The 137,282-nt window shown below is 38.8% G+C and overlaps 6 protein-coding genes across 7 annotated transcripts; all 6 read left to right on the forward strand.

The window, feature by feature from the left end:
* Nucleotides 1-5,983: 5,983 nt before the first annotated feature.
* On the forward strand, nt 5,984-14,872 carry LOC125244927 (polymeric immunoglobulin receptor-like). The gene is made up of 6 exons (XM_048155324.1): nt 5,984-6,153; nt 6,822-7,127; nt 7,368-7,685; nt 7,816-7,932; nt 8,035-8,111; nt 11,489-14,872. Exons 1-6 carry the CDS (start codon nt 6,105-6,107, stop codon nt 11,591-11,593), a joined length of 972 nt encoding a protein of 323 aa, XP_048011281.1. The 5' UTR covers nt 5,984-6,104; the 3' UTR covers nt 11,594-14,872.
* Nucleotides 14,873-25,894: 11,022 nt separating this feature from the next.
* LOC125244917 (polymeric immunoglobulin receptor-like) lies at nt 25,895-43,537 on the forward strand. Its single transcript, XM_048155310.1, has 7 exons — nt 25,895-26,023; nt 26,657-26,971; nt 27,161-27,478; nt 27,609-27,755; nt 40,436-40,513; nt 41,488-41,552; nt 41,640-43,537. Exons 1-7 carry the CDS (start codon nt 25,978-25,980, stop codon nt 41,751-41,753), a joined length of 1,083 nt encoding a protein of 360 aa, XP_048011267.1. The 5' UTR covers nt 25,895-25,977; the 3' UTR covers nt 41,754-43,537.
* Nucleotides 43,538-62,016: 18,479 nt separating this feature from the next.
* LOC125244933 (heavy metal-binding protein HIP-like) lies at nt 62,017-63,349 on the forward strand. 2 transcript variants are annotated; one of them, XM_048155330.1, is made up of 4 exons: nt 62,017-62,396; nt 62,573-62,623; nt 62,719-62,850; nt 63,033-63,349. In XM_048155330.1, the coding sequence occupies exons 1-4, from the start codon at nt 62,078-62,080 to the stop codon at nt 63,332-63,334; spliced, it is 804 nt and encodes a 267-aa protein (XP_048011287.1). In that variant the 5' UTR covers nt 62,017-62,077; the 3' UTR covers nt 63,335-63,349. The 2 variants fall into 2 exon arrangements, with proteins under 2 accessions (XP_048011287.1, XP_048011288.1); XM_048155331.1 differs by lacking the exon at nt 62,719-62,850 and having other exon boundaries at nt 62,018-62,396.
* Nucleotides 63,350-79,876: 16,527 nt separating this feature from the next.
* LOC125244464 (G2/M phase-specific E3 ubiquitin-protein ligase-like) lies at nt 79,877-82,263 on the forward strand. Its single transcript, XM_048154544.1, has 5 exons — nt 79,877-80,325; nt 81,247-81,375; nt 81,552-81,692; nt 81,811-81,937; nt 82,046-82,263. The coding sequence occupies exons 1-5, from the start codon at nt 80,158-80,160 to the stop codon at nt 82,261-82,263; spliced, it is 783 nt and encodes a 260-aa protein (XP_048010501.1). The 5' UTR covers nt 79,877-80,157.
* A 10,771-nt stretch (nt 82,264-93,034) lies between these two features.
* On the forward strand, nt 93,035-100,627 carry LOC125244908. The gene is made up of 6 exons (XM_048155294.1): nt 93,035-93,784; nt 93,938-93,983; nt 95,640-95,731; nt 96,440-96,550; nt 99,830-100,106; nt 100,259-100,627. The coding sequence occupies exons 1-6, from the start codon at nt 93,060-93,062 to the stop codon at nt 100,481-100,483; spliced, it is 1,476 nt and encodes a 491-aa protein (XP_048011251.1). The 5' UTR covers nt 93,035-93,059; the 3' UTR covers nt 100,484-100,627.
* A 24,683-nt stretch (nt 100,628-125,310) lies between these two features.
* Nucleotides 125,311-130,929, forward strand: LOC125244940 (complement C1q-like protein 2). Its single transcript, XM_048155341.1, has 4 exons — nt 125,311-125,499; nt 125,665-125,718; nt 126,530-126,661; nt 129,835-130,929. Exons 1-4 carry the CDS (start codon nt 125,463-125,465, stop codon nt 130,125-130,127), a joined length of 516 nt encoding a protein of 171 aa, XP_048011298.1. The 5' UTR covers nt 125,311-125,462; the 3' UTR covers nt 130,128-130,929.
* The last annotated feature ends 6,353 nt before the right edge of the window (nt 130,930-137,282 follow it).

Here is a 137,282-nt window from a genome sequence, read left to right on the forward strand (position 1 = left end):
AGACCAAATTCCAGAACCATTCTTGAAGCTCAAAAAGCCCTTTCAAGTCTCGAGTAAGGTAAAATTTGCATATACTGGTGGTGGTGTTGGTGCTATGTTATCATTACTAATCTTAATCGCACTCGTCTTTTGTTTAATCTTCAATGACTCTTGTGGCCTCGTCTCTGTTTTTATTGGTGTCTCAAAATGTTGCTGCTTATGATTATTGCATCTGTCGGCCTTCACGGTCATTCTAACTATTCAAGGATTTAGTGTATGAGTGGCTATCGTGTCCGCCGTCGCCGCTCAAGGCTTCATGTCTACCTGGCCTAATGTGGCCATCGGCGCCGCTCAAGGCTTGTGTCTATGTGGCCTAATGTGGCCGTTGTCGCCGCTCAAGGCTCGTGTCTATGTGGCCTAATGTGGCCGTTGTCGCCGCTCAAGGCTGTGTCTATGTGGCCTAACGTGGCCGTCGTCGCCGCTCAAGGCTGTGTCTATGTGGCCTAACGTGGCCGTCGTCGCCGCTCAAGGCTTGTGTCTATGTGGCCTTACGTGGCCGTCGTTGCCGCTCAAGGCTTCCTGTCTATGTGGTCTAACGTGGCCATTGTCGCCGCTCAAGGCTGTCGTGTTTATGTGGCTTATTATGGCCTTTTTCTTTATGTGATATTGTCTTTTCTAAATCCTTTTATACTAATTATTATTATCTCCGTTTCAGGATCTGCAAGACTCATCAGTGGTGTTGTATACATTCCTCTCACCTCTTTTGGGGGAGTAGGCTCCGTCCAGTTGTGATATCTATTTACCATCCTTTGGGGGTCGGCTTCGCCCCTGCCTTCATTCCGGGCAGGATACGCCGAGCCTACAACCATTTGGATGCATGCTACGGACGGGGCCACGCCAAGAACTTTATCTCGTTGTATAACTTTCTGGTTGTTAATAAATTGTGTTTAAATCATAAGTTATTTTGCTCCTGAGTCTTTCTGGTAGAAATGTAAGCTCTAGCGTAAGTTCTGCCAGGAAGACTCTAATGTTACGTCATTCATTAGATCAGATCTAACCAATCATTATGGAACACCTTGGTATAAAGCATCGGCACTTACACTTATCTGAGTTCGCAGATGCTGACGCCAATCTCCACCTCCATCCTCCCCACCACCACCAGGATGGTCCCTGTCCATATCCATGTGGGGGTCGGCTTCGCCCCTGCCTTCATTCCGGGCAGGATACGCCGAGCCTACAACCATTTGGATGCGTGCTACGGACGGGGCCTGCGCCAAAGAACTTTATCTCGTTGTATAACTTTCTGGTTGTTAATAAATTGTGTTTAAATCATAAGTTATTTTGCCTCCTGAGTCTTTCTGGTAGAAGTAGTATATTTCTTTGTTCTGTGAATTTTCACATAAGTGATTAGTACTGTGAACCATTATTAATGGAGTTTTTCTCTTTGTACCTCTATTATTAGGTGACCATAGGCATCTGCTGGATAGCACGGCTGATCACAGTAGAAGGAGCTCAAGTGCAACAGCAGATGCTACTGTTGAAGTGGACCGATATTTATCGGAAGTGAATCTCTCAAGATCTGAGGATCCACTAGTATATCGGGCTCAACAGAAGCATCTATATCCTCACTTATACCAGCTGGCACTGTCATTCTTATGTTCCCCTGCATCCTCTTTTCCTTGCGAAAGGATTTTTTCCAAGGCTGGAGAGGTTTTGTCCAAGAAGAGGAATCGTCTAAACCCCAACACACTTCAAAAAATTCTGTTCCTCAATAAAAATCAATTATAATCCTTCCTTCACCCACCCCAAACTGCTCTGTTGCAGTTTGCTCCATATCCCCAGTCCCATAAGCACAACACTGCACTAAAACTGTTCACTGCACCAAAAAACTGTAACAATTCTTACCTTTTCCCACCCCAAACTACTCTGTTGCAGTTTGCAGTATTACAGTCCCTCCATAATAATCACTGCACTCAACACAGCATCAGTTTTGTTATACATACTGTCACTATCCAAACAATTTATGAATAATTAATTATCTGTGTGTGTGTGTGTGTGTGTGTGTCTGAGCCAGTTGTCTCTGCACAAGTAAAGTCAGACAGAGAAAAATACATATTTTATTTTATTCCCAGGCAATGCACAAATGTCTGTTCAGGTCATAGGCTCAGGATTAATTTTGTCTGCTATTTCTTTGCACAGTAGCTAGGTGTCACTAGTGAGCAATGCTGAATGAAGCTTCGGGTAATGAACCTTTTGGTGAACCAATGGGTTGTGAAGCCTTAGTGCTTCATGAGGCTTCATTTGCCCATCACTAAACAAGAGGCTTAAATACATGAACTTATACTGCGTTCACGTCACCTCGTATTTACCGGATTCTTGAAATAACAACACGTGACGTTATATTCGGAGCTGTTCACGTCCTCGGACTGGGAATTATGCGTTTCCATGGCACCACTATCAACGCTTAAATGAATCCACTGTTGCCAACTATTTTCAAAGGAAAGTAGTTAAAGCCTGCCCAAAAAGTCGCTAAATGTCGCTAGATGACGTCATGTGTAAATTAGCATATTTGTGACGTCGTCATGTCGGTTGCGTTCTGCCTGTCTAAAGTGTTTTCTCTCCTAATCCATGCTCACATACTGTATTTTAATACAATATAATATAATATAATATAATATAGCCGAATGTCAAATAAAGCTGTTCTCATTTCCTATATATATATATATATATATATATATATATATATATATATATATATTTTTTTTTTTTTTTTTTTTTTTATATAATTTATGTATAGCCTATATAATTTTTTATTTTTTTGTCCGGCAACAGAACGAGTATGATATAATGAATAACATTTTTATATATTTGTAAATTACATGAATTCACAGAGTTCGGATGAACTAAAGCTCTGTGATAGTGAGTAATATAAGTTAAGCACACAATAAAAATGGAAATCAAAACCTTCAAACTAAATTCTTTAAATATAAAACAAAGGAGAATCAGAAATAGTCTTTAGTCCGTGGCAACACTGTGTGCTCGTGTGTAGCTCGCTCATTCACGTCTGTCAGATGCCGTGAACTCGTGCTGCTGCTCCTCTCAGCCACTCACTGAACAGAGTAAATGCCAAGAGAGGTGTGACGGCAGTGGGAAAGCAAGACCGCGTGCTCACAGGACAGTGCTGGTGACATTTGAAAAGTTACTGAGGTTTGTCCAAAAAGTCGCTAGATTTGTTGCTAGGCGCTTTTTTGAAAAATAGTCGCTAAAGGGGTCTGAAAAGTCGCTAAATCTAGCGACAAAGTCGCTAAGTTGGCAACACTGAATGAATCTACAGCGGTCAGGTGGTACAGCGGCCACGTGGTACATGTGGGAGCTTTCAGAAAACTCCCACCTTACAAGCTGTAATTACGAGCTCTACGAGGACGTGAATGCTTTTTACAAGCTAGAATCTCGTAACTACAGGAATTACGAGGTCGCGTGAACGCACCTTTAGGGAACGTATGACTAAGACAACCAATTGGCAAGTGACACAGGGAACAAGGGAACCAATGAACAAACAGAACTCAGAAACACATGACCATAATCAACCAATCGTGACTTGACACTCTGACTAAGGGAGCGCAAGAGGAGCAAGGGAAGCATGACACAAACAAGCAACACAAAATAAAAGACATGAAACAAATCTATACATACAAAGGCAGTCTATAGATTGACAGAATTATTTCAAATTTCATCAAAAACATCTTCATTTGTGTTCTGAAGATGAATGAAAGTCTTAAGGGTCTTAAGAACGACATGGGGGTGAGTAATTAATGACAGATTTTTCATTTTTGGGTGAACTAACCCTTTAAAACAGCTCAAAAATGCATTTTAGTCTGGGACTAGGCTTAAGCCTTGTCTGTGAAGCTGCAAGTGTTTTAAAATGAAGGTTTGCATGACAGTTTTGCTGAAAAATAAACGGATATCTCAGTTCATGTAGGCCTAACTCAGAGAAAGAGTAAACATTGTTCATTTACATACATTACCAACATTGTAACAATACAAAGTGGGTTGAAAATCTGCAAAGAATAGCACCATTTTGTCTGTTTAACTGAACACGACTTTAAACACATGACTTTGAATTTAATCTTAAAGCTATTGTCATATAGAGATTACCGGTACTTTGTTGCCAGAAGATGCACCTCAGTGAGTCACAGTCACCTCATTTTGCGATTTATAACCTTGAATATGCATTTTCTGTAAAGCCGCTTTGAAACAATATATACTGTAAAAAGCACTATATGGTTTTTCACTTGGGTAAAGTTGGTTTTATATTCGCACATTCGGACATCCGTATTCAATAGCCTTGTTAATCACACTACATTGGACATTCAGTGGACATTCACAAGTAAATATGTCATTAAAACAATACTTGCCTATTTTGATCGACTGTGAAAAATGTTGTAAGTTGACAATCGTTGGTTGTCAATATCATGTCGCTGCTTAAAATTCGCAAACAATAATTTATTGCACATTTATTGGAAAGTCTGAATTTATCAGAAGTCCGAATGTGCGAATATAAAACCAACTTTACCGAAGTATGGTTTTACTATAGTAAAACTGTAGCAACTATGTTTTTTTTCTTTAAACCATGGTTCTACTATTGTAATATTGCAGTAATACTAGAGTAAATTATTATTATGATAATCACGAGTAACCATAGCTTTTAAAAGCATCTGATAAATGAGTTAATGTATTTATTTAGTCTGTTCACTGAAAATTAATTTAAGAAAAATACATTTGCAATGTAAGTATTCTTGCGACTAACAATATATTGTATTATGCTTGATGTAAGGATGAATCTATTATAATAAACATGAGCTCTATGTCATATGCAAACTTCACAACCATTATCTTTAAACAGAGATAGAGCGCATTTAGGCCACGCCCTCAACGGGGGGTGGGGAGATAATCCATCCGTCTCCGTTGACTTTGTATTGCGTGAAGCTGCCTCCTTGTCATTTCTGACTTATAACAAAAATTAGAACAACGTCTAAAAGCTGCTGTGTGACAAGGTGTACAGCAAACAAGCTAAAAAACCCAGAATTACGTTTTTATAAGCTACCGAACCATAAAAGCCAGCCTTTAAGAAGACGTAAGCGTTTTTGCTCAACCACAAAAAGTGGCAATTTTAACATCCTATAAAAATGATCTGTGAGGTATTTTGAGCTGAAACTTCACATACACACTCGGGGGACATCAGAGACTTATTTTACATTTTGTAAAATGGGGCATAATAGATCCTCTTTAAACGCTCGTTTTTTTGGGATCGACAGCTTATAAAAACTTCAGTTTTTTTTAGTTTGTTTGCTGTACACCTCGTCACATAGCAGCTTTTAGACTTTGTTCTGTTGGATTGTTTTCCCCCCGGTTGGCGTGGTTTTCAGATTATGACGTGTATTGCTCTGTCTCTATAGATGTGTTTTAAGGAAGCAACTGTGTGTATGTGTGTGTGTGAAGGCGTCTGTGGTTTCATGTGCAAAATTACCTCACAAATGTAAGAATATATAAAGATATGAGATTTGCAAGAGCTTCTTCACTCAAGTTTTTTACACGACAAACATTGCAAAGATGAGCTCATAAAACAGTATAATAAATAAAAAAACGGGCAAGTCATAAGCATTTTCATGAGTGTATGGAGAAATAACCGTGGTCATCTGTGTGCCCTCGATGAGGAGCATCTGTCTCGTCTTCAGAGCTTTTCTTCTTGTTTCTTCTGAAGGTCTGTGGCTTATTTTATTTTTACTCTTTCCTTCCTCCAGACTCACTCAATTTACTTCAGACATGAGGCCAACAAAGACCTATAACTATACAGAAATAAGCCATGCAGTATATAAACATAAAGTACTCTGATTTATGACTCATTTGATCATTTATATAAAGAATATTTGACCTCACACCACTAATATAGACCTGTTTGACTATTTCCTTAAATATTGCTTAAATATGGGGAAAAAAATACAGAGATGTATCATGAAACAGGAAGTTGTAGTTTCTGAAAAGAGCTATCAGGAACTGAAAAAGAAAAGAAAAAAGACAGAGCCCACACAAAACAGAGTCGTGCCATTAGTGAGTGAGAACCAGTCATGAGGGACCATTTATATCTTTTCTTCTTTATGATTCAATTTAGTTCTGGTAAGTTCAGGCTTTTATTGATTTATCTTTTAATTTATGAGGAACTGCTGTGAGATCAGTGATATGTAGTTGTAGTTATTTAAAACATCAGTTTAAAACATATCTAAAAACAACTTTTAAAAAATAAAGCATCTTTTAAGAAAATTGTATTTTGTAGTTTTTCTAAGATAAGACTGTCTATTCACACGTGCAGAAAGTTGAATGAATTTGTCAATTGCAGAGATGTTCAAACTGAAATGGTCTTTGAATTCTTAAAGGATGAAACAAACATTTTGATTGTATAATAAATCAGGAATGCGACTTTTTTTAATAGTGAAGTATTGCATACAGAAACTGAATGTGATGAGATTTGAGCAACATTGTCTTTCTATGTTCATTAAAAGGTTTGAATAAAGGCCCTCACAACATTTTCAAAATCATGTTAATTTACATTAACGTAACTTACATTGCATTAAACTACATTTTGCTGATCAAAACTGCTTCAGAGATTAAGTTGTTGATATTAAAAGTCCAGTTCGTTCAAAGAAGAGAATTACTGTGAGATCTAATAAACACAATAAAGTGCTGCTCATGATCACAAACCTGAAGCTCTTCTCCGCTTTTTCCTGATTATTATATATTCCAGTAAAGCCCATTTGTAAGTTTTTGACAAGCTCTCTTGTTTGCAGGCTGTATTCTTTCAGATGAGCTCAAGACAATATACATAACAGGATACACAGGTGGATCAGTGGTGCTGCCCTGCTCCTGCGCTCATCCTCAGTCTACAGCCATCACATTCACATGGCAGTTTTATGGCAATGGAGAACGATGGATTTCAGTATTTGAGGATGAAAAGTACAGCGGCAGACGTGTGCTGTTTAATGAAAATACTCCACAAAATCTGTCTCTTCTCATTTCTGACCTCAGAAAGGAAGATGAAGGGTACTATAAGTGTGAGACTGAACAACATACATACATTCATTTAACAGTGAAGGGTAAGTGATGCTTCTTCTAGAAATATGAATTACTCTTGTTAGACATGATTGACAGCTCAGAAATACACATTCAATTGTTCTTTTTACTAAATTATTATTTTAAAATGAAAAAAATAAACCAAGAAATTTGGAGAACCAGTGACAGACTTTAAATTGTACATTCATTGACCTTTGAGTTTCACTTGTTCTTACTACAATGTGGCTCATTCATGGCTTTTTTCTTGTATTAATATTTTTTAGGCTGTAATTTGGTTCAGAACACAACGACAAAAATTGCGGTGACTGGATATGCAGGAGAGTCTGTGGTTCTGCCCTGCTCATGCTCTGAACTACTGGCTAAACCTGAACAGATACAATGGATGTATATTGTAGAAAAAAGATATAAGGAAATTTACCCAAATGAAAAGACTGAGAGGCACAAGAACAGAGTCAAACTGTTGAATCAAACATCTCCAGGAAATCTCTCTCTACACATATCAGCACTGACCGCAGAGGACGAAGGAGACTATTATTGTTCTGTCTCGTCTCAAAAAGTCTACTTCAGACTTCATGTTGAAGGTAGTTTTGTTCTGTTGATGTTACTTTGATCATCATTACTACTGATTTTATGAAGTATCTTAATATTTAGAGGAATGAGGTAAACTTGTAGGATGACATGCTGTTTGCATTGTTATATTATCATTGACAGTTACTCTCAGGACAGAGAAACCACACATCCATACATCCATCAGTTTATCAACACATCAACCTTCACACCAAACACAAGAACTTCCACCACCTCAACAACCACACGACACATCTCAATGTAAGTCATAGGCTTGGTTTGCTTCTCATTATTCAACAATGATGATTACAATAATGTATTTTTCCCATGAACATGTCAACAGCCCTGTATGTTTCTCCACAGATCTCTTCATTCTAGTGGCAGTGTTTCCCTTAGCACTGATTCTGCCATTTCTGGTTTTATCTTCTAGATATGCAAAGGTACATAAACACATTCTTACAGTATATTGTAAATGACACCTAATGGACCCTAGCAAAATTCTGGTTCAAAAACTATTGGTTACTTGTTTTTTGCCAAATGCACATGCCTGTCTCCTTATTACAGTTAACTGCACTTTGATATTCTTCTCATTAAAAATGCAAAAGTTTGCATTTTCAAGCAACCAAAACACTGTTGTCATGTAAATGAATGGCCAAAACGCATTAAAAAGTGAGGATTAAACACCAACACCTGACTTGAATGAACTTAACAAATGAGTTGTGGCTAAAGCAGTTTCATTAAAGATCATTGACGTTCATGCAATCCCACTAATTTGATCCAGGTTTACCCAGTCAAGATAATCGCACGTGCACACTTTTCTTAAGCAGCCCTAGAGGACGATCATGGATCAAATCGATCCACCATAGGAAACAGCATATATTTTGTACTGTTTTATGTGTCTGACACATGGTGTTTTCCTCAGTGCATAACTTACATTTCACAGGTTTATTCTCCATCTGTAAATGTTAGACAGTCATGCAAATATTTCAATTTCGCATGTGCACCAAACAGATGGAACGCAATAGGAGCTCAATAATTCTGACTAAAATATAAATTTTGCTAAAATATTTGTTGTTGGATATTAACTGTAAAGGGACTATTATTATGGGGTAAATCAAATGTAGGCTTATATAGCCTACTGTAGGCCAATTATTCAGCTCAGATTCATCTTACCAATTAAAATCTAGTCTGCTTATTATTTATTTTAATTTTGTGATTTTTACAGAAGCCCTAAATGGCCATGGATTATTTTTTTTTTCTCTCTTGTTTTCTCGTGATCACGACATAAAAGTTCTTTTTACAATGATTGATTCTGAAACACTGAAACACAACATTCTACTGTTGCTACAGTAACGAACACAACTTTGACCCGCATCTGATCAACGGATAAAACATGCGCTGTTATATCTTGCTGATATTTCAGCTAAATGTTTACTTCACTTAATAATAAAGTTTACAATAAATAAATACATATAGGCTAATCAATCACTGTTCAATAAATGTACGCTAAACATATTGTTTGTGTAACATAATATTCAACAGAGCATCTCAAGCGCAGGCAGAGCCTTCAGAAAGATGCCAGATTATTCTGTAATTCTAAAACCTTTTAGATTAAACCAACTTTATTTTCCATACTCATTTAAATATACATATATGGTTTTATTAATCTATTACTTGTTCAAGAGCAAATCAAATTGGGCTATGTTAAATTTAATAATTTAATATTAATTATTAAACCGTCTGTGTCGTTGGCAACACATCAAACCAAGCTGTATTCATGTTATCGTTACTCTTCAACCAACTGAACATTATCAAAATAATTCAAATTGCTCCTGACAGTAGACAAAATACACTTTTCAGTAATATACGGCTTATTACGGTAATTTCTTGTTTTCCATCATGAAATTACGGCAGCTTTCTGGGAGAGCGGGAAGAAAGGATTTTAACTGAGAGATACGGAAGCGTGGCAGGTTAGAGTTCTAGATTGCATAAAATATTAAAAGAAACAAACAAAAACATTGTGAAGAAGAAGTGCTCAACACAAAAAGGGATTGGGATCATTTTTTTATGAGACTTCAGAGCAGGTTGAGCGAGACTCTTTAACATGTGGTGTGTAAATGTAGTTTCAGTGTGGACAAAATCATGTATGTCACTTCTGCAGGCTGCTTCTTACTCTGAGAGATAAACAGTCTCTCTTTTCATAGCTTTTGCAGCTCTGAGACACTCGCATGGTATTTCTCCTGCTCTACGTCTAGCAAAAAAATCCCTCATCACTAAATGAAAGCTTAAAATAAAGGCCTGTGCCCAGTTGCATGAAACTCCTTAAGCTAAGAAATCCCTTAAATATAAGGTTAAGGGTACCCTTAGTGAAAAAAGAAAAAAAAACCTAAGGGTTTTCTTAAGGAACTTAAGGCTGTTATTAAGTTTTTCCCCTTAATTATCTAAGTGTTTCCTTAAGCGTTGCTACAAAGTCCTTAGCGACCATTTCACCTTAATAAATTTAAGGGACCAAAACAGCTCCCTTAAATCAACTGACACTCAAAATACAATGGCTGATTTAGTGTTAATTGAAGAGGAGGAAATACCAAGGCGTGTTTTTAATGATCGCAATAATCCCTTGGAGACGATGAATGATATACAGTTATTGAGAGAATATCGGTTTGACCGCCAGTCAGTCCTTCGTCTCACCGCGACACTAGAACATGACATTGAGCACCAAACCGGCGGCGTTGCGCAGTTCCAGCATTCTGTCCAGTTTGGTTTACGTTTTTTGATTTCTGTTATGTTTGTACTCTCCATAGCACAAATATATTCATACAAATGTGGTTTTAGCGAGGATTTGGCTTTGTGGTTCGTTATGTTCTGTTTACTGTTAGAGGTAGTAACTATAGCAACCGCTGCGATCATTGCCGTATGTTGTCAGAAACTACCGTGAAATGCTTAGTGTAAACACTTAGGTAAGGGTGAAAGTTAAGAAGTTTGTTGCAACGCTCTTAGTGAAATCCCTTACCTCAGGGATTTTTTTCTCCCTCAGGGAAACCCTCACTTAAGGAGTTTCATGCAACCCGGCACTGATTATTTCAGGGGCCTTGTCACAAGTCCATTGTTTTTGAATTTCTGTGTTACTTTTGCTATATTTTCACACTTAAAACAATGATTTTATAATCCTCTTGTAGCACTGTCCTCTTTTGTGTCTCCTGACAGTTCAGTCTGGGAATGATTCAGCAGGCTATATAACACTTTTAATTGTCAAGAATTGCTGAATTTAAGTTTCAGAGGTTATGCTGTGTATGTACATATTTAGGCAGTATATTTTTATATATATATATATATATATATATAATGTGTGTGTGTATATATATATATGTGTGTGTGTGTGTGTGTGTGTGTTACAAAGATAAATGATACAAGATAGACTTACAAACGTGTTCAATTATATTGTATAATATCAATTGTTTATGTTAATATTTATAACAACGTTAACAAACACTTGATATACAATTCATCTGAACATGTTTGTAGGTCTACATTGTATTATTTATCATTGTAGCTTTATTTAAGTTGATTTTCTACAAACTGTATATTTATTTTTGGACTGATAGTGGTTAATAAAGTAAAAGTTTATTTGAAGATATAAGACATTTTAAGTTAAATTCTGATGTTAGAATGTTTCAAAACTTCCTGGCTGAGAATATTTATGGAAGCTTGTTTCTGCCACAGAATAAAAAATAAAACTGTAATTACAACCAGTTACATGCAATGCTGTCTATGCAACTGTAAATTCTGGTATGAACACAATCTTTTCCTCTTTCTCCAGGATGAAGTGGCATGTTCTGCTATAGTCTATGTTGAAACGGCATTCCCACCTGATCACACACAGAATGACGCAGTTGAGCTCACCGAGTGTCAATACCAATGCTGAACGGACTTAACTTTTTTTTCCCCATTTTAAACAGAATTCACATTCACATTGTTTAGTCTAGTAATCGAGCTTATGTCCTTTACATGTTACAGTACATGGGCAAATGGGGAGATGATCTTCTAATTAACAGGTCTGGCTATTACAGTAATTTCTGTTAGAAAAAGTCAATCTCTTTTCCTGTATGGATGTTGATGTGCTGGAACAGAGGAAGAACCTCACCAAACTGTTGCCACACAGTTGAAAGCATAGTAAAGTGAGACACTGTTCATTTGTCATTGCATGTTAGTTCCCTTTCGAAGGGAACTCAACTCTGCGTTGTCACGCTTTGGGGAACGTCACACGTGACTCGGTGTCTGAAAACCAACTATCCAACAACTCCAATGCTCATTGGCCAGCGACAGCCTATGACGTCATAGGGGTGCGACCCAGATGTATAAAAGCACGCCCGCGGGAGCAGTCATTATCTTTCGTCTTTCAGGGACTGCCTGTGTCTTGCCACTGTCTGGTTTCTCCAAATTCGAAACTGTGAGTATCTTTGAGAAAACTATGTCTGAGGGCAAAAGTTTTAGGAAGTGTGCAGATCCTTGTCCGAGGTTCCTGACCCCGGAGGATCCTCACACCCTATGTGTGTTATGTCTGGGTGAAGAGCACGCACGGTCAGCGTTTGAGGACACTGGCTGTGAGCTGTGTGAGCGTTTTCCCATGAGAACGCTCCGTTCCCGCCTGACTCTCTTCTCAAGGGGAGAGACGTCAACACCTGTTCCCGGAGGATCTGGTCCTGCTCGTGCTGAGGCCGAGCGGCGGCTGCATTCATGGGGGTCGCAGGTGGAGCTCGCCGCTAAGTTTGAGAGAGGTGTCACGGTCTCTCAACCCCAAGCGGCGGCTGGCGGGGATGAGCTTCTGGATGACGATGATGCCATCTCCTTGACATCATCGGATCCGGGAGCGAGTGCTCTTCTGGCTGAGAGCCCCCGAGAGCAGGAGTTGGCTATGGAAGAGGGAGAAGTGACTGAGGTTGCCTCTTTCTCTTCCAAGCCTCCCTGTCCAGCATATGTGGAATTATTGGAGGTTGTGGAACGCGCTGCAGGCAGGCTGCAGCTGGCATGGGAGCGCGTCAGGAAAGAGCCCGTTCGTGGCAGGTTGGACGAACGGTTTCTCTCTGACCACAACCCTATAATTCCTGTGAGCCTTCCATTCCTTCCTGACCTACATGTTGAGGTGGGGAAGGCATGGAAGAACCCATACTCGGCCAGGATTCATCTGCATCAGCGGGGGAATTTCGCTGATGTGGAGGAATTGGGCCAGCATTGGTATGTGTCGATGCCCCCATTGACGAGACGTTTGCTAACTATCTCGTCACGGGTAGCGCGCCGACACTGAAAGCTCCGGTTCTGCCGTCTAAACCCCTTAAGATGACATCACGTTTGAACGGCAGAGCGTATGCTGCTGCGGGCCAGGCTGGTGCTGCTTTGCACACGATGGCGGTGTTGCAAGCGTACCAGGCTGACCTGCTGAAGGACCTGGATCAGGGGCAGGGTTTGTCCCCTGATGCGGTGGCTGAGCTGCGCCAAACCACGGATTTGGCTCTCCGTGCCACTAAGCAAACGGCCGCCTCGATTGGAAGATCGATGGCGGCTATGGTGGCTACGGAGAGGCACCTTTGGTTAACCATGGCGGACATCGGGGAGAAAGAGAAGGGCTCTCTCCTCGATGCCCCGGTCTCGCCATCTGAACTTTTCGGCGGTTGTTGGAAAGTTTAGGGAGGCGAGGGCGCGCTCAGCAGCATTTAAGAAATGCATTCCGCTCAGGTCCGATTCTGGGCCCAGACAACCGGGAGGCTCTGGTCCGCCTCGAGCCGAGGCTCAGAGGCAGGGCCAGAGATCCAGTGTCGCCGCTCGAGCACCTCCTCCACCACGGAGTAAGTCTCAGAAGCGGCGGGATGCGAAGAAAAGGAAAGGTGATTTGAGAGAGGTGATCAATCGGCGGCGTGATCAGTACCGCTGATTGCTCCCCTCTCTTGGCGAGGGAAGATTTTTTTACTTTCCTTCGCCCCTTTTCTTCGTCCTCCTGTTTTTAATTCTAATCTGTGCACGTTCAGGATAACACCTTTTGAACAGTCAGGCCGGTGGCCGGCCCATGATGAAACTTTTTCTGAAGGCCCGCCTTCTGGCTTGATAGTGAAAAGGTTCGTAGGCTTGTGGAACCGGGGATATCATTGTTCTCCTTTGAAAGAACGAGGAAAGAATCTCTGGTCTTCGAGCCGCGGGAAGGTAAGACAAGGTCTGATTTAATCGCTTAAATGTTCGACCTTGTCTTTATTCCTGTATTATTTCCTGAATGTGTAACAGTAAATATGTTAGGGGTTTTTTGGGCAAAAAACTGGAGTGTTGAGACTGACTGAGCGAGCCACAGAATGGCTGCTGTTCAGTTTTCTCTCTGTATGTTCTGCCATTCGACTATTGTCAGTATAGTTTGAGCTGGCGCTCATCACTTCAGTTTATGCGTTTGTGGCGGTCCTAACCGGCCCCCCAGCGCGATAGCTGTGATCTTTGCTGTATTTCTTATCTGAAATTTCGAGGTAGAGATCAGGCTTATTGTAGCGCCTGTTATTTTGAATAGGCCTGTATGTATTTTAGTTTTTGGCCTTCTCCTGAGGGAGTGGCTGAATTTTTTGCCCAGATTATCCCATTGCTATGTAGGTGCAACGATGAGTGTAACAGCTAGGTTTTAGACTGCTTTGTTAGAGACCTGATGCTGTTTCTCAGGTGGTAGGCCCTTATCTTTGCGTAGATAAGTTTATGCTATTAATATTACTAGGCCCCACTCTCTAGAACATTCATGCTGAGGGAAAATATATTTTCTTCCGAGCCACTTGATATTTTCAAGTTTGAGTTGACTATGCCAGCATTTTAGCTCTGTCCTCTAAGGCTTGGAACAGATTTGAGAATCTGTAGCAATGATTTTATGTTTTCTCTCTGTCAAATAGCATGTATTTCAAAGTTTCCTTTGAGTTCTAGACGTTTGCCCTACATTTGGTATGTGAGCTTGATATGCTGCCACAGGTTGGCACCCGCTTATTATGGTAGGCCTTCTTAAAAAGCGGCCTCTATGTAAGTGTTGGTGAATCCTTTCCCCAGGGTTACTGAGTGCATCACCTGTTGGATTGCATACTCAGGGTAGCTAGATCACTTTTTGAGAAAAGTTAGTATCTGTCAGCTCCCTTTCAGTTATCTGTTTATCAGCTATATTGCATATAACGGTGATTGTAGGCTAGACTGTTCAGCCTCCTTCTAGTTAGCAATAGTTTTATACTGCTGTATAATAGATTTCAGTCTGCTCACATACTGTTTTGGATTTACACTGCTTCAGGCCCTGCAGCATGTTGTTTGAGGTAGCAGGCTCAACTAGCCTCCCTTAAGCTATGTTGGTTGTGTATGGTTCCCTTTAGTCACATAACTTAGGGTACTTTGCCTGTTTGGAAAGTGTAGCCTAGCACAGGTAGCAGTTAGCTTCCCATAGTTAATTGGGTTTGAGCTGGTTCCCTGTAAGCTTGGTTCCCTGGAAATTCACGAACTGAAGCCACGTGTCATTGAATCGGCAGGCCCCTTCAGGCCTCCTTTTTAGTTTACATGTTGGCACAGATTGTGTTTTTCTGTGCGGCTTAGGATGAGATGACAGTAGTGAAACCTTACTGAGGTTTGGTTTAGCCTATTGTTGCCTCTCTGAGTCAATGATTCTAGTTGAGCTAAGAGCCACCTAGCGCCTAGGTTGGATCTTTAGGCTCCTGGAAATGGCCACGAGACTTACGCCATGTGTCCTGGAGGATGCTAAGCCTGCGGGCCGCCTTTTTTGGACACACTGGTGTTTGTTTTGAGTGTATTTCTCTCTGAGAACTAGTCATATACACTTTCGCTGGCCAGGGGCCCAAGTGGTAGATTCAACCCCCTCTTTTACGGGTTGTTTACCTGGCTTGGGACCTAAACACTACCACGAGCTGATGCCACGTGTTTGTTGAGGTTATAGGCCTTCCAGGCCTTCCTTAACACGTGTTGGCGTATGCTGTACTCCTCTTGTTTAAAGAGTAAAAAGTGTTTTTTACTGAGTATACTGCTTGTCGGATTGTGTTGGGTGGATTATTAAGGAGTACTGTGCAGCTTTTCTTGGCTGCTATGGAAGTTATCTGTCCTTGTACGTAGACAGGTGTTCAGAAAGGCGTTTTACCAAAAAAACTGGTCATTTTCTGAAGTGTACTTCTGTTGTCATGTTGTAAGTCCCTCCCGGGCCTCCATGATTATGTGCTCTTGGCATAGTCTACCTGTTAGGTGAGCTCTGCGCTTCCCCCTTGGGGTTGGGTTTGTAATAGTGCTTAGCTCCCTAAGCTGATTATGATGGTTGGGCCTTCATCAGGCCCCATCTTAAGAATCAGCCCCAGGCTGGTTTGTGCTCCCCTTTCAGGGTTTCTCAGCGCACAGCCTCCTCAGTGCGTTAATTAAGCACTGGGTAGATCCTAGGTGAGCAGATTATCTCCCCTCGATATGAGGGTTCATAGCATTCAGCTGAGTTCTGCTCTCCAGGATGCCCGTCTCTACGTGTGGGTTTGAGCTGGTTTCTGCCTTTCTGCAGTCACTCTTACCTATTTTCTTCTTGAAGAATGCATTCTAGAGGCTCTGTATTCAGACAGGGTTGGCCTGGACTAAGTCTGTTCCCCTAGAAGACCAGGTCGGCCTCCCTGGTGGCAATGAGGGTGACCCCGTTCCCCTCAAGAGTGGCTGGCCGAGGTTCCCTTTGGTTCCTTGGCCACATTCCCTTAAAGGAACCACGTTTTCCTTCGGGAAAGTGGGTCCTGGATGCCTTAGCGATTTCTTTAGGCTTTATTTGTTAAAAGAGAAAGGTAGAAGCCTTTTGGAAGTTCAGCTTGGGCTGTTGGCCAAAGGGAATGCTGTCACTGACAGCCTGGTGTGACCCAAGGGGGAGTTGCTGTTGTTTCAGCCATATTTTTTGGCAGGCACTCTCCTCAATCATGGCGGCGTGGGTATATCGTTCCCCAAAGCGTGACAACGCAGAGTTGAGTTCCCTTCGAAAGGGAACGTCTCAGGTTACTCATGTAACCATGGTTCCCTGAGAACAGGGAACGAGACTCTGCGTTTCCTTGCCATGTTTCAGGCAGCCTGCTGGGCAGTCCCTTCAAGACGATGGATAATGACTGCTCCCGCGGGCGCGCTTTTATACATCCGGGTCGCACCCCTATGACGTCATAGGCTGTCGCTGGCCAATGAGCATTGGAGTAGTTGGATAGTTGGTTTTCAGACACAGAGTCACGTGTGACATTCCCCAAAGCATGACAACGCAGAGTCTCGTTCCCTGTTCTCAGGGAACCATGGTTACATGAGTAACCTGAGACGTTTTATGATTGCTGCTGTATTTTTTTCTTTCAAGATGTTTTTTTTATTTTAGTCCTCATTTTACTAATTTAGTCCCTCATACTGCTAATGAACATTATTGATTTATGTATTGAAACAGCCTTGTACAGTATATTTTGTGAAACATGTCTAAAACTGCTATAATGGCCTGCTTACTGGCAAAACAAAAAAAAACTATTTCATCATCACTGTCATGTCATTTTTATTGAGAAATCCTGCTGTTAAAATAACTATTGGATGAAGGAAGAAAGAAATGAGAGTCAACGAATAGAGGAACAAGGAAAATATTTCTGTTTTTGCAACTTTGTGTGTGTTTGATGAAGTGTGGTGCATGAAGTGTATGAAGTGGTTTGTCATCTAGATCAGGGGTTCCCAAACTTTTCAGTCCACGACCTCCAAAATAACGATGCCAGTGTCTCGCGACCCCCACTATCTTCGGAGGTGGTTAAAGTATACAAACATTGTGCACAATGGCACACAACACCTGTTTCACACATAGGTCTACTCTGTTTGCATTGTGTATGTAGTGCATCCATATTAACGGTTAGAGCGTTCACACTGCACACGGATGTGATTATGTACAGTATATTTTTGCTGTGCTGCACCACGCTGAATTAAAACAGAAAAACACAAAATATTCTCCATTCATTTTAACCAATAAAAAAAGTGATTGTATCAATCAGTTTATATGGTTATTTTAATAACAAATGTCGAGAGCGCATCAATGTATTGCTTGAGAACAAATCTCTCAGCTCCACTTAACGCTGGGTTCTTTGGGAAGCAAAGTTATCTTTCCCTCACAACCAAAAACACACTTCTTTGGTGACATTGTTGATTTCGTGCAGTCGTGTGACCTGTGCAGCGCTGCCGACGACTTCCATAAACCCGAACGTGCGTTGATGGGTGTGCTATTGCTCTCTCGCTATGGTCGGCGTGCGCGTGCGCCCTTCCGGGAAAAGTGCCCGTATAAGGAAATTCCGCCCTCGTTGACGTCACTCAGGACCATGCTTGAAAAAAAAATCCGACACCTGTGACGATTTGGAAGAGAATTTCTGGAACAGAAATACTCCGTCATACTTCCAACTCGTGTTTTGAAACTTTGGCCATGTTTAGCATGAGAATCCAACTCTTTTACAGTGTAAATAAGTCAGAATACATGAAATAGCATTATACCCCTCCTTTAAAGTTTCTGTTGCACAGTCAACACCTTATTTTGCTTCGGGTAAAGCAGGGAAAATGACACCTTACCAGGCATTTAGGTGAACAAGGAGACATAGCACTCGTATCTTCATGAAGGTGGAAAAGCAAAGTTCTTTATGACCTGAGGGATTTCTTGTAAAAAGATTTAAAAGGAAAGAAAAAACGAGTTGCCTGCTTGTCTATTTTAATTTTTAATTTAAAGTGTTTGTGATTTTCATAAAGCTTATGTTTAAATGTTTTGATTTATATTTTACGTTGCTCACACAAGTGAGAAGGAGGTCTCTGCGGAACAAAAAGGGGCGGTTCCCAACTTTGGGGTGTTGTCACACGGGAATAGGTGTTTTTCAACCTCTTTTCCTGATTTGCTCAAATCGAGTGTGAAATTTCCGGAAAAACAATAAGAGATATGTATTGTATATGAATGTAAGTGCATTGTTTAAGTTGTTTAACCGTTGTTTAATGTTTCTTTTGCGTGAATATGCTTGCTAGCTCGTTGTAAAAAGCTCCAAACAATCTTCCACTCACTTCTAGCGATAACTATTATTAGCTAGCTGTTAGTCCCTTGATTTGTTTTAGTTTTGCTATCAGGTTGTGGCTACAGTGTCTGTGGTCAATAAAATGATTATAAAGTTTAAAGTCTTCAGAGTCATCATTTCAGGTTAACACATTTTCTTTATTTTTAAGCTTACACAAGGTCAGTAAGTAGTCTTAAAGCTTATACTTATACAATATACGCTGAGACAGTCGTGTTTCTGTGTGGTTGATAGCCTATAAAAAACAATTACACTTAAATTTAAAGTTAATTATAAATCGCAAGCACTGTCTAGCCTATATGTATTAGTCTCTGCTCGTCTGTTATAGTGCAGCAGTTATGTCACTTTAATAGCTTTTATGACGAAGGTTTACACTATGCACGTGAAATTTGGCATGCGAGAGATTTAAATAAAATAGGCTGTTGATCGCGTTCCTGTGTTCTTCTGCGTTATTCATACTGAAGAGCATCAATTATTAAACAAGACTTGTAGCACAAGAAGGCGATCTAGTCTTAAGAAACTATTTGAGGTGAAAAAAGGTGAAGAGGTGAGAAAATACCGTAGTAATTTATAGTAGCCTAAATACTATAGTGTTTTTGAATCATACTTGAATTAATTTGTTGTGGTAATTCTATAGGCTATTGCTGTGGTAATATAACAACTATAGTAATATAAACAAATTACGCAATATTACGCAATATTGTTTTCTTTAAACTATATTATACTACAATACACGCAGTTTATTGTAGTAAAAACTAAAGTATACTACAGCCTATGCTGTAGCATTCATTAACAAAGTGTTGTAAATACTATAATATACAGTATACTACAATTTACTATAGTATGGTTCAAAAACACTATTTACTATAGAATTTTTTCACCCCATGTCCAACCACAAATGACGCCGATTGGATTCAGACAAATTACTATTTGTCTATATAAAATAGACTACATAGCCGTATTGTGACAAAATTACATCCCGTGTCATTATAATTCGTAGTTTATGCAAAATAATAATAATAATAATAATAAAATAAATAAATAACTAGCAATAAAAAAAACGGAGTTGGCTAAAACTTGCATAAATCATATATTTCGCCTTCTCGAGCTATAAGCTACAGGTCCTGTAAAATAGTTCATACTCTTCAAAATAAATGAATGTATTATAGTAAAATGTTTCCATATATCTAGGCAGGCACTCGGGGAAAAACGCATAGTTTCCCTGTAAACGGAAGTCAAGCATGCAGCAAAATGTTATTTATTTTTCATTATCTCGACATAATTGTTTCTCGTGATCTAAACATTAAAAAGTAGTTGTGATCATGAGAAAACAAGAAAAAAATAAATAATCATGAATGGCCTTTCAGGCTTCCGTACTTTAAAAAAAAAAAACGCCTATCCCGGCTTCCGTACTTTTTTAGTTGGATCGTTAAATACACCTCTCTCAGTTAGAAAACACCCCAAAATTGGGAGACGCCCCTCTTTTGTTCCGCAGAGACCTATACTTGACGCAAGTGGCAAAAGTATACTTTATATTAATATAAAATAATAAATTGAATAAAAATTTTAAATCTAGAACGTTTAAACGTGACATCTATTAAATACAGTGTATACAAAGAGAATTGCAATGCTGACAAGCCATGTTCATTAACAACTTTTGGATTTGAAATAAAAATAAGTAAATGTTGCGTTTGTGATAAACAGCCACGGATCAGTTGCGCACTGCAAACACAGCATATGTGAAAGCTCAAAAGCGTGTGCTGCAAAGGCATGACGGTGGAGCTTCTCCACTCTCTCTCGCGACCCCCACTTTGGGAACCCCTGATCTAGATGCTGGCAATGTGCAAATCTACATCTGATGACAATAACATTTTTTTTTTTTTTTTTGGAGTCAGAATCAAATATAGGAATAAATAAATACAGGAGAGAATATACATACAAAATATAGGGCCCGACATTAAAGGTGCCCTAGAACTTTTTTTAAAAAGATGTAATATAAGTCCTAGGTGTCTCCTGAATGTGTCTGTGAAGTTTCAGCTCAAAATACCCCATAGATTTTTTTTAATTCATTTTTTTAACTGCCTATTTTGGGGCATCATTATAAATGAGCCGATTCAGGGCTACTGGCCCTTTAATTCTCCTGCTCTCCGCCCACGGAGCTCGCGCTTGCCTTGAACAGTGCATAAACAAAGTTCACACAGCTAATATAACCCTCCAATGGATCTTTACAAAGTGTTCGTCATCCATGCGTCGGATTATGTGAGTATTGTATACTGTTATATTGTTTAAGTTTGATTCTGAATGAGTTTGAGGCTGTGCTCCGTGGCTAACGGCTAATGCTACACTATTGGAGAGATTTATAAAGAATGAAGTTGTGTTTATGAATTATACAGACTACAAGTGTTTAATAATGAAAATAGCGACGACTCTTGTCTCCGTGAATACAGTAAGAAACAATGGTAACTTTAACCACATTTAACAGTACATTAGCAACATGCTAATGAAACATTTAGAAAGACAGTTTACAAATATCACTAAAAATATCATGTTATCATGGATCATGTCAGTTATTATTGCTCCATCTGCCATTTTTCACTATTGTTCTTGCTTGCTTACCTAGTCTGATGATTCACCTGTACAGATCCAGACGTTAATACTGGCTGCCCTTGTCTAATGCCTTTCATAATGTTGGGAACATGAGCTGGCATATGCAAATATTGGGGGCGTACATATTAATGATCCCGACTGTTACGTAACAGTCGGTGTTATGTTGAGATTCGCCTGTTCTTCTGAGGTCTTTTAAACAAATGAGATTTATATAAGAAGGAGGAAACAATGGAGTTTGAGACTCACTGTATGTCATCTCCATGTACTGAACTCTTGTTATTTAACTATGCCAAGATAAATTCAATTTTTCATTCGAGGGCACCTTTAAGCCTTGTCTTATGCTCGTCTGAGTAAAGTTACTTGTCCAAAGAATTTTTTTTTTGGTGTAAATATAATTTATTCTGCAATATTCTCATCAGTGTTGTATTAACTTTTACATATTTAAATCTGCATATTAATTAATATTTACCACAAGGGCATTTTTTCCTGATCAGACAACATTACCCCTAAGATTAGGCAGGTTATTGGTGGTCTATCATCCTCTGATTGTGGTGACATAAGAAACGTGGGTGTTATTTTTAACAGATCAATGTGTCTTAACAGTCATGTTAAGTCTGTAGAGTTCGTTCCTGTTTTTTCCATCTCAGGAACATTGCTAAGATTAGATCTGTGGTTTCGAAAAAAGAAATGGAGATGCTTGTTCATGCTTTTATTTCTTCACGTTTGGATTATTGTAATGTTTTGTACACGTGTTCAAACAAATCTTCTATGAATCGATTACAAGTTGTACAGAACGCAGCTGCCAGGATTTTAAATAGATCCAGCAGAAGGTCACATATTACTCCTGTGCTTAAAGCTCTCCATTGGCTTCCTATTAATTTTAGAGTGCAAAATTTTAGTTATCACTTACAGGGCCTTCCATGATCAGGCACCCTCGTATATACAGGATCTCTTACATGCACACGCCCCTGGTCGATCTCTGAAGTCTTCAGGCCAAGACCTTTAAACTATTCCCAGAACACGTCTTAAGACAAGAGGTGATCGTGCTTTCTGTGTAGTCGCTCCAAGACTCTAGAACTCTCTTCCTTTAAAGTTGAGCACTATGGGTTCTAAAGACGCATCTTTTTGGACAAGCTTTTAATTGACAATTCAATTTGCCTGTTTGTATTGATGGTATTTGTAGAGTATATTTGTTTATTTTTATTGTAAAGCACTTTGTGACCCTCCTTGTCTGTCATAGGTGCTATATAAATAAACTTTACTTACTTATATTGTTCACAAGCTGTTTTATTGATGTCTTTCCATGGTTGAAACACAAATAAAGTGATTACATGAGACGTGATACATTCTGGTAAGTTGTATTATGCTATATATTTCAACATACCTTTGACGTTCATGCATGTTTTTCGAGATTATAACTATTGAAGAGGAAGAAAAGACTTGTTTTTTTCCATAAGTAGAATAGGAAAGGCGTAGGACATTTAGCGTAAGCGTTTTGAAGAATGCGGAAATGGGAAGTACATTCAAGGCGATATTTTGTGTTTATAAAGCATAAACGGTTGTATTTTTTTCGAAAATGGCCTATCGTTTCTCTAGATAAGACCCTTATTCCTCGTCTGTTATCGTTTAAAGCCCTTTGAAGCTGCACTGAAACTGCAGTTTTGACCTTCAACCGTTTGGTGCCCAGTGAAGTCCACTATAAGGAGAAAAATCCTGGAATGTTTTCACCAAAAACCTTCATTTCTTTTTGACTGACGAAAGGAAGACATGAACATCTTGGATGACATGAGGGTGAGTAAAGTATCAGGAAAAATTTATTTAAAAGTGAACTAATCCTTTAAATAGTCAGGCATAGCATTCATTCAGTTATTCAAACGTAAGACAGCATAAAAAATAAATAAATAAATACCTCAGTATTCCTCCTCGGCTAAATTCAAATCAACCATCAGTTTTCACACTTTTATGTGAAAAAAATCTTCAAAAATTAAATATTTATTTTGCACTTTAGTTAGATTAATTGAATAAAATGTGTGTTTTTACAAGTGTGCTGAAATCTTTGATCTTGCGCTGCACTGACTGACAGCTGCTGTGATTACAAAATTAATTCACAAGAAAAGTTATTGTTTTTCTTAAGATTTTGTGAGTATTTCATACTTCACATTGACAAAAAGTATTTTTAAACCTAGTTATTTTATAATATTTAATATTTAGTCAAAAACTAAGTGAAAAACGATTAGAGGAAAATAAATGCTACTTTGCCGCCACCTGCTGGTTAAAATGGTAATTATTGACTTTTTTATTTTTAAATAAGTGTTTTCTATCAAATCTTTAATTTCCTACATTTTTACAAGTTCGGTTTTACAATGGGGACAATATCAGAAGGATGAACAAATAATGTTTGTGGTCATCACATTAAAAATAACATTTGAAGTGCCATGTGTCTAATTACAGACACAGCGTTTTTAAACGGTCCCAATAGCTTCATCTTTATTGCAATCAATAAAACTGGTTTATTGCCAAATTAGGTAAATGTGATAACCGCATTAAAATATGAATACAACATTAAAAAGTCAACCATTGATGGTTTTGTGTCGATGTACAGTGACTACAGAATGAAATGCTAACAGTTCACAGGAAGTGCCCGAGCTGGCTTAATGACAACCAGGAATTTAATTTGATGCGGACACCAAAATGGTGACGTCTCACCTTTGACCCTCAAACAGCTGATTCATTCAAGAATGAGGCAGTTGTTTATGAATGAGCCACTGAATCTTTGACTCAACCGATTCTTTCAAAATGCTGAATCATTCGGTAATGCAACAATTGCTGTGAGACATGGATGGTTCTGATGTGATCTTTGTGTGGAACTATATTGTTTTGCTGCTGAAATAGAGAGTCGGTACATTGTTTCTCAAATGTACTAAAAGTCCTAAAAAAGAGACTGACATAATATATAGCTATAGCTTTATCAAAAGCAAAGTGTCTGTATAAAAAAACTGCCTATGAGCACACCTTCAAATGAAATAAGAAATAAAAACCAACAATAAAAAGTATTAAATTATAAAAGTGCCACAATTGTCCCACTATCACGTGCAGGAGTGGCATTTTGCTCCTATAAATGGGTAATAGAACTACAAAGAGTTTTAAATTCATGATTTAATATTAATGGGATTTTTATTTATGTAATATTTTAATTCTAGGTGTTTATTTGTGTAAATGCTGCATGATGGGACACAACGTCCCATTCTTTTCTCCTCTTATCGCTAGTAAAACAGTGAAGAATTACATCGCTTCTCTTGTTGCCCTTCGACTGGAAATTATTACAACCAAAAGCTGCACAATGTGGTATCATATGTTATATTCAGAGTTGTGTTGTGGTAAAAAATAGCAACAGGGTAGTGTCAGTAGAGCAGTGAGTGCAAGCATTTGACGTCATCGACATAGAACGCACTGTACCTAAACAAAATGGTGCCCCCATTGTCCAAATACGTCATGGATTTTTTAAATAACGTAAATCTTTCATGGGTTTTTACTACATATTTCATTAAGAGACATCATTTACGTTATATTAAGCCATACAAGTCTTAACACCAGGTGTTCCCTTTAAGGAAGCAACTGTGTGTATGTGTGTGTGTGTGTGTGTGTGTGAAGGCGTCTGTTGTTTCATGTGCAAAATGATAGTGATGGGTCGTTCGCGAACGAGCCGGCTCTAAGAGCCGGCTCTTTTACGTGAACGTCGGGAGCCGGCTCACATATCTGAAGACCCGACTCTATTTTTAAAAATAAAGCCTATAGAAATTCAATCATTATGTAATGAATTATTTTAATTTGATTTAAAACAATTGACTTATAATTCAAAGAACAACACAAAAAAATATAATTATATAAGCCTAGGCGCACACAATAGTGATGGGCATTCCGGCTCTTTCGTGAGCCGGCTCTTTAAATAATAAACTATGATTTTGACTATGATAGGTGTGAAAACAGTTCTAATTAAATTATTAAATGAAATCATACTCGCAATGTCTCACAATTTCACAAATTGTTTTCACACCTATCATAGTCCAAGTCATAGTTAAAACATTTATTATTTAAAGAGCCGGCTCTTTTCAGTGAGCTGAGTCAAACGAGCCGGCTCACAAAAAAGAGCCGGAATGCCCATCACTACAAAATGACACTGCATGAGCTACTGATCTGCTTCACTCAGGCTTTTTACACAACATACATGGCAAAGATGAGCTCATAAAACAGAGTACCATTAATTAAAAAAAAACGGGCAAGTTTTCATGAGAACCTGGAGAAATAACTGTGGCTTGTTTTAGTTTTAGACATGAGGCCAACCATGACCTATAACTACAAATAAATAAGCCATATAAACAAAGCAGTCTAAACTTTTAAATCTAATGTTTTTTTTATTTATGACACCAACAATATAGTCCCGTTTGATTATTTGCTTACATATTGCTTAAATTTGGGGGGAAAAAATAGAGCTGTATCATGAAACAGGAAGTTGGAGTTTCTGAAAAGAGCTAACAGGAACTAAAAAAAAAAAAAAAGAAAAGAAAAGAAAAAAGACCGAGCCCACACAAAACAGAGTCGTGCCATTAGTAAGTGAGAACCAGTCATGAGGGACCATTTATATCTTTTCTTGATGATTCAATTTAGTACTGGTAAGTTCTAAGTCTTTTATTGATTTATCTTTTAATTTATGATGAACTGGTGTGAGATCAGTGTATCAAGTGGTTGTAGTTATTTAAAACATCAAAACATTTAAGAAAATTGTATTTTGTACTTTTCCTAAGATAGGACTGTCTATTCACACTTGCAGAACCTTGAATTAATTTGTCAATTGCAGAGATATTCAAACTTTGAATTCCTAAAGCATTAAGTCATGAGGGCTGCTTCTTCTTCTTCTTTTTTAAAATAGTGAAGTAGTGCATACAGAAACTAAAAATAGATAGAATAAATAGAAAGACAATGTTGCTCTATTTATTTGTCTTTTATGTTCATTAAAAGTTGCTAAGGTTTGAACGAAGGCCCTCACAACATTTTCAAAATCAAGTTAATTTACATTAACATAACTTACATTGCATTAAACTACATTTTGCTGATCAAAACTGCTTCAGAGATTAAGTTGTTGATATTAAATGTCCAGTTCGTTCAAAGAAGAGAATTACTGTAAAACAACACAATAAAGTGCTGCTCATGAACACAAACCTGAAGCTCTTCTCAGCTTTTTCCTGATTATTATATATTCCAGTAAAGCCCATTTGTAAGTTTTTGACAAGCTCTCTTGTTTGCAGGCTGTATTCTTTCAGATGAGCAGCAGACAATAGAAATAACAGGATACACAGGTGGATCAGTGGTGCTGCCCTGCTCCTGCGCTCATCCTCAGGCTACAGTCAACAGATTCACATGGCTGTTTTATGGCAATGGTAAACAATGGATTCCAGTATTTGAGGATGAGGAGTTCAGCGGCAGACGTGTGCTGTTTAATAAAAGTTCTCCACAAAATCTGTCTCTTCTCATTTCTGACCTCAGAAAGGAAAATCAAGGGTTCTATAAGTGTAAGACTGAACACGATTCTATTACTATAACCATTCTGTTAACAGTGAAGGGTAAGTGATGCTTCTTCTAGAAATATGAATTTTTACAAAAGTATTATTTGAAAATGAAGAAAATAAACTAAGAAATTTGGAGAACCAGTGACAGACTTTAAATTGTACATTCATTGACCTTTGAGTTTCACTTGTTCTTACTACAATGTGGCTCATTCATGGCTTTTTTATTGTTTTAATATTTTTTAGGCTGTAAATTGGTTCAGAACACAAAGACAACGATTGTGGTAACAGGATATGCAGGAGAGTCTGTGGTTCTGCCCTGCTCATGCTCTGAACTACTGGCTAAACCTGAACAGATACGATGGATGTATATTGTAGGAAAAGCTTATAAGGAAATTTACCCAAATGAAAAGATTGAGAGGCACAAGAACAGAGTCAAACTGTTGAATCAAACATCTCCAGGAAATCTTTCTCTACACATATCAGCACTGACCGCAGAGGACGAAGGAGACTATGTTTGTTCTGTCTCGTCTCAAACAGTCTACTCCAGACTTCATGTTGAAGGTAGTTTTGTTCTGTTGATGTTACTTTGATCATCATTACTACTGATTTTATGAAGAATCTAAATATGTAGAGGAATAAAGTAAACTTGTAGGATGACATGCTGTTTGCATTGTTATATTATCATTGACAGTTATTCTCAGGACAGAGAAACCACACATCCATACAGTTACTCTCGGGACAGAGAAACCACACATCCACACATCCATCAGTTTATCAACACTTCAACAACAAACACCAGAACTTGAACCACCTCAACAACCCCACGACACACCTCAATGTAAGTCATTTTCATTATACTATCATTTTTAAAAGTTCCCTATGTAACATTTCCTTACAAACAGTGTCTGTCTTACCCTGATTCACTATGTTAAGCCTATTATAAGTGTTTATATTTTAGAACTGTCTGGATGGATTTCACTGATTTCATCAAGTTCTAAAGGTCAATCTACGGTGTCTTGATTACAATATAGATGCTCCAGCACCAGTAACTGTAATTTGTGTCGGGTGTACAAATGACACGCAAAATCAAAATGAGACTTCATACCTTTGTAATGAAATAGCGATCGTGAGATGAATCCAATCTGTGGCACTTGGGTAAAATGTCCATGAGTGTCCATTGAAAACGTCTCAGGTTACGCATGTAACCATGGTTCCCTGAGAACAGGGAACGAGACTCTGCGCTGATCACGCTATGGGGAACGTCACTCGTGACTCGTGTTCGAAATGCCAAGAATCACAACACTCCAATCCTATTGGCCGGCGACAGCCTATCACGTCAAACGGCGCGAACCGTGACGTATAAAGGGAGCGCCTGGGGAAGCAGCCAACATCTTTTCGTCTTTGAGGGACTGTTCAGCAGGCATCCCGAAGCATGGCAGGAAAGCGCAGAGTCTCGTTCCCTGTTCTCAGGGAACCATGGTTACATGCGTAACCTGAGACGTTCCCTTTTGAAAGGGAACTTCAACTCTGCGCTGATCACGCTATGGGGAACGATATACCCACGCCGCCATGCTAGAGGAGAATGCATGCCCAAAATGTCTGGACAAACGTCCGGCAGTTCCAGGGAAAAACCGGGAGCAATTCTCCAAGGCTGTCAGTGACAGCATTCCCTACGGCCCAAGTTGAGCCTAAAAAGAGACCCTCTGAAAAAGGCCTGCCAAGGCTGCTCGAGCATCTGGGACCAACGAACCAAAGAAAGTGGTCCCTCTAAGGGAATGTGGCCAAGAGTCCAAAGGAATCCTGGCCAGTCACTAAGGGGGGGGAAACAAAATCACCCCCAACGCCACCAAGGAGGCCTACTAATCTAGCGAAAGCCAAACCTAGCCTGGCCAACCTTGTCTGATACACAGAATCTCCAAGCGCAAACTCCACAGAGAGCGGGAAAGAGCGACTGCAAAAGGCAGTAAGCAACTCAAACCCACACGCAGAGATGGGCATCCTGGAGAGCGAAACTCAGCTAAGCGCTAAAAACCCTCGTATGAGGGGAGTACAACCACTCATCCTAGGATCTACTCAGCTTCTGATAAAGGCACTGAGGAGGCTGTGCGCTAGAAAAAAAAACCCTGGTACAGGGGAGCACAAACCAGCCTGGGGCCAGTCTGAATGGGAGACTTCACAGAAGTCTACAACCAATGACCGGCTTAGGGAGCTAAGCACAATTACACAGTCAACCCAAAGGGAAGTACGAAGCTCAACCTAACAGACAGACTGTACTGTAGGCACATAGCCATGGAGGCCGACCAGAAGGGGCCTACAACATAACTAAAGTTCTTGTAAACGAACTAATATCACAACAAGAACCCAATCCATAAGGTGGTATTCAGGATGGCCCATAAGGCCATTCGACTGAAAACATAGCATGCTAAGCGCATGAACAACCAAATGATTAGGTAGCTGTGAGTGCCCACGGAACAGCCCGTCCAACACAATCCAACGAGCAGTGTACTCTGTAAAAGCACCTTTTTACTCTTTAAGCAAGAGGAGTACAGCGTACGCCATCACGCGCTAAAGAAGGCCCCATGGGCCTATAACCTCAGCAGACACGTGGCATCAGCTCGTGGCAGTGTTATCAAGCTCCAGGCAGAACAAACCGACTACGGAGGAGGTTAATGAGTCAGCCGGAGCCCTGGCCAGCCAGCGACAAAATCCCTTTCACTGTTTCTTATCAAAAGAAATGCAAAAGGTACATGCCAGCATGTTCCAAAAAGGAGGCCCCGCGGGCCTACCCGTTACATGCAGCGTCAGCTAGTGGCCATTAAGAGATGGGCATCCTGGAGAGCAGAACTCAGCTAAACGCTATAAACCCTCGTAATGAGGGGAGTAAAATCCGCTCTTCCTAGGATCTACTCAGTGGCTGAAAAAGCACTGAGGAGGCTGTGCGCTAGAAAAACCCTGGTACAGGGGAGCACAAACCAGCCTGGGCCAGTCTGAACAGGAGACTCCACAGAAGTCTACAACCAATGACCAGCTTAGGGAGCTAAGCACAATTACACAGTCAACCCAAAGGGAAGTACGAAGCTCAACCTGACAGACAGACCGTACTGTGGGCACATAGTCATGGAGGCCGGAACAAAGGGCCTACAACATAACTGGAGTTCTTAATAATGAACTAAGCATTCCACAGAAACTCAACAAATGAGGCAATATTCCGGGATGGCCCGTAAGGCCAAACACCTGAAACATAGCATGCTGGAAGCATGACCACCAAGTAATTGAGAAGCTGTGAGTGCCCACGAAAACGGCCCATCCAACACAATCCAACAAGCAGTGTACTCTGTAAAAGCACCTTCCTACTCTTTAAGCAAGAGGAGTACAGCGTACGGCATCATGCGCTAAAGAAGGCCCCATGGGCCTACAACCTCAGCAGACACGTGGCATCAGCTCGTGGCAGTGTTTTAGGACAAAGCCAAACTCCAGCGTGATAGCAAAGGAGGCCTGTGAAAGCCTACGACTCATGAAACACGCGGCGTCAGCTAGTGCAATCACGATTCACCCATGGTGAAGAGACATACAAAAAACCCACACAAAGCTGTGCCAACATGCAAACCGAAAGGAGGCCCATGAGGGCCTACGACCTCCATGAACACATGGCAACAACCAGTGGTAACTTATGACAAATGCCAGCCAACAGGCCAGTACTTGAAAGACCCATAGGTAGGAGAAGTACACACTACGCCACAGAACTCAACGAAAAGCCTGAACTAAGGCTTATTCGTACGGAGGGGGTGTGGCCAATGGTGGCATGTGTCATAAGACATGACTCAACCATGGAAAGAATCTAGATATAACCAACCCAGCTGGGCTAACACAGAGGCTACAAAGGAGGCCCGGTAAGGCCTACTACTTTTAAGCACCATGTGGCGCCAGCCTGTGGTCATAACAGGGCCAATGCTCAAAGGGGACCAGTTCTAGATCCTACACGATAACTGTGGGGAACTAGCTACACAACCTGAGCTTAAGCCTACACATTCCAACAGGCAATGTACATATAAATATGCTATCACGGTCCAAGGAAGGCCTATAAGGCCTAACACCTCAAATAACGTGAGCATAAGCCTGAGGCAGTGCTAAAAACGTGAGCAAACTAGTAATCGTAAACCAACAGCGCCCAAAACAAGCTGTATTAAAGAGAGGCTATAATAAAGAGCCAACAATCTAACAGCAAGTGTCAAACAGCTGCTGTGGTCATGATTGACTGGGGGAGGTAGAGAATATACTATTCTAACCAGAATAGGACTCTCTACACTCACCCAGAGTGTGCAATCCAACAGGTGATGCACTCAGTGAAACACAAACCCTAACCGGGGAGTACAACAAAACACCACGTTCATAGACAGAGGCTAGACACAGCCTGCTATCACAAAAACAGATGTTAACCTGTGGCAGCACTAGAGTAAGCTCACATAAATATGTAGGGCTAAAGTCTAAGAACCCCAAAGCAAAAATGCTTTGAACACACATGCCATCCTTACAAGGATAAATGTTTTTCACAGGACAAATCTGACATTTGTACTGAAAACAAAGCATGAAGGGTTCCGAACAGTGAGGCCTAGCGTAACGTGCAACTTATCTCCTCAGAGATAAGGGCCTGCCACCTCAGAAAAACAGCACCAGGAAGGCTAATAGCAACCTAAACCTTAGCTGTTGATCTGACTAAAGCACCTACATACAAAACGATGAAGGGGAATAAGGGCAAAAACGGCCACCAACTCCCTCAGGAGGAGGCCAGAACTAGGAACTATACAACCACAAGGGGATAGTAAATAACAGGGGAATGTAAACAAACAAACACCTAACCTAGCTCTAGCCTAGCCGCTAGCTAAGGCCTATTGGGCCAAGCAAAGCTTGGGCTTCATCTAGAAACCTACAAATATGAGGAGAAATGAAGCACTGCAAGCAAACAGTTTCAGGCGGCCGATAAGCCGTCCTGCACACAAATAACTGAAGCACGAGAGCCAACTCAAACCAAACTAAAGTATTAGCTGAGAAGCTACTCTAACATAAGAGGCTACAAAATAGCAGCCGAAAAGCGGCCTGCATGTTTTGAAACTAGCCAACCTAATGCTACAGTTATTTTGCCCAAAAAAGCCCTCTCTAACTTTACTGACTACATGCTCAGGAAAGCTATACAGGAGAAACAAAGTCCACACTTTTTATAAACAAAAATATGGACCCAGCTTACCTCCCTGCGGCTCGTAGAACAAAGCCTAAAAGCACTTTCACTATCAAGCCAGAAGGTGGCCTTAGAAAAAGGCCAGCTGACAGCTTAACTGTAAAACACCTAAGCAAGTAGAAATATATATATATTTACGGGAGGTGAAAGAAGAAGAGGAGAGAGGGTAGATATAAATCGCCCTAAAATAGCTGGGGGACCGCAGCTATTAAACGCAAACGTTTAAGGACAAGCACTCACGGCAGCTGCAGCCTGCCGAAAAGCGCATCCCAAAAACACAGCAGCTCACATACCCAGCAGCCAGAGGAGCGGTCATAGCACACACGGGGCTACAAACACATATGCAGACACCTCTTCCCTCGGAAAGAGTGTCAAACGAGAACAGAGCGTCCGAACAGAAGAGACGCTCGCAGTGAATAATAGACAAACACACACAGACGCCGCCCTCAAGCATCGTCTATGCGTTCGCTCCTCTCAGACAGAAAAACGCCAGAAACGTGTACATCAAGTGTCAAACCAGGGGACACGGATGAACACATTCTCCTGAACATTTGCAGACAAAAAAGAAGTAATTTCCTACCAGAGTTTGTGAAACAATGGCACGAACAAAAAACAGTCCCGAAAAGACGAAAAGATGTTGGCTGCTTCCCCAGGCGCTCCCTTTATACGTCACGGTTCGCGCCGTTTGACGTGATAGGCTGTTGTCGGCCAATAGGATTGGAGTGTTCTTGGCATTTCGAACACGAGTCACGAGTGACGTTCCCCATAGCGTGATCAGCGCAGAGTTGAAGTTCCCTTTCGAAAGGGAACAGTACTTTTTGTCCACAAAAGCATTAAATCCAGGAAATATTGATATATTATCCATTGTTTGCATCACATTTCTTCTGAATGATCTGCTCTCCATCATCGTTCAAGAAATTATGCAACCTGAGCAGCGTTTATGTTGTAAAACTGTATATGATCATATATCTCACAAACAAATGAGCCTGTGTCCAAAGTATAATTTTTCAAAATGCAGCAATTTTAGTTATAATATCCATTTTATATCCTCCCACCATTGTCATTGTAGTAAATCTGGTGAACAAAACTTTTAGCCAATGCCACGATCCAACAATGTGTTCTGTTTATCTTCTGCATGCGTGCACATCTACACAGAAGCAAATCTGTCTCGAGTCTCGACTATTAACGCAGTAAGCCATATTATTTTATAATTATATATATTATAATTTTATAATTGTATAAAAGAATCCCGAAAAAAGCACAAACATGGCAGAGATGCCAAATTCAGCAAATGAGGTAACATGACAGCTCAGACAGCAGCAGCAATCCACCTGTCACTCAAGTGACCACACCCTTAATTATGCAGAACTTTAAGGCTTAATATAATTTAAATAGATGAGTTACAAAAAAATTCACCCCCCTCAGAGTTGTCATGAAGGGCAAAATTAGCATTATAAACCAAAATCACAATTTGATCCAGGCTGTAAACTTTTTTTTTTTTTTCTGCTGTAAAGTTGGGCATTTTAACATGAGGGTCAATGAGATTCTGCTCTCTTTTGGAGCCTGTCCCTAGCGGCCAGTCGATCTATTGCAGTTTAAGTCACTTCCATATTGGCTTTACGAGAATCTGGGAAAGTTTGCCGCTTGGTCTAACCTGGCAAAATAAGGATGTGCCATACACACATCACTTGCCTGTGTGTCTCTCTTCACATCCGTTGTTACGCCCTTAGTAGGGAGCAACAATGAAGGAGGATAAAACGTTTACGGCAGTTACAATATTCTTTATTCTTGGCTTTACATAGCAAAGACTGTCTCAAGTTCTCGCAATACGCCGCAACGCCGCAACGCCAATCCACATCTCGGTCCTGGCCAGGGATCAAGGTGACAGAATGGAACGCTCACTGAGGACGCCAAACAGGAAGCTTTTAATGACAGGCACACCTGTGCACCGGTGCACCCAATCCACCTGATTGCCTCAGCTCCGCAGCACACCTGTAAGAGGAGCAAAACACACCCAGACACGGCAAAAATGACCAATATACAGCCGTAACACTCCCCCCCTTAAGAAAAGGAAACAATTAAGTTTCCGCCAACAACAAACATTCATAACCGCACCAACACACTTTAGTAGGCCTATACTCACAATAGCAACAACATTCCCCCACATGAATAGAATAATAAATAAAAAAACAAACCTGTTAACTCTTTAAGGCACAGCTTACAGTAGGTTTTACAATGGTGCCCTAGACAGTGCATCGGCCACTATATTTTCTGAGCCCTTCAAATGCCTAATATCCAAATGAAAGGGCTGAAGAAACAAGCACCAACGCATCAGCCGTTGATTTGGATTTTTCAAAGAATGTAAAAATGTAAGCGGGTTATGGTCACTATAAACTATTACCGCTGAACTATTCCCACCAACATACACTTCGAAATGTTGGAGTGCTAAAATTAACGCAAGTGCCTCCTTTTCAATTGTGGAATAGTTCATTTGATGACTATTGAACTTTCGCGAGAAAAAACAAACCGGCCGCTCAATACCTGCATCATCCTCTTGAATTAACACTGCCCCTGCTCCCTCTTTACTGGCATCTACCTGAATCTTAAAAGTTTTCTCCAACTGAGGTGCCATAAGGACAGGTGTCACAGTTAACAACGATTTCACTGCCTCAAAGGCATTCTGACAAGACTCAGACCAAACAAACAAAGCTTTAGCTTTCAAAAGGTCCGTCAAAGGGGCAACGACCGTCGAAAAGTTCCTACAGAAACAGCGGTAGAAACCCACCAGGCCGAGAAAACGCATTAACTCCTTTTTAGTGACTGGAACAGGATATTCATCTATGGCTCTCACCTTCTCCCTCACTGGACACACCTGTCCTTGCCCCACTACCTTACCCAGATACGTGACTGTAGCTCCTGCAAACACGCACTTAGCGAGATTTAACGTAAGATTTGCTTGAGAGAGACGGACTAAAAGTAAACGTAAACGTTTAAGATGTTCTGACCATGTATCACTCACCACGATCGTATCATCCAGATAAACCGTCACGCCCTCTAGTCCCGCAATAACTCTATTCATCATTCTTTGAAACGTCGCCGGTGCGTTTCGAAGACCGAAGCTCATAACCCGGTAAGAAAATAATCCGTTAGGTGTTATAAATGATGAAACCTCACGCGCACGCTCTGTCAGCGGAATCTGCCAATAGCCTTTCAGTAAATCTAATTTGGTCACAAATTTTGCTGCACCGACCTGATCAACACAGTCCTCCATTCTCGGCAGAGGAAAAGAGTCTGGCCTTGTAACAGAATTCAGTTTCCTATAATCCGTGCAAAAACGGAACGTACCATCCGATTTTTTTACCAACAAACACGGCGAGGACCAGCTGGAAAATGAAGGCTCGGCTAATCCGTTATCCAACAAATACTGAACTTCCTTTTCTAAAAACTCTCGTTTATTCAGTGGAACCCTGTAAAAACGCTGACGGACAGGAGCAGCCTCGCCCACCTCAATATCATGCTCTACCTGTGTCGTTTGGGTTGGAACATCCGAAAACAGCTCCGGGAACTCAGAAAGCAAACTAATCAATTCCTGACTTTGCGTCACGTCTAAATGTTTAAGATTAGAAGACAAACTTTTCAATGTTTCAGAATTCTTCAAACGCCCCAGTAATACGCAGTCATCAGGAGATTCTAATTCATCCACAGACATACTCATGTCCTGTGAAATACCTGACCGAGGGGAGCTATCCACTAGCACCACAGGCGCCACTGGCACGGAGACCGGTCGGTTTCGTTGATAATATGGCTTAAGGAGATTTACATGACAGACTTGGGATTTCTTTCTTCGGTCTGGCGTCAGAATCGTGTAATTATCCATGGCCCCGCAATGTATTATCTCATACGGCCCAGTATATCTGGCTTGAAACGGGGAATCTACTACGGGCAGAAGCGCAATGACTTGATCTCCAACACTAAACCTCCTATGTTCAGTGTTACGGTCAAACAACTTTTTCATTTTCCCCTGAGTTTTATTTAAACATTTCCCAGCTAACTCCCCAGCTAATGAAAGCCGACGACGAAAACCCAGCACGTACTCTGAAAATTTTTTTGGTGGTTCTGAATCAACCCATTGATCACGCACGACAGCTAACAACCCCCGGACTTTGTGTGCAAAGACCAGCTCGTTTGGGCTAAACCCAATGCTCTGATGCGTAACCTCCCTGGCTGCTAACATCAGCCACGGAAGACCCTCTTCCCAGTCCCGCTGCATTTCCAGACAGTAAGCTCTCAATAGTGATTTTAACGTAGAATGAAAACGTTTGAGTGCCCCTTGACTCTGGGCGTGATACGCTGTTGACAAATTATGTCTAACACCCAGCTCGAAAAGCACCTCCGCAAACAATTTCGAAGTAAAATTACTTCCTTGGTCCGACTGAATGATTTTCGGTAACCCAAAAATAGACACAAACTGAGTAAGCGCTTTCACAATAGATTTTGTATTAATCGAGCGCAATGGGTACACAGCTGGATAACGCGTAACTTGACACATCACGGTCAACAGGTACTCACTTCCAGCCTTCGAACGAGGAAGAGGACCAACGCAATCAATAATGAGATGTTCAAATGGTTGACATACAGCCAGAATTGGACGCAAAGGAGCTGGTTTTAATGACTGGTTCGGTTTGCCGGTAAGCTGGCACGTATGACAGGTCTTAATAAAACTTGCAACGTCTTTTTTAATACGAGGCCAGTAGAAGTAACGAAGAATTCTATCATATGTCTTCTGAACACCGGCATGACCGGCGAGCTGATCATGAGCCATCTTTAACACTAACGAACGAAACTTTACTGGTATCACGACCTGAATGACAGAATCTCCCATACCATCCACAGCATGCGGGGACCACTTTCTCAGTAACACATTTTGTTCGATAAAATAGCCTTGCGCTCTGTCACGAATTTCAGTGCTATCAATAACCTGTTCAAATTGTGGTTTTAATGTTTCATCATTCTGCTGTTCAGTAGACAACTCTTCCCGAGAAACCACTATGGGATAATCACTCAAAATGAAACACGATTCAGGGTCACTGATTTTCTCTTCAGCCCTAGGTTGAGCACCAGAACGAGTCACTGCACACGCGACAAACACTTTCGGATACTGTCGTGCACTGTCATCCAGACCATCAGTACAGGACGGTGCATCAGACACAACCAGAGAGGGCGATTCATTAACCCAAACACGTCCGCCGGCCAAGTTATTTCCAAGGATCAATGAAACGCCATCAACAGGTAGAATAGGGCGTATACCAAGATCCACCACTCCATGCACTAATTCACAGGTCAAATCAACTTTATGCAGGGGTACGGATAATGTATTAAGCCCAATGCCACGAATCAAAAGCGAGCTACCAGTGTGCGATTCAGTTGAGAAGGGCAACACCGACTCCAAAATAAACGACTCCGATGACCCCGTGTCCCGGAGTATTTTCACTGCCACTTTCTCAACACTACCTGGAAGCGACACAAAACCATTAGAAATGAATGGTTCAAATAATTGCGAATGATCCTCTACATCCTTGGGTGCTAACACCGATATTCCTTTCAAAGTACCCTCCTGATTCAATACAGGAACAGAAGTAGCCAGGACAGCAGGTTTCGCGGAATGAGCGTGTCTAACAAATTTTGATTTAAGCACTGGACAATTTGACTTCCAATGTCCTTTACCTAAACAGTAGTTACAGTTATCATAGTCACTTGTTGTTTTTTTCACAAAACGCCTGGCTGGACCCATAGGGACAATGGAAGAATTCCCCCGTGTATGAACCTGACGATCACTGAATTTATCAGCACGGGGCTTATGAATAAGCTCCCAGCCATCCACCAGCAGTGCAGCTTCTGAAGCAGTTTTAACCTGACGCTCCGCAACATAAGTGGCTATCATCTCGGGAAGTGTATTTTTGTATTGTTCAAATAAAATTAACTCTCTCAGCTTATCCATTGTTGTACTATCTGCCGCTACACACCAACGATCAAACTGCACAGTCAAATCTCTCACGAACTCAACATTTGTTTCATTCACCTTTCGTTGTAACGTACGGAACCTTTGCCGATAGCACTCTGGAACACGCTCATTAATTTTTAACACCGCCGCTTTAATGGCTTCATAATTCTGGCTGTCAGCATCAGATAGCGTAGAATAGGCTTGTTGCGCTTTCCCGGTTAAAACGCACTGAAGCAGCATAGCGCGTTCAACATCACTCCAATCATACGCTACTGCGACTCGCTCAAATAGGAGAAAAAATTCTCCACCTCAGCTTCATTAAACGGCGGTACCAATCGTAAATTACGAACCACACTCAGTTTCGCTGAATCAACATTAACACCTGCGTCCACCGGCTTACCTTCTTCATGTAACTCTAATCGACGCCTTTCAATCTCTAAACGCTGTTGCTCTAATTCTTGCCGACTTTTCTCCAACTGCAACTCCATTTGGACCTTATCACATTCCAAGCGACGTTTCTCACACTCAGTATCACGTTGTATGAGCAACAACTCTTTCTGTTGCTCAAATGAAAGAGAACATAAAGCAGACAACGGAAGAGTAGTTGAAATAGGCGTACTTACAGCAGGCAACGCAGCTGAATCAGGCAATTTAGATCCTCTCAAGATTTTAAGATCACCCAGCGCAGTTTCAAGGACTAGCTTAATTCCATCTTTTGACCTTCTTTGATTATACGTCAACTCGATTTCATAATGCGCAGCTAATTCCAACAATTGCTCTTTGGTCATTTCCTTTAACAATTCTTCAGACGGAGACTGAAAAAATGTTTCAATAACATCAGTCGCCATAATTACCACTAATCACACTTACAAAACACGCTTAACAAATATTACACCTACAACAAAATAAAGAAAATTTTACTCTTTTTTTTTTTTTTTTTTTTTACAATGACAATCAAGGTTTATTTAAAGAAACTAAACCATCCATTTAAACTAAACAAACCCTAGTCTTCAGTTGGCCCAAGACCGGGTACTTATGCACTAAATCCCGCAAGTTTGGAAAGACGACCAATTACCAAGTCACCCTCCAAACCTCGGCTGTGCCCCCGAGACAACTACTCTAAGCCCCAAGCCAACCAAAAATAACAAACTAAAATAAAAAACTACGTGCACAAAGACACGCACTAAACCTACCTGGAAGGTTTGTTCTTTAAATAACCTACACCCAACATCTCATATTATAGAGCCTAACTAATTAATGGAGCGTTCCAACTTTTCAATTCAAAAATCAGCGGATAATATACAAATATATTCAATTCAAATATCCTACCTTTTACCCTCCTTCAAAAGTTTTTTTTTTTTTTTTTTTTTTTTTCCAAAATCGTTCGCACGAATCCAAACACAAATTTAGTTCGACGAGCCCCCAATTGTTACGCCCTTAGTAGGGAGCAACAATGAAGGAGGATAAAACGTTTACGGCAGTTACAATATTCTTTATTCTTGGCTTTACATAGCAAAGACTGTCTCAAGTTCTCGCAATACGCCGCAACGCCGATCCACATCTCGGTCCTGGCCAGGGATCAAGGTGACAGAATGGAACGCTCACTGAGGACGCCAAACAGGAAGCTTTTAATGACAGGCACACCTGTGCACCCAATCCACCTGATTGCCTCAGCTCCGCAGCACACCTGTAAGAGGAGCAAAACACACCCAGACACGGCAAAAATGACCAATATACAGCCGTAACATCCGTAAATAAAGAAAAGTTGCTCCGGCTACTTTGACACATGTATGGTGTGGAAGTAGCATAGATTAGTTATCACAACGAGAAAGGTTGACATGGAGCACGCTAAATCTCAAACCTCAGAGGAATTAGAACAGAGGAGTCTGCTGGCAAAAAGAGAATGAGACAGAGCTCGTAATAGAATGAGAATCAACATGGGCTTGGCTTTTCGGATTTGAAATGTTGTAAAAGCAATGAGGAGATGCCGTATTTATTACTCAACAGGCGAGTAAAGTTAAGTATTTTATTGAACAGATAAATTGCAATATGTAGCTCTATAACAGAGTTCATTGTAAAGCATAATCTGCAGTCACGCAGAGCCAAAATACAACAAAAACAATGTTCTTACGCAAAATGCGTGCATGCAGTTTTGTTTCTAACCGGAAGTTAAAAAGTGTACATTTAATTGTGTGTACAGCTTTTATTATATCAAATTGTGGAATATTTGTACTGAATTTGTAAACAAAAATGCATTTGTCATGCATTTCTGTTTTCTCAACAGATATTTTCATTTTGTTGGGGGTGATTCTCTCAGTGCTATTACTGGCATTACTGGCATTTATCTACTGGAGATTCAGAGGTACGTGAACACAATCACACGTTCTTTACAGATATCAGTCCCTCCAGAAAAACACGATTATGCGATCGCCTGATTTAACGCATAATCAGCCAAAGTCCGCATATTTATGCGGGGGTCGCATTTTTTCAAATACGCCGCACTTTCGCCGCATAAATTACCGATTTCAGCAAGCAAAATATGCGGGGCTAGCATGATTTCATAATCCCTGTATTTTCGTTGCCAAAAAGTCACATATATCTTAGCAGAAAGTTGAAAAATGTTGCATTTACTTCATACAAGTAAAGCGCCATTATTTCCCCCTATTGCCATGGGAACCTTATGAAGTGACGTAATTACGTGACGTGAACATCATCTGCAAACCCCGCGGTGAAACCAGGGTGAAACCATAATGAAGCACGCAAATCATTCTCATTTGCCAACAAAAATAAGCGCAAAAGATCGCGCGAAGCAGTTTCCCCGTGTGTTACATGACAGTGGGGACAAATTATTTGCACTCCGTGCAACTGCGTGTTGGACCACAGACGGAAGTTTGAGCCATGTGTTAATTAAGATCTGAAATAAAACAGATTGAGAACTTAAATATTCTGTGATTTAGTATGCTTGCTTATCATAGGAAGTAATAAGAAATGACTCTTTACATTAAGGTAGTAGTAGCCTAGTGAAAACAGGGTGTTGGGGAAATCACCTTTTTTTCTCTCTTTTTCATCAAACCGCAGTTTTTGCAAGTTCCCGCAATTTCATCGCATAAAATTGCAAAAATATCCCGCATATTCCATCGTATTTTTTAAGAAAACGTGCCGCATAATCAAGGATTTTTGCCCGCAACAATCACAAAAAAATCCACGTTTTTCTGGAGGGACTGAGATATACTCGTAAATGACCAGCTAATGCAGCTGTATACTCTCGAAACCAACATTTAGATGAATTTCTCTGATGACATTAAAACATTCTGGCTAAAATGTTTTATGTTGTAGGAGGCAGAAATGTGAAAACGGTGATCAGGGATGAAGAAGAACTAAATAGAGAACAAGACAATCAGGTCAGCACAAACTCACTATTGCACAATGGTTTCACAACTTACTGAATACTGTGTCAGCAATTACCCCATCTTTTCCTCTTTCTCCAGGATGACGTGACGTATTCTGCTGTAGTCCATGTTAAAACTGCCGCCACACCAGCTCACATAGAGAGTGACCCAGCAGAGCACACTGAGTACGCCCCAATCAAAGTTAAACGCTAAATGTCAAGAAAGAATATAGTCAATTTAATGGTGAGCATTTTAAAGAGATTGAAACAACCATGTACATTTTATTATTGAGGGTTTTGTGTAACCTCAGGTTAAGGAAGAAAACCTGTTCATTGTTTGGAGGACCTTTCAAAATGATTGTATTTCAAAGCAGGACTAGAAAATTAAGGAGTTGCATGTTTCTAGTTTCAGAAAGCTGAGCACTAATAGAGGAACAAGAAATGAGTCACACCGTGTGCATGTGCTTTCACCAGATGATCTCATAGTGTGACTCAGTTCTCCCAAACCATAGTGTCGGATTTAACAGTTGGCATATTCAATGTTTAAATTTGCCATGAAATGATTATTGATTTCATAGTGAAAAATTCATCCATATGTTTCATATTTTAAAACTTTTTTCCTAAAATTTAAATTCAAGATTTCTTAACTTTGTCTTAACTTCTTCTAATGAAAACAATAGAATTATCTCTGGTAAGAACTTCTTTGTTTCACTCTTTCATAAGATGAATAAGTGACTTTTTTTTACATTTATTATTAGTATGGTATTATTACTAATATGTTTTTACTGACAGAAACAGAGTTACTGTCCAAAGGGGGAAAAATTATATTATAATAAAAGTAATAATAGTATTTATCCATGTGATTATTTGATGAGCTGTGATATTGAGGTTTAACAGAAGGGAAGAGCATATTTGTCTTTTTTTGGTTTGGTTTTGTATTTTTGTTTTATCACTTGCTCTAAGAATTATGCACTGATTGCTGTGTGGTTTGTCTCTTCTGTTAAAGTGGACTTATACTAGTCTCATAGTAACTGTGGGTAAATAACTGGTAAACTGTTTAAGAGGTTCTTTTTTTAAGTACATGTCAGAGTTAATGATTTTTGTGGAATAAATTTGTACTATTTTTATACCCACACTTGCGGTCTTTGCACTTGACCACTTGTTTACATGACGTATTTCCTGTATTTGGCTCAAGTGTTCAAGTGGGTGTGAAGACCGCAAGTGTGTGTAGAACTTTTGATTGCCCGATGGGACACACTTATAGTCTTGCAAAAAATGCAAGTGTTTACAGCTTTTATTATTACTTTCTTTAGTACTTTGCATTTTAAAATACACTTCTAAATGTCTGTTCAGTGGTCATTATGCAACTAACAGAAGACACTATTTTAAAATGGTGGTGCTTCCTTAAGTGATAAAAAGCAGTTGTAAATGTTGTACAAAATACACACAGCCCACTCATCTTTGCATCAATAAAATGCATGATAATTTATATTTTACTACTTTATTATATGTAATATATAATTAACTTACAGTCAAATGTTTTCCATGACATCTCACGATTTCAGGGCATGTGAATTCCCAAACATAGTGCATGATGGGATATGCTAGCCTCGAATACTGCTCAGAAGCGGTATTCAAGATAGTGTGGGTTTAGTGTGCATTAAGGGCACTGCACTTGGGCATGTTTAAGACATTGAACAGTCTTGCGCACTTACTTCCTGTTGCGTGCACGGGCTCTCAAGTGGCCGAGACCGCAAGTGTGGGTGTTTGGACATGGCTTCTGTCTTTAATCCCATCAGAACCAGCAGGGTCCTTCATATTATTGTATTTCCTTTTGGTTGAATTCTCTTTTTGGGTGTATTTATTTTATTTTTCCTGGGTAGAGAAATAACCTAGGTGTAGTCAGGGGTTTCTTTTTCTACTTTTAACCAAAGGTTACATATACATCATTATAATTGCACTGAAAATTACAACAAATAAAGTATGTTGATATATACACACCATTTCTCTGTCTCACATGAAGCCAATGTCAGCTCTCAACATTTGTTTACTTCTGTATTTGGGGCCTTTTCCACAAGTGAGGGAGGAAGTTTCCACAGATTTGTTAGGACACATTTGTCAGCGTCAATGTTTGTGAAGTTGTTCATTTCCTCCAGAAGCCGATAAATAAAAAAAGAAATGTGGAGATGCAGAATCATGCTCTTCATAATTCAAAGGTAATTTGAATTAAACCAAGTTAAACTTCTTAATCCTTGAAGGAAAAAAAAAAAAAAACACAATCACTTGCAAAGGCAAGGGATCTGACAAAGAACCAAATGTACTCTGCCCTGTATTTTTTTGTTCTTTTGAGCCTCTGCCTTATGAGGTCCAAATTTGGTCTCAGCTTTCTTGACTCCAAAGTGCGCTTCCTTAATAATCCCTAAAAAGATGACATCGCAGTTCATTGCGATATCACAAAGCCCTGTTATTATCATTGAATCTTTCATAACATCTACACTTTGTTTGTTATAATCAGGATTTGCCAGCATGCAGAATTCAGCACTGAACAAAACTCAGACATTATGAGTGGCGCAGTGGATGCTAACTTAAATGCATATGATTGGCCATTGCGTGCAAGAAATCAACACATGTCTGTGATTGACTATATTGTGCAACATTGCAAAAGCATGTTATAAATAGAAACTGTGCCTGTAAATCATTTTTATTTTGTTTTAGTTGCTTTTGTGCAGTAGATGAATAACGTTTTATTAGTTTTTAGATGTTTTATTTTTGGATATTTCTATTTAAATATGACCGAAAATAACTGAGCTGTATTATTTCAAACCGGATGTGTGTCATGAGGCTCAGTGCAAGTAGGCCTAGTCCATTAGGAGCAAAAGATCTGCCTTTAACCCATGTGCACTGTTCGTTTGGGGTGGACACTTGTGCTGTTTTAGGTCTCCAGAGTATTTTTTTTGTGTTTTAAACAAATGTAGTTTTACTCAGTTTTTAATGTTTTTACTCCACATTTGTGCAGTTTGTTGGAGAATTTATAATATTTTTTTAATAAATAAAGTAAATAGGTTTTTATACAAAAACAGCTATTTATGTAAAATTCACTTTATAAAAGACCCACATTTCTAACTTTATTTCATGGACATAGCATGGATACTTTGTCATGGTATAAGATGGTATAAGATTTTTGCCAATCTTTTGGAAAATGCAGTTTTAAAAGTAAAAAATTATCACATTATCCAGTAGATGGCTGCAGAGCTCCACTATTTGACTGACTGAAAGACATCTTTTCATAAGGTTTTTTGCAGTTGGATTCATATCTACATATAATGAAGTCACAATTATAACAAAAATGTTTAGCATTTTTGTACTTTTTTTTTTTTTTTTTTTTCCCCAATTATTGTATCATTATGATTAGAATCAAACCTGGACAAGATGTTACAAAGAGAAAAATTTGAGTATTTATTTCAAACATCTTGTTTTGCATTTAATTCTAAAAAATTAATCTACACTTCAGTTACTCACTAAACAGAACAAAAATTGACTTTAATTAGTAAATATGTGGCCTCACAGATAAGGTTTTAGATTAATCCCAGATAAAAATGTATATCTTGGACTGGCATATCTTAAAAGATGTCAGTGCTACTGTTTTGTCTCAAGATTGAATATTTTTTCCCCTAAGGCACGTTTATAAAAGCTACTTGCCTCAATGTCCAATTTTAACTAAGGCCTAATCTTAAACTACCATTATAGGTTACATTACTCTAGCTCACTGGATTGAGGTTGTATTTTCTTATTACACCACTCACGGCCACACAAACAAAGAAATTAGCATTTATTTTAGTACATGTGAAAATTATTTAATGAATTCACTTACCATTAGATTTTTGTGAAGACTCCCAAACTGGTTTTAAGGAGCTGGAAAGAAACTACATTTGGGTAGATAAGACCATTAAATGAGATAATTTCCCACCAATTACAAAAATAAAAATAAATAATACTTGATATTTTGTTTTGGCTATTTAAAATGCTTTTATGTATGCAAAATTACCGTCAATGCCTGTCAGACAGAAAATGCATCCATCCTGTCTGAAGGGAGCGGGAAGAAACACCTCAAAACAACATCAGAAAGAATCAGAAATCAGAAAGAGCTTTATTGCCAGGTATGTTGTTTACACATACTAGGAATTTGTTTTAGTGATAGAAGCTCCACAGTGCAACAGAGTAACAGCGACAAGACAAGACACATAATAAAAAGAATAAAATAATAATATACAATTTTACAAGATAGACAAAGTGCAAAAAAAGCAAAAGACAATATATATTATAGACAATTGTATGTACAGTTATGTGTGCAAATTGAGATATAAATAAGTGTTTAAGTAAATAAAGTGTAATAGTGTTGTGTGTTCCGTGTTTGTCAAGTGTTCATGACATGGATTGCTTGAGGGAAGAAACTGTTCCTGTGTCTGGTCGTTCTGGTGCTCAGGGCTCTGTAGCATCGACCAGATGGCAACAGTTCAAAGAGGGAGTGTGCTGGATGTGAGGGGTCCAGAGTGATCTTCTTTGCCCTTTTTCTCACTCTGGATAAGTACAGTTCTTGGAGAGTGGGGAGGGTTGTGCCAATGATTCGCTCAGCAGACCGGACTACCCTCTGTAGTCTTCTGAGGTCAGATTTGATAGCTGAGCTGAACCAGATGGTAATTGAAGTGCAAAGGATGGATTCGATGATGGCAGAGTAGAACTGTTTCAGCAGCTCCTGTGGCAGGTTGAACTTCCTCAGCTGGCAAAGAAAGTACAACCTCTGCTGGGGCTTTTTCACAATGGACTCGATGTGGTTGTCCCACTTCAGGTCCTGGGAGATGGTGGTGCCCAGGAACCTGAATGACTCCACTGCAGTCACAGTGCTGTTCATGATGGTGAGTGGAGGGAGAGCAGGGGGGTTTCTCCTGAAGTCCACGGTCATCTCCACTGTCTTGAGCGTGTTGAGCTCCAGGTTGTTAAGACTGCACCAGACAGCCAGCTGTTCAACCTCCACTCTGTAAGCAGACTCGTCACCGTCCTGGATGAGGCCGATCAGTGTGGTGTCATCCGCAAACTTCAGGAGCTTGACAGAGGGGTCTTTAGAGGTGCAGTCGTTTGTGTAGAGGGAGAAGAGCAGTGGAGAGGGAACACAGCCCTGAGGGGCGCCGGTGCTGATGGTGAGGGTGTTGGATGAGAATTTTCCCAGCCTCACTAGCTGCTGCCTGTCTGTCAGGAAGCTGGTGATCCACTGACAGACAGAGGTGGGCACAGAGAGCTGAGTTAGTTTAGGCTGGAGGAGTGATGGGATGATGGTGTTAAAAGCAGAGCTGAAGTCCACAAACAGGATCCTCACATAAGTCCCTGGTCTGTCCAGATGCTGGAGAACATAATGCAGTCCCATATTGACTGCATCATCCACAGACCTGTTTGCTCGGTAAGCAAACTGCAGGGGGTCCAGTAAGGGTCCAGTGATGTCCTTCAGATAAGCCAGAACCAGTCTTTCAAATGACTTCATGGCCACAGACGTTAGAGCCACAGGTCTGTAGTCATTTAGTCCAGTAATTTTGGGTTTCTTTGGGACGGGGATGATGGTGGAGCGTTTGAAGCATGAGGGGACTTCGCACAGCTCCAGTGATTTGTTGAAGATCTGTGTGAAGATGGGGGCCAGCTGGTCAGCACAGGTTTTCAGACAGGCTGGTGAAACGCTGTCTGGGCCTGGTGCCTTTCTTCTCTTGTTCTTTCTGAAGACCTGGCGCACGTCATCTTCACTGAAATGAATTGCAGGTGTGGGGGAGAGGGGGGTTGTTGGAGGTGTGAATGGTGATTTTTCAAACCTGCAATAAAACTCATTCAGATCGTCTGGCAGTCGTTGATTCTCCACAGAGCTGGGGGATGGTGTCTTGTAGTTGGTGATAACTTTCAGACCTTTCCACACTGAAGCTGTGTCATTAGAATAGAACTGAATAATTCCCCTTTGCCACTCTGATCTCCTTTTCCAGTGTGTATTTGGCCTGTTTGTACAAGACTCTGTCCTCTTTTCTGCGAGCATCTTCTTTAGCCTGACGGAGCTGGCTGAGTTTTGCAGTGAACCAGGGTTTGTCATTGTTGTAAGTTAAATGAGTCTTTGTAGGAATGCACAGATCCTCACAGAAACTGATATATAAAGTTACAGTCTCTGTGAGCTCGTCCAGATCGGTGGCAGCAGCTTCAAAAACACTACAATCAGTCCATTCGAAACAGGTTTGTAAAGCCCGCTCTGTTTCAGTGGTCCATCTCTTTACAGTCCTTGCTACAGGTTTAGCTGATTTCAGTTTCTGCCTGTAGCTTGGTATGAGATGAACTAGACAGTGATCAGAGAGCCCCAAAGCTGCCCGTGGGACAGAGTGATATGCATCCTTTATTGCTGTGTAACAATGGTCGAGTATATTACTGTCTCTGGTGGGACAAGTAACATGCTGTCTGTATTTGGGCAGTTCACATGAGAGAATCGCTTTATTAAAGTCCCAGAGAATGATTAAAACAGAGTCCGGGTGTTGTTGCTCGCTCTCTGTGATCATATCAGTGAGTAACTGTAAAGCCGAGCTCACGTGCGCTTGTGGAGGAATGTAGACGCTCACCAGAATGAACGAGCAAAACTCCCGCAGCGAGTAGAACGGTTTGCAGTTAATGAAGAGTGTTTCAAGTAGGGCTGCACGATTACGACAAAAAATCATAATTGTCGATTATTCCCTTTAAATTGTAATTGCGATTATTAATCACGATTATCACAATTTACATTGAATGATGTTTTGAATAGCTTTATACCATTGTTTGAAGCAATAATATTTTTTTTACTTGGTGTGCTTGATTTCAAATGGTAAATTGAAGTTTTAAAAAACAAGTAAACAGTAATAAAATAAGAAAAAAATGAACAAATTACTAACAATAGCACAAATAAATACAAAAGAATAAAGATAGAAATTAAATAGACAGTTTTCTTTTTTTCAGGTAGGTCTAACAGTAGTGATCAGGTAAGAAACTGAATAAAGAGACAAAGTAATCAAATGTAAAATAACATTGGATAAACTTCATTGTAAAAATTAATCAATTAAAGTTACAGAAGTTAATCAGTCAAGAGCAGTAAGTGATTTTTTTTTGTCTTTTGTTGTTTGATGAACATTAACAACATAGAGCGCAGCATGTTTATTCGGCTTCTGTCCCTTTAAGATTTGACAGACACATTCTTCCTGAACTGTTTTACATTAATACTCACCAGAGCTATTGGCATTGTGATATTGTTTCTGAATGTATTTGAACATTAATAATCCGCGAAAAAGAGCTTATTTTGGCGCTTTGTGTGAGCGCGAAATCTGCGGGAATTAATATAATTATGCGCAATCCCGCGCTGAAATTCAGACCCGGTCACACCAACACTATTAAACTGGAGAGCATGAGACGATTGAATGAGAAGAGGCGCGTGTCTCAACTCGCTGTCAGAGAGGAGAGCAAGATCGCGCAGCTGGTGTTTCGTGTGCGTTTGACATATCAGCGTACACTTACGTCACTGGTAGCTCCTTTTGTGCTGGGTTAGACCTTTTACACTCTGAAGTAGTTGTGATTCGCCTCTCACAACGTGACATGCTCATAACACACCCCTTAAACATGCAGAATAATCTAGTGGATATTTTTACTTGTAATCGCGCCTTTGAACGATTACGAAATCGTGGCATCCGTAATCATAATCGCAATTATAAATTCGATTAATTGTGCAGCCCTAGTTTCAAGATCTGGACAGCACATCTTCTTTAACACCGTTACATCTGAACACCACCTTTCGTTGATGTAAAAGCACGTCCTGCCGCCGCGCGATTTCCCGCGGCGTTCTTAATCCACCCTGTCTGAGCTTCACGAGGGCGCCGGCGCGCTTCCCCCGTCTGCGCATCCTGAAGCGTCTAAACAGCACTGCAGCTCTGCCGACCACAACATTCAACAAAACATCTGAATAATCGAAATCCGGTAAAAGATTTTGTGGTGTGTACTGCCGAATGTTCAGCAGTTCATCCCTGGTAAAACTGTTGGTGTTTGAAAAACAGAAAACAGGAAAAACGAACAAAAACAGAACAAACACTGAGCATGCATCTTGCATCTTGAATGAGCCATTTGGCAAACAACAACATCAGCAAAAAATTCAACAACTTAAGATAACTCATCCTGTTATATGTTATGCTAATTAAAATTGTGAAATTAGTTCAAACGTACTACTTTACCTACTATTTTCTCGTAAAATTCTGGACACACACGACACCATCCGCAGACTACACATTACCGCGCAAAAAAAAGCTGTGGGAGGGGAAGAACCTCCGAAAAGAATCACTTGGTCGATTCATGGCTTCGAGAATCGACTCTAAACTAAGAATGAAATCACTGTGAGCAACGTCTGTCATTCCTTGCGTGATATTAGGTGAATTTCCTCAATTAAACTATTATCAGAAGAACCGTAACAGCAACTATAGTGGGGATTTTGTTAAATTATAAGGTCCAAAAAGATTTATTCACTGATGTATTCGTGAATTGTGACTCTTTCTGCAGATTGCAGCATCACCAGGTGGCAACCAGTTAAAGGTGCTAAAGAGGATCTTTTCGTCGACTGAGAAACCAAAGACTGTTACTGAGTTTTTGAAATGAGCGCATGCGTAAGAACAACCCCCCTCCTTCCAAGGAATGCCTCCCAAAACTCGTAAACACTCGTATTGGAACACGAGTGTTTACCACCGGCATTCGCTGTGTCGTGTTAGTGGATTCATTATGTCGGACTCACCGCAGGTAACTCATAATCTGCAGTTGTTACTCCTGTCTCCTGACAAAAACATTGCATGCGGCGCCTGTGGAGTGTGGAAAGTTACTGGAGCGCGCAGCCGCGCTCGTCTCTCACAAGGAACGTCACGGCAGTGATTGACAAGCCAGAGGGCCATCATCGCGTAAACGATTGGCTGATGTTTTTAAGGCCTCGTGCACAGATGATGTATATTAATATTATTCCTTTCAGTGCACCTAATAAATAGTCTTTTATCAGTTAGTAAAGACAGTTTCAAGTAATATTGCAAAAATGTATAAAACAAAACATCCTCTTTAGCACCTTTAAGGATTACCCCACTTTTAAATAAACTTTTCCTGATAATTTACTCACCCCTATGTCATCCAAGATGTCCATGTCTTTCTTTCTTCAGTCGAAAAGAAATTAAGGTTTTTGATGTAAACATTCTAAGATTTTTCTCCATATCATTCATTTCAATGGGCACCAAACGGTTGAAGGTCCAAATGGCAGTTTCTGTGCAGCTTCAAAGGGCTTTAAACGACACCAGACTATGAATAAGGGTCTTATCTAGCGAAACGATTGGTCATTTAAGAAAAAAAAAAAAAAAAGTTTAAGTTTTATAAGCTCAAATGCTGGCCTTGCTCTTTTCTCCGATGCGCGTTCGTGACGTCACGTAATACGCAATTACGTTCAAAAAGTCACGGTTGACGTAGGCGGATTCAAATGTCTTTGTGTCAGTTTATTGTTTAACCCTTTGATCGGTACGTTCCCACATATGGGATGTTTATTTCTGTCCCCATGGGCGTACGGTTCCACATATGGGATTTAGAATGTTCAGCGACGTCACATAACTGCTAGATTCAAACTGTGCTTTCGCGCTCTGGCTGCGAGACGGACGCGCGCTCTCTTGTCATCACAGCTATGCAGTGTTTTCAGACACATAATGTTTCTTTTAAGGTTTCAGACATTTAAATACGCATAAGCACCATTAAACAATACATTTGGAGTTTATAAAATACACACTGATGTCAGACGTCAGTGGAAGCATCAATAAACAGTGAATTCAAATATAATTTGCCGACATTTATTCATATCAGACACACATAATGGGTCTAAGTAACTATAAAGTTTACTCTCTTATTCTTCCAGTTCACCAGCCACTTACTTGCATATATTTCAGGAGAAACTGATGTATTCACCTGCTGTAAATCAGACTGACAGAACTCTGTGAACTGCAGTGCAAACCAAGATGGCGGCGCCCATCTCGCATTATAGATCAAGATAAAGATCATTTATAAAGTTTTTTAAACGACAAAACACACTCACTCACACATATTTGAGAATCGGAATATCATATAATTGAAGACATGTAAGCAAGTTTGCGAATATTTTAAATAAAAAAGGAAAAACAAAATAATTGTGATCCATCTCTCATACAGTGTTATTGTGGCTACGTTCAGCGCTCGTGACACGCACGCGTCGCCATGGAAACAATAAGGGCAAACGTTCTAAAATAAGGGTCGCCTTAAAAAAAAAAAACTCACTCTGGCGGTCAGTTACAATGTTTTAAACTCACGCTTGAAAGGTGTGCGTATCCTGGGTGTTTTAATTAGAAAGCCTAAAAGAAAATTTTTGTCAGGACAGAAATTTGTGACTTTTCATAGATTTCCTATACACAATCCTGAGCAAATGAAACTGTGGTTGCTACGCCTACGTCAACCGTGACCTTTTCAACGTAATTGCGTATTACGTGACGTCACAAACGCGTATCGGAGAAAAGAGCAAAGCCAGCATTTGTGCTTATAAAACTTAAACTTTTTTTAATTTTTTTTTTAAATGACCGATCGTTTCGCTAGATAAGACCCTTATTCATCGTCTGGTATCGTCTGGTGTCGTTTAAAGCCCTTTGAAGCTGCACTGAAGCTGCCATTTGGACCTTCAACCGTTTGGTGCCCATTTAAATGAATGATATGGAGAAAAATCCTAGAATGTTTACATCCAAAACCTTAATTTCTTTTCGACTGAAGAAAGAAAGACATGGACATCTTGGATGACATGGGGGTGAGTAAATTATCAGCAAAAGTTTATTTAAAAGTGAACTAATCCTTTAGTGTCTGAGTATTATGAGAGAATTCTTTGAACTAATTCAACAGGTTCGGTCCAAACACATGGAACAAAATAACAGCATAAAATACATATTAGGACGATAATTACTTGATCAACATTACTTGTGTTTTTAAACAATAAGGACTATGTGAAGAAAGGAAGGCATTTAAGCACTAAATACAAAGTTCAGTTGTTGTAGGCATATGCTTTATTATGAAAGCTTCCATTTTTTTATTTTTTAATATGAATAACAAGATATCTTTACATTCCTATCAATAGTGTAAATAATTAACTGCATTATTATAATAATTCTAAAAATTAATAAAATCATAGTGTTTCCCACAGGATTTTGTGGATATATGTGGTGGGTGGGCCTCGGTCCTTCTGTGGGTCCAGAGGAATGTCCCCTATAAGAAAATGTTTTACATTTTAAAGTAAAATGAATCAATCTGGTGCACTTTGAGAGTTCAAAATGAAGATCTCCTACCTACATTCAGTGTGCAAATTGACAAAGAAAAAGTCCTGAACTTGTACCTGAACTTTAAAGGGGACTCAAATCTCTTTTCATGTGACAATTTTGCTGTGAGCATTTCAAATTTATCCACACACTGATGAACACTGGAGCTTTTTAAAGGATTAGTTCACTTTCAAATGAACATTAGCCCAAGCTTTACTCACCCTCAAGCCATCCTAGGTGTGTATGACTTTCTTCTTTCTGATGAACACAATCAGAGAAATATTAATATATATCTGACGCGTCTGGGCTTTATAATAGAGTGCCTCAGGGATGACGCATTTTTGTAGGCAAAACCCGGAAGCGAGTTAGCATTTTAGGACTTCCGGTTCCAACGCCGTAAAGTCTATGGGTTTTTTGAATGGGTTTTTGCTAAATTGCCTGAAATAAGGTCTGTGGTTAACAAAGCCTCTAAATACTTTCACGTTTTGATCTATGACATAAAACACACCAGTTATAACCCACTTGTGATTTTTTAAACTTTTACTGTGTCTTAAAATCGGCTAAAGTAGTCCCTGCTAAAAGGGACTTCTTCCTTTGGCGGGGACTTTAGACATCATCATTAAAAACAGGACATTTGGACAGCATTTCTCATGAAAAAGTGGATAAGTATTCATAACAGCACAGATCATAATCAGCGAGCATGTTTATAAATAAAGTTGTTTTCTAAATAAAGTTTGAGGAAGCTTGGTGGTGACGACGTTGATCCGCGACCATGGTGTAGTCCGGTGTAATCCATGGTGTAGTCCGTTTATAGCCTACTGTTAGCCTTTTATATCTGACGACTTTATTTAGGCTTCAAAATCTATAAATGTTGTGTTAACTTGTAAAGATTATCTTGATAGACAAAATGTGTAAGTGTCATAACCCTTTGTTAAACACAGAGCTTATTTTCTGCGATTTTCCAAAAGTCTATGGGAAAAATGCATAGGCTTTCAATCGAGGGAACCCGTGTGCCGCTAACTTCCGGGTTGGCCTACAAAAACACGTCATCCCTGGGGTACTCTATGGCAGTGAATGGGGTTCAATGAGTATGGGCTGAAGATAGTGCTTCCATCCTCATCCATCCATCATAAATATGTGCTCCACACGGTTTCCAGGGGTTAATAAAGGCCTACTGAAGCGAAGCAATGCATTTAAACAAGTCAAATGTTGAGCTTCTGCCAAAATGCCTTCATATTCAACGTATGCAGAAAGTGTTGCACCCGATGTTTTGAAGTCCCTGGGCCAGTGGAACGACAAAACAGAGAAACTGGGCGCATTTATTGGTAGAAACAGACAGGGTTTGATACTTCTCTTTATATAGTGGTTAAGCGTTTCCTTCAGGTTTAGGAGATGTAAACAGGGCTGCCTGAGTTATTTAAGTAGAGTGGCCTGTTCCTGTTTTGTCTCACTTGCCGTTCCAGCAAACACCACGGTTTCACTCATTTCTTTTGCTTAGCTAAGCATTTTCTGACTTTGCATTTTCTCATAACACAAATCAGAGAGACTTTGTTAATTTGTTTCTATTTGAGTGTTTCCTATTAGGCTGATGCTATTTTCACTGTGACCCACGTAGATTAAGCTCACTGGAAATTCTTTACATTTGAAACAATACAGTATTGTTTTGTTGATTTTTAGGGGGCTCGATTCCAGGTTTTTTGGAGTCGACTCCAACTCCCGACTCCCACTGTAGGAGTTGATGGAATCGACTCCATTTACTTTACATCAGAACAGGGTCATAAATAAGGCAAGATGGCATAAATAAGACACAAAGCCTTAAAGCGATAGTTCACCCAAAATTGAAAATGTGATGTTTATCTGCTTACCCCCAGCGCATCCAAGATGTAGGTGACTTTGTTTCTTCAGTAGAACACAAATGATGATTTTTAACTCCAACCGCTGCCGTCTGTCAGCCAAATAATGCGAGTGAATGGGAACTCTATCAATAAGAGTCGAAAAAATTTGCATAGACAAATCCAAATTAAACCCTGCGGCTCGTGACGACACATTGATGTCCTAAGACACGAAACGATCGGTTTGTGCGAGAAACCGAACAGTATTTATATCATTTTTTACCTCTAATACACCACTATGTCCAACTGCGTTCAGCATTCTGTTAGTGAGGTCTGATTGCGCTCTGACAACGGCAGCGATGTCTCGCGCATATACTTCAATACATGCATATACATGAGACTAACAAAGGGAACTAAGCACGGTGATTGGATAATTAACAAGACACAGGTGGATCAAATGAACTAATCAGACAGACTGGGGAAAAACTAGGTCACAGGAACAAGACATGTAACAATTATCAGTTTATGTGGGTTTATATAATCTTGTATAATCAAAATGCTGTTTATCTTAATTTCAGACTAGATTAAAGACCACATGAGCACTTACTCTAAATGCTTCAATTCAGTTTTTAGTCCAAAGTCTGTTTGAAATTTAAGATTAGATGAGAAGGATCATTTAGTTAAAGTGACCATAATTATAGGCAAAATATAATTTACTTCCAGTTTCTGTGGTTTCCAATCGGAATAAATCCAGATTCAGAAATAATGAACTATTTACTTATTTACAGTCAATTCTTTGTGTGATATGAATCAGTGTGTGTTCAGGGTCTGATCTGAAGCTTTTACTGCAGGTCTGTTTAACAGCCTGAATGTCATTTTTGCAGTAACACTATTTTTATGGTCCCTTTTGAACATTCTGTAGACAATAATTAACTTTGCAAAGTACATGTCAACTAACTCTCATTAGAGTATGAGTAGTAGACTGTCTGCTTAATATCTGCTGTTTATTTCGATGGTCCCCCAACAGACTAAAAGTAACTTTGCAAGTACATGTCAGTTTATTCTAACCATAATCCTGCCAGTCTGCTAATATTCTACTGACACTCTAATGAGTTATTAGACATGCAGGTGCAATATTACTTATAGTCAACAGAATATGTTAAAGGCCATCAAAATAAAATATAAATTAAGTGAAAACATTATGGCTTCTGTATTTGGCAAAAAAAATAAACTTTCAATATTAATTTACCACTATATACTTTATGGTGGTTTACACACCCTGGCGTCACACATGATGAAGCAAAACAAATTTTTAAAAAAGTCAGCCAGATCCTGATCACAAACTTTGTTGCACTCATTTCCTGTTATCACTGTAAAGATGCTTTGAAACTACACGCATCATTTGGACTCCATTTCCCATCTACCCTCATACCTTGGACTGATCACCCTGCTCCTGCTACTCATTATACATAAAACACTTACACCTACACCTCCATGCGAAGTCTTGTTTAGCACCGTATGACATTTCTGAGTGTTTCACCTGGATTCTGTATTTTGGTGTTTGACCTTGTACTGTGGCTACATCCACACGAAGCCGGAGCTTACCCTATCCAATCTTTTTTTCCCCCCCTTGTCTCAAGAAATATCTGCGTCCACATGAAACCACTGAAATGACTCAAAACGATGTAGTATACATGCCAGACCAATATGTGGCGCTGTAATTCTGCCACAGAGATATACTTAAAACAGAGAATAAGACTTGGTGCATGCGCATAAACCTTGCGTGCTGTATAGAAACTATAGTAAAGCTTAGAAATAACGCTTTATTTTGGCTCAGTAGCTTCTGCAGCACGAACACAAGAGTCTGCTGTTAGCGGCGTCTGACTAGGGTCGACACGTGGGGTTTTGACATCATCATTTCACAAAACAGACGGATAGGCTCTCCACACGAAAACGCAAAGACAGCGTTTTCAGATTTATCCACTCTGGGAACCGGTTTCAAAAAATAGCGGATACATAATTTGTGTGTATTCACAAAAACACGTCTCCGTGTGAACAGGACCTGTTACTCATTTCTGATTCTCTGCTGCCTGCCTTGACCCTTGCCTGTTCCTGGATTGTGTATGTTTGCTGCCTGCCTTGGGACTCTGATTGTTTGCTGCCTTCCCAGATCACTGTTTCTGCCACTGGCTCATCCTTGCTGTTATTTTGTCAGTGAATTTGACTTCAATAAAAGCTGCAGATGAATCTTCACTCCAGTGACTCAATCCTTACAAGAAGACTTCGCCACACAAGGATCCAGCGGCTTCTCTAAGGAATAAAGGCCAGGTATGAACACAGCGATTCTACTGCTAGCGCTCAAGCAGGGCACACAATCACTCAAGGGTTATATATCGGGGAATATTTGGCTTTGACTAAAGACTCAGAATTACCAGACTGTATATTAATAGACTTTTTCTGTGACGGCCTAGACTGGGTAAACCCAGCCTGATCTGTCAGCAATTTGATTTCGCCCGGCAACCCATACATTCATTTCTACTGCTTCTGTTACACTTTTGCAGGAACCAATCACAGACTGGCTTATCCACCTTGCTCGCTGTATAACACGATGACGATAGAGAAGCAACGGCAAGCACGACCATCAATCCTATTCCTTTTAACCTCTCAACGATGCTGAATGACTTCTTTAGTTTAGCAAACAAATCGCTCGAGTGGGTGTAAATACCACTCACTTTCATGTTTTTTTTTTTGCACAACCTGCAAAAATCACTCAATGCCATTGCTGCTTCTGCAAACCGCTGATCAGTGCTACAACCCAATACAAACTAAAGGTGCGTTCCATTCGACCGCGAGTGGACTGCGAAGTGGACTTCACAGGGTATTTTGCCATCTTAAGTGAGATTCCATTCCGAAGGGAGCGAACATGTTCAGTTCGAAGGGCACTGCGAACAGCATAGGGAATAAGGGAACATCGATACATCACTTCACAGGAAGTAGAGAGGTAAAATCACCCAACTGTCATTGCGCACTGCGTCACCAGTCAGAACTACGATGGAGCAGAGCCGTTGAAAGAGTTTTTAAACGGCTCTCCGATGGAGGAATTTACATTTGAATTTTGAGTATTCATAAATTTTGTTATTATTATACGAACAAAAGTATGAATGGTTATGGCGATGAGTGTATTTGCATATTTTATTGTATGAATAGGCACGACAAAGTAAAAGTGTTGAAAAGCAGCGGCTCTGTCATTTTTTATTTTACTTTATTTACCTCAGAAGTGTTTACTATGTGGCTGCGTGTGGAAAAGAAAGCGCACAAGATGAGACCCAGACGGTGGATTAAGAATACATTTATACAGTTAACCAAAATCAGAATTTATTTTCATATGGCATGAGAGGCTACAGCTTCAAATCTGTTAAGAGTTCATTTTAAATTTGAAAGTAAATTATAATATCTATTTATTTGTTATATCATAATCTGCACGACACCGTCGTTGACTTTCTTTGATGACATTTGTAGTGTGTTCCAAATGAGTGATTATTGTCAGCGAAGTCCACTTCAACGGATATACCGTGCTCAGGGAGTAGGGAGCAGTGAACACTGCGTAGGGACCCTGTCAAATGGAATGCAGCTTAAACCTGTCTGGAGTTTTCACGTCGCTTTGCAAAGTACGTCACCCAGATCGTTGATCTGATTGGTTGAAGGACTATCCAATTGCGTGAATAATGCTCGTTTGTCACGCCTCTTGTGCAGTAGAAAATACATACAGACTCTCCAGACCAATGTTCAATTTTAAATTGAGCTTGGTCTGGTGATAGCCAGACAAGTGACGGCCTTAATCAGCCTTTAAAATTATGAGTGATTCATGAGGGTCCTCGTACGTCATTGGGTAGCTTTTTGGATTATGTTTTGTGGACTGTTGGTTCAGCGTTCACTGTGGGTGTCGCGAAGGAATGCAATCCTGCATTCACTCATATGATAGCAGCCGCGCTAGAACACACAAAATGGCGGCCACAAGAACACCAAATCAAGTCACAGTTGATCTCCCTGAGCCCAGTCAAGTCACAGTTGATCATCCAGAGTCACGTCACATCTCCACTTATCGTCTAGAGCCACGTCACGTCCCAGCTGATCGTCCAGAGCCACGTCACGTCTCCGCTGATCTTCCAGAGCCACGTCACGTCTCTGCTGATCTTCCAGAGTCCACATTATGTCTGACACCCCAGAGTCACACCTTGTTGCAGTTGTCGTACCACAACCCTCCTCTGTTGTGTCAGGGGAACCCGTCATCAAGCGTCAGAGGTTGGCATCCACCGCTGGTGTCAGTATGCACAGCTGGTTTCCCAAAATCAATTAATTTTAGCCCTCCTGCTCCTGAACTGATTCCCCTGTCTGCAACACTCCCCAAAATGGGGGTCTCCTTATGGTGCATTTGGGCCGCGTACATCACCGCATGAATCTCCAGAGGTGGCGGCTTATGCTGCAGAACCTCACAAAGCAATGGTACTTGCTTCAGCTACTTGCACGGTGGTGGCGTCCAGCAACACATTCTCATCCTGTCCTAAATCAGCCACAGAGTCCGTTGATGAACTCTTGTCCTGAATCAGCCCTGGAGACCGTTTGCAAACTCTTGTCCTGTCTCGACCCAGCTGCAGAGGATGTCTGTAAACTTGCGTCCTGTCCTGAATCAGTCCCGGAGTCCATTTGCAAACTCTTGTTCTGTCCTGACCCAGCCGCAGAGGCTTGCCCAGAACCAGCCACAGAGGCCATTTATGATTTCTCCCTGTTTTCTGATGGTACAACTGTAGAACCTCCAGAGGTGGCAGCATCCGCTGCAGATCCTCTAGAGGTGTCAGCGGTACTTAGCTATGAACTTTTGCCCTGTCCTGGCTAAGGTGGCTGTCTGTGAGCCCTCAGCCAAGATGGCTGCACACACTGGATCGTCTATGAATCCACTCCAGAGCCTGCTCCAGTCCATGAATCCACTCCAGGGCCCGCTCCAGTCCATGACTCCAGTTCTGAGTCCACCTCTGTCCAGGAGTCCACTCCCGAGTTTGCCCCGGTTCCAGAGCTCATTATGTATTATGTATTCATTATTATTCATATTATGGCCCTTGTGGCCAAAACTAACCTCTCTGAGCTCTATGTTTCAGATTCACCTGAGCAACCATATTGGTTCCCAGTGTTAGCAGATCTGCCGTGGTGGTCATCTGCTCCACCATGGGGGTTTTCAAGCCTGTCTCCCTGGCCGTCTGTCAAGCCTTCTCCGCCCGGGCCATCTGCACGGCCTCAGTCTCCAGGCCTCTTTCCTTTCCATGGACCTGACCCACCATCCCACCCACTGTTCCGCCTCCACTCCACCTCCCTCCAGGACTTTCTGGGTTTTGGGGTTTAGGAGCTTCTGGAAGCTGCTCCTTAGGAGGGGGGCTATGTCACGATCACCAATGAGAGTGCCCGTCGTTCCCACCAGAGGGCACTCCATCCTGGACTACACTCATCATCTGGACTCAATTTCCCATATACCCTCATACCTTGGACTGATCACCCGGCACCTGCTACCCATTATACAATCGCTCACTCACACAAGACACTTGCACCCACACTTCCATGCGAAGTCTTGTTTAGCACCGTCTGACATCTTTCATATTTAGTGTATTAAGTACAAAATTAGTGTGTGAAAATAGATTACTTTAAGTGCATTATAGAAGTGTACTTTTTTTCACCTGGGTGTGTGTGACTATTTTCTTTATTATATTTTTTCTTTTCTGTGTTCTTTAAAGCTCTGCAACAATGTACATTGTGAAAGATGTACAAATAAATTTAAATTAAATTGTAATATAATTTAATTTGGATTAAAGCATCTGTCAAAAGTGTAAATGTAAATTTGATTGAACTCTCTGACAGAATCTATGAGTGAGTAATAATTAACAAAAGTAAAAACTCAGCTCACATTATGATCCTGTAAAACAAGCCAATGTCAACATTATCATGAGTGCATGAGTTTTTATACATGTCATTACATTTATTTAAGTTTTGTGCATTTATTCAGTTTTACATCTGTTGATACTGGATGTTGTTGCATATGGTGTCACGGTTCGCAGATGCATTGTTTCCTTCTTGTCGCGTGCTCTGTGTTATGACAGCAGTGGGTGTGTTTGTGTATGTATGTGTGCGAGTGTGTTTGTGTCCAGGCCACGTGGATCATTAGTGGATCCAGCTGCCACTCATCACCGTCCCCACCTGCTGCTCATTCCCTCACCCCTTAAATACTCACCTCATTCTCATCTCCGTTGTCAGATCGTTGTTTGGTGTCCTGCTCGTGGTTGTCTGTTCCTGACCGGAGTTCCTGTTGTTCGTCGTCAGTCCCTGGATTACTGTCTTCGTGTCTCGTCTAATGTCTGGATCCTGGAATCATCTCACCGTCATTCTTCATGTCACCACCACGCCGCACCAACCGATCATCCCAGTCCCTGCGCAACCGAAGCCTGCACACTTCATTGACTGAGACCTTTTATCTGCTTGTTGTTCAATAAACGGCGTTACTTGCAATTGCTTTCTGTGTTCAATCATGACATATGGAGGAAAAATAACATTTAAAGGGAAATTTTGTGGATTCAGAACGTTTAACGCTATCAGCAACATTTGTGGCATGATATCAATCACCAGAGAAAAAAAATTCAACTCGTTCTTTAGTTTAAAAAAAAGTAGAAAATAAATGGGCCAAGCAGTAAACATTTAAACACACATGGTTTCAATAGTTTAGCCATAAGACTTAAACATTATATATGTAAACATCTCTTACTAATTTTTTCTGTCTAAATTTATATCCAATGTTTCCTCTTTTTTTTATTTTTTGTCATAACGTAAAGCTGGTAAACCTGTTAACTGTTGTAAGATATGCACATGGATACCAGAGAGTGGAGTGACCATCTATACCAGAGGTCAGAAATATATCAGAGGTCAGTATAATCACTGGCAATAAATAATGTATTTAATTTAAATAAAGTCACTCAAACTTGCACATGGATGTACATTTAGAGGTAAACATTACTTACAGTAACACAGCCTTTTATTAAGTTAGGTTCAATAAAAGAGATGAAAGTTATTTTCTGTTGTGATCAACATAGTGTCACAAATATTGTGAATAGAGCTAAACATCGACTGAGCCTGGAACATTCCCTTAATTATGGTTAACAATTAACTTGAATTACTTTTATTATCTGGAGCAATATAAATCATGTGTAAAAGACAGTAAACCAGAACACTATAAAAGGAACATGAGAGGCTGTGTGTATGACAGAGCAAGAGCTGGAAACAAACATCAGTGAAGAATGAAGGCTTTAGTATGTATACTGCTGCTGTTGGAAACCTTTGTGTTTGTCGTCCAGCAGCAGGTAGATGGAGGACTCAATGAGAATGAGATCAGTCAACAGATCAGCTCTGAGGACAGAAGACAGAATCCACCTCAAACAGACACTTTGAGAGCTGAAGCTGCAACTGACAGCCAACAATCCTGCCATCTGTGCTTCCCTGAAATCCATGCAGTACTGAGAGAACTGACCGCCACCGTTACAGAGCAGAAAGGAAACATCAGAGAACTGACCGCCACCGTTACAGAACTGAGGGATGAGATGAACAAGAAAAATGAAGGTACTTCACCAAAACATTCACTCTTTTATCAATGATCCTCAAAGTAAAACACCAATGCAATACATTGTATAGTGTAAATGTTAGTGTAAAGTTGAGTGTATACTGTGTAAATTGTGTTATCTATTACAATAATCAGTGTAAATGTCATTCAACTTTTAATCTTTATTCCTTCACAGAAATTTCAAATCTTACTCTGGGTCAAGTGGAGTTGAAAAAGGAAAATAGAGGTGAAAGTGTGCTTGAATGATGTTAAATTCAGTGTATTCATTCTCAGTGTAATAGAGTAATGTATCACAATATTGCTTATGTTTTTCAATAACAGACAGAGAAATAGCTTTTTCAGCTGGACTGATGCAATCTGGCAGTGGATATATTGGTCCTTTTACCACTGAAATCACACTAACCTACAAGAAAGTCTTCACAAACATTGGGAACGCCTACAACCCAGTTACAGGTAATTATCAATGAAATGGAGTCATAAACCCTTCTGCTCCATTCAGACCTCTCTGCAGTTGTGTAATGTGTATAAGAGAATTAAACGATCTGCCATCTTTTAAAACTATTACACAGTGTGTTTGGTAATGAAGTAATCATACAAGAAACAGCTGATTCTGTATCTCTTGTTATTTGATTCAGGTATTTTCACAGCCCCACTGAAAGGAGCGTACATGTTCAGAGTCTCTGTATATGGTCATGGTGGAACTGCAGCAACTGTATCCATTATTAAGAATGGAGAGCATGTGGTTATGGCGCATGAGGATCAGGCTCAGAATGCGTTAGCCGCCTCGAATGGAGTTGTGTTGATCCTGGAGGTTGGAGATGTTGTCTATGTGAGACTTCGGTCTGGCACGAGGATAGCAGATAGCGAGAATAACCACAACACTTTCAGTGGTTTCCTGCTGTTTCCCTTAAGAGAACAAGAGCTTTGTAGAATGTGATTCCAATAATTCTGAACCTTCGGCATACGATTTAAGATGAACTCACGAAGAATCATTAACATATGAACATCTATTAATGAGGAATAATGTGTTTTTGAAACTTGCAATAGATTACTGTATAAAAGTCTGAACTGTCTATAAATGTAACTTTATATAAACAGTTTCAGCACTGAGACAGACAGGACAAATGAATCTCACATGTGACTCAAAAGTGCTTTGTTGTAGTATTATATCTAAAATGTTAAAGGTGTCCTTGAATTAAAAATTGAATTTACCTTGGCATAGTTGAATAACAAGAGTTCAGTACATGGAAATGACATACAGTGAGTCTCAAACACCATTGTTTCCTCCTTCTTATGTAAATCTCATTTGTTTAAAAGACCTCAAGAACAGGCGAATCTCAACATGACACCGACTGTGAAGCAACATTCGGGATCATTAATATGTATGCTCCCAATATTTGCATATGCCAGCCATTCAAGGCATTAGAAAAGCCAGTATTAACGTCTGGAGCAGCACAGCTGAATCATCAGACTTTATGCAGGTAAGCAAGCAAGAACAATAGCGAAAATTGTATTATAGAGTTGCGAGCTTGGGGGCGGGGAGCGCGAGCATTTAAAGGGGACACGCACAGAATCAGCGCATTTCTAATTATGCCCCAAAATAGGCAGTTACAAAAATGAATAATAATAATAAATAAAATCTATGGGGTATTTTGAGCTGAAACTTCACAGACACATTCAGGGGACACCTTAGACTTATATTACATCTTGTGAAAAAGGGTTCTAGGGCACCTTTAAATAACTTACAGCTTGTTAATTCTGCTTGATCTGTATCTCTTTATCCTACATAAATAAATTAGAGAATAAAGAGACATTGTGGCATTTTCTTTTCCTCATATTTTTATGAATATTTCTCCAACAATGCTTGCTTCAAAGGACTCATGATATCATATTTATTAATAGAATTTTGCAATCAAAATAACTGATTATGTGGTGGCAGTTTCCATAAATGTGCTTGTTTTATTTTTAACTAGGACAGCATTATGTATTATGTCTGATGCACAACAGTCATACATACATGACACAAAGGACAAACAAAATGCATAAATCTTGTTTATTTTTGTCTCTTAACAAATTCTGATACATTTTGCCTTTTAAAACAACTTATGGACATTTTCTTCAGGTGTGGAAAGGGGGATGTTGAGTTCGGTGCACAGCCTTATTACACAAGTCTCCACAAATCTGAAATCATATTTATTTATTTTAAACTTGTTAGGCTATTATAGATAGCTAGGCTAGTCTAGTGGTGTAGAAGCTTTAATAACATGATCACTTACGATGGGCAACATGACCAAAATCTATAGGCTAAACAAACCACAGCAAAACAAATACTTGCATATAAATAAAAAGTTAATAATACAATTAATAAATAATCAAGTAAACAGTCAGTAGTAAACTTAGAACAAAGAAAATGACAATAAGGATAGACATGTGCAAAGGGGAGGGCTTTGGGGGCTCAAGCCCCTGCCCTTTTTTTAAATTTATCAAAAGTGCCCCTCGCAGACAAATAGCAATGATAATATTGTGGTCATTAAAACAAAATGCATTTAAATTATAATTAATATGACAGTGTGTACAATAGTAACGAATCGCTCAAAAGCTGGAAAATTCCTGTTTATTTTTTACATATCCATCAGTCTGAGTCTAACGTGTTGCTATGGGTTGCATGCGTATTGATTGGCTGACTGATTTTTCACAGTCTGTTCAAAACCTAGCTCTGGAGCCATATATGGTGAGTGCCTATACGGCTCGATGGAAGAAAAAAATAAACAAAATTATTTTTCATCTATAATCAAAGTGTTGATTTAATCAAAAATCTATATATTACATCATTTAAGATATATACATCATATTACATCATTACATCATTTAAAATATATAATACCTCACCCTTACTTCTGTCTCTGGTTATTGCCAAGACAATCATTTTGATCAACTGGAAAACTAAAAATAAAATTATCACACAATGGCAACAGCTATTAATAGACCATATTAACAAAAAAACAACTAATAGCTACTTTCAAACATAAAATAACTAAATTTAATGTAATATTTGGCACCATATCTGCATCTCTAAACATTGGCATACCCTGACAAGTGAATTAATGCCTCACTAATTACCCATATTACTTAAGACATGCAGGGTTTTTTTTGTATGTATCAATATTAGTGAATACCTTTTAAAGGTGCCCTAGAATTAAAAATTGAATTTACCTCAGCATAGGTGAATAACAAGAGTTCAGTACATAGAAATGACATACAGTGAGTCTCAAACACCATTGTTTCCTCCTTCTTATATAAATCTCATTTGTTTAAAAGACCTCTGAAGAACAGGCGAATCTCAACATAACACCGATGGTGATGCAACAGTTGGGATCATTAATATGTACACCCCCAATATTTGCATATGCCAGCTCATGTTCAAGGCATTAGACAAGGGCAGGACGTCTGGATGTGTACAGCTGAATCATCAGTAAGCAAGCAAGGACAACAGCAAAAAATGGCAGATGGACCAATAATAACTGACATGATCCATGATAACATGATATTTTTAGTGATATTTGTAAATTGTCTTTCTAAATGTTTCGTTAGCATGTTGCTAATGTACTGTTAAATGTGGTTAAAGTTACCATCGTTTATTACTGTATTCACAGAGACAAGAGAGCCGTCGCTATTTTCATTTTTAAACACTTGCAGTCTGTATAATTCATAAACACAACTTCATTCTTTATAAATCTCTCCAACAGTGTGTAATATTAGCTTTAGCCATGGAGCAAAACCTCAAACTCATTCATAAACAAATGTAAACATCCAAATAAATACTGTACTTACGCGATTAGACATGCTGCACGACGAACACTTTGTAAAGATCCATTTTGAGGGTTATATTAGCTGTGTGAACTTTGTTTAAGGTGTTTAAGGCAAGCGCGCGCTCTGGGGGCAGGGAGCACGAGAATTTAAAGGGGCCGCAGCCTGAATTGGTGCATATTTAATGATGCCCCAAAAAAGGCAGTTAAAAAAATGAATAAAAAAAATCTATGGGGTATTTTGAGCTGAAACTTCACAGACATATTCAGGGGACACCTTAGACTTATATTACGTCTTTTGAAAAGACGTTCTACGGCACCTTTAAGTGTGTAAGGACTGCCATCTTGGCTTATTTATGACCGTTTTGATGTACAGTAAATGGAGTCGAGGAGTCGACTCCAACAGTGGGAGTCAGAGTCGACTCCAAAAAACCTGGAATCAAACACCCCTAGTCTGAAGGGACTGTTCATCAGACGGCCCCGAGGCATAGCAGGGAGACGCAGTGTCTCGTTCCCTGTTCTCAGGGAACCATGGGTACATGCGTAACCTGTGACATTCCCTTTCGAAAAGGAAACTCGCACTGCATCTTGGAACTTTGCTCTCAGTCCATTGTCGCTTTGAAGCTCTATTAACTCCATCTGAAGGTGACGAGGTGCACTGTTGCAGTGGCGGTCAAAGATGGCAAAGGCTGATTGCTGTGTTTTAAAGTCAGAAAAGCACAGGGAACTGAGGCTGAGATGTTCTGACAAACAGGAAAGTGGGTAAAATTATCAGTTATGTCACACAACATACACAGCCAGTTTGGATCTGACAGTTCAGGCAAGGGTTTTCCATTACTGTTTCTTTTGAAAAGAGCAATTTATTCAACTATATAAAAAATATTATAGAAATATAAATATCAAACTTTTTTCTGAACGGTATTGGAAATTTACTGATCGTGCATTGTCATTACTGCTGTCTGTCTTGGCATAATAAAAATTAACAGCATTAGCCGTTACGCTTTTTTGGCTAAAGGTTGCAGGGTTGCCTTCCAGTGGCTTTGATGTCAGGACACCGGTCAACATTAACAAGTCGGTTTTAGTCACGCATTATTTGAAAAAGACTCCAACGGAGACAGGCAGATCAAGTGAAAGACTGGATCTTATTTATTTATTTTTCCTAATCAGATAGGCTGATTTTAAAACATTTCAACCGGTTCTAATTTGATTTTTAGATGCTAAAATGACACTGCGTTTGTTGTCTCTGCAGTTAAAAAGACTAAGTTGACGATTCTGGCTGTGCTTTTTGGTTGTTTAAATAATTTATTTATTTGTATTTTATGTATTGATCACTCTGAATCGTTTTACGAACGTTTATCCACATTTCCATCTGCATTCCATCCACAGTGTGAAACTATGGGGGTAAATTGATGCCAAAACCATTGAAAATGGACAGACTAAAAGTCACAAATAGATATTACAACTTGTAAACACAAAACACAATCTACAAATAGAAAAAAAATCCGCAAACACAGTCCTCATGATCCGCAAATGTAAAACAAGATCTACAAATAGATACAAAGTCCTCAAACAAACTCTTTGTGATCCACAAATATAAAGCATGATCTACAAAAAGATAAAAAATCCACAAATAAACACATCCTGATTCACAAATAGAAATCAGTGACTTGTACTTGAAAACCAGAATTTGAATGAATGTAAAGTGACTTGTTTGCAGGTGAAGATCATGTTCTGTTTGTAGATTGTGTCACATTTGTTTTCAGAATTCTGGCACTATTGTTTCGCTGTTGTGACAAAATAATGCCATAATCATTGAAAATGAAGAGACTATGAGTCAAAAATGCATATTACAATTTGTAAACACAAAACAAGATCTACAAATAAATTTAAAATCTGCAAATGTAAAACACAATCTGTAAATAGATTCCAAATCTGCAAACAAACTCCTCATGATCCGCAAATGTAAAACAAGATCTACAAATAGATGAAAAATCCACAAACAGACTCTTCATGATTCACAAATAGAAATCAGTGACTTGTACTTAACAACCAGAATTTGAATGAATGCAAAGAGATTTGTCTGCGCACGAGGGTCATTATTTGTTTGTAGATTGTGTTGCATTTGTTTTCAGAATTTTTGGCACAGATATTTCGCTGTTTTTTCTACAAAAAATCTACAAATGCCCTCCTCACAATTTGCAAACAAACACGGTCTAACTTGTATTCTCAAACCACTGTAAAAAGACATTCTTACACATTCTGTGCAAAGCTCAGCATGCAAGTGTTGAATCTGTGTTTGCAGATCACAGGGCATTCACAGATCCCTCTCCACACGTCTACAGATCTTTTTGGCACTATCTTTCCGCAGAGTTGTGTGACTACGATCCACACGTGTAGTCAGCCAATCAGGGGTATTGCTTCAATGTGATGTCACGCCCCCTCAATAAGCCCTTTTCAAAATAAGAGCTGACACTTCTCTGATGGGTGGACCGGTGTCACAGCGCTGACAGGCGGACAGAGCCTGGGCAGCGCTGGGAAAGGACGGGCCGACCGACGCTCACAAGATGGGTTGTCAGGTAAGCGGTCGCTCGACTAAGTAGCTGTGTGACATTTAAAGAATAACTTTATCGCACCCAGTACGTTACGTTATGCACTGTCGTTAAAACTGCCCAGAAACCGGCTCACCAACAGCCTGGCGTTAGCCAGTTAGCCCGTTAGCCCCATAGCTCAGTGGTCGATCTTTATCACTGTTCAAGTAGCTCGCAAAAATAACAGAAATATGAGTAGTACAAAAATACATGACATTTCTCCTGTCTTTGTACTGTATTTTTGGATTTATTTTTTTTGTTATTTTCGGGAGCTATTGGGGCAGTGATAAAGGTAAATAACTTAGCCCACATCATGTCTGAGTCTGTAAAAGGCCGTTCACAAGAGGCCAGAGACGCTGAAGACAAACACGAAGAGGAGAAAATTCTGTAGCCGGCAGAGCAGCTCACTGTTCACGATGCTCGAAATATAGGAAGAAAATATAAATATTGAATTGTGTGTGAGGGGTTATATGAATGCATCTCTAAAAGGAGATCAGTCTTCAGAAAGATTTCGATGCCAATGGCATTTTATTTTCCTCAGAATAAAGTAGCTAAAGTATTCCTTAGAATAGCTTTGTTTACAGCGGTAACCAAGGAAACACCGTATCACTGCTGGTCCATAAGCGCCACCTGCTGCCAGAGAGTGAATTTGCGTCCCATTCAGCCTGCTCTTTTTGTGTGTGTAGCATTTATAATTTCACAAAGATAAAGTCAGACCGTTCTGTTTTTGCTTTAAATCTTGAAATTAAATCTAATTCAATTAAAAAAAATAAAAATAAAAAAAAACAACTGCTCATGCAACGTTCGTAGCATCTTTGTTTGGATTGTGATTAAAAAGCAGTGGTTCCCTCTAATTTGAAATGGCTATGTATTTTTGTTTATTATAATAATATTAATAATAAATACCTGCAACCAGTATCAGAATCGGCCAATTTCCTTGTAAAATAAATAAATAAATAAATCATAATCTACATTGGCCAAAGATACTAAATCTGGGCTGTCTTTTTCTATCAAGTAGATTGTCTTTCAAAAAGATAGAGGTCAGGGATCTTGGACTTAAAAAGGTTGGTGACCACTGTCCAACTTGTCCAACTAACGTTAGCCTAATAATATCATTTAGCTTTAGCTATAGCTGGCTATAACCAAACTTGTGTTTACAGCACAGAACAACAGCACATACAGTTAACGTTGGCAGTTCTTGCACATTTTGTGCCAACAGCAACAAAATAAACGTTCGCTGGGGACGTATCGGCACTGTGTCCCCGTAGCATTTATGGCAAATATGTAAGTTAATGACACACTGAACATAGCATTAACGTTAACTAGAACAACCCCTCATAGTCATGCTGTCATTTCAGTTATTATCAGTGCCTGACAATTCAGCTGGTTGATGGTACATGGGGCAACTTTTTAAGCATTGTTGCTGGGCAATCTTGTCGAGTGATTGTTGCTTGGGCACTTTCCCATTGAAAAAATACAATACATTGCTATCTGGATAATTTAGATCGGTCGTGGGCCCTGTGTCTCATCTGGTTGACCGTTTATGGCAACATTGCCCAGAAACATTGCTCAAAAAGTTGCCCTGTGTATCATCACATGTACTCTTTATTGATCAACACAGAGCTGCGCTGTTGTCTTGCAGCCTTTGTCTGGTAAACAACCTGCTAGTGTTTTGGAAAGCTATGTGCTCATGTCTTCCCCCCTCTCCCCCCTCTGTCTGCAGAATCCGGACCGGAGGTGGCCCAATCTGTTTCCAGACCTGCCAAACTGCTGTGTGTGTGTGTTTGTTTGTTTTTTTGTTTGTTTCTCTGTGCTGGAGTTCTTTTAAGAACTTGATGGCTTTATCCAGTTTGTTATTAAATTTGTTATGAATTTTAAACTTGTGTCTTATTACATCCACACACAAAATAGCCATTTTTTGTCGTCAAGCATATTGTTTTTAATTGTATTACCATCAAATCGCATGGATAGTGACGTTGCAGTCTTATGTCGATTCAGCATCTTAAACCTCTCTGGTGCAATCTAGTCCATATTTGAGGGCTTTTTGCCATAGTGGTTTTTGATCAGGTTTATCGTATATATATATTCCCCTCTATAGTATTTTCACTAACAGAATAAAGGTTTTACAAATCTACAGAAATCTAGAAACTACAGTTAGTAGTTACAGGCAAAACAGTCTTTTCCCTCAGCTGTCACTGTGTTGCTGCCCGTTGTTGTGCCACGCATGCTCATCACACACTGGCAACTACCTACACACTATATCACTATATAGATAGATATATAACCATCTATCTATAGATGGAAGCATATAAAATGAGCTAAACCTTAAACATCTAGGCTACAGCATTGAAATCCAACATGCACATTAATGGACCTTAACATTAATACAGGAACATCATGGTTATGAAACGCTGATGGGATCGTTATACTGCATTTTGACTTTTTACTCTACATAGTTTAGGTGAATGTCACTACTACTTTCACTTAAGTAAGGTTTTCAATGCAGGACTTTCGCTTGTCATGTAGTGTTTTCACAGTCTGGTCGTACTACTTTTACTGAGGTAGTCTAAAGAAAGTTAATACTTTTTTCACCACTCCAAAACAAAAATTCCCTACAGAAACAGTCAACCAGGACACATTGGATAGAGGGAGAACAAGTCTGCACCGGCCTGTGGTTATACAGACTGTCCAGAAAGAGAAAAAAATAATAATAATAATAATAATAATTATATATTATATATATATATATATATATATATATATTTTATTTTATTTTTATTTATTATTTTTTTTACCAAAGTTGTACATCACAAATTACTGTATAAACTAATTAACATTCGAAAGATTACGAAACATATTTTCATCACAATCAAGCTTTTATATTTGATACAGTAGTAGGCCTATATCATATTCCGCACATTGATATGGACCCTTGACCCCCTCTTCAGTTGGTTCACGCCAACGTTTTTTTTTTTTTTTACACTTAACGTTAGATTTTATGCCATGGCGGAGGCCTCTTCCTGCAGCTTGCACACGTATAGCGTAATACATACTTTATTTAATACTTTATTTTATTAATACTTTAATTAAGATGACCTCTACTCCCAACCAAAGTCCAGTGAGTATAACTGCTATTGTTTAAATGCTCTTGTTGTAACCTAGCTGAATATACGTGCAATGAGTTTAGCTAACCCTACAGTGCAATGGATAACGTTAAACGTTAATAAGGCTAGTAAGCTCAGTGATGTTAACCTCAAATAATCAATCAGCGTTTAAGAGTGTTCGACATTGTTGTCATGACAACCTAACCACCAATGTGGTCAAAAGTTCGACCCTTTATAAGTAACGTTAACGTTAACATCGATGGGCGCGTTGGAGCTTCTAGTATTGGGTGATGCAGCACTGAATTTAAAACAGATTTTCATTAAATTTGGTTCGTGAAATCTTGAGAAGTTAAGGATGATACTGGTTACTTCTTGTAATTAAATCCAGTTACTATGCCAAAAGGGTAATCCTATGAATACTAGGTAAGTAGAAAGGTTTACTGTCACAATAACACGTTATAGAGTGAAATTGTGTTTTGTATACAACACAAGACAATTTACATGAATACAGAATCAATTATAAAAAAATGGTCACCAGAAATAAACTATAATCAATGGAGCAGTGCTTAGGATGAATCAGTTTAGTAGCCTGATAGCTTGGGGGGAAAGCTGCTCTGCAGTCTGGTGGTGTGGCATACTAGCTACAATACAACATTATAAATAACATGTTGCTGAAAGGTGTAAGATGAAGAGTTAATCGAGTTTGTTGCAGTATTGCATATTATATTATTGTATTGTTATATTATAGCAACAGTATAGTATTATCATGTTATAATATTGTACACAGGGTGCAAAATTAGCACCAGCCAAATGCTGGTAAAATATGGAAATGGCTGGAAGATTATCTTCAGTCATGAGACAAAAAAAACAAAACAATGGTAGTTGGCAGTTCTCCAACAATGCATACACAAGTATTAAGAAAAGAAAAGCAATATAGCTAGCTAGCTGACTATGCATCCTTAACCTTTAATTCATGGATGCTCTTCAGTTGCCATCCTTTTAGCATCAGTATGAAGGAAAGCACATGGATGAATGTTATTGGCAGATTTTAAATAAAATGTGTTATGGTAAATTATGAATGCATTTGCTTGCTACCATAACAGAGAATGTTATTTTTATCCTAGGAACTAAAGGATGTGGAGGCAGTAGTGGTCAATCTTTTATCCCTTATTACTAAAAATATGACTGCCACTCAAGATTCCTCTGCAGCAAGGCCAGAACCATCTACATCAGAGGCTGTGGTGGCAAGAAGAACTGCACCCCTTACAATAACCCCCAACCCTCCTACATTGTTGAGAATGCAGCGTTCAATGACCAGGTTGTTAGTGTAGCGTTGGCAATAATTAAAAAATGGATATCTTTGAAAGTTAAACTTGATATAGCTATAATTGATATTTGTTGAACATTATTCCTAGTCTGGGCCCAGCAGGAAGTGTACCCAGAGCAACAACCTTTTCCCCCTCCCCTAAATTGCAGAGTCATGATTATGGAAATAACATGGAAAGCCGGGTGCAGCGGGAGATGACCAGGTAATAGAATTCAAAACATAATTTCTTCTTTTTTTTAAACTCAATGTCTTTAGATTGGATATTTCTAAATTGTTTTCTATATATACGTCTATATCTTTCAAGCTTATATATTATTTATCTGTTTCAATAAAGTCACTGCTTTAACTAAAACAAGAACACAGAAATCATTTTTTGGTAAACCATGTAACACTTTTGTACTCATCTCCTTCTAAACTGTCTCAGTCTTTTACCATGAATTAAACAGTTAGCTTTTTTTTTCAGGGCACCTCAGTAAAAGTGCAGTGTAGGCAATTTCATGTGTCCACGTGTCATAATATTTCAAATTGTAAATTTATAATTTTCATCTCTGTGTAGGCAATTTCCTGCTTTATTTAACAGAAGGGGAGAGCAGAGCAAGGGGAAGAGGAGGTTTGCACCGTCTCCAAGGACATCGGTTAAATTTGCCACATACAATCTGTGTGTCCTCCCTGGCCCTTCATCACTTACCCCTAAGGGATCAGCTGAATTGCAACTAATGCAGGCTGGCCTGGGGAAAAGACAGGTGTCCATGCCAGAGGACATGGACCACAAAGAGGTGAAATCCATTGTGATACTGGGTTAACTATTTTATGTAATTGCAATGTGCTGGGGCGATTCAAGGACAGCATCGATTACGGAAATACGTTGATTTACATGCATTGGCATGTCACAGTGAAGTTCCGCACATCTGCACTGAGTGTGTGCAGATTATTAAGAGATTTGCAGATCATTAAAATGCAGCTAAAAAAAATCCACATATGATTGTCTCAAGTTTGACAGTATTAAAGACAGAGACCCAATAATCTAGGTAGGTCGGTAGGTAGGTAGGTTGATTGTCACAATACAAGTTGTAGACTGAAATTGAGTTTTGTAACTCCCTTCTGCTACATAGCAGACAATATACATTAATAAAGAATCGATTATGAAAAATGGTAACAGAAATAAACTATCATCACTGGAGCAGTGCTGAGGATGAATTTGAGTTTAAGAGTCTTCTGGGGGGAAAAGCTGCTCTGCAGTCTGGTGGTGTGGCAGCAGAAACTTCTATATCTTTTCCCAGAAGGCAGCAGGGTGAACAGGCTGTGGCTGGGTGGGTACTGTCCTTTAGTATCCTTTTGGCTCTGCGTAGGCACCTAACCTCACCGATATCACTGATGCTCGGGAGATGGGTACCAATGATCTTCTGAGCATTTTTAATCACCCGCTGCAGAGCCCTCCGGTCCTGGGCCGTGCACATCCAATTTTACTGATGTTTTTAGTCAGGATGCTTTCTGTAAAAGCTGACAAGAACTTGGCATGGGAATTTGGCCTTCTTAAGCTTCCTCAAAAAATAAAATAGTTTGTTGTGCTCTGTAAGCTGCAAATTGGAAATGACTTATTACAGTAGCAAAACTGCGTTGCACAAATACTTTAAGCAGCACAAATCCTGTCTACAGTCATCACACGAGCACAATATTCTACAATTATCAACACAAGGAACTTGTTTCTGTTAGTAGTTAAATGTTCTGCACCTCTGTTGTCATGGAAACATCACACTAATCTCCCTTTTCAGCCGTTTTATATTTTCTGTTTACTTTATTGGCCATTTACGAGTGACACAATTGCTTAAACCAACGACTGTTGTTACAGTTTTTAAATGGTTTCAGGTATTGTCTTTTCCCCACCCTGTTGTAAAAATACATTTGCCAGTGATTTTCTTTCTGCATAATATTAATTTTTTTAAATGGACAGTGCACATTAACATCTCTGCTTGCATCAGTGTAAAAAAAATCTTAGATTTAGCCAGAAGGCTATTTTTCATCTGTTGTCCCCGGTCAGTACATGTATTATACTGTATATATATTACTCCATTTAAAGATAAAAATACTGATCATTCAGTTCAGGCAAAGGGTTGACACACAGTGATTACATTAATCTGTGTATCTCAGTAATCCTGTCTCTTACAAATGTTATTATTAGTAATATCATAACTTGAAACTGGACTAACTTTTAAAAACGCTAATATTATCATTATTCTAATGTACCCTTTGTGTCTCTTTTTCAGGATGATTGAATCAAATATTGATTTTTTTTTTTTTACATCAAACAATTATTACATTAATGGAGTGATTAAAAATTCTCTTTAGCTTTTTAATCAATAAATTATTCTTTAGGTTAATTGTTTATTTAAAGGAATTGTTTAAGTAATCTATTAAAAAAAATCATTGTGTTTATGTATAGATGACTCATTGAAAAGGCTAGTTCAATGATATACAACTCAGATGTCTTCTCCTGGGGCTCAATATAAACACACAGTAGCTCTCTGGGACCAGAGTTTGAGACTGCTGGTATACTGTAACTATAAATATGTTTTTTTCTGATTAGATGGTTAAGTTGCTAGAGGATGAGTTCCCTAAACTACGGACTTTAACAGGGGGTTGGCTGTTCCACAAGGCCACAGGTAAGTACATACATGGATAAATTTAGATACAATACATGTAGTGTTTTAAACAATACTTTTTTTGGGGGGCAGCAATCAAGATGGTAAAGTTAAGTTGCTCGAGCATAATTGCAACATTGTATTTCTTCATCAAGGTGTTCAACAAACTATGTGTTTTCTAGCTTCTACGTAACTTTTTATTACTTATTTCATCTGCATAAATGCATCTGCAAAATGTCAGACTGTGCAGTTAGTAATGTTGGAAACACTGTAGCAAGGCTACTATTCAGATTTCAGTAACATACCACGGCTGTCATCCAATTGAATTTTGGGGTTGGAACTATTTATTGTAAAGTGTTTCAACATATGATCAACATCTAACATGATCTTACTCTTACACAAGGAGGAAGTGGCCAACGGAAGCTGTCATTGATCCCCCCTGAGTCTGAGGGTTACACAGGGAAACAACTGAAATCCGCCTCCAACGGTGGGAAAAATGTGTTGTACATTATTCCACTTCAGGAAGAACTGGATACTACACCTTTGCCCCTTGATTCAAGGGAATTTTCTAAAATGCCCCGCTCAGTCTGCAAAAAGTGTGGATCAAGCATGCCCCTTCAGTTGCTGGCCCTCCACTTGGATGAGTGTGTGACAGAAATGCCTACGGTAAGTTGTTCCTTGTTGATTTAAATTACTAAGTTAACTCACACTTTCACTCACATGTCACCTGTTATGTTAAAGAGATGTTTGCAACATTGGCTTTAACATATTATTATTAATGTTGATGTCTGATGACAATCAAGTGGAAAAAAGCCAAATGACTTACAGTCTACAAATGTGGTGGATAGGGTTAGTGTAATTTCAGCTCATGATATTGAGGAAGAAAGTATCAAACTTTCGGAATAATCCTCTCAGCACATGCTAATTGAAAACAAACATTCTTACAGGACATTGAGGACAATGTAACTGTGGTGGGTGACGAAGACACCTCCGAAGATAGCGATGGGGTACTTCTTCTCTAGTTTTCTACACAAGTAATTTAAATGTTCAACATACCTAATGCATGTCTTCATGTCTTTCATTTTGAAATACTTGAAATTATAATTCCTGTCCTTGCAGACATGTCCCTTTTGCCTCAATGATTATCCAGTTGGAATTCTTCCAGTTCATGCCAGTGTGTGTGCAGATGGGTAAGATAAATGCCTGTTTAGAACAGCACTACCACCATGATTGTCTCATGTGCCCTGTATCCAAATACACACAGCACGGTATGGGTCATAGACAGAAGCAATAGGGTTCAGCAACACAGTTTACTATTGTTTAAGAAATAATTGTTCAAGTGGGTCGTTCAAGGGCACACTGATAAGTACAACCCTTCATGGATAACTCACTCATAAATTTTATTTTGCTTTGGAAGCTATCTTCTTTTTACATTGTCTAGCACAGTACCAACACTGCCAGAAAGAGTACCAGTATGACAAGCTCTGTATTGTAGTAACAGTTTTTAAGTTGACCGGTGCCAGAATCCATTCACATTGTGAACATGTTTTTTACTTAATTGAATGTCCATAATGTCAACTTTAAGAGTTTTACAACCACTTTTGAGCAGGTTCTACTCATTTTCCTTTCAGGTTAGCACAAGATATAGATGGGTCAGACAGTGCAGGTTCTTCAAGACCAGACGGAGCAGGTTCCTCAAGACCAGACGGTGCAGGTTCCTCAAGACCAGACGGAGCAGGTTCCTCAAGACCAGACGGTGCAGGTTCCTCAAGACCAGACAGAGCAGGTTCCTCAAGACCAGACGGTGCAGGTTCCTCAAGACCAGACGGTGCAGGTTCCTCAAGACCTGATGGTGCAGGTTCCTCAAGACCAGACGGTGCAGGTTCCTCAAGACCTGACGGAGCAGGTTCCTCAAGACCAGACGGAGCAGGTTCCTCAAGACCTGATGGTGCAGGTTCCTCAAGACCAGACGGTGCAGGTTCCTCAAGACCTGACGGTGCAGGTTCCTCAAGTCCAGAAGGTGTGTGTTCATTAAGACAGACCAGATGATGCTTAGTAGTGTAGTATAACATATTCACCTTACCTCTTGGTAATGTATTTTTTGTATAAATGTTTAGCTATTTATGTTTGTATTGGGTAAGGACAGGGATCATACATTTTTATTGATATTGATACCCTTATTGGAACTGCTTAATGATCCGAGTCTTTAACAATACCACTATCGATACTTTACTATAATTTGGAGACGGTTATTTGGTAAGACCAGATCCAACGTGTACGAGGTAGGCCTGCACGGTATGAGGAAAATTTCCAATGTGTGATAACATTTTTATATATTGAGTTGTTTTATAAATTATATGATTAGACTTCATTATTTAAATTTTAACTAAATGTTTATAGAGCAGCAACATGAATGTTTACAACAGAAATGTCACTATAAAAAGTAAATATCTTACCTCACAATACTGAGTAAAGTTTCGAAAAAATGAAAAACTCAGATATCAGTATATATCAGTCCTTCCTCTTCCTCCTCCTCTCTGCTGTTATTCACTGCCTAAAGTCATCGTTACCTAGTAGAAGGGGGAGCGGCTGGTTTGTCTCAGCCAGAATTTAACAATGTGCCAAATTTTAAGACTACCGACCAGTCTATGCTCCAGACAGACAGCTTTCTATTTAGCTTGTTTGTAACATTTGGCTAATGCCAAGCTAACTTTATCTGTGGTTGTATAAAACATTCAAGATGTGAGACTGTGGACAGAGCAGGTTGATAAAGTATTGTCTTTTTACTTGCAGAGTTGTTATTTCACTACTTAAAGTAACGAGCATAGTTGTCGTCAACTCAAGTAGTTTGGAGCAAACTTAACTTCACCATCTCCACAGTGGTGGAGCGGCATCTCTCTCTGCAGGGCTCTGTGTGTGTGTGTGTGTGTGTGTGTGTGTGTGTGTGTGTGTGTGTGTGTGTGTGTGTGTGTGTGTGTGTAGGCACCGACAGAGAGCAGCAGAGGCTGCAGCATGATGATAAACATCCCCAGGCCCGTTTTATACCGCGTTTCAGTGCCATCATTAGAAACATTAGTTTTCTTATTTATTGCTTGTCAAGTTACATCAGATTTTACGCTTGAGACATAACGTTACATTATAGGACCCACTAGCCTCGATTGCAGTATCGATAAGCTTGGACATCATTGATGTTTGTGTTTTGAGAAATCTTGGTCCTTTTATAACCGGTTATCGATCCCCATCCCTAATATTGGGCAAATGGATTTGAAAGTAGGAAAAACGCATGCGTGCCGTGCATTTCAAAAGCCAGTCTTGTTTGCCTTTTGGTCAGTTTGGTTCTGAGGTTCAGATTACCACATATGATCAAAGATTGTTTGGATTAACAGAATTTTAATTCATTGAAGTGTGGAAAAGTGAAGCTGATCCCAGGATGGCAAGTCAGTCATTCATCAAGGAACTGCTCCAACAGGGTGAGAATTCACCAACTCTCCATCTGACTGTTGATGTGCTGGCTGATGAAGATGAGCAGCAGAGTACACTGATTACCTTTTACAAGGTAGCAAGACCTCAGTGGGCTGCCCCTCTCAAGTGCAGACTTCAAGGTATTATTTTGTTTAAATTGCAATGCATACTACTGCCATACATTTCTTTACCATTCTGTCTTCAAATACAGTTGCAAGATTAAACAATTTGCTGCACAATGTCTGCATTTGGTTTTAGAGAGCTTGATGGCAGACTACCTTCTTTAGACTTGCTTTGTATTTTAGGAGATGCTGCCATTGGCAAGGGTGTTAACCGCTACCTGTTTTCATCAGTTATGCACAAAGTCAAGAATGGGTTTCAACTGGATTTAGGTTTGTATTAAATCATTACATCTAATTCAAGTCAACATGTTTTGGATTTTTATGCTTTTTACACACAATGAAAAAAGTGAGTACACAATCTTGTGCTTTAATGCGTCAAGCAGTGCATTAAACATATTTGTCACATTTCTGGTTGGTGCCCTAGGGGTTACCATTATACTTAATACATGCAAAAGTCCAGAAACTGTGAGAATAATTTGTGACTGGTGGAAACGGATGATGCAAGAGTCTCAGTCATTAGTGCGATGACTAAAAATGACTAAACTCCATTTGCCTCGATATTTTACATTTGGTACATTACATACAGTACTTTAAATAGATATTGTAATGTCTCTACCCAGGTACCACAAAGGTGACCAGACTGTTTGACGGTCAGAAGGATCACCTTGTCCCTTCAGCATCATCAGTGCTTGTTGAGAGTGATTTGTTCTTAATGGCTGGTAGAATGATTGGACATTCATTCATTCACGGCGGTCCCACTCTGTCAGGACTTAGCAATGCAGTTGTCAACATTCTGGGGGGTGGAACACCAGAGACTGCTGCTTCTGTTCTAACACTGCTGGACTGTCCTGACATGGACCTCAGGGAGACAGTCGGCCTTGTGAGTACAGCATATGCATCTTTGTAATTAAGGGGTGGTGATGGTGCAATGGATAAGACTATGCCTTTTGTGTGAGAGACCCGGGTTCAATCCCCCACTGTGACCCATCCACCATTGTTTCCCTGAGCAAGACACTTAACCCCTAGTTGCTCCAGAGGCCTGCAACCTCTGACATGTATTGTAATTTTAAGTCGCTTTGGGTAAAAGCTTCAGAGAAATGAATAAATGTAAATATTGATGAGTTTATTTCAATGACATGATCTCAGGCCTGCCAGAATTCTGTTGTGGGGCTGTTTCACATTCAAGAATAGATTAATATTTCTATGGAAAGTGTTCTTTAATATTTTTTGAAGTGTTGCGTATCAAAAATATGGGTATGTATGTATTATACATCCATAAGGAACACTATATTTTGTATTAATAAACTTAACAACTTAATTCATTAATAAGAACCTTTGTTTACACTGTAGCTCACCAAAGTGTCAACTCAAAAATTATATGTGGCTGCGCTACTTTAGAAAAAACAATGCAATGAATAGCCTGTTCATTTTTTGTTCACATCATCATCACAATCATTTTGTTGTTTGCTGTCTGTGTCAGTTGTGTTATTAAACATGTTAGTATTAAATTAATTAATTAATTTCATGAACCTTGCTTCATATTCTTTGTCCAATCCCCAAACAAATTTTAGCCACAGAAATGTTCTTTGCGTTAAACCCTGTATGATCAGCTTGATATGAATCAAGCAATTTACCCTTACTTCAATGATAGGAATAATAAGGGCCCAATGATTGGGTCAGCCAGGTCCCTTACAGCATTGTGTCTTTTGTGCAGATGAATTTCAAAACTGTCTGAAGGGAGAAAAAAAACGTTGAACATTCTTTCACGCATACATTATTTTTTGGTTATATTGTCTTGCAGCTGCAAAAAGAAGAGGCTTTAACAGAGGAAGAAAGCTCACGTCTCACCAACCTCTGCTTTGCCTGGGATCTACCTGTGCCAAACTCCGAAAACAAGGACTGGCTCTTCCAAAAACTACTAATCCATGCTGTAATGCACAGTCATACAATCTAATAATTACTCTCACTTTTATCCAAAAAAACTTCATGTGCAGTTAGAAATTGTTCAGCTATGCTGTCTGTTGAACCATTGTTTGATTAACAGACATGTGGGTTGAGTTTTATTATTTGTTTATCCTATAATCTGAAATGAATTAAATATTATAGGTCATTGGACGAGTTAGCCGTCAAATCAAGCAGCTGCGCAAGGGTCTGAAGGACACAGGGTTGTGGCCACTCCTTTCCACCAGAGCAGATGTTCTTCCCATCCTTTTCCCAAGGGAGACAGAGGTGCAGTTGACATCTGAGGTATTTTCTTTTTTTGGACTTAAACTATGAAACACTAAATTATTTAAAGAAATTATAGTGCAGCATTATGCCTGAGTTGCACATTAGTTTCTTCATAAACATATTACACACATTACAGATAGTCCTTCAGAGTATCAGATGGCCACAGCAAAATGAAGACAGCAATGTGGACAGCGATGACGATGTTCCCTCAGCAGCAACAGTGGACCGTGTGACAGGGTTCTTTAGAACCTTCATTGAAGAAGGCATCTTTGCATTAAGGAATTATGCAGTTTTACAAATCTGAAAGTGTTTTGGCAAGTCAATTGTTTCAAGAGTGTCTCCCTCAAGTATATTTCTGTTTTTTATTACAGCTACACCTGAGGTTTTGCGTGATTTGATGAAGTTCTGGGTGGGCTGGGAGGTGCCTTGCTCTAAGCTTAACTTGGTGTTGGTGGAGTCTACGCTTCCAACTGCATCCACCTGCTTTGAGCGCTTGCGCCTTCCAAGCCACTACCACACTTATACTGCTCTGAAGGCAGACATGATGTTGTGCCTCCGATCCGTGGACAGCGGATTTGGGCTTGTTTAATGTGATCTAGCTTCAGGATGTCATAGTTTATTTTTTTTTATATATTTTTTAAATTTCAGTTTTGTACCCAGACATTGTACTCCGTTATATTAGTTATTGTACAAGTGTTGCGTAGCAAAAATATGGGTATGTATGTATTATACATCCATAGGGAACACTATATTTTTTATTAATAAACTTAATTCATTAATAAGAACCTTTGTTTACACTGTGGCTCACCAAAGTGTCAACTCAAAAATATATGTGGCTGCGCTACTTTAGAAAAATCAATGCAATGAATAGCCTGTTCATTTTTTGTTCACATCATCATCACAATCATTTTGTTGTTTGAAAACATAAAACATGTTACTGTTAACATAAAACATGTTATGTTTCAAAACATAAAACGTTACTGTTATGGTTGCGGTTCAAGAGACCTTGCCTGAGGCATTAAAATGCTACCATCTTAAATCCAGATATTGGCGTTATTATACTTGGAGAAAACGTGAGTATAGAGTTATTGATCTGGTCACTGTTAACGGTTGGTTACTAAAAGCATCTGTGGATGTATCAATAAAACTAACTGAAAAAACTTTCCTTGCATTGTTTGGATTTATTGTATCTTCTTGATGTATACAAACAAGTAGTACCCCAATGAATACATCAATTATGTTAAAGTATAACCAGTACCGCAAGTCTGTGAGGCCCCCCCGCAAAGAATGAGATGGAGCCCCTCCCACAAGCAGTGATGTCATGTGTTAAAATTTCCATCTGCCCCACAGTTTACAAAAACTGATTTAACAGTGAATCATGTGGTGAATTATCATTGCATTGATTCATTTGATGTTATTATCGAATAATATTATCCTAGCTATAGCCTATATGATAGGCCTATATAATGTTTAGTGATTTTGATATCGTAGACTAAAATACCGGGAGGAATAAATATTTAGGATAATTTATTCATTAAAACCAAAGGAGCGCCAAGAGAATGGATAACAGCGGCAACGAGCACTGGCCATGATTTCAGAAACAACACATTCCAGCGGATAGATCGCCTCTTATTTAACACAGACCTACACATTTCTTATCAAATGGAGATGTTTCTTTCTTTTAGGTACAGTTATTCGCCGAGTTTAAATTAATGTTTGAGACGTTTCAGAAAGATTCTCGCAGAGAGAAAAAAGTAGACCATTTGTAGTCTTGCACTAATCTGTAGGCTATCGCCAAAAATGACGGAAGGCCTGTTTTAAGTTGTTTCAGCTGTCATGAGGAGAAAATCCATCAGAACGCGCCGGCGCATTCGTCGGCCAGAGGGATAAAAATGTAGCCAATTTAGTTTCATATATATTTAAATATTGGGCTATTGCCTAATATATTTTTTGTAAGATGTCTCCAATGTTGATTATGAAAAGTGAATAGCATGACGGATGCGCAATGTCGGGAGACATATGCAGCGGGTTAGACATAAGTTTGACCACTTCATTAAGTTTTGTTTTATAGTAAGTCTTTCTTTAAAGTGAATTTCGTTTTGTAGAAATTGTATCTTAATTTCAATCAATGTTTCATCAACCAATTGCCTATATTTAATAAATAGGAAGAAAACCAAGAACGTCGGGTGTGGAATGGATTACGAACTCATGTTTTTATTACATTTCTTTATTACTTTATTACATGTCTTTATTACTTAATTAATTGATAAGATATTTTTGGTCTAACAATATATTTTAGCTGGTCTAAATTCTAAGTTAGACACAAATTTGCGTATAGGCGTGTATATAAGGTTCCCTTCTAGACAAGCGCGTAAATTGCTGTTTCGGCCGCAAATTTTCAGTAATTTCGATCGGTGCATCAAATGATGTATAGGCCTAAACTAAATTCATGTAGTTACAGTAAAAGAATAAAGAAATAACTAGACTTATTGGCTAGGCTACATTTGGAAAAGAACTTAAGACATTCCGGTAGCTGACCATTATCAGAGCTGACGATGGGTTAAATATAGTTTGGGCAATATATAATAATATAAATAACAATAATAATGTCTCAGCAATGACCGAACATATTTATTTGTCTCGGCACACATCCGCTAACAGTAACACAGCGCATCAAAGCTTGCTGTTGTCTTGGCTACCTTACAAACGGCGATGGAAACAACAGTGAATTTCCCCCCTTTTGTGGTAATTTAGCACTATTTTCTATGATCTTCTGCTTGCATTTTTGGGCTTCAGTTGGATGCTTTATTTTCATCTTTAGTCAATTGTGTTCAGTTCTAAAAAAAGGCTATAAAGTAGTCTAGCCTAAACAGGTGAATCTGCGACGGGGCCCATCATAGGGTGGGGGCCCCCACGCACCGCGGGGGCTGCGGTGGTGTCCCGTACGCCACTGAGTATAACAGTTAGCTAGCACAGTCATTTGCAATATTTAAGTGTCGAAACATTGAAGTTGTTCTTGTTGCTGCAGAATTGCACTGAATGGCGCTGACTCTGCGCTGACCTTCTAAACGTGTAGGAAAAAACTACGGGGTGCGCGAAAAACGCGAATGGCAGTAGACAAGGCGATAAAACAAGTTTTTTTTAATTTCATTTACTTATTTTCTTTCTTTCTTTCATGTTAGTTGCCCATATTCGTGAGATAATATTTTTAATACCTCTAATACCTCTTAATTCGATTGATGTGACCTATCTCCAAAATGCTATAGTAAAATGGTTTGATGTATTAAACCTGACCATTATTTTTTTCTACTTATTAGAAATGATGTATTTACACTCCTCTTAATTCGATTAATGTGACATATCTCCAAAATCCTACAGTAAAATAAATTCATATGAGGAGTGTATACTCTATGCCCTACAAACAAGGGACGTCCCCCGGACGTTGTGAACGTCCGTTAAGGTCCGCAGTAGGTCCGCTTTGTAACGTTCGCTGACTGACGTTCGGGGGACATTCAAGTCCTTGCCAGTTTGCGAAAGTACTGACGTCCCTCATCTGATATTTCCATAACAACACTTGCAAAAAACCAGTCGCCCATGCGTTGCCTTTTACCAACAGACCTGACACTCAGACAAAGGACAAATTAAACTAAACCTTGGATTTAAAAGAGGTCGTGTTCCTTAAAAAATCACTTTAAATATGATAATGGATTTTACAGAAACCATGTTTGTTTGTTTGTTTGTGCAGGTTGATATTATGGTTTTAAAAATAGTAGGTCTATTTGAATTCGGGTCATTCTAAAATGTCTTAAAATGTACTTCTTTTTCTAACGTTTAAACGTACACCACACTTTATGCCATTGACTTTATGAATACAAATGACAGCTTTATGATTTTTATTTTTATTTTTTATTTTTTGCATGCATTTAAAGACAGTATGTACTTCTCTGGCATTTTTAAACGTTTTGATGAAATATTATTTCTCAATTTTTTCAGAACATGCAGTCAGAGTTACAGAAAAAATAATGATGCAAAAAATAAGGAGATTGTGTTTTTTTTTATTTTAATCAGGTTAGTTAAAAGTGTGATTGAATGATGTTAATTCAAATTCACAACCATGTATTTGCTATAACAATAAAAATATTTGAAAAACGGTTATAAACAAGTAATGATGCAATTCTTTACATCTTAATTCTTGAGTGTAGCAGAATTCAATGAATGTAAAATTATTATTGTCACATATGACACATTTTATTTAATGTGACAGACAAAAACAGTAACACCAGTGACTCTGTAACGAAGGCGGGACTCAAGGTAAGATCCAAATGCAGCTTTATTAAAAGGTTAGCGTGGTCGTACAGGCAGGGGTCAGATAACAGCAAACAGGTACAGCAAGGAACAGGCAGAATCGTAGTCAGGAACAAGCAGAGGGTCAGGGCTGGCAGATATCAATCACAGGTCAGTATACAAAGCAAAGGTCAGGACAGGACAGGTGGCACAGGATCGTAGACGGGAAACAGACAGGCAAACAATATATAAACGCTTGGAATTGTACACAGAGGCAACAAGACTTCACGGTGAGGTGGTGTGTGTATGAGTCTTTTATAGTTCAGGTAATGTGTGGCAGCTGGGTGTGGTGATTAGTGTGGAGTGATTGTGAAGTGAGTGCAGGTGATAAGCAATGGAGGATCATGGGAAATGTAGTCCGGGATGTGACAGGAACAGACGTGATCGTGACAGACACAATGAATCACCAGTGACGTATGTGTAAGACCAAAGATCCTTATTCGTCAACTAGAATTAAGTAGATGGGACTAATTTTTTTACATTTGGTATACAATCAAAGACTTATCATTGACATTAGTGGAAGCAGTCAGAGGCTCATAAACATTTTAAAAATGTCTGTAAAATACGCTGTCTGTATAGTCGCTGCTTCTCAGCTGTGCTCAATTTAGCCATATACCTTTAATTTAGCCATATCTGACCAAATGAGGATTAACAATGAGAAAGAAGAGTTATAATCATGTAATCTTACTGCTATTTTATGCAAAAGAACTTAATGAATAGCTTTGAATAAAGTTTATCTATATGGGTAGGCTAACACCAGTGACATTTTTCATGAAAAATGTATTTTACAAAATGGCTGCTGCAAGGTGTCAATCCACATGTTGTCAGTCATGATATATTCACTAAATTAAGTCGTTTAATCCATTTGTATTCTAGTTTTTAAAAAATCTCTAACAATAATGTAGGTCATACCAGTGACTTCACCTAAAAGCTTCATATTAAATTATAATTTTCTAATTAAAATTTCTGATAACTGAAAAGAGACTTTCCATTGGCCTTTCTTCATGGATCTTCAGGAAATAGGAAGAAGGATGTCAAGTGATGTCATCAGTGTGATTTTTATTTTAAAAAAAAATAGATTTTTGTTAAAGGTAACACCAGTGACACGACACCAGGGGTTCATTATATATTTTATAATATTTATTCAGCATTTGTTTTTGTTTTTTTTTGTTTCGTTTTTTTGTTTTTTTATGTAGTTTACATAATATATTTGATAGTTATGCATACATTATATTTGAAATGGTAGAAAAACTGTTTCTGAGCTCAAAATAAAGCATTTTCCCTCTGTACATGACTGTGGGGACGAGCACTTCTGTGGTGTTTGGAATTTTTACAATTAAAAAATGAATATTGCCACATTGATGGCTCAAGAAGGTTTAATTGTTCAAATAACATTGTTTCATATATATATATATATAAAAATTAATCCTGAAGTGTTTTCAGGTGTAATATTTCTGTAAAGTCTAGGGACAGAAAAGTGGACGTTTCTGTACAATGACCATTCATTGTAAAATGAAGTAAATATTAAAAATGAACAACTTTCATGTTAGCCTAATGGGAAAAATAATGGAGTACTTCAACCTACAAACTAATAAAAGATCAGATCATGTGTGCCTTCAGCAGTTATCATTTTAAACATCAAAATCATAATAGGCCTACCCCTCAATAGCTTTATATAAGACAGGGTGAATGCAGACTGAATGGGACATTTTATCCAAGTCATCTCAATAGTAAAAGTGTCCCAATCACCCTGAACGCACCCTATACAATTTATTATGTATTCCCATGCTTAAAGAACATTTAATCCCGTGGAGCTCTAAAATAATGTTATTGACTTCAACTGATGAATGCAGCAAAGAAAAGATGAAGAATGGAAAAGCACTTTGCTGACAAAGAAATTGGAAAATTACACAGGTAAGACAATTCCTATACCAATAAATACCTGTCAAACATTGTTTTATTAAAGAAAAATTATTTTAGGAAAAAAAAATACTTTCATTTTTACACTTAAGACAGGTATAGCATGTGGCAAAAAGTGTAATATAGCCACACAGCTGGGAGATACAAGCGAGTGACGATCGAGTGACGTCATTCTTTAGGGTACGCGCATGTATCTATGGCAACGCTCAGCTGAGTCGAGAGTTAACGGTCCTGCCGGTGATTTTCTCAGACGAGTTTTCTCTTTCTTCGGCCGAAAAGGTATTTTAAATTTTAGTTTAGTAGACATTAGCTACCTTAAGCACTGTTTATCTTGTAAATTTTAAATTATATGACAAGATTACATTTACAAATGTTTGCAGAAGTTGTTGTCCGTCGCCGCTGACCGTTACGCCCTATCTTCAAATGTGCGCTAATCTTGGTCTAACTAAACCTAATGACAGTAACAAATGTTTTTAATAGACAAACGATACCTGATACATGATTGAATGTGTTCATTTTGTCGTTTTAGGTTAGAAGCCAACGAAAAAACTGCCATCAGACTACCACAGCTGACAACGAGAGAAGCGCGTGCGCGCACACACACACACACGGAAAGAGCACAAAACTGTTACTATAAAACTGTTAATTTATAAATAAATACATGTATTTTACTCCTTACAACGTGTTTGTTTTCTTTTGTTAACCTATAAGTAAAATAAAAAACAACAAGAGGACTTAATCGAAAGTCCCGTAAACGTCCCGAATGGCCGCTGAACGTCCTGTGAACATCCCCGTGAACGTCCGCGGGACAGCTAGAGGGCCCTACACATGGACGTTCGGGGGACCTTTTTTGTTAGCTGGGTGGGATGTCCTGTATTAAACATGACCATTGTTTTCTTCTTCTAGAAATTAGGTTTTTATAGGTCTTAAAAGTAGAATAATGGCAAATATCTCCAAAATGCTGCAGTAAAATGGCGCAACTCAAGCGCGTTCTCTCTCACAGCTGTTACTGAAATAGAGTGCCCCAGGGATGACGCGTTTTTGTAGGCAAAACCCGGAAGCGAGTTAGCATTTTAGGACTTCCGGTTCCAACGCCGTAAAGTCTATGGGTTTTTTGAATGGGTTTTTGCTAAATCGCCTGAAATAAGGTCTGTGGTTAACAAAGCCTCTAAATACTTTCACGTTTTGATCTATGACATAAAACACCAGTTATAACCCACTTGTGATTTTTTAAACTTTTACTGTGTCTTAAAATCGGCGGTTGCTAACAAATTGCTAAAAGGGACTACTTCCTTTGGCGGGGACTTTAGACGTCATCATGACAAACAGGACATTTGGACAGCATTTCTCATGAAAAAGTGGATAAGTATTCATACACAGCGCAGATCATAATCAGTGAGCATGTTTTTAAATAGAGTTGTTTTCTAAATAAAGTTTGAGGACGCTTGGTGGTGACGACGTTGATCAGCGACCATGGTGTGCTGTAGTCCGTTTATAGCTTACTGTTAGCCTTTTATATCTGATGACTTTATTTAGGCTTCAAAATCTATAAATGTTGTGTTAACTTGTAAATATTATCTTGATAGACAAAACGTGTAAGTGTCTTTGTTAAACACAGAGCTTATTTTCTGCGATTTTCCAAAAGTCTATGGGAAAAATGAATAGAGTCCGGGAACGTGACGTCAGCGACGCATTGCATTCTGGGACTTTAGGTCACCGTCAGTACAGTAGAGACTGGGAAATAGTGGAGGAAGATGTTAAAATTTATATTATACAGTTATAAACATATTAGAATGGTGAACGCTGGCTGTGTTATGAACTATCTGCATATACTGACCAGCGTGGAAAACGGATGTGAAATGAAGCGCCATTTTGTCCCATTTTCGGGACATTGTAAAATGCTTAATGTGGCGTAATGTAAGTAAACATCATACTAATAGCCCAGAATTTGAATGCAACGCGTTTAATTTCACGTTAAACGCTTTCCTCCCATAGAAACTATGTACAGCAAAGCAGATGAGCCCAGAATATGAACAAAATGCATCCATTAAGCGTTTTCTTTATGGGAGGAAAATGCGTATGTGTTAAATGTGTTGCGTTCATATTCTGGGCTTATCTGCTTTTCTGTACATAGTAAACACCAAACTAATAAAGCATACTAAGTTTAGTTTGTTAATAACACTGTTTTAGTAAATTAAGCCACGTTATGCATTTTCACATTATGCGTTAGAATGTCCCTCATTTTCTGCCTTCCAGCTTAGAAACGACACAATGGTGAAAGTGAAACTCAATGAAAATAAACTTGAACAAAATGTGGCTTTGTCATTTGTATTTATTACAGATTAATAACTTCTGATCCACTTGAATATGTAAGTGCTCACGCCATTAATAATGTACGAAAACACGTTTAGAACTGTCATTTGTGATATAGCTCGTTGCGATCACTCTCCGTGTTCATAAAGCAACACCTCTGATTCATTGTTCAGCTTGTCTTGGTAAGAAATTATGTATTTATTATATTTAGGTCCAGTAAAACTTACTTGGTGTAGCGACTCCACAATATAATTCATTTCAGAGCTGCATTACAGAGGGTCATGCTCTTATGTTATCCCTTAATGCTTTAACATGAAGAAATCAGGGCTATATGATGATATGCTGGCTGAGATCAATCTATATTGTGTTTATTATTTTATCTGGCAGATATATCGGTGCCATTTAGTTATTAAAAACTGCAATAGAGAAATCACTTTGGTCCTGCTTGTGGTCCGATAGGAGGCGGCAGTGTGATTTCTATGCGTGTCGTGTCCTGGCCACACGACTGGGCGATCGAATGAACACAAAGAGATTCAAATATTAGTCCATTTATTCTAAGCAAGTGCAAGCAGCTCTCAAAAAAAAAATTAACGTAAATACAGTTGTTTTTTCATCTGGTGATTTGTATTTTTTGTCATTGTACGCTCCTGAGCGTGACCTAAAACATGGCGGCGACTACCCAGAATGCAATGCGCAGTGACGTAGTTTGCCAAGCTCTATAGGCTTTCAGTCGAGGGAACCCGTGCGCCGCTAACTTCCGGGTTGTCCTACAAAAACGCGTCATCCCGTACTCATAATAGGCGCACACACCCCTTTTTTTTGGCGGCTGGCTTGACCGCAGAAGAAACCGGAAACCGGAAATAAAACGTGTTGTGGGTTCCTGCGTAGGAAAGTGGCGGTTCAATGTAAAGAACTCCGTAGAAGAGGACCCTCTCCCTCTGGCTAAAACCAATAAAACCTGCTCATTCTAAGGTAAAATAACACGGTTATTATTTTCAGTAATTATACACAAATAAAAACATTACTGTGAATATTGTATTCCATTTTGCCAACAGGTCATCCTAAACGTGTCACGCCAAATAAAACTGCCTCAAAACAGTCAAAAAAGTCTCGGTTAGCTAACGTTAACTTGGACTGGACATTGGAGAAGACCTAACTTACTACCATACCAAGCCAATTAGGCTAATATGGCTGGTGAAGGATGGGTAAGTGTCTTGCTTGATGCTTGAAGTAACTGTTCAAGATATTATACGTGACGTATTATATTCATGTAAGTTATGTGTTTGGTCAGTGTCATGTCTTGCCCTATTCGCATGAGTATGGAAGCCCGTTTCCGCCACAGTTGAGTAAAAGATATAATTCTGTAAGTCATAATAATTAGAAACTTTCTCATAATTATGATTTATTTTCTCGTAATAATGACTTAGTTTCTCATAATAATGAGAAACTTCTACGCATGCGCAAAGCAGCGGAGCAGTGACACGCTAGCGACATCCGCTGGTCAAATGCGAGAACTCCGCATCCATGGCACGTTCAAAAGTGTAATCTATAATATCATTAAATAAATAACATTATTGATAAATTCTCAGTAGCCCATATGAGACGGGATAGTCTTCTTTTGTAACATTCATTTGTATGTTTGTGTATGAACAAGCAGAAACACAGAGTGGTGATGGATTCAGCTCAGCAGGGAAGATACACCACAGACCTTTTTGTCACTTAATCACTCAATACATAGAAATCAGTCCATCAGGTTCAGCGTTTTTCAGCTTAGTTCCTGGGGCAGAGTTATTTAAGGCTTCAGTCGGGAGCTCTTCTAATCAGAAGTTCCACCCTGACTGCCTAACACATTTACCCCCCCACTAACTTACTATCTTCACCGCTGGAGACACTATTTGTCCTGAGCGGCCGTTTAGTGTTCCCCACAAGAGCTCCAAAACCCAAAAAACTCCCCCAGCATTCTCTTCCAAGCAGTCCTCGAGATAATTATTTCAGGAATGTTTAACACGCATCACCTGTACCCATTCATTTCATTAAGGGACACCCACTTACGTAAACTGAGGGGCGTGTACATCAAACATTCAAATCATCCACTTCCATTCATCACAATATCTTATGCTGCTTCTCCTTGTGTGCAATTATGTGAAACCAGTGGAGGACTATGGAAGTGAAGGCCCTGTTATCTGGACACTAGGCATGGGCACAAAATATTGTTAAAGCTTTAGGAATTATTAAAACAGATTTTTTCTTTTGATTTGACACATTGAAAATGCCTTTTTAAAACACTTGTCACACGTTTTTGTATCAGGAGTTGCTCAAGCGACAGTTCAACCGAACCATCGTGGTTTCTCCCAGTAATCTTTACTCACACATTGCTAACTACAGCAGACCTGCGCTTTGCACATTCCTCTACACACGCACTGTGAAAAGCCGCGATAGATGTGGATTTGTCACTAACAATGTTTTCAATATGTTTTTACTGCTTGCAAAATGCTTGTATTGCAGACATTACAAAAGGATGTTGGACTGCTTTTGTTTTTCAACTTTAAAAATATTTACACCCTGCAGACATTTTAGCTGCATCCGGCCAGAAACTGTTCTCCGTTTCTGAGACTTGTAGGAAATCTAAAGCAACACACAAGATCAGGCTTAGGTTTGTGCTCAGTTAAAAACAATGCCTTGATCGGCCTAGATCAGAATTGTTTATCAGATCGGGACATCCCTACTAATGTGTGCATTGGTATTATTTTTATTGTGGTTAAAGACAGAAATTAACTGTTTTGTCTGTCACCAATTAAAACATTGCACATGTCATATCAGAGGCCTAGATCAACATGTGTTGTTTCTTCTCTACAGCAACTGTTAAAGCAACACATCTTCGAGCGTCTGCGTTCACGCCTTACACATGTCTTAGAACAAAGACCGCTGGACATGGACTACCTAGATTTCATCTGCACCCAAGAAATGGTTTTCATCAGTGCCCTGTCCAGGCACATTGAAATGTCCCAGGAGGTAATGAGTGTGTTGACAGAGCTTAGCAACTTGATAGAGATGCACCAACAAGATCATCAACAGCCGCCTAGAGTGGTACAGGTGGTAAAAGGTCCTTTTGCTGGCCGTCCAAAACTTATTATATCAGAAGAGTTCCTCATTCATCTGATTGACATTGGTTTGCCAGTTCCATGCATTGCCAAGCTAGCGGGGGTGTCCTGTAGAACAGTGTGCAGAAGGATGCAAGAAAACTCTATTTCTGTCAGAGAACTGTACAGTACATTGACGGATGAAGCACTGGATGAAATGGTGTCAGAGATTAAATTAAGGATGCCTCATGCCGGTTACCGTATCGTCAAAGGGACTTTGTTAGCAGAGGGACATCGGGTGCAGTGGAACCGGGTGAGGGCATCGATGCACCGTGTGGATACAATGGGGGTGTTGTCTCGGATGACGCAGTTGGGGTGTGTTGTAAGACGGACCTACTCTGTGCCCTGTCCCAGGTACCTGGTCCACATCGACACAAACCACAAGCTTATCCGGTAAGTCTTATTTTACTAGTGATTGTTCTTGGAATAAATGTGTACACATAACAGTTATTGTAACTTTGTAAGTGCAATTATGTACAAACTTGTGTAAGATGTAGAGGATCTGTTCCCATTTATTTGGAATATAATAAATGGTTTTATCCGCAGGTACAACATTGTCATCTTTGGAGGGATTGATGGCTTTTCTCGAAAGGTAGACATTTAATATACATCACTATTTGCACAGCATAGTTTCCATGTTGGTCTGAGTCTGTGCATCTTTGCCTGATGACCAGATCACAAAGCTAACAGTGTGACATAAAACCATTCAACTTTTCTATAATATTGGGAATAGGAGTAGACCTACACAAGCCCTGTCAGGGAAATTATATATTATTTTTGTATACATTAAAATATATTTAATGGTCTTCTGCAAAAAGCAGCCTATTTACAACCTAAGGGCCGTTACTCTTCACGCTTTACATGTTACCCTTGGGAAATATCATCAGGAAACACAGTGTTGGCTTTCACTGTTATGCTGATGATACTTAGCTCTATATTTCTTCGCGGCCCGGCGAAACATACCAGTTTGAAAAGCTAACAGAATGCATAGTCGATATAAAAAAACTGGATGACGAGTAATTTCTTACTGCTAAATTCTGAAAAAACAGGTGTGTTAATTATAGGACCTAAAAGCTCTGTATGTAATAACCTAGAACACTGTCTAAGACTTGATGGCTGCTCTGTCAATTCTTCGTCATCAGTTAGGAACCTAGGTGTGCTATTTGATAGCAACCTTTCCTTAGAAAGCCACGTTTGTAGCATTTGTAAAACTGCATTTTTCCATCTCAAAAATATATCTAAATTACGGCCTCACAGTATGGCCTATCAAAGTCAACTGCGGGTGGCAGATCCTTCTCCTATTTAGCGCCCAAACTCTGGAATAACCTACCTAACATTGTTTGGGAGGCAGACACACTCTTGCAGTTTAAATCTAGATTAAAGACCCATCTCTTTAACCTGGCTTACACATAGCACACTAATATGCTTCTAATATCCAAATCCGTTAAAGGAATTTTAGGCTGCGTTAATTAGGTAAACCGGAACCGGGAACACTTCCCATAACACCCAATGTACTTGCTACATCATTAGAAGAATGGCATCTATGCTACTATTAGTCTGTTTATCAATTATTCCAAGGTCACCGTAGCCACTAGATCCAGTCTGTATCCAAGTCAGAGGGTCACTGCAGTCACCCGGATCCAGTATGTATCCAGCCCAGATGGTGGATCAGCACCTAGAAAGGACCTCTACAGCCCTGAAAGACAGCGGAGACCAGGACAACTAGAGCCCCAGAGACAGATCCCCTGTAAAGACCTTGTCTCAGACGACCACTAGGACAAGACCACAGGAAACGGATGATTCTTCTGCACAATCTGACTTTGCTGCAGCCTGGAATTGAACTGCTGGTTTCATATGGTCAGAGGCCCCCCGACTGAGCCTGGTTTCTCCCAAGGTGTTTTCTCCATTCTGTCACCGATGGAGTTTTGGTTCCTTGCCACTGTCGCCTCTGGCTTGCTTAGTTGGGGACACTTCATTTACAGCGATAGCGTTGACTTGATTGCAAATTATTGCACAGATACTATTTAAACTGAACTGAGCTGCATGATGACATGACTGAATTCAATGATGAACTGCCTTTAACTGTCATTTTGCATTATTGACACACTGTTTCCCTAATTGTTGTTCAGTTGCTTTGATGCAATCTTTTGTTTAAAGCGCTATATAAATAAAGGTGACTTGACTTGACCATTGTTGTTCACAATTATGTCGTATGGTTTTTATGTTGAATCGATGTCTTTTGTTGTAGATAATGTACCTGGGAGCTGCATCAAATAACCTGTCAGCCACCACTTTGGCCTTTTTCTCAGAATCTGTGGAGCGCTTTGGATTCCCACTCAGGTGAGATTTCATTCCACCACAGACATTTTCAACACAGTAGTTTCATGATTGTCTGCCCTGAAATCACGATGTATGAATTATATAGAAAACATAGATCTCTGCAGAAAATAATTATTGTTAATCAGTGTCCACAAGTGTGTGAAATGTTTTTGAAAAATGACATTTGATATTGCATTTATTAATTCACAGTAGTCCTATTTGTATATTGCTAGATGATTTCATTCCTTAATGCCATCTAGTATTTTTTGCATGACTATTCTGTTTGACCCCCTCCCCACCCCACCACCACCACCACTGATGGAGGTAAAGATAACTCTGGGTGTCACAAAAAACAGTTTCACCAAAAGTTGACATCTGTGGTTGGTCACTTTCCTTTTTCACAATGTCTTGCAGTAATTATTTTAGAGATATTAAGTCAATTATTATTATTTAATTAGAACTGGTAAGGAAATGTCATTGGCTTTGCTTATTACAGTCCAGTGACAGCCACAGATGCAGGTTTTCTTTTGATTTACTGTCAATCAGATAAGCATATACTGATTGCTTTCAGGATGTAAAGAGAAGTTCAGCAAATATAAGTATGAAATAAAATGCCAATTGAGTCCTATTATGCTTTATTTTTGTGTGCTGTCACATGGTTAACCTATGCAGACTTACCAATGATCTTTAAACAATATGCTATATTATTCACTGATTTAATGTTTGCAGAGTAAGAGCAGACCACGGTGTAGAGAATGTGGCAGTGGCACGCCTAATGATGTCTGTACGAGGGCCTGAGAACGGATGCTTCATTGCAGGCAAAAGTGTGCACAACCAAAGGTAAGATCACACAAACTGGAACATAAACTCTTTAAACTGTTGTAGTATGATAAACATGTAAACTATGCAGAAAAAGGAAAAGTGACAAAATTTGTGTTTGGTAAATTATTTTGTGTTGTAACAATGCTTCTTGGCAATACATTTTATACCATTGGGAAGCCTGTTAATGTCCCTTTTTTGTTAAAATGGTGCCATATTTGTAAGGAACATGCATTTATGGGATGAGCAGTAGAGCTCAGTATGTGGGTTGTCCCCATTTAAAAATTGCCAAATCTTTTCTGACAATGCCAAACAGCTTTTCTTTGCTGTTGCTATTAACCTTTGTTTTGAGCCTATGGACCCCCACTGTGAGCATGTGCTCTGCTACAGAGGTCCGTTGGTGTCTGCTCCAAGAATCAGCATGCCATGTTTGACTGATCTGGATAGGGCCCATGCGATTGATAGGGCAACTTCAAGCAGGTGTTCCGCAAAATCAAGTTGCTTAATTCTTTGGAGTAAGCCCCAGTACCATCTGCAAACTTCAGGCCAAGTTCCATATAAGGGGTGATGTCAGAGACCGGCTGCTGAGAACTCATTTGCAACAAATGCTGGCTGATGAATGGGATTCCATCCCACAACAGTGTGTGACCAGGATGATGAGCAGTATGGGGAGAAGGTGCCAGGCTGTTGCGTTTTTATATGGTTCTTCCACACACTACTGACATTCCTGTTTGTTAAATTACTAAATATTCAATGCGTCTTGTTTTAGGCGGCACAGTGGTCCAGTGGATAGCGCTGTGGCCTCACAGCAAGAAGGTCCCGGGTTCAAACTCCTTTCTCTGTGGAGTTTGCATGTTCTCCACGTATCTGTGTGGGTTTCCCACACCATCAAAAACACGTCAGGCACTTCAGTTAGTGCCATTGCATGTGACAATAAAGTACCTTTCTAATTATTCTGACTTCAATCATCCAATACACCAAACAAGAGTGAACAGCAAAGAAAAGCTGTTCGGTATTGTCAGAAGATTTAGCAAATCTTTCATCGGTGCAAACCACATACTGAGCTCTGCTGCTCATACCACAAATGCATGTTCTTTACAAATGTGGCACCATTTTAAAAGGGACATTAACAGACATTCCAATGGTATAAGATGTATTGCCAAGAAGCATTGTTATAATAAATGGTACAGGAAACGGTAGACATGCACGTACGGGTGTGTAGCAGGTAACTGCTACTGAGAGAACATGCCGCTCAGAACTGTGTACCTTATTAATATCGGCACAGTGCACGTGTGTGTGCAGACTCGAACTCCTTCAAAAGTCTACAGCTTTTAAAGCCAGCTGACAGCTGATCCACCTGTGATCATGGGCTTGTACCACGAAGCATCAGCCCACCTACAAGGCTCACCTGCCAAACACCAACGCAGCGTCACTGATGGTTGAATATTATTTATTATAGATTGCAGATTTTATAATCTAAAAAAATATGGTTACATCTCTCATGTGCGACGGGGTGTCACAGGGTTTTGACGTCATTTTTGGGCCTACATGGAGCCCTCCGTGAAGGCTTTGGTCTGCTCCACTGGTTGATCTCTGGCTTACTCCCTTGGGTAGATCTCCATGGTAACTTATGCTGAATGGCTAACCTGCTCCGGAGCAGAGAAGAGATCAACTCCATGAAAATGCTGCCTACTAACCAATCAGCTCCATCCACCATCTACTTTGTAGGAAATCCCACAGACTGTTTTATAGGCTGCTTTGTTTGCTGCGATGATGTGGAGAAAGTCTTCTCTAAAGCGAGATCATCCTACAGAGACTGATTAAAAGCCTTAGGTTATTGTAGGCCTACAGGTTTTAACAGTAAGCCTACTAACTGCTTTGAAATGTTCAAATAAATGTTTCATATATATTATGTGAGGATGAATATTATGAGCAGTTTGGTAGGGATATTGAAATAGGCTACTACATTTTAATATGAACGTAGGCAAATTATTTTAGGTTAGAAGCTATCTTAAAGTCTATCACAGAGACTGGTCATGTTCCGCCCCACCTTTTGCAATGTGGGCGCAGGTAATGAGGTGAGTTTTCAATAGCCTAGATGTTGCGATTCATTTGAGCACATTTTATGGCATGAATGGACTTTTTGTTTCGTTGTTGTTGTTGTTGTTGTTTGGAACACTTTTGCGTGTGTTTAAAAAAAAAAGTATCATTTTTTTAAGTGACAAAGTTTTTCAAAGTGAGGTGAACAACCACTTATTCAGTGCCCCAGTCTTTTAATGTGGAAACACAGACACAGCCGAGCTGAAAGAATAAGGCTGATATTTTTATACAGCTCATAAGAACACATCAAATCAATGCATTATTATAGACTACACCTGTTCATTTAGGCATTCACACTGTTGGCGATTTTTTTTTTTTTTTTTTCTTTTCCTCTCTCTCCCTGCATGTGTCCGCTGCAGCCGTGCTACTTAGACCATGTCATATTTCTGTAGTGTTACAGTTTGTTCTTCGACTGTAAAATGATGCTCTGCTGCTGTCAGATTTGTTCATGTCTGTGATTGGTCATCTGCTGCTAACACGCCTCTTTTTATTTGAACGCGCTCACGGCTGGATTGGGAAACCCTGGGTTGACTTACTGAGTTGATAACCAGCTTCGTGGTACCGCTTATCCCGACCGTGATTGTTAGGGTTAGTTAGGCCAGATAACAAAAACATATCCTGGGTATGTTGAACTCGCTTCGTGGTACAGGCCCTAGGTGTTGCCATCATCAGAAACAGACGTTTCTTCACATGACGCATTGGAGTAAAAGGACATCTCATTTATCTAATGCATATATATCTATCTTTATGCATTTCCTTGTTTCTTCTCTCCTCACATGTTTTCCTTGCATCTCTTTTTATGCAGCCATTCAGGAAAACATGCAAATGAGGGAATAATGGATGGAATTAGACAATTGTGAGGTATCCCAAGTTAACATTTGTGCCAATTTTAAGAAATTGCCTCAAGGGGTTCCTGATCACTTTTATGAGAATGAGGCATCAAATTAGGCCTCTGGTCAGGGCTTTTTTCAGTGCTGAAGCTTAAGATACTTTCAAACTGTTAGATCTCTTAGAACATTTTGTGTTTATAGAAAGACTTTTATGGGTATTAAACATTTGTTGAAATTGTTTTGCAATTTGTGTTATGGTTTTATTGCACAAAAATGCAATTACTTAATTGGTAATGCAGCACATGAAGACATTTGGTTATCACATGTAATTTCATATAATCTAATTACCTATTTTAATTTCAAAACTCAGGATTGAGAGGCTGTGGCGAGACGTGTGGATGGCAGTGACCAATGTGTTTTATCACGCACTTCACACACTGGAAAATGAAGGCTATCTGGACCTCAGTAGCACCACACACATTTTTGCATGTCATTATGTGTTCTTGCCTCGTCTGCAAAACAATCTGGACAACTTTCGTGAGGGATGGGACAACCACCCAATCCGGACTGAGCAAAACCTGACGCCAAACCAGCTGTGGGATGTTGGCCAAATGCAAAATCCCATTGCAGATCCAGACAATGCAGAGGTACTTTTCCATGGCCGTGTTATTTGGAAATGTTCTGGAAATGCACTTTCCAATATGTATAAAAACAATAAAAATGCTCTTTATTTACAATTTACTGAAATGAACCAGTAGTGTTTTGAGTGAAGTTTATGATTTGTCTTTCAATATTTCAGGAGTATCTTGTTCCTGTTATTGACTGGGAGGAGGACATCAGCCGTCAAGACAATGGACACACTGGGGTGACTGTTCCGACCGTACAAAGCCCTCTGAATCCTGAACAGATGGAGCAGCTTAGGTCAGCTATTGACCCTATGGGACCCTCAGATTCCCTTGGCATGGACATTTACATCACCACGGTGCAATTTGTGGAATCACTCATTGAAATGGTTGATGGTTAATGGGTGGTGGCTGATCTGTTCTGTTTTTCTTTGTTTTACTCCCATACACTCCACTCACACATACACTGCATACATTCTGATCTGACAGACACCTACAATTGTATATTTTTCTTAATTTACTTATTAAAATATCTAGTATTTTCAGACCTGTGTGGTTTCCTTCTTTTGTCACGTACTGTTGAGCCAGGTTGTGACAAGGTAAAAATCTGTGAGAGCAGCATACACTTTGTACCTTGCATTTAACTGTGATGTACAACTTTGGTAAAATATATTATATAAAACATTTTTTTTTTCCCTCTTTCTGGACAGTCTGTATAACCACAGGCCGGTGCAGACTTGTTCTCCCTCTATCCAATGTGTCCTGGTTGACTGTTTCTGTAGGGAATTTTTGTTTTGGAGTGGTGAAAAAAGTATTAACTTTCTTTAGACTACCTCAGTAAAAGTAGTACGACCAGACTGTGAAAACACTACATGACAAGCGAAAGTCCTGCATTGAAAACCTTACTTAAGTGAAAGTAGTAGTGACATTCACCTAAACTATGTAGAGTAAAAAGTCAAAATGCAGTATAACGATCCCATCAGCGTTTCATAACCATGATGTTCCTGTATTAATGTTAAGGTCCATTAATGTGCATGTTGGATTTCAATGCTGTAGCCTAGATGTTTAAGGTTTAGCTCATTTTATATGCTTCCATCTATAGATAGATGGTTATATATCTATCTATATAGTGATATAGTGTGTAGGTAGTTGCCAGTGTGTGATGAGCATGCGTGGCACAACAACGGGCAGCAACACAGTGACAGCTGAGGGAAAAGACTGTTTTGCCTGTAACTACTAACTGTAGTTTCTAGATTTCTGTAGATTTGTAAAACCTTTATTCTGTTAGTGAAAATACTATAGAGGGGAATATATATATACGATAAACCTGATCAAAAACCACTATGGCAAAAAGCCCTCAAATATGGACTAGATTGCACCAGAGAGGTTTAAGATGCTGAATCGACATAAGACTGCAACGTCACTATCCATGCGATTTGATGGTAATACAATTAAAAACAATATGCTTGACGACAAAAAATGGCTATTTTGTGTGTGGATGTAATAAAGACACAAGTTTAAAATTCATAACAAATTTAATAACAAACTGGATAAAGCCATCAAGTTCTTAAAATAACTCCAGCACAGAGAAACAAACAAAAAAACAAACAAACACACACACACAGCAGTTTGGCAGGTCTGGAAACAGATTGGGCCACCTCCGGTCCGGATTCTGCAGACAGAGGGGGGAGAGGGGGGAAGACATGAGCACATAGCTTTCCAAAACACTAGCAGGTTGTTTACCAGACAAAGGCTGCAAGACAACAGCGCAGCTCTGTGTTGATCAATAAAGAGTACATGTGATGATACACAGGGCAACTTTTTGAGCAATGTTTCTGGGCAATGTTGCCATAAACGGTCAACCAGATGAGACACAGGGCCCACGACCGATCTAAATTATCCAGATAGCAATGTATTGTATTTTTTCAATGGGAAAGTGCCCAAGCAACAATCACTCGACAAGATTGCCCAGCAACAATGCTTAAAAAGTTGCCCCATGTACCATCAACCAGCTGAATTGTCAGGCACTGATAATAACTGAAATGACAGCATGACTATGAGGGGTTGTTCTAGTTAACGTTAATGCTATGTTCAGTGTGTCATTAACTTACATATTTGCCATAAATGCTACGGGGACACAGTGCCGATACGTCCCCAGCGAACGTTTATTTTGTTGCTGTTGGCACAAAATGTGCAAGAACTGCCAACGTTAACTGTATGTGCTGTTGTTCTGTGCTGTAAACACAAGTTTGGTTATAGCCAGCTATAGCTAAAGCTAAATGATATTATTAGGCTAACGTTAGTTGGACAAGTTGGACAGTGGTCACCAACCTTTTTAAGTCCAAGATCCCTGACCTCTATCTTTTTGAAAGACAATCTACTTGATAGAAAAAGACAGCCCAGATTTAGTATCTTTGGCCAATGTAGATTATGATTTATTTATTTATTTATTTTACAAGGAAATTGGCCGATTCTGATACTGGTTGCAGGTATTTATTATTAATATTATTATAATAAACAAAATACATAGCCATTTCAAATTAGAGGGAACCACTGCTTTTTAATCACAATCCAAACAAAGATGCTACGAACGTTGCATGAGCAGTTGTTTTTTTTTATTTATTTTTTTTAATTGAATTAGATTTAATTTCAAGATTTAAAGCAAAAACAGAACGGTCTGACTTTATCTTTGTGAAATTATAAATGCTACACACACAAAAAGAGCAGGCTGAATGGGACGCAAATTCACTCTCTGGCAGCAGGTGGCGCTTATGGACCAGCAGTGATACGGTGTTTCCTTGGTTACCGCTGTAAACAAAGCTATTCTAAGGAATACTTTAGCTACTTTATTCTGAGGAAAATAAAATGCCATTGGCATCGAAATCTTTCTGAAGACTGATCTCCTTTTAGAGATGCATAGAGATATAACCCCTCACCCACAATTCAATATTTATATTTTCTTCCTATATTTCGAGCATCGTGAACAGTGAGCTGCTCTGCCGGCTACAGAATTTTCTCCTCTTCGTGTTTGTCTTCAGCGTCTCTGGCCTCTTGTGAACGGCCTTTTACAGACTCAGACATGATGTGGGCTAAGTTATTTACCTTTATCACTGCCCCAATAGCTCCCGAAAATAACAAAAAAATAAATCCAAAAATACAGTACAAAGACAGGAGAAATGTCATGTATTTTTGTACTACTCATATTTCTGTTATTTTTGCGAGCTACTTGAACAGTGATAAAGATCGACCACTGAGCTATGGGGCTAACGGGCTAACTGGCTAACGCCAGGCTGTTGGTGAGCCGGTTTCTGGGCAGTTTTAACGACAGTGCATAACGTTAACGTACTGGGGTGCGATAAAGTTATTCTTTAAATGTCACACAGCTACTTAGTCGAGCGACCGCTTACCTGACAACCCATCTTGTGAGCGTCGGTCGGCCCGTCCTTTCCCAGCGCTGCCCAGGCTCTGTCCGCCTGTCAGCGCTGTGACACCGGTCCACCCATCAGAGAAGTGTCAGCTCTTATTTTGAAAAGGGCTTATTGAGGGGGCGTGACATCACATTGAAGCAATACCCCTGATTGGCTGACTACACGTGTGGATCGTAGTCACACAACTCTGCGGAAAGATAGTGCCAAAAAGATCTGTAGACGTGTGGAGAGGGATCTGTGAATGCCCTGTGATCTGCAAACACAGATTCAACACTTGCATGCTGAGCTTTGCACAGAATGTGTAAGAATGTCTTTTACAGTGGTTTGAGAATACAAGTTAGACCGTGTTTGTTTGCAAATTGTGAGGAGGGCATTTGTAGATTTTTTTGTAGAAAAAACAGCGAAATATCTGTGCCAAAATTCTGAAAACAAATGCAACACAATCTACAAACAAATAATGACCCTCGTGCGCAGACAAATCTCTTTGCATTCATTCAAATTCTGGTTGTTAAGTACAAGTCACTGATTTCTATTTGTGAATCATGAAGAGTCTGTTTGTGGATTTTTCATCTATTTGTAGATCTTGTTTTACATTTGCGGATCATGAGGAGTTTGTTTGCAGATTTGGAATCTATTTACAGATTGTGTTTTACATTTGCAGATTTTAAATTTATTTGTAGATCTTGTTTTGTGTTTACAAATTGTAATATGCATTTTTGACTCATAGTCTCTTCATTTTCAATGATTATGGCATTATTTTGTCACAACAGCGAAACAATAGTGCCAGAATTCTGAAAACAAATGTGACACAATCTACAAACAGAACATGATCTTCACCTGCAAACAAGTCACTTTACATTCATTCAAATTCTGGTTTTCAAGTACAAGTCACTGATTTCTATTTGTGAATCAGGATGTGTTTATTTGTGGATTTTTTATCTTTTTGTAGATCATGCTTTATATTTGTGGATCACAAAGAGTTTGTTTGAGGACTTTGTATCTATTTGTAGATCTTGTTTTACATTTGCGGATCATGAGGACTGTGTTTGCGGATTTTTTTTCTATTTGTAGATTGTGTTTTGTGTTTACAAGTTGTAATATCTATTTGTGACTTTTAGTCTGTTCATTTTCAATGGTTTTGGCATCAATTTACCCCCATAGAAACAAACTCAATATTAAACAGATCAAACATAACCCTGACATATTATAACATACATGTATACCTCTAAACAAAATAAAGAAAATTTAAAACAGCATCAATCATCCAGCTCACAGTAAAATGTTGAAATACATCAATGAATTATTAAATGCAGTTTGAAAACTTTTTCTTTTTTATATAATTTGGTCACAATATTGACAAAGTAAATAAATCCACATGTTAAAAAACTAGGCTATATCACTGTTCCCATTCAGACCCACCTAAAAATCCAACTTTTCTGTTGTTTTATTTATTTAATGGCATAATGCACACTACATTTCCCACAATCCCTCCTGGCTCACACCTGCACACACTTCACAATCATCCACACCTGCTATCATTCTCCCTCATCAGATCCACTCCATTTAAGCAGTCTAACCCCAGTTCACTCTGTTTGGTCTCCTCGTTCTACACTGAACTTTACTTGACCAGTTATCCATTATGCTCTCTGACACCTCCAAATGATCAGATTCTGTTAATAGTGCAAATCAACAATTGATTTAAAATATTAATAATCTAAAATTTGAGGACCATGTTGAGTTAATATATTTAAATATTTGAGATTTTTATATTCACTGAGAAACATACCAACAATATAACTTTTAAATGTTCTCTTAGTTCTTTTCCAAGTTCCCTAAACCACTACCACTTCCTCCTGTTCTTCCTTCTCAACTCGCTTGTCAGATTATAGTTTTCACACTCTTGCCTATTAACTAGAAGTTATAGACCATAATAAACATAGTAAACAACATTTTGACTTGATTGCTAAGAAGTTAAACCATTCATTAATCAAAACCTATCTGCAGTTATTTTTCTTTTGTATAATGGGAACATCACGTATAGTTCATCCTGAGGATCCTTTTTCATCTTGAATGATTTTTTCTTTCTTTAGTATTTGGTCATCTAATCATTTTCTTTAACTCTCTTCTTTTATCGGGATCTCTACCCTCCATATTCCTTCCCTTCTCACGCAAAAGTTTCATCCACATTTTTTTGCGAATGAAAGCAAATCTGTCATCTCTCAAGAGAAAACAGTCTTTTTCTTTTACAGAAAAAAACACTTTAGGCTGTGTGTCCAGTTGTTTTATTCTCTTTCACTTCTGCATGGTCAATTTCTGACAAACACCCAGTGACCTGTTCCAGAGGAACTTTTCTTGATTTTCTTTTTCCGTCCCTCATACATTTCTTGATTTGGTGCAGGTACTTTTCAAAAGTTGGAAATTTCATTTAAGCAATGGTTAAAGTGTCTGACATCTTTATGAAGATGAGATCAGTTTAGGTACACAGGACAACACTTGCCATAAAAGTCAGCACTGCACTTGACAAAGTGTTTCATTAGTTTTTGAGCAAACTGACTCCAGCGCTATGGACATGGCTACAGGCAAGGACATGAAGTGCTTGTATCTTTTTAAGGGAATAACACATTTTTTAGTACCACTGGTCCTGTGTATAGCAAAAGCTACTATAGTTCAGTGGCCTTCCACCTGTCAAGTTCATGTCATCCCTGGGGATGCTGTGCAAATTCACTTGAAAAAATCCCTCTTGGTGCATTTATTTTTTTAGGATATCCCATCCTTTTCTCTCACAGAGCATCTAACTACTCCCCAAGATGACCATGTGCATGTAATCTTACACAAATGATCTTACACATGGAATTGCTGCTGCATTTAAAGGGCTGACACCATTTTTGGTGGCTGCTGTACTCCATTCTGAAAGCTTCATCTGTTTGAAAAGTGCATTCCTGTTCATTGAATACTATTCTTCCCTTGACATGACTGTCTCTGATTACACATCTTTCACAACTACAATATAAATTATGATTCTTAATGCATTTTAGATATGCCCTTGCTGGCACATCACAGATCAGAGCTTCAATATAGATGGTGTAAGTCTGGCCTTATACAGCCAATTATGATAGACTTATCCCATTGTATTTGAGATTTTGGTACTCAGTCAAAAAGTCAGAAACATACTCATCAAGGGGACTAGGCTTCTTTTGCCCACTAAAGATGGCAACAATAAATGGATCAAAATAGCTAAACTTTGCCAGTATTGGCTACAACTGCTTTTTAAAAAGCAGAATCCCATCACTGTTTACACTGAGGTGTACAACATTATTCTTAGCCGTAGTGCATGTACTGCCCACCACATTTAGCAACAGATGCTTTATTTTGTGGTGTAGAAAGAAGTGTCCTGGCTTCCACAGAAAACAGGTTTCTATGCTTTAGTTTAAACAATAACTGATTCACAGATCTGTGAGTGGATTTTTTTATGTCCCAATGACTCACCTGCCAAGTTTACCATTCAATTCATCATTGTGATTAGACACTTGGCTCACAAGACAAGATTTTTACAGTGTTTTTCAGAAATCCTTATTGACGAAATACATGACTAGAAGAATAAAAACTGATACTAATAACTAATCATCTTGTAATGAATGTCATTTCAGTTGTACTTTGAGTATGAATTATCATATAAATTAAAAGACAACAATACTCAAAAACTGTAAAAGTTTTGCTACAAACTTGGCTGACTTGCTCTTTTCTTTGTCAGATTTGTCTGTTGTGCAACGAATCCTCTGCCATGGTCTTGTCCGTCATCTTGTCACTTTTCACTGTTGCACAGGTGCATGTGTAAGGATTGTTTATGGTAGGGCTGCACAATATATCGTTTTAGCATTGAAATCGTGATGTGTGCATCCGCGATAGTCACATTGCAGGATGTGCGATGCCTAGTAGGGATCGTTAATCCATACGGACCAGACACCACGGTTCAAAATGCAGGTGATTTTCTGATTAACTGCAAAGTTTAACCATCATACAATAAAAGTTTATCATTTTGAATGTGTTTTTAGATCCTGTCAGTTTAAACATTCAAGAGATTTTAAGCCATTTGAGCGCACAAAGACGCGAAAGAGAACTCTATTCTGAACATGCGGCTGTTAGGTTCACGTGAACACCGCATGCTGTTCTCTTCTGCGTCTACTTGTGCCTATTTTGTCTTAATGTCCCTTTTTGAAATAAATGTCATGCATGATAAATATACGTTCAAGTACAATTTATTTATGGGCACCACAATTTTTTTTTTTTCTACAATTGTAAATGTTTCTGAGTGGATTAGAATGGGATTGCAATGTTATTGTCAGAGTTATACCTGTTTTGAACCATGTCAGTTCTTCGTACCTCGCTAAATACATCTGAGATGATTTGACAGACGTTAGATCTTCTAATTGTGATAACTGATATCTGGCTAATTTGGCTCTTCAAACGAATTTGTGGAAGGGATTCAAATATCGGGATTAAGTTGTCTGAGATTACTGCACGTTCACGTGTTCGTTGAAAAGGGCAGATGTATCGATACTCAAAACCACGATCAGCAATGCAGCAATTGGCTGGCATCAAGACAGCAACATAATGACATATGACACCTGACGAAAAACTTGACGAATTTCTGGACCTTTATAATGAAACAGCCAAACAAACAAAATAACATTACGACATAAATGTTATAATAGATAAATGAAATGTGCACTTTTTTTTTTTTTATTACATGGTTCCCAATAATTTAGATTCATAAGCTTTTGTACAATCGTACATTTTATTTCACGTTGTAATTTGCAGTTCTCTTTTGCTCAGTTTCAGCCACTTGTTTGTTCCCATGGTTACCCTCATTGAGTTCGTTTGTCCCAGCTGTGTCTCTTTAATGATCTTGTTAGCTTACCTTGTATTTAATTATCTTTCTTTTTCCTTGTATTTAAACCCTGTGTTTCTCTCAGTTCTGTCCTCTTCAATGTTTATCAGATAAATATTATAGTCGGTTGTTCCGTTCCCAGTTCTAAGTGTTTTATGGAGTTTTGAGTTTGTTTAAAGAAAGAAAGCTGCTGCATCAAGATCCTGATTATATTCATTTGTGCTGCAACCGTGACGGTTATTTTTACTTGTACCCATGTCCAATATTTAATATTGCTTAAAGTAACTAAACAAGTGATAAAATGTGTGAAAATGCCCTATAAAACAGTTTCAGACATTTTAAATGCCGCAAATGGTGCAGCTATGTTCCCTGCATGTCAGTTTAATTTTGTCCCTTATTGTTTAAGGTTCATGGTGAAGTACACCTCAAGGTAAAGGCCTTTGCAAGGCTTCCATGCGTTTTTTCGTAGCAATCCTAAAAATTCGCAGGATTTTCAGAAGCAGTTAAAAAAAAATAGTTGTGTTAAAAAGAGAAAAAGAAAGAGGAAATGCTCCAGACAGAGGGTGGCAGTGGCAGGGCTCTGTTTGAGATCATCTGTTCTTTAATTGTTGGATAACTTCTAATTTTTGCGTTCGCGTACGGTGGCTCTGATCTTGATAAAAACGCAGAAAATTTTGACGGACGAAAGTGTATCAACCATTTATTTTTTAACGTCTGTTTGTTACAGTAATTGCAGTTCATTAGAAAATAGTATATCCAGATATAAAAGGATAACAGTTTAGGATACAGCACACCATTAATTATTCTAAAAAAAAAAACAACTACTGATAATCTGTGCTGTTATTACTTTTCCACTTTTTCATGATGCTGTCCAAAATTTATAAAGGAAGTAGTCATGTATAAAATTGATACATGTATAAAATTACTTTGTTAACTAATTTGCTCTTGAAGTAATATAGCTTCCAGCTATATAGCTTTTATTTTATTCTATAAAGAACTTGTTATACTGTTTCTTATATTTTTCTACTTTATTTTAATATTTTGGATTTAGTACTTTGTTTACATTTCCATATATTATAATTTTTCTAATCTTGTATTGTCACTGTTTACTTATGATGTAACATTGTGTGGAGCAAAAGTTGTGTGAAGTGCTCTCTCTATCTCTCTCGTCTCCCCCTGTTGCTCCGTGCTGATTGTTATGAAACAGGTGCAGCTTTTATCTGGGTGGAGCCGGAAATCGTTTGGTGGATAAAGCTTTGGAGCGGAGACTGTTCGGGGAGTTCCCTCTCCTGCCTCCTGTTGTTGAACTGGCCGAGTTGTGTGACGCTGCTGGATTAGCCTTTAAAGTACATCCTGGTGTGGAGTACAAAATTGTTAGCGGTATAGGCCGGTAAATGTTCAATTGCCCTTTTCCATGCAGGCCGTGCTAGTGGGAGGTCCTATTTTTGTTTAATTACTATTTTCTCCTGTTTATTTTGTTAGCAGGGAGGTAAGACTTATGTTTTTCATTTGTTATCTCTTTTCCAGGGAAGGTCCTTAAAAGTAGTAAGAACCCCTTCTTTTGTTTGTTGTTTTGGCCGACCCACTGACTTCAAGTCATCCCTCTTCTTTTTTCTTCATTATTTAAGTAAACAACCTTCCTATCTGACGCAACTGGTGATATTGTGGTGTTTGTGGGAGCAGGAGACGGGACTCCGGGCGACACGTTACAATGTGTCGCTCTATGTTACGACCGTAAGCTGTGTTTGTGGAATGCGTAACAAGTACTTTGTTTACATTTACATATATTATATATTTTTTTAATCTTGTATTATCTTTAATTTTGTTGTACTGTTTCTGCTGTTAATTTTTAATTGTATTTAGCATTTTGTTTACATTTATTTAATCTTTTATTTGTTAATTTTGTTGTACTATTTCGGCTGTTTGTATTTTTGTTTTATATATCTGTGTTATTCACAATTATATATTATACGTTTTATATTGTTTCTAGTGTGAACTGTTTAATAAATAAACCAAAAAAACAGACTGACTGAGATTTATAGAATTGCTTACTATATTTATAATATGAATAAGAGTATAAATTTGAATAAGGTAATAATAGAATAGAATTGCTATTCAATAAATTCAACTAAATTCATACCTTTATAATTAAGTTTATTTAAAAAAAAATGTAACAATAAAAAAAAAAATAGAAAGAAAAATAGATTTAATTCTTTAGAATGCTAATAAATCATTAAAAAAAAAACCCACAACCTTTATAAAAATAAAGTACTTTGGGACAATTAACATGGCCTTAATGAAGGCAGATAAACCTGAAATAAGGTCCTGATTTATTAATGTGACCTTTATGAGGGCAAAAATGTTCTTAAACAAAAGAATAGTCTTTAAATGTTCTAAAATACTTATTTAGGACACTTTATATGTCCTTTATATAGGCAAATAAACCTTTTGAAATAAAGAACAATTCATTGTGGACTATTTACACAATCTTTATTGAATACAAATAAATGTTAATAGAATAAAATAAAATAGAAAGAAACAAAGGATATGTACAATATTTACAAATAAAACTATTTACAGTGAAGGATTTCCTTCATTCCTCTTCTCTTTTGGTGTCTTTTCCTCTGCCGTGGCACAGAAGTAGAAGCTGCCCACCCTGGTGTGCCCAAACTCTTTTTTTCTGGGCTGCCCACATTGAGTGCATGTGTACTCTTTTCGTGTAGGTTGCTGGGAACGGGGCAGCCCTTGCTCTTGAGCTAAAAACTCTGCTGCCTTCCTCTTCCTCTACAGAGTTGTTCTGCTCATGGTTGTTCCTGCCGCTGGAGCAGACAGAGCGGGTGCTGATGCAGGGGGGGAGGTCGCTGCCCACGTGGCATGGCCTGACCTGACAAATCAGGGTTTTCAACATAGGGGAAAGGCTGAAGTGATGACCCAGGTGCAGAGGGCATTGACGTCATCTGCCTGGCTACAGGAAGCTGGGTGCGAGACACCATGCAGATTTGAAGTAAGGGCACACTCAGAGCCAGCACATCTGCCTCCAGCTTCTTCCTGTAGTTGTTGTATATATTTTATTTTATTTCTCTAGGTCACGTCGCTGTATTTATTAATTGTATTCTTTTATTATTGCGCTATGTATTTGTGCTTGGATCACTTGCGGGCTGCTTAAATAAAGTAATTAATGTATTAGTAGAGTAAAGTTCAATATTTTGAGAGTGAGAGAGAGTATGTGTGTGTGTGTGTGTGTGTGTGTGTGTGTGTGTGATTATCTGTGTCTGTTAGTTTTCATTCTTTAGGTCAAGTCAATGTAACCTGCAGTGAAGTCGCTTAAAAATCCCCACCACTAACACACAGACCAGTTCCTTAATACCAGGTACACTAATATTATTTTTCAATAAATAATGTTTTAAATTATATTTAATGAACAATAAGTCACATTTGTACAATAGCAAACAGACAAGCAAATAATTCATTCAAAAGTACAAAGGTTAAACAAAAATATAAAGTTATGAAATGTAACTTTGCCCTCAGTCAAAACTATTTGATCAGGAACAAATAACAAATAATTTGTAATATCATTTACATTATCTACATTACATTTACATGTGTAGTCACCAAATACTGCTAGATGCAAATATTACTGCTTCAAACCAAGGAGCCAGAGGAGTTTCTTAAAGCATTGTGGGACCCCAGATATCAGCCTATAGATGTTGAGCAGAGGGATGGTGAGGAAAGTCTGTGACATACCAGTGCAGGATTCTTTAAAGTAGGCCATGGAAGGAGCAGCTTTCACATGAACTTCTGGGACGGCCAAGAGAGGAATTCTGACCATTATATGCAGCTCGGACTAAAGCTATGACAGAGAATTTTTGTAAGTAATATCGACAGATGCTTATATTATTGCCACGAGCCAAGGGTTGCCAGCCAAGGCATGGAGGGAGGAATGCCACTTGTGTCAGGCCACCAGATAATATGCTGACTCCAAACTTTCCATTTAATTTGCTCTATTTATATATTCCTCTTCATGTCTTATTCTGTGACCTGAAAAAAAAAAAGGTTACAGTCTACATTATTTACAATTAGAAGATATTTCTTTTCACAATACACACCAATAAATAAACTGATAAAAACAAAAATACATTGGCAACATTCTTAAAGAACAGAAATTGTTAGGGGGAAAAAAATAGGGAAAACATTTTTTAAACATTTTTAAATAAAAAGACAAATATATCTTAACCCTCTGGAGTCTGAGGCTGATTTGGGGCCTGGAGAAGTTTTGACATGCCCTGACATTTGTGCTTTTTTCAGTTGTTCATAAACATATTAATGACACAAGTGTCATTACACTGTATTCAGCACAAACTAGGCTACCATAATATGTGAGGAACATGTGTGTACATGTTTGTGTTTTTGAAGGAATAACGTTTATGCGTGGTTACTGAAAAAACAAAAAACTTAAGTCACTGATATAAGGCCAATAAAAGTATATTAAATCTGTGTTCACAAGACTTTTGGGTATTGAAGGTTGTAGACTAGAGTTTTTACTTCAAAATTATGTAAAAATTATGCTGACTACTCTTTCATTTATAACAATATACTGATTTAGTTTTGTAAGACACTTTTTGCCAAGAAACACGGTATGCGAGGAGGCGTGAATCTCCATGAATAATGGCTCATTCTCACCTGTGAAGACAAAAGAATTGAATAGTAATGACCTGAAAAGACTTGCATATTAATGAGGCATTTCAGTCAGGTAGGCTGTGAAAAAAAACTTCTGTGATGTCTCAAGCTCATCATGGTATATGAAACATACAGAAAAATGTTATTACAATATAAAATAATGGTTTTATATTATACTTTAAAATATAATGTATTTCTGTGATGCAAAGAGTCTGAATATAGGCTTTTAGTTTAAAAGCATGCACATTTGGAGAAATATAGGATTCTCATATGTTTATGTCAATTTTCTATACAGAGGAGTTATTTTTTATTTAATATTCATTGTTATTACTATGAGCGCTGGTGTTTGCAATTCATACTGCAGCCGGAGGGCGCTCTGTGCATTTTAGTCCACAAATTCACCTAAGAAGAAGACGATATTCCATGAATGGTGTTTACCAATTCATACTACAGCCGGAGGGCGCTAAAGAAACAAAAACTCACTTAAAACTTATCAATAGAAGAAAACAAACAGGAATTTACTGCATGTCTTCCAGAGATCGCTAACCATGGCTTTTTCATCCAGATAAACAATTTTCAAGGCAATAAATACACGATTGAGATGATGAATGCATGTGTTGTCTCTGAATTTGCCTGTGAATAGCGCTGGCTCCGTGGGCGTGGCCGCATTAGCGGATAATGAGCTGAATCACGGACTTCTGACATGGCTCTCTTTTCATACAGATTACATAAACACAGAATGTTTGTTTTCGATTTGACTTGCACGATTTAAAACCTGGCATTTCAACGTTTTGTTAGACATAAGTATGACTTTTTTGTGATTAGTATTCACTAAGTTACACTTCATTTTCTGAGAACTATCAGATTGGACTTCGTTCAGAGGGAGATGAGAGATCACGCATCATGTTAGTTTTCTTTATTTTACAAAAAGCATAACATTTTGTTTTTACTCTGAGTGTATACAAATAAAAGGAAATATTCTATAGTTTCAATTGACGTATTACTTATGTCTCTATGACAACAAATGACAGAGTATTTTAAGTCTGTTTTGCTGCAATGTGAAAAAAAACCTGCAAAACGCGCCGGCGCGTTTTTAGACCTCAGAGTGTTAAATCATTTGTTGCTGATTTCAGGCTCAATACCTTAAACCAGTGTTTCTCAACCACATTCCTGGAGGCCCACCAACACTGCACATTTTTCACCATCTACATATTAGTCTAATTTAAAATACATGTTGATCCAGATCATGATCTTTCAAAACTATTTTAGCTAACATGATTTCCATGCCTGTCATACATGCGAATGTTTAATTTAGATGTTGAGTCCTTTGAGAAAGAAAGCATCTTTAAAACTGGAGGCATGGTTTGTGCTATACAACTATGTTTTCTTTTTCTTCTTTAAAACAAAATAACTGACATTTCCAGACATGAAAACGTTTTTGCCTACGGTAAGCTTCGTAATTTATAACTTGCGTCTTAACCTGCATCTGAGTAGAATGATTATAGACAGTGGTCCTACTACTTTTTTATTAGTAATAAAATTAGTAGGAAAAAAATGTATCGGTATCTTGCAAATAAATACGCCACATGAAGTCCCATCTCTTTGAATGCCCTTTGGACGATGATCCTCCAAAAACTGAATTAAATGGTCAATGTTGATTTTGGGAATTTGTTTCCCTTCAACATCCACCACATCAATGGATTCCCCCTCCACTTTTATAACTGTATATGGATCCAAATAATCTTAGTTTAAAAAAAACCTGACTTTTAATGCATTCTGCAATGCATTCCTCTGTCACAATGTCCTCCACACTTTCATTGATCTATATAAAGAAAATAGATTTTATTGGCATTTGCAGGAAAAAAAACTTCAAATAAGTTAAATGTATTGTGCTTAACCTCATAATTGTCTGGCACCTCTCGTGGATACCTTGTCTCACAGCAAAACATTAAAAAGTAGGGTGAGGATTTGGTGATTACTTGCTTGCTCAAAGACATGAAAAACAAGTCTTATGGTTTAATTAAATGTACCTGATAAATGACTAAATATACTATGAACAGACAAGATCAGATCAATTCTTCATCTACCATTCATGTACTATGTTTTATCATAATCATGGTCTCTTTCATACCTCTAAATTGTGCCATTTAATCTTTCAACCAGTCCATTGGTTTGCAGGTGATAAGGGGCACATAAACTTCTTTTAATTAGTTGGTAGACACCAATATTGATCTATACAAACCAACACCAGACCATATTGATCATACAAACCATCAAAAAACTAATTATTAATATTTTTCCAATTGTTCAAATTTTAAATAAGTACATCTCTAACCTTTGTTCACAAATTCTGTGCCTAGATCGGTCAAAAGCCTTTTTGGGGCACCAAATCTGTAAAACAGCTTGACAGTGCAGGCTGTTACCTCCTCAGCTCTCTTTAGTCTTTAGTGGCAAAGCCTCACGCCACTTTGTGAAATAGTCTACCATTACACAAATGTACTGGTAGCCCTCTTTAGTTGCTGTGACCTTTCCCACTAAATCCATGCCAACAATGTCCCATGGTTCAGCCACCTGACAAAAAAACCACATACTCGAGATGCATTATTACTTTCTTAAAGTGAAGAATATTCTTTACACAAACACACAGCATACCTCAATAGTTGTATATTCAGCTTTGTTCTTACTTTCTTGCTTGTTTTTTTCTGGTATGCTGCACAGTGCAAAACCTAAAAAATGTTGTTACATTTTAGTTTGATAATGCTAGGAAAGTATTGAGACATGAAAGTCAATCAATTGCACTCACCCAAGTTTTAATATCAATGGTCTTGACAGGCCAATAAAACCTTTTTACTAATGGCATCAGATGTCTTCTGAACACCACAGTCTGCACCAGTCGGACTTACTGTGGAACTCCTCTGTTTAATTCAAAACTTTGTCCAGTACATCCTCTCCTCTTCACCGTATATCACTGTATAAAACCTCATCTAGTTCTGTGCCCTTCTAAGAAGGACACATTTTTTTTCATTTTTAGAAATACCATGAGGAATCTTTCCAGATTTTTAAAATCCTTACAAGGTTTTAAACATTTCCTTATCCATATTGACTGCCAAAATGGCAAATTCAACACATATGGGAAGGCTTATTTATATGAATTGTGGTCTTGAGACTCTTAACTCTAAATTACTCTTAACACATCACCATAGCTCATTGGATATTGAATGCCTCACTAATTGCAAACTATATGTGATGAACCAATTAGTTATTACCCAGAGCTGTGTACAATAGTAAATTGAACAGAAATGCAGGCCATAAAAGAAATCTCCAGGTGTGGTGGGTAATGGACATTTAATTTAAAAATAATAAAATATTTCTTTGTAAAATGAATTGGGTTTTTTTTAAAAGCATGCATTCAGTAACTGGAAATTAGTTCTATAGTAAGACAAGGTGTCTTAAAAGTACATATTTTATTCATATTCATCTGTAAAAATGAGAATGTTAGATGAGAGAAAACCTTGAGATCAAGGACAAAATTACAGCAAGACTAATATAATATTTACTGTATTATATTGTTTGTTGCTTTGTTGACAACTGCTTTTGATAAGCTAATATGATACATTTTTATGATGAAGGCCTGTAGCATTTGAAATATATTAAGTGCACAATTTATAGAGGATTATTTAGACATGAGTGGCAGTTTAAGAGATTTAACTGCTTGTACTCTGGAATTTGTGAAGATTTTACATCTCATGCACAAGAAAATGTGGTGATCTACTGGTGAGTGAGTGAACCACCTCTGTCTGGGGGTTTATACGTTGGTGAACGGACAGAGAAACGACTTGCACTAAGTGGTCTGTTTCGGCCGTTCAAGAAACCAGACATGCCAGACCATATAAATCGTGCCGTTTGTGATCTGACGTGCACAGTCCGAAAACATTTCTTTTCATACAGTGGTGTCTCTGGGTTTTAGAAAGCATCCACACACCAACAAGAATAAGAGCACTCCCAGAGAGTGCCTGAAGGAAAGAGATTTTGTTTGATGGATAAGCTTAAAATCTCACAACATGTTTTCTTGGTAAAATATCTAGTGTTATTTAATTTAAAAAATGCTACTTCAAAAGTGAGATGGTTTATACGATACTAATTTAACTTGCCACTAAAACTTCTAAAGCTACAGTTTTGATGCACAATACATACCACAAAATCTTTCATATCCAGATTCCTGCAGGAGATTCCCACACCCGAAGTCGATCAGATTGATCTCAAGTGTTTCTGTGTTGATCAGCAGGTTCTCCAGCTTAATGTCACTGTGGAAAACACCTCGGCGGCAGCATATGTGAGCAGCCATTGTTGCCTGCATCATGATAAACTGTGCCGTGTCCTCATTGAGGATGCCTTCATGAACTCAAAAAATCCCACAGATTTTGGCAGGGTGAGGGACGCTCCAAGACCATGATATATTGGTCAGGTTGTTCCTGCCAGTCCAGCAGCTCAATGATCTTTGGAACTTTGTGGCCCACATTTAACAAGGATTAACACGCCAACCTTTAACAGAAGGGGTGTGGGATAACCAGGCTAGAAGAAAGACTGTGAAGAAAGAAGGTACTGTTAGTCTGTTTACACATTTTAATTAGAAAACAGCGGAAAAACAGTTTAGCAAGTGTTACCTACTTGCAATGTAGATGTATTCAAAGCTGCAGTCCGTAACTTTCCACGGCTCCCCTGGGCCATGCACGCTCCTGCTTGATCTCACCTGCTCCCCTTTCCACGGCTGCCCACCATGGATTTGTCTGAGTTTTTCATTGGTATGTTGCTCTCTAAATCTCTAAAAGTTTGTGGCAGCAGTTGTGTGCAGTTGTGGCCTAATGATTATAGAGTCGGAGAGAGTTGTTGGTTTGAACAGAGCTATATTCCACTCTTATTACCCACAACAGAGGTGCCTTAAACCAGGGGTTCCCAAACTTTTCCATGACAAGGCCCCCCAAATTCCACTAGGTTCTGGCCAAGGCCCCCCTTTTGCATTGTGTTATTGAGCCCATCGACAAAACTATGCCAAATTTATGCAAGTTTGAGAATCCAGGCTGCATTTTTAAAACGGTCAGCCAGCTGATGTTTTTCAGACAAAAGAAACTCTGCAACCTCCCTCCGCAACTCATACACACGGTTCAAAACTGCCCCCCGTGAAAGCCAGCGTACGTTTGAGTGAAGCAGCAATCCATCAAAACGGGCTCCCATTTCTTTACACAGAAGAGCAAACAGTCTGTGTTTCAAGGGGCGTGCTTTAATGAAGTTTACTACATGTATTATGTCCTGTAGTACCAGATTAAACTCATCATCCAACCGTTTAGCCACCAGTGCTTCTCGATGGAGCATACAGTGCGTGAACGCCGCATTCGGGGCTGTTTGATGAGAGCTGTCACCCCACTGTTCTTCCCAGTCATAGCCGCGGCCCCGTCAGTACACAAACCAACGCAACGAGACCAGTCAAGTCCATTTGAATCAATATATTCGTCCAGCTTTTTCCCGGTGGTTCTACTTTTCTGTGTGACGCAGGTAAATCCATACTTTATGTATGCTGCCTCATACCTACGAGTCTTACTCGGCCAGGAGTTTGCTTTCTGATTTTTTTTTTTTTTTTTTTATCTGAGGTTTCGATAGCTGGCTCGTCAAGTTTTTTCCTTTTGAAAAATCTATCCATTTTGATGGAGTTTTGACATAGAGCTAGCCAGCTTATTAACGTTTAATAGCTGAATAGCTGAGCACTGGCGGTTACTTACCAAGGCAACACTGACAGATAACGTGATGGTGTACCCAGCCAATCAGAAAGATTAGCATTAAAAGTTTAATGTTCAGATATTGACAAATTATTATAATGCTATTTCATAAAAATACTCATAATATAAATATTTATATATAAATTCTTTATATTTTTAAAATGCTTTTTTTTTTTCCCAACTTGCTGCGGCCCCCCTGGCGCCCTCTGGCGGCCCCTGCCTTAAACGACACACCCAAGCCCCAATAACTTCATTAAGACACACAAAAAATGAAGTGATGGAAAAAGTTTTTGATGAAATCGCATAGTTTTTCTAAGCAGGGTATTCAAGGTCTAAAAACTAGAAATTCTGACTATGCGAGAACTTAAAGACTTATATGTCATCATCTTACAGGAAATCTAGTGTAGAGGAGATGTTGTCCCTCAGGATGCAGCGCGACAATATTACCATCGGTCACACGGGAGACTCGGGAAGGATGATAATCTGGATTAAATCTGTCCATAGAATTGATCAAAAGAGAACAATACCACCTGTAGATGAACATTCAAAAAGGAATGATATCACCATCTCATCCTATTTTTCTGTGTGCCATATATATACCCCTCTTGAGTCTTTGTATGTCCATTAGGAAACTTTTCAAAACAAATGAGAAATCAGCCATTTCCAGGCCCAGGGTAAGTTGACACTTACCATAGAGAACCGTCCTGCTCCAATCAGTTTCTGGTTGATCGACTACTTCAGACGTTCGAATTGACATGGTAAAATCGACACTATCTTTTATGTCCATACTTTGTATACAATGTCATGTGAATTGATAGCCATCTGACCAATCAGAGCAGTGTAGGCTCATGGAAAGGAGGGGTTTAGAGAGACTGATTCTTCAAACTGCTTCAAACAAATCATTTACGAGTCATTGAAAACTGAGGTGAAATTTAAATTGTTTTATTAACAAAGTTCAGGAGAAGCAAGTTCAGATAATTAACCTAATTAGCTCAGGTGGAGAGCATTCAGTTAATCAACTCAACCAATGACTAGAGGTATAAATACAGCAGACTTACCTCTGTTCAACTGAGAGTTTATTAGCATCCCTCCTCCACCCCATCTCCTCACTTCTAGTTCTATCTATTTTTACCATACCAGGGGGAGCACTCTGGGTTCGAGCCAAAATTCTGAGCTCAGAGCCCTCCCTCTGGACAGCACCTTTATTCTATTGAATTATATTTACATGTGAACTCGAGAAATGTATATAATGAGAATGTGTTTTATGACCTTGTATGCATGTAAACCAGTTGTAGGAGACTCCCAAAACAATATTAGGAATCTTACAAAAGACATAATGGAGGCTTTTTCAGCACACATCCATTATAAAATACTAAATCACAGAAATATGGTGTTATAGCGCTCAGTGAGCTGAGAGCGCACATACACAGTTTGTTTATGGATCAAAGCTGGTTATACAGAGAATTGGGCTCCTGCGGGAGCAGAGTAGGTGACACCACTGCAGCAGTGGAGCAAGTTTGCATGGCATAAAGGAGCTCCTGCGAGGGTGGAATGGATTACTGCTGCGGCAGTGTACCAAACTTGCTTTTCAACTATCTAGTGGGTAAGATGGACGGAGAGCTGAGCTCCTGTGGGAGTGGAAAAGATAACACTGCTGTGGCAGTGGAGCAAGTTTGGACGGAGTAACGGAGGTACCTGCGGGAGTGGAGTAGATGACACTGCTGTGGCAGTGGACCAAACTTGCTTTTCAACTTGCTTTTCAACTTGCTTTTTAACTGTCCAGTTAGTGAGTTTGGATGGAGAAGTGATCTCCTGCGGGAGCGGAGAAGATGACACTGCTGCAGCAGTGAAAGAATGAGGTGGGCTCCTGCAGGAGCTATTGGGAAGATGCTGTTGCGGCAGAGGATGTAGAATTGTTTCCTTTATTTTGTGGATTGATGATGTGAAATTGGAGTGGATGCAGTGAGCCAGAAATGTGTGACAGCATGGAGAGTGGGTTGGATGGTAATTTGGCCTTTGAGCTGGAAGTGGAGGTAGGCTAAAATGGATTGGTATGGCTGGATTGGTGATGAGAGGTTGAAAATGAAATGGCCTTTTTGGGGCTGCTTTTGCATCCAAAAGTTAAACAGATCTCAAAGTAAAATTTTCTGTGCCAGCGTACACCGAATAAATGCCATGAATCTGGGTGGATGGGCATCACTTTAAATACAGAAGTGATGTCAGCTTGACTTAATCAAAGTTATGGCTTGGTCAATGTTGCGGTAATGAAGAGAAAATTCTTCAAGCGAGATTAGGCTGTTTATGCTTGGAAACGAGAAGTTGTATAGGGCTGAGAGACCGATTATTATTATTAAGCATTTTTTTACTGAAAATTTCCTGGTAGCCACCCAATGGGGCTGATGCAGAAATACTCAAAAGGGGGAATGTTAAAAGGACTGATCATAAAGCCTGACTGGATTTCTTTTTTAATTGGTGTCGACTGTCGGGTTTGACGAGGGCTGACTGGAGATTGTCACATATGGTACTTTGAGTTGGTAGACTTTCAATGCTGGGTTTGAAACCATGCTCGAGACCAGAAATTAAATAGTCAGTAAAGTTAGAATCAGGGTGGTGAAACAAGAGTCGACAGGTAATTGTTTTGAATCTTTATTTACTGATCTTTTAACAGGCATGAGCGCCACCACAATAGCTGCAAATGTGTAAGTAATGGCAGCGCTGCCATGAGCATCTCTCTGAGTTAAAGTTGTTGCAAACTTGACTGTTGGATGAGAAGGTGGCTTTTCTTTTAGAATCTATAGCTGAGTCATTGAAGTTGATGTTTGCTGTTGATTTTACTTTTGGTGAATCTGGGCAGGGAGGATTTGAAGGGTTAATCAAGCGACACGCTGTGGTGGAATGAGAGACAGATCTACAGACTGCGGAGGAGATGTTACGGCAGCCTAGGAGTACCCTGTTATGTAATTCTTTCTCTAAAGCACCCCAGTAAGGGCACTGGTTCCACTGTGCTACTCAGATGGCGCATTTAGCTGAGAACAATTTATGGTAGGTGTAGAAATGAGTTTCTCTGTACGATAATGCGAGCTCTGCAATTATCGCAAGATAATCGTTTAAAGGTGCTAAAGAGGATGTTTTGTTTTATACATTTTTGCAATATTACTTAAAACTGTCTTTACTAACTGATAAAAGACTATTTATTAGGTGCACTGAAAGGAATAAGATTAATATACATCATCTGTGCACGAGGTAGGGCCTTAAAAACATCAGCCAATCGTTTACACGTTCATCGAGGAAAATAGGTGAGGAGGAAAATAGGGCATCAGGTCAGGGAGGGAGACATGTTTTCTAGGAACGTGAATTCGGGGCCTTGTGATTACTCGCCTTTTTGTGGCTTTGGAAGGAGGAGTGGATTTTGGATATGGGAATGCTGTTTGGAGTGAAGCATATGGGTTGTAGAGTTGTGCTTTATTCATCCCACTAGAAAAATGAACATCAGTGCTGATTAGCACTTGTCTTAACCCCAACCCTGTCCATTTTTCTATCGCAGGAATTGTGGGTTGCGCTGAGGTGTAGGAAGCTGGAGATGGTGGTGGCGAGGGCAAGCCTTTGTGTCTCGGGGTATGGTAAGTGGCGTGGCTAGGCCAATGGGCACACGGTGTTGCTGGAGGTTCGGATGTGGTGTCCTGTTGAGCACAGGTGCTCCCAACCTCGGGCAATGAGGTAATCGTCGTCGGACAGATAACGATCAACCGCGGACATAGTAACAGATAGGTGGAACCAAATGCTGAAAAACTGTTGAGGAACATAGGTGATTGGGTAGACATGTTGATTGTTGACTGCTGGTTGGAATGACGTGATGATTGGATGGATCATTTGAAAGTGCTCCCCCTGAACTTTGTTAACAAAACATCATTTGGGGGTACTATTAGCTCACAGTCGGGTTAATTTCCTGTATTGTCTTTTGATGCTCTGGTTGAGTAGTAACCTCTAAGGCAATGTGTAAGTTCAACACCTTTAAGGACTGCACATTGAATGCCTATGAAATACAATGTATAGCACTTTTAGTTGGACTTGTTGATTGCAATGAACCAACACCACATTCTCATAAAAAAAAAAAAAAAATCCTGCTGAAGATACTCCAAGTCCCTGGTCTACACTTTTGAGTGTCCTGCACTTCCAAATTGAAAAAAGTGAATTGAGAGCAATGGAAAAGCCCAAAAGGAAAAAAAAAGAAAACTCTCTTCAGACTCTTCTCACAGTCCACAGTGCAGAAGTGACTCTTATGTCTCAAGAAAGAGTCCAGCATGGGTGGAGCTTCCCACAGCAAACACATCACACTTGAAACACTTGATTCTCGTAGAGAAACACTTGATTGTCATAGAGAATCAAGCAAGAACAGAACTTCCTACTGAAAATGCATTGCCATGAGTGTCTCCAACTTGTTTGAAAGTTGAACGCACTCCATGCAAATGCTAGATTCAAACGTTAAATCCCTTGAGAGAGAGTCGAGCAAGAAAAAAGCTCTTACTGTGAATGCATGACAATGGGTGCATCCAGCTCCCTCAAGAGTCAAACGCGCTCCAAAAGATTCTCATAAAGGAAAGGAGAATGCACTAAGATGTCATTGAAGGCAAACGACTATAGTTTTATTGGTGTTTTCTCTTTAATTGTCTCTCTATTTTCTTTCTGCATATCATTGAACTCTGAACTTTGCATTTCTGTTTCACATTTGTTATCAGTTATCTCCTTCAGTCTAAAATGGATCAGTGAAAGTATGTTATTGTCAATATTGTTAACTCCATTTGTAAGAAAAGCACAGTAAAGGTTTTTTTTTTTATTTTTTAAGATTAATGCTTATGCATAAGCCATAGTAAGCTCACTGGACAAATGCACATGCACACATTTATTTACATTGCTAATGCTGCCAACAACAACTCAAGATGGAAAATTGCAAAATTATTAATTTAGTAAATATCTAAAGGAATTTCCTTGGCACTTTTTCCTTTGGCTGCTTGTGTTTTAAAAGACATTTCTTTTTATATATATTTTCTTTGTTCTGTAAAGCTGTGCAACAATGTGCATTGTAAAAGATGTACAAATAAATTGTAATATAATTTGTTTTGGATTAAAGCATATGGCAAATGTGTAAATGTAGAATTGATTGAACTCTCTGACAGAATATATGAGTGAGTAATAATTAACAAAGGTAAAAACTCAGCTCACATTATGATACTGTAAAACAAGTCAATGTCAACATTATCATAAATGCATGAATCCACTTTGAGAAATCAGTTGTAAATCAGGTTAATAATTACATTTAATGTTTTATACATATCATTAAATTTAAGTTTATAAGCTTTGTGCATTATGCCATCAGCAACATTTGTGGCATGATATCAGTCGCCACAGATAAATTATCAGCCACTTACAATCGATGTAAAAGGGACAAGCAGTAAACAGTAAAATACACAATGTTTCAATAGTATAGCCACAGGGCTTAAACATGTGTAAATGTTACTCTCTAATTTTGTCTTTGTAAATGTGCATCCAATGTTTTTTTTTTGTTTTGCTGGGATATATATATATATATATATAAAAAAAGCTTTTTTTCATGATAAACCTGGTAACTGTTGTAAGATATGGATACCAGAGAGTGGTTTGGCCACATATACCAGAGGTCTGAAATATATCAGAGGTCAGGATAATCATTGGCACATGACAATAACTAATGTATTTAATTTAAATAAAGTCAGTCAAACTTGTATATGGACTTACATTTTGAGGTAGTCATTCCTAATGGTCACACATCCTGTTTTATTCGGTTAGGTGCTATAAATACTATTAAAATCTGAGATTTTAACCTGAATATTCCATTCACACGACTGGAGGTGCACATTTCTGTGATTTATCCCTCCGCTTCCCATAAGGGTGACACTATAAAAGGAACATGAGAGGCTATGAGGATGACAGAGCAAGAGCTGGAAACAAACATCAGTGAAGAATGAAGGCTTTAGTATGTATACTGCTGCTGTTGGAAACCTTTGTGTTTGTCGTCCAGCAGCAGGTAGATGGAGGACTCAATGAGAATGAGATCAGTCAACAGATCAGCTCTGAGGACGGAAGACAGAATCCACCTCAAACAGACACTTTGAGAGCTGAAGCTGCAACTGACAGCCAACAATACTGCCATCTGTGCTTCCCTGACATCCATGCAGCACTGAGAGAACTGACCGCCACCGTTACAGAGCAGAAAGAAAAGAACAGAGAACTGACCGCCACCGTTACAGAGCAGAAAGAAAACATCAGAGAACTGACCGCCACCGTTACAGAGCAGAAAGAAAAGAACAGAGAACTGACCGCCGCCGTTACAGAGCAGAAAGAAAACATCAGAGAACTGACCGCCACCATTACAGAGCAGAAAGAAAACATCAGAGAACTGACCGCCACCATTACAGAGCAGAAAGAAAACATCAGAGAACTGACCGCCACCATTACAGAGCAGAAAGAAAACATCAGGGAACTGACCGCCACCGTTACAGAGCTGAAAGAAATCAACAGAGAACTGATCGCCGCGGATACAGAGCAGAAAGAAAACATCAGAGCTTTAGAGATAAAACAGATGTTTATCCTGGAAGAGCTGAACAAGAAAAATGATGGTATCTCACCAAAATATTATCAATGATCCTCAAAGTAAAACACCAATGCAATACATTGTATAGTGTAAATGTTAGTGTAAAGTTGAGTGTATATTGTGTAAATTGTGTTATCTGTTAAAATAATCAGTGTAAATGTCATTTAACAGAATCTTTATTCCTTCACAGAAATTTCAAATCTTTCTCTGAGTCAAGTGGAGGAGTTGAGAAAGGAAAATAGAGGTGAAAGTGTGCTTGAATGATGTTAAAGGGTTAGTTCACCCAAAAATTTAATTTATGTCATTAATTGCTCACCATCATGCCATTCCAAACCCGTAAGACCTTCATTCATCTTCAGAACAGAAATTATGATATTTACAACCAGTGTTTATGTCAGAACAGCGGCTCAGTATTGGCCGATGTTGGTCATGTGAGCAGCACGATGTATGTGTGTGATGCTAATGCAGGAGCCGGCCAATACTAAGCCAGTGTTCAGACATAAACACGGAAGCTCTGGACGTAAATAGCATACCAGAATGACAGGGAAAACAAATTTGTTGAATTAAGTTGTTATTTTTGTTTTGTTTTTGCACACAAAAAGTATTCTCATCTTTTCATAACATTAAGATTGAAACACTGCAGTCACGTGGCCTATTTTAATGATGTTTTTACTTTTCTGGACCTTGAATGCGGTACATTCATTGCTTTCTATGAATAATTAAAAAAACTCGGATTTCATCAAAATATCTTAATTTGTGTTCTGAAGAGGAACGAAGGTCTTACGGGTGTAGAATGACATGAGGGTGAGTAATTAATGACAGAATTTTAATTTTTGGGTAAACTAACACTTTAAATTCACTGTATACATTCTCAGCATAAAACAGGAATATTGTAATTTAACTGAATCTTTATTCCTTTACAGAAATTTCAAGTCAAGTGGAGGAGTTGAGAAAGGAAAATAGAGGTGAAAGTGTGCCTGAATGATGTTAAATTCAGAGTATACATTCGTAATACAGTAATATATCACAGTATTGCTTATGTTTTTCAATAACAGACAGAGAAATAGCTTTTTCAGCTTCACTGGTGGAATCTGGCGTTGAATACATTGGTCCTTTTACCACTGAAATCACACTAACCTACAAGAAAGTCTTCACAAACATAGGGAACGCCTACAACCCAGTTACAGGTAATTATCAATGAAATGGAGTCATAAAACTCAGTTTATAGTAATGAAAACCTTCTGCTCCATTCAGACCTCTCTGTGTAACGTAGCGGGACTCATGGTAAGATCCATATGCAAGCTTTTATTACAAAATTAAGCGTGGTCGTACAGGCAGGGTCTGAGCAGGGGCAAACAGGAACAGCAAGGGCTAGGCAGAATCGTAGTCAGAGAACAGGCAGAGGTCAAAAGGCAGGCAGCTATCAATCAACGAACAGTAGAACCAGACAGGGATCAGAAACAGGAACCGTAACCGTAACAAACAGGATGAACGCTTGGAAATGTTACACAGGGAAAACAAGACCTAGCCGTGAGGTGATGTGTGTAAGAGTCTTTTATAGTCCTGGTAATGAGCTGCAGCTGGGTGTGGTGATTAGTGATTAGTGTTAAGTGTGTGCAGGTGAGTGGCAGAGAGGATGATGGGAGATGTAGTCCGGGAACTGACAGGAACAGACGGTGATCATGACACTCTGCAGCTGTGCAACACATTTATTTACGGTTATGTATATTTTCAGTGTGCTCTAGTCACTTATGTAGAAAATCAGCTCAATAGGGAAATATTAATAATTAATCATAAATATTTGGATAAATTAATTGGATTAACTTGAAAGGCATTAATTTCTTTTTGACTGAGTGAAATTATCAGGAAAAGTTTATTTAAAAGTGGACTAATCCTTTAAAGTATTTAAGGACAAAAACATGAACTTTATTGGCTTTACTTCAAGTCAGCTCTCACTTTACTATGCGCTCGTACACTTGGCACAGCCCTTGTGACAGTTCTGTCATTAATTAATATGAATTAGTATAATTAGCCTTTTGCTTGACTACGTTATTGTAACGTAGTCAAGCTTTCCTGTAGCTCAGTGGTTAGAGCATGGCACTAGCAATGCCAAGGTCATGGGTTCGATCCCAGGGATTGCACATACTCAGATACAAATGTAAAGTATAATGCAATGGAAGTCGATAAGATAAAAGCGTCTGCCAAATGCATAAATGTAAATGTAACGTAGGAAACTGGACGATGGAGTTGAAGATCCACGTGCAGGCTTTATTAAAATGAGCGTAGTCGTACAAGCAGAAATCAAACACCAGAAAACAGATACAAGAAGTCAAGGCAAAAGAGTAATCCAAAACACAGGCAATGGTCAAGGTAGGCAACAAACGATCAAACAAGGAAAACTGTCCAGGGTCAAAAACAAAGGCAAGGACAAGGAAACACAGAGACAAGGTCGGATACAGGGCTAAACAATACTCTGTAATGAGTGTGTGTGAGTGCAGCTTATAAAGGGAACCTGATGGGAAACAGGTGTGAACGTGATCAGTGCCTAGCTGAGGGATTGTGGGAAATGTAGAGTCCAGAGTGAAGTGACTGCATGTGTGAAATGGAAAAGTCTTAATGGTGAAATGGAGTCCTCTGGTGGGGAGTGAGAGGAAGCAGCAGGTGACGGAAATGTGACAGTTATCAAACAGCTAATAATGTGTTACACACACCGTTCCTGTTCTTCATCCCTTGAGTCAGACAGCCTTCTAACAATCAGTATCCTTGCAAACGTTTTGAACAACTCAGAACATCAGTGGAGAAAGGCATATAGTTCATCATAACATCGTAATAGACTCACTATATTGATAAATCTACACAATTTTTCATATCAACAGAAAATATACCGGGATAACCTGGCTTCTCTCGAGACTTTCCTGCTTCAGAGCAGTCATAGTTAATGATATGCTAAAGCCTTAAACTTAAGAGTACAATGTATTATAACCCCAGATGAAGCCTGCATTTATAATGCATTATAAGGATATTTTTAATGTATTATAACACAAACATAATGTCTTATAAACAACCTTAAAATGTGTGGTTTCATATCTTTTACTTTCCGAAATCTCATATTTTGACATTGTTTACTTAAGAACACAAACTTTTATTAACTAAATAATGAAAACATAACTAACCTAATTAAACACAAACAATGTGAAAGTGGATTAAACCAGGAACAGGAAATGAAGCTATGAAAAAGAGTCATTTAACCATATGAAAGAACCATCAGTTTCTGATTTTAAAACAAAGGTCAATTGTGACCTTTACCGTCACAATTGAAGCAGTCTGTGAAGTCTCTGAGGAAGGTTTTGATGGTTCCATGAGTCAATGGTGTTTAAGTTGCAATCGATTTCTTCCGCGTTGAATGAAGAAATGATGACGCACTCATGCTGCTAGTTTGACTAGAGGAAGTTCCACATGGCTTGATGTGTTAGGGCCTGCGACCTTGCGGTCGGACCAGGTTTCTAATCTCACACGCACATTGACCAGGAGAAGAAGGTAGAGAGAAGGAAGGGAACTTTGTGTTGGCTTCTAAGTTCCAATGAAGTCACACCTCTTGGGTTTTGGCTTGACCAATAGGAAAGGTGCACTTTCCAAGCGGGAAAATTCCTCTTTTGGGAGGTTTTATGGCCCTTTGTTTGGAGCATGGTCAGAATAGGTCTGGCAGTTTGTGTCCATTTATGCACCGATTAATATAACAAACACACACTGCATTCTATGAGGAGGTCATGTACACTAAAGTGCGAGTTGTTAAATGAGCATTCAATTTGATAGGAGACACAATAAAGGTGTGGTTACACTAACTTGTAGTTCTATCATAAAGCATGCGTAAAACAAAATACAATGCAAGAGACACTATACAAGACAGTAATAATCATGCAAACAATGTCATAGGATGCATGTTTCTTCATAGGTTTCCTATGAATGAATGTGGAAGAGTCATTTTTATGAGCATTATGTGTGTTTTAATAAGAGGAATGGAGTGAGAGTTGACTCTTTCACATTCTTTTTAATGAGAAGATGAGCACTGGACTGCTGCATGTAAGTGGGGAAATATATTTATTTATTATTCAGAATGCACAGTTGGAAAGAAAATATATTTATAGAAACATTTTAGATGGTTCAAGATAATTCAGTGTTTTAATTAATTGACAGCCATAAAATGTAGTGATAATCTGTGTTCTCGTGTATGTAGGTGCGCTGAACCCTGTTACCTGAAACTCATGAGTTGTAATGAGTAGAATGCAGAAGTAGTTGTGCAAGTAAGCAGTCATACAGGAAACAGCTGATTCTTTTCTTTATGTCTTGTTATTTGATTCAGGTATTTTCACAGCCCCACTGAAAGGAGCGTACATGTTCAGAATCTCAGTGTATGGTGATGGCCCAACTGCAGCAACTGCAGCCATTTTTAAGAATGGAGACCAGGTGGTTATAGCACATGCTTATCACAATGTGAATTCGTTAGCCTCTTCAAATGGAGTTGTGTTGGTCCTGGAGGTTGGAGATGTTGTATATGTGAGACTTTGGTCTGGTAGGAGGTTAATTGATAACCAGGATAGCCACAACACTTTCAGTGGTTTCCTACTGTTTCCTTTAAGAGAACAAGAGCTTTGAAGAATGTGATTCCAATAATTCTGAACCTTCAGCATATGATTTAAGATTAAAATCATGAAGAATCATTAGCATATGAATTTGTCGTATTAAGGATTATGTGTTTGAAATTTTCTATATATAATTGTATGTCTAAGAGCTGTCTATATGTAACTTATATGACAGACAAGACCCATGAATATCGCATAACTCAAAAGTGTTTTATTAAAGCAAATTACTAGAGAATAATGACTAATATTGTTTGAACCTCTTACTGAGAGAAAGTATGTATTCTAATCAGTATGTTTTGGGAAAGTTTTCTGGTCAGAGCTAGAGCTTGAAGAAGCTGCGTATTTGTGTGTGTGTTTCTGGCACTCATTCGTCACAGGCACAGCCTCTGATGTTCTGTGAACAACTGGCATGCGGAGGAGGTAAAAGGACAATCTGATAGGACAGTTGGAGCCTAGAAACTCAGATTGGTGACCTTGTGCTTAAAGCTGTATTTTGACTGACGTCCTGATAATCTATGGAGATATACTTATGACAAACAGCCATATGTGGGAATTTTCTAAGTTTATCTATTTCTTAACTAATCAGAATCATTAATCTGAAGTAATGACGTAGTTTAGTGACCTGTGTAAAGTTATAATTGCTGTGGTTTTGTGAATGTACGGCAGAGCAGCTGACGAATTCCTTGTGAGTGTTGAAGCTGACTTCTGCTGATGAAACTGCAAACTATTCTTCAGTAAAATTTTCTTCAATTAACTGCATCTCTGACTCCTGGTCTTTGTTCATCATATCTGGTTCTTGGGTCTTTAACTGTAAAATCCCCTTCACCACAGCAAAACAAATACTTGCCTATAAGTAAGTTCTTAATTAATAAATAAGTAAACAAAAAAAAAAAAACAGAACAAAGAAAATGACAATAGGATAAATAAATACAAACATAAAGATACAGATACAGATAGAAACAGTGCTTTAAGTTTAAGGAAGACTGAAGATGGCTTCCAGGGACTGGGTGTCGTGTTTGACTTGTCCACAGGTCTGAGTGGTCACAACATTGTGACTTTTTTCCATCTCCTATCTTCTTGGGGGGAGATACTAAAGATGAAGCTAACAATGATGTGAACCATATGAAAAAAATAAAAATAAACTTCCAAAAGGACTTCTCCACTTGAGAAATTAAAAGGCAACTTCATCCATTTTTGATAGCACAACAGTTGTCTCTTACTACCCAAACTGCTGATGAGCACTGTCATGGAGCAACTGGGATTTCCTGTTGCCATGGTCTTATTATGCCTCTGATCGCGAGTGCAATCGCTAACAAGCACCATGCACAAAGATCTTACTCTGAGCATCAAAGACAGAAAGCAGACAGAGATTGTCCTTGATTACGATGCATATGCTGGCCTCTGGTCATTTTCCATTACAACACAGATGTAAGTGCATTCATTACCTTCATTTGGAGGGAAATAAACCACAACTGGTTTGAGCAGCTTAAGCAAAATTCTACGGCCAGTTGCATAAAAAACTTAGAGTAGTTATCCAAATTTTTCTTCAAAACTGGTCATAACTTTTTAAAGTCAGTTACAGAAAAAAGGCAGAACAGTCTAATTTAATTCGGTAAAGTTAGACAGATTACCCCTTGGTTAACTGCAAGTTGGCCAAACTAGTTCTTAAGACAGTCGTTGTGGCTAAGTTTATGCAACTTGGCCCCTGGTAAGGCCTTCAAATTGAGAGAAGGAACTCTGTATTTTTCTCATGTATACATGCTCTACATGCATTGCAGTAGCGTGCAGTTGGTGTTCTGAAAGGGAGGAGGCCAAGTCCTCAGTTTTTTATTTTTCAAATTTAAATTCATGTCTCAGTTACACTCAAAGCTACAATATGAAGTTTTTCATCCACTAGAAGTCGCCTATTCAAAACAAAGGCGTAGCTTGATGTTGCCAAGTTTGAGTGAGGAATCTTGGGACATGTGGTCTTCACCTCACAGCCGGTGGAAAAGAATTGGGATAGGACTCAGGCAGAAGTCATGTTCATGGACGAGATTATTAATGTTACTGTAGTATGAAGCAGAGCAGGACCGAGTGTTGTGGGAGCTGAACGAGGAGCTGGAGCGATTGGCAATGAGAGACGAAAGCCTAACACATGCCTCATGAGCAGCAGAGCTTTTATTATGCCACAGTTGCCGGCGCCACTTCCGCTTTTCCAGTCATGAGTATGAGGTAACACAGCTCTGTTTATCATATTAGACACATTTAAGTGTGTTGAAAATGATGTTAAAACGTTACTCTGTGCGTTCGCTTGGCAGGCTGCTGTGAGACACTTGTTTGAGACACACTGCAGTAAGATAGATCGATTTTAGAATATATTAAATGCTGGATGGCTTGTGTTGTTAAATGGCAGGCCTCTTGAAACATATTTTATGATGGAGAAAATGCTGTATTATTACTAAAAATAAAGCTGCGTCTGATTATGCTAAGTAAGCTATTTGACAAAATAGTGTTTTTCTCTGAGACATGGTAAAGCATGGTACTCGCAAAAAATTAACAAAGTTAGATTTAAACAAGACTAAACGTGTTGAGGTATATAACAATAATTAGTTTTCTGTCTATAAATGTAACAAAACAGTTGTTCCCTTGCCTACTAAAACGTGTAATATATTAAATTGTCTTTGGTGTTTCCATGGTTTCTACAAAATAAAACCAGAAACTGAGGTTAATGTGGATATGGCGCCATTGACAGAGGACTCCTCACACATCCTGGAGCCTTGGTTAAAATAGCAATTATCTCACGATTTACAAATAGTTGGAAACAATTGAGATATTGTAAGTACTCAAGTGAACAAAATATATAACACTGGCCCATTGGTTTTTGAATATTTTACTGCAAAAATCTTACATATTGCAGCATTAATATTGTGACATTTTCCTGGTTAAATAAGCATTACTTATAGCCTGCTATCAAAAAATAAAAGAAGAGATTTTTTATTTTTACATTACCAATATAATTAATGTTCTATTTATTAAAGGGTTAGTTCACCCAAAAATGAAATTTCTGTCATTAATTACTCACCCTCATGTCGTTCCAAACCAGTAAAATCTTCGTTCATCTTCAGAACACTAATTAAGATAATTTTAATGAAATCCGAGGATTTCTGAACCACACATAGGCAGCAACGTCATTGCACCTTTTGAGGTCCAGAAATGTAGTAAAGGCATTGTTAAAATAGTCAATGTGACTGATGTTTTAATGTTATGAAGCGATGAGAATACATTTTGTGCAAAAACACAAAACAAAAAGCATGACTTTATTCAACAATTTCTTCTCTCCCCTGTCATTATTGTCCTACTTCTGTGTCAACATCACACGCATACGGCGTTCTGATGTAAACATGGAAGCGCTGCACTGCGTTCACTATGCCAACTGTGTAGGAGATTATTCAGTTATTTTTAAGAGGAGCTAATTTTAGCCTTAGAGTTAGAAAATTATGTCATTAATTCCTCACCCTCATGTCGTTCCACACTCGTAAGACCTTTGTTCATCTTCAGAACACAATTTAAGATATTTTTGATAAAATCCAACGGCTCAGTGAGGCCTCCATTGACAGCAAGATAATTCACTTTCAAATGCCCAGAAAGGTACTAAAGACATATTCAAAACAGTTAATGAAAAAAAAAACTAAATAACGACTTTATTCAACAATATCTAGTGATGGTCATTTAAAAACTATTACTAAATAAGGTTAAAAAAAATATATAGTGATGTGCGAAAGCTTTACGAAGCTTCGAAGCTTTACAAATCTTTTGTTTTGAATCAGTGGTTTGAGCGTGTATAAAACTGCCAAAGTCACGTGATTTCAGTTAGCAAAGCTTCGTTGTGTCATATGTGTTTCAAAACGTTTTGAAATTTAAATGGTTCACGTGACTTTGGCAGTGTTTTGAAATCGCCCATCACTTGTAACGATGAATCAACAGAGTTGGGATCCATTTGCAGCTTTATTAAAAGATATTTCGTAGTACAAACAGGAAGGGGTCGATCACCAGCCTCAGGTACAAACAGGGCAAAGCAGAGACGAAGTCTAAAACCAGGCAGTAGATCAGGGCAGGCAGCAAACAGTATACACACAATCCAGGCAGACAGAGTACAATGGTCAAGGCAGGCAGCGAGGTATCGTAAGCAGAGAAAACAGTCGAGGGTCATACACAGGGATATCATACTCAGGAATAAACGCTCATAGATGTTTATCTTATGTTAGAGGTTTTCAGCTTCGCTTGGCATTCTGATACAGTTCCCACAGGTGCACCTACATAAAGTATAATCACGTCTGATAAATAACGCAAACTAAGGTGACACTTACCATATAGAAACATCGTCATGATTACGAATCAGTTTCTAGTTGATCGACTACTTCAGACGTTTCATTGTCGGACTCAGGCTAGAATTGATATGGTAAATCAATCCTATCTTTTCTGTCCATACATTGTACACAATGTCTTGTGAATTGATAGCTGTCATTCATTTATGGCAATGGGCACGCAGTAGACCAATCACAAAGGATTGGGCCATCTGACTAATCAGAGCAGTGTAGGCTCTCGGAAAGGAGGGGTTTAGAGAGACTGATTCTTCAAAATCAACTACGATTCAAACGGATCGTTTACCAATCTTTGTGAACTGAGGTAAAATGAAATATATATTATGAGAAAACTAAAGTGTTTTTTGACCTTGCATGCATGTAAACCTGATGTAGGAGACTCCCAAAACAATATTAGGAACATTTAAACTGGCATAATAGGGGCACTTTAAAATTGGAAACCAAAGAACTGAATTTTCCCCCCATGGGTGTGGAGTAAAACAGGGCTGCAATTTACGTCAACCAATTGGCCAATATATTAAAATGTGCTCCCATTTAAGGTCTCACTCTACATGACACAGAAATAAAGTGTCTTCTCTACACAGATGACCTGGTTCTTCTGACAACCACAAAAGAGGGGCTTCAGGACAGCCTGAACCTGCTTGAAGGATTACTGTCAGTCCTGGGCCCTGATAGTCAACCTCCAAAAAACTAGAGTAATGATGTTCCAGAAACGCTCCACATCTCAGGGACCAACACATACATTCACACTATCACATAGAACCATTGAAATCACAAAAACATACACTTACCTCTGCATAAATATATCTTCAACGGGTAATTTTACTTTGGCTGTGAATGAACTCAAATGGCTTTAAAAGATTAAATTAACAACACAATCCAAATCTGGCTCAAACTTCAAATCCATAATTGAACCAGTTGTTTTATATGGCAGTGAAGCATGGGGTCCTTATAGCCTAAAATTTGATTTCTTAAATTGGGAAAAACATCCGATTGAAACTCTAAATTTAGAATTCTGTAAAAGAATACTCAAAGTTCAAAGAAAAACACCAAACAATGGATGCAGGGCAGAATTAGGCCAATACCCTCTCCTTCTAAACATCCAAAACAGAGCCATAAAATTCTGGAAACACCAACAAACAAGCAACCCCAACACATACAATTACAAAGCCATAAAACACCAAGGGCTGGACATAAGAAAAAGACATCACCCATTGGACAAACACCATTAAAAACCAACTCAAACTGGAATGTTATTCGGCACTAAATTGAGAGTATACTGTTGAAAACTACCTGAGCACAGTGAGTGATGTGAAACTCAGGAAACCATTGACGATGTATAAACTTGGCAAGCACATTCTGGCCATAGAAACAGGGCAGTGCAGACAGACCAGACTCTCCACTCGCACTGCAGCTTGGGAGTTATCTTTTTTTATTTATTATTAATATTATTCTTTAATAATGTTTATTTTATTACTTTAATTTTATGTTGTTATTATTATTTTTTGCTATATATAGCCATGTGTATAATGTTGTGTATTTTTGTATGTGTATTTGTTTAACTCTAATGTGGAATGTATTATTGTTTTTAAATGTATTTCACCAATACACTCAACTCTTAATTGTGTTAACAAAAAAAAAATGTAAAAAAAAAAAAAAAAATTACATATATATATATATATTCGTAAATTCGTATGCACTTTTGTGATTATAGACGCAGCAGCGTGTGATCAAGACTTTTATTTTGGTCTCCGGGAGCGTGACGTCATAAATCAGCGACGTGCTCCTGCATCTGTTGTGATTCTGCTGAAAAAAAAGGTTTGTGTTTTAAACGTTTAAGGTGTTTAAAGCGCTAGAAACCATTTAAAGCGACGCAAAATGAATTGTGTATTATTAAATGTAACATAGCATTGCTTTATCTAACATGTATTATCATCGAGTGAGCAAAGTAACAATGAAAACTCGCGAGTAACAGAAAAGATGCGTCTCATTACGCGCCCTTTATCGTGATTCAGTTTATCATAAACACGAATTCGCTCACTGGCGACTGTGGCAAGTAGTCATGAAACTTTACAAAACTCCGAGTCAACTGAATCAAATACTTTCCAAAAAGATTCAGTGATTCGAAGTGCTGTATTTCTGTTTCCTGCTTATCTTGATTCCTACAAATCATACCTAAACTGCCTACTATATTAAGTGTATGTATAACTTGCATTGTTTTATTAATTTGTATTGTCAGTTTTGAGTGTTTACATTGTCTAATCAGGTGATTTAAGGCCATTAACTCCCATTCTGACTGACTCCTTTCAGTGTTTCCCATGGGATTTAGTGAAACTGTAGTGGGTGGAGCAGAGGGTTTGGGGGACATTATTCCCCCGTAAGAAAATTTTGTACATTTTAAAGATAAATGTATTAATCTGGTGCACTTTGAGAGTTCATTGCACTTCATTGCATTGCATGCTGTGCATTGACTTTTACCTGAAACTTTAATGGGGACTCATACCTCTTTTTATTAGTGATATAGTGTCTCCGTCTATATTACAAAATGTAGTAATAATAATAATTTTGCAATATTATTAAGTAATAGCCATATATTTTAAAACAAATGCACTTAAAAAAATCAAACCTTTTAGTTTCATCCTTTCAGTTTGACAAAAACAAGTTTACAAACGTGTCTCGTTTGAACTTTTATGTTATTATGAAAACTTTTATATATTTTTTGAGGGCCTCCAGAGTCTAGTTAATGAATGGGAAGCACTGAAATCTTTTGTGGCCGCCACAAATAAATCAATGTATGGAAAACA

Source organism: Megalobrama amblycephala, linkage group LG14, assembly GCF_018812025.1.
Source record: "Megalobrama amblycephala isolate DHTTF-2021 linkage group LG14, ASM1881202v1, whole genome shotgun sequence".
NCBI classification, from domain to species: Eukaryota; Metazoa; Chordata; class Actinopteri; order Cypriniformes; family Xenocyprididae; genus Megalobrama; species Megalobrama amblycephala.

Bases quoted from the DNA above. Each gene is read 5' to 3' on its own strand.
- LOC125244940 (XM_048155341.1), top strand. From the start codon at position 125,463: ATGTTTATCCTGGAAGAGCTGAACAAGAAAAATGATG. The intron at 125,500-125,664 runs GTATCTCACCAA...ATTCCTTCACAG, and splicing joins GCTGAACAAGAAAAATGATG to AAATTTCAAATCTTTCTCTG. The intron at 126,662-129,834 runs GTAATTATCAAT...TATTTGATTCAG, and splicing joins CGCCTACAACCCAGTTACAG to GTATTTTCACAGCCCCACTG.
- LOC125244917 (XM_048155310.1), top strand. From the start codon at position 25,978: ATGAGGGACCATTTATATCTTTTCTTGATGATTCAATTTAGTACTG. The intron at 26,972-27,160 runs GTAAGTGATGCT...AATATTTTTTAG, and splicing joins CATTCTGTTAACAGTGAAGG to GCTGTAAATTGGTTCAGAAC. The intron at 40,514-41,487 runs GTACGTGAACAC...TTTATGTTGTAG, and splicing joins TATCTACTGGAGATTCAGAG to GAGGCAGAAATGTGAAAACG.
- LOC125244464 (XM_048154544.1), top strand. From the start codon at position 80,158: ATGGCTGGTAGAATGATTGGACATTCATTCATTCACGGCGGTCCCACT. The intron at 80,326-81,246 runs GTGAGTACAGCA...ATTGTCTTGCAG, and splicing joins TCAGGGAGACAGTCGGCCTT to CTGCAAAAAGAAGAGGCTTT. The intron at 81,376-81,551 runs GTAATGCACAGT...TAAATATTATAG, and splicing joins AAAAACTACTAATCCATGCT to GTCATTGGACGAGTTAGCCG.
- LOC125244927 (XM_048155324.1), top strand. From the start codon at position 6,105: ATGAGGGACCATTTATATCTTTTCTTCTTTATGATTCAATTTAGTTCT. The intron at 7,128-7,367 runs GTAAGTGATGCT...AATATTTTTTAG, and splicing joins CATTCATTTAACAGTGAAGG to GCTGTAATTTGGTTCAGAAC. The intron at 7,933-8,034 runs GTAAGTCATAGG...GTTTCTCCACAG, and splicing joins ACCACACGACACATCTCAAT to ATCTCTTCATTCTAGTGGCA.
- LOC125244933 (XM_048155330.1), top strand. From the start codon at position 62,078: ATGAAGGCTTTAGTATGTATACTGCTGCTGTTGGAAACCTTTGTGTTT. The intron at 62,397-62,572 runs GTACTTCACCAA...ATTCCTTCACAG, and splicing joins GATGAACAAGAAAAATGAAG to AAATTTCAAATCTTACTCTG. The intron at 62,851-63,032 runs GTAATTATCAAT...TATTTGATTCAG, and splicing joins CGCCTACAACCCAGTTACAG to GTATTTTCACAGCCCCACTG.
- LOC125244908 (XM_048155294.1), top strand. From the start codon at position 93,060: ATGTCATATCAGAGGCCTAGATCAACATGTGTTGTTTCTTCTCTACAG. The intron at 93,785-93,937 runs GTAAGTCTTATT...TTTTATCCGCAG, and splicing joins ACAAACCACAAGCTTATCCG to GTACAACATTGTCATCTTTG. The intron at 96,551-99,829 runs GTAAGATCACAC...TTCAAAACTCAG, and splicing joins AAAAGTGTGCACAACCAAAG to GATTGAGAGGCTGTGGCGAG.